The sequence below is a fragment of the Saccostrea echinata genome, unplaced genomic scaffold (assembly GCF_033153115.1).
Source record: "Saccostrea echinata isolate AGI-Se365-2 ecotype Australia unplaced genomic scaffold, CSIRO_AGI_Sech_v1 ptg000016l, whole genome shotgun sequence".
NCBI lineage: Eukaryota > Metazoa > Mollusca > Bivalvia > Ostreida > Ostreidae > Saccostrea > Saccostrea echinata.
In genome coordinates, this window is record NW_026889765.1 from 18,258,774 (window position 1) to 18,385,387 (window position 126,614).

A 126,614-nucleotide genomic window follows, 5' to 3' on the forward strand; every position below is an offset into this window, starting at 1 on the left:
AGTGTCTTCACTCTATGATTTTTTTTGACAACAAAATCTTAAAAGTACGCGTACAAATGTCGATTTTTCATTAAAAAAAACAAACATTGCACATTGCCCCAATATCTTAAAAATACACTTTCTTGAAAAAATCTCCAATAGTCATATCACAAAATCACAAATAAAATTAAAATGCCATTAGCTGTTAGGAATTGTAGGGCTTGGTGGTTATCGTAACAGTCTCAATGACGTAATTGATACTCAGGATTGTGTGTCTCATAGAAATCGCAAATGTATTTTTACCGGATTTTCTGCAGAATAGTATTTAATTGCTTGTCATAATTACAAAACGTTTTGGTAAAAAGAAGAACGTTATTACTACGATCTTTTTATGCTTTTCATCTCAGATTTCGAAGTGGATTTGGTTTTTGGGCAACTTTTGTTTCTTTTCCATAACTTAAAAAATAGTGAGTGCAATTCAACCTTTTCAAGACCTTGACCTTTTTCCTTGACATGGTACTTTTTTTTTCATTAAGCCTAAAAACATATTAAATCAAATACATCCTCATTTCAGCGTTACTAGATATTTGTTTTATGTAATTTTACTTTGACATTTCATTAGTTCATGACCCCAATTAAATTTCCCGATTTTGTTTAAAACTTAATGCCATGCATCGGAGGATCTTTAATTTCTTACATGCAGATGCATCTGCTTTATCTTGAGTAACATAATTTGAAACAATTAACTTTTAAAATATTTACATTTCCTAAAACCTATAATTAGCCTGACATTTCTTGATGACTTTTTTTTATATGCAAATGTAATATGTAACCCATAGAAGAGCATTCGTGACCTCTGGACATATTTCAAATTTTAATGCTATTCATCAAATTTCGCATCTCGAACCTTCGTTAATAACTTATTATTTTTAAGTTTGAAGAGGAAATAATTTTCATAAAAGTTATTTGAAAGAATTGTTAACTTATCTATCGCCTGTACACAGGTAATTGTCCAAGACCTATAGATTACTTTTGAAATCAAGTTTTGAAATTTATCTACTCATGTTTTTTTTTATATATATTATGTAAAATAATCTCGAATTTATCGACATAATAAAGTTTTCTATATTATGTAATTATCTCAAAATATTTTAAAGAGATATTTCAACAACATAAAGGGATTTGACGACTAAGGAAGGTGTAATTGAAATCTTTTTAAGAACAGGATGTGTATATATTGACAAACTGCGTTTTGCATTAAGGGGATTTAAATGTACCACGAATTCACCTTTAGATGTCTATCATATGCAAAATAAGTGTTCTCTCTTTCAATCGTATTGTAGCCCTTATACCATCCCAAGGTGAAGAAAATTCACCTCGAGGAAAATATGTTTTGACGCATTCTTCTGTCGTGAAAAAAAAATTGCAGATGACAATTAAAATTTTTGCGTATTCAATTTCTGTGCTCTAAATATATCTATGTTTGTTTATTTATATAATGAAGTACTTAAAAAACGCTTATGAAACACTGCACGTAATGTTTTTCTGCGTTTTTATTTTTAAAAGAGAACATATTTGTTGTTAGGTTTTTTCCACTCTCTGGCCTCTACATATTAAATTATATTGTTCATAGATTCTAAATTCATTTTAAAAACTCATGTTTACCTGTAGTTGAATTTATCAGCTGGTTGTTAAGTCTTTCAATAACGCGGGTATAGATAACAGTTTGTGGAAGAACCCGGCACTTCAGAAGGTTTTCTGATTTTTGGTATCTTTGACGCGTCGGATTAAAAGTTTAAATGGATAAAAGATAGTGCATGGACTTTTCAATTTCTTTCGTTTTTCTTTGCTTTTAGAAGAGACTGGAACAAGAATTGTATGTTGCCCTGATTTTCAGTGCCGGATGGAAATTTACACACACAAATGGCGGAGTACGATTTGAAAAGATACAATAGTTACACATCTCCGGAAATGATAGAACCGGAATATAGAAGGAAAGAGTCTGGATGTTTTGTTCGGGTGACTACGGGGTTTATTCTCTTACTACTTGGTTTGATTCTGGTGGCTGGTGTAGCAGCAATTGTTTATTTCGTGCAGAAGGACAATTTAAGCAATGACAATAATGATGTTTCTGAAGTCACTTCTCCTGAAAAACTCAAAAGTGATTGTGAAGCCCTCGCAGAGGCGGGAAAGCTGGACCAAGACAAAGTTTGTGAGTATATAACACAGTCCTCTTTAATGTAGATATTTCTCATCTCCATTTAAAAAAAGACTTGCAGAAGAATCTTCTTTGAGTTACTTGTTCTATTTTCTATTTTTCATTAATAAGAGATTTTTTTCTCGAAACAGTAAGGAGGAAAAATTGTATACAAGAAATATCAATCCATACGTATTTGGGTTTATGGAGATGCATATGTATAAGTTGTAAATGCATATAAGGAAAACGTGTTCGTATGCAATGTTTGACATGGAATTTAAGGATTATATGCATGGATCTAGAATAGGCAAATATTTGCCACTTATGAAGTGTTAATGTTGATGATATTTTGAATATTTCAAATCCGAATTATATGCATACACCCGAATGCTTTCTTATACTAAAACACTATTAGGAAAGGTGTGGGTTGTTTACGCCCTGTTGAAATTTCAAAGTTCTATCCCTTTTTAGCACTTAACAATCCAGTTCTCAATCTGTTCAAGCTTTACGTGTAAATAATGGAATTTTGTAAACAAATGTAGAAAAGCGAAGCTTTTATCATGATTGTGTCATTTTGCATCACTGCACTGAAATAAAGCATCGCGCACCTGCTAAAAGTAAAAATGTCATTTTGCACCACTGCATTAATTGGGCGTCGATCCTTAAGGATAAGCATATATAAAAAATTTCCTCTACTGTACATTAGAATAAAAAAAAATATATTGGAACAAACTAATTGAATTTCAAACTTATCGTCTTTAAAAAGTCGTGTCTAGTTTGTGCGCATCAAGTAAACCAAGCTAATATGCACCATATTCGATAAAAGCGCTAAATACTCCAATGTAAATATGCACAAGCGGTGGGTATTCGTGCATCCGCATGCTCTCGTTTGTTTAGATATCAATTTGAAGACCGAGTTTTAATGTCGAGGACATATACGTGCCGGTATCACTATGAGATTTGAAACTTTCATATTATGAATGGGTGTCCAGTCATCCATTACTCTAGATGGAAATGAACTTTCAACATTATGTTTTGTATATAAGTTAATCACCCATAGATGCAATGAAGTAGACACACGGTGATTCTATATAATTTGTACTTGTTTTCATCCAAAGGAATTTTATTTTAGAGTGAAAACGCCCAGATTTAAAAAAAAAATCCGGACCCCATCCCCTCTCTGGATTTTCAGAGTTACTGAATCTATAACTAATGTTGCCAAAAAAAAAAAAAAAAAAGACAATAAAGCCCTCAACCTTGGAAAAAGTAACCCTTGTTCATGTTGTTAGCTGATAAGAAGATATATATATATATATATATATATATATATATATATATATATATATATATATATATATATATATATATATATATATTCGTTCATTTATTTACTAGTATATATTTATTTATAAAGGGCATGACCAAGCTTTGTAAACGCGTCAGCTCGTTCTTGTCAAGAAGGCCAGATACAAGCCCTACAGTATTATAGGACATTTTCTAGTGGCTGTTATATACATGTACCACCCCGCATGATTTCACGTGACCTTCCTATGACCTTCACACGATCCTCTCTCTCCATTTTATCAAAGACCCATTGATTTAAATCAAGACTATCAGGTCGGTGTGTATATATTCCTCTGATAGGAAACAAAAATAGGATCTTTAAATTCGATTCCAGTATACCTGTACTATCAAAATAGATAGTAGCATGCTTCTATAAACTAGGCAAAAGGTTGTGAATTTTTTTTTAGCTAAGTTTGTGTTTCGTAATTCATTTTGCTGCCATAAATGCATAAGTTATAATGTTCAAAAGCAAAATGAACATCACGAGCCGAGGGTTGTCCCAGAAAAACGCGAACTTTAATAAATATTTCATTAACTACCTGAACAAAATTATTTATATCTGGCACAGTGTTGGGAAATGATGTTTTCGCCATTTTGACCAAATACTATAAGGTTGGAATGTCATATGCATTTATAAACAGCATTTAAAGGGTGTTAAATATCGGTGGTAGGCGCACGGCAATTTCTTGACTTTCAAAATTAGCACTGACATCTATGTTTTTCTTTATTACACTGCTATACGTTTTTCTTTATTACACTGCTATATGGAAATATAATGTGACAAAAATTCCATCCATAAAAACTTTACGATCTAGAGTACTCGTGTGTAAAAAATTAATACTTTGACTTTATAAGTGAGAAAAATATGACATTATATTTGACCAAACACTGTTAGTTAGATATTGCCCAAAACAGCGACGTCCTGCAATAATTCGGCGCACCAAATTATCACTCAGGACTTTGTGGAGCAGGGTATGATTCCTGTTGTTAACACGGGATAAGAGCTGGAACGAAGGAACGACACAAATACATGTATCGAGCACTGGTTTATACATAGTAAAAGAGGTTCAAAGATACATGGACTGGTTATCCAATGGGAGAAGCGTTTGGTAAAAAATGACGACAAACTGAAAAGTCTAGTGCTGGACGTCATACGTGGAGACCGCCGTTAACTATGCGAGCAGTTAGATTTATGAGGCCAAATAAAAAAAATATGTGTGGTTCCGGTTACCCGACCATCCCTATTTTATACCCCCGACCCTAAACTTTTTTTGGCAATTTTCATATTTTTCCAGAATTTTCCCAGATTTCTATCAATGGCTCCGGTTTAAGTTTTAGTTTCAGCAATGACGGCCTCCTTGCAAAACATAGTGCAAGTGTTTAATAGTGTTAAATCCAAAGCAAGCTAGCATGTAGGTGTGTGACGGTACATATTGTCGTTTTGTACATATTGTCGTCGGCGACAATATGTACCTACCCTCACTGCACATATTATCGTCCATCGGTATATATTGTCGCCGGCGAAAATATGTACCGAGACGAGCCTTTTTTTCCTCCTGCATAATGGACGACAAAATGTACAGTCAAGCACCAGCACATATTGTCGTCGGCGACAATATGTGCAGTCAAGGTCGGCATATATTGTCGTCGATATATTGTTTTGACGAATACTAGTATTTACTTGAGAAAGGAAAGAGAGATTTACAAACACACACACACATGCGCACGGAGGGAGACAAACACCATTTCTAATAATACTGTAGGGAGAAAACTTTCTGGGCAGAAAATTGTGTCCAGGATTGATGTACATCACTGTGATATGTCAAAATACCGTAATTCTTGAGACATCTGATAAATCAGCCTATTCTTTTTTCTTGTAAAATATACTTGGGAGATTGAATACACGTGTTAGTTTTTTAGTTCAGTAGTAATGATCTTTTTGGAAATTAATTTTGCGTTTTTCTTATATACAATCATATGTAGATATAATTGGTGTTGAGGTTCACATTTTTAGATCACCTGAGCTGGAGTTCAAGTGAGCTTTTCTGATCACATTTTGTCTGACCGTCCCTCTGTCTGTAAACTTTTCACAATTTCAGCTTCTTCTCAAGAACTACTGGGTTAATTTCAACCAAACTTGCCACAAAGCATCAGTGGATAAAAGGGATTCAAATTTGTTCAAATGAAGGGCTAGGCCCTCTTTCAAGGGAAGAAGAATATTTAGAAAAAAAAAATCCTTCATTTTTTGTGCTGGGTCAGAAGAGATGATACTTATGTGAAAGCTTCGTTTTATAGCGTACGATCAATTTTGCGTAGCTGGCACGAAAAGAAAAATCCCTAACTGCTCAATGACCATGAGTGCCAAGCATAGGTCTAAAGAACTACGCACGCTAACTCTCGATTCCCGCCTACATTTTACACCCATTTAATTCAATACTAATGACAATTTGGCCGAAAAATCTTTGTTGAATGCAAAGAACAGTTCTATGGTAATTTTAATTCCAGTGTTAAATAGTTATTTACCCAAATTCCAGCTCTTTGAATAAGGGGGGTAGACGATATTTTTCATTGAAATCGGGCTTTAAAGCATCACCACATTTTAAAATATTCTTGGATATGAATAAATGTTCCTCAAATTTTTTCTTATGTTTTACTCATATAAAATTAAACATATATTATTAATAAAATACAATGTTTTAGTTGTAAACCCCAATGAGATTGGTAAAAAAAAATTAACCATTTTGGTAGTTTTTTGTCTGTAAACATATGTTCCCCCCGTGAAACAACAAAAGCTTTGGTATGAATTTGTGAAAGGACAGTCCATATTACTTGTAAAAAGGAATTTTGTTTCACAGGGGGGGGGGGGATGTTTTAAAAATATTTTCCGTTTTCCGTTGTTTTCTATAGTGAAAATCACAAGTTTTACCAAAATTATAGATTTATCTCTCATTGTTTTCCCAATGTAATGTTTTATGAAAATTCATATAAATATCTATATAGGTATGAAAAATCATTCAAATATGTTAACTTTTGAAAAATGACGTGGTGGTAGGCGGGAGAACAATACTATAGTTCGCAGTTCTTTGCAGCTCTCTACACCGGCAAGTGGTGACGTCTACGAATAAAAAATTCATTATAACAACAAAGACAAAATCATTATAACAACAAAGACAAAATCATTTTTGTTCAAATAATGACTCCATGGAATAGGTTGGGATCACAATGGGTGATTAAAGTCTTACATAGGAATATATACAGAAAATCTTTAAAAATCTCATGAACCAGACAGATGTAGGACCGGCGCACCCCCACCCCCACCCCCCCTCCTTGGATTAATTTTTTGTCTGCTTTGGTAAATTTTGTTTGTTTAACTTGTATATAATCTCAATTTAGTCCACAGATAAAATTTCATAGTTTAATAATTTACTTAACATATACAGTAACACACCTTTACATGCAAATGACTTTTTTAAGAATTTTTAGCTTGTCAAAAAAAATTCTGAACCACCCCCTCTTTTGTCTGGATCCACCACTAAGAACAGCAGTAGGCCCGTGAATAGTGATACTTATATGGAAGTTAATTCCTCAGGTAGTGCAGATTCAAGCATCTTCAAATCAAACCGGGCCTAGGCTGGGTCCACAATAAGCGATCAAATTTTTACATAGGAATATAATTCTTTAATAATTATCTTCTCAAAAAGAGATTAAGGCAATGCAACAGAGCAAAACAAAGCAATGATTAGTCATATTTATATGGATTGTTGATTGATTGATTATTATTATACCTCTACTGAATTTTTCCCTATATAACATTAGATCGCTAGATGTGACTATTTCCCTAGAAATCATTAAGAATGGACTAATCCCCGTGTGTTAGTCAAGTGAGCTAATCCCCGCTTCGAAAGCTAATTCCCGGTTATCCGTAATCCTCTAGGTTTTACATTAAAATTGGTATGATATGTGAATGGACTAATCCTCGTGTGTTAGTTCAGTGACCTAATCCCTGCTCTGAAATCGCGCTATCTGAATCCTCTAAATTTTACGTTTGTATCGGTTTAATAAAACAGTCAAAAGTGTATCATTGCGGCTTCGCCTCGGGAAATAGTCCTGGCCTTGGGGAACTGAAATCTTGCTAACTCCCTCAATGATATACCTTAACTGTATATTGTTGTTTAACACCGAGTTGGCAATATTTCAGCCATATTTTGACGAGAACATTTAGTGTATATGGCCATTTTTGAAGTTTATAGTTTCTCTGGTCATATTTATATGGATCATTGCCGTGCATCGTCATGCGACATGTTCTGATGGATGACAATATGCACAGTGAGGGTAGGTACACATTGTCGCCGGCGACAATATGAACAAGACGACAAAATGTACCGTCACAATCACGCTGCATGAAATAGCATTCGAGACACGTCAGTGTGATATACACCCCAATTGCATTCACAAAACTACCAAAAAACAACAAAAGAAGTCTTTAAGCAACAATATCTGTGGGGCGACAATATATACAGTGAGGGTGAGGCACATAATGTCGCCAGCGACAATATGTACATGTGTTACTTTTCAGCCGGCGACAATATGTACCGATGGACGACAATATGTGCAGTGAGGGTAGGTACATATTGTCGCCGACGACAATATGTACAAAACGACAATATGTACCGTCACAAGGTGTCCCCTACCAATATTGACTAGTATATTATCACACCACATCTAAATGCCACTTGCAAAGGAGTGGAAGGTATTATTTAGAAATATTAAGAAAATCATTTTGTTAAAAAAAAAGACCCTACCTACCTACCCTAATTTTTTGGAGGTGTAACCGGAACCATACATTTTTGTTTGGCCTGATCGGGGTTGGAAAATTAAAAGAATTAATTCCTTGATTAATTCTAAACTGTAGTACGTGTGAAATGGATAATTCGGTAACTAAAAGAAAACCAAAAGCAGTATCGAATTTCTGCTTCGAACGAATTTTTAAAGGCGCACAATTCCTGAACAAATTCAAAAACTCCGCGAGCTACGTTTTGACGTCGTCTGTGTTGCGCCGTGAGTTATTTTGAATGATTCGTTTATCAGAGAGAAAAATGTTATTTATGGAGATATTTTATTGAAATGTCTGTGAATTAGGTAAAAAATGTTGATTATGGTGCATTCCAATTTTTAACTTTATAATATAAGTTAAAGAAAAATATTGAAAATGTTCGTATATATATGATGCCTTAGACTTAGACGCAATGAGACAGATTGTCGACAGCGATGCATGTAATTGAAACAGTGCTTGATTTTATATAAATAAACTAGAAATTAATAAATATAGATATTTTCTTTCATATTGAAAGGTGTTGCATGTCCAACGAAGTCTCCAGCTACGTGCCCACAATGGACGCCTTCAAGCACATCATCAACTGCGTCATCGACACAAATTGCGTCATCAACACCCACATCACCAACACCAACCACGAACTTCCGCTTACCAGACTCCTTAATTCCTTTAGAATATGATCTAGCTATCAAACCGAACATGTTCTCCGGAAGTCCGGATTCATTTGATTTTGAAGGCACTGTAAAGATAAAAATGGAGGTTCGAAAAGCCACCCATGAAGTCATAATGCATGCTCATAACTTGACCATAAGTGACGTTAAGTTTGGTGCTATCACAGATTCCAAGACGTCACTTTCAAATCCGGATTTCGATCTGAAAAGGCAGTTTGTGATATTTAGATTAAATGAAGTTCTTGATACGAGCAAAATTTACGAGATAGAAATGAATTTTCGTGGACCATTGCGAAATGACATGAAAGGATTTTATCTAAGTTCATATGATGATGGGGGACACACCAGGTATATATGATTTTTTTTTTCACTTTCATGTCCCTCTGTTCTTCTTCAAATATAATGAATGGTGTATCATTGTGCAATGAATACATATATATTATCATCTGCGGCAGGGGATAATTAAGGCTAGCTAGCGAGAGAGAGAGAGAGAGAGAGAGAGAGAGCTTTTTTCAGTGCCTGCTAAAATTAAACGCGATTTTAACAATTAAATAGCTCATAGAGGTTACATTATCGATAACCTATGATATATGATGCACATTTGAAAGCATGAATAGGGAAAAAGTGTTTCGCCGTACCCAATATCAAAAAAGAAGAAAACGGGATCCATTTGCCCCAAGTGCTCTCCAGATAAGTCATAGAGACGATCCTAATGGAGCGCCAAGATCGTTCCTGATGTCCCGGGCTCAGTGACATAAAAGACTGCATGCTGCATGTCAAAAAAAGCCATTATTGCTCATATATTGACAATTGTTTTATTTTATCTGATTTTAAACATTCCAGCATAAGTTTACACTCGTACTGAAATCTCCCTGAGCGGTCAATTTGGTCTATATATAGACACAGGTTCTCCACATAAAATGTCAATAACCTATAGCGTATGCATTTTATATATACACAATTAATCTTCAAATCTTGTCAGCAATTTGAAATGTCCATGAGTTTAGCAGAATTTTTTTTAAGGTAGTGTGCATGGGAGACAGTATTTTGGTACGATTTCATTAACGTACATGTAGGACGAGGAGGGGAAGGGACTGTCGCCTCCACTTTCTTTCTGAGAAGAGTCTGTTTCCATTAATTCCACTTTAGATTTATAATTAAGTAGTCATAAATTATGTTTTTGAAGCCTTTTCATTCAGTTTGCAATTTGAACTTGATTTGGACACAGATACTTGAGGACAGAATCCCCCCTCCCCCCTCCTGAAATGGACCTCTGGGTCTTTTCGACTTTTTTCTTCATAAATTATCTTTTAATGAAATATTCTGTGATCAAATCCATGTGCCGTTTATCCGAAAAATTAATTAAAACAGACAGTTTATACCTACCCCACTCTGGCAATCTTTATAAAATGTTTGTTTTATAGTTAATTTATCCGATTGAGGGTATGGATTATGATACTGTGTCGGAGAAAATTTTACTGTGTCGGGGCCGACACACTAAAATAGCTCATGGACTGGAGAACCCTGATTATCATTGTGTATATATTTCACTAAAAGATGAAAAAAACTTGAGTCGAAAAGGCCTGGGGTCTTTATCGCGGGGGAAGGGGGGGGGGGGGTCCTGTCCTTAAGCACTTGGCTGTGGATTTAATTGGAGCATTTCAAAATTTTCCAAATAAGAGACTCTGAATTCGCATGCTGTTTTATAATCTATAACTGAATATCGAGAAGTTAAAAATTTTTTGATCGGGTTCGTGATTCGTAAAAATAAATGGCGCGCAATGCAAGTTTGGAAGCTGTATTGTAAACATGGTAGAGGATGTGGTTACTTAATAAAGATTGGTAACTTTGGTTTTAGCAGAATATAGAATTACCTTTCAGATAATGCCTGAGTCTTGAAATGCATTCTGCAAAAATATGGGGGAAAATCTCCGTAGCAGAGTGTATAATATATGACTAGGATATGTGTACATTGTATGACTGAGAACATGGAGAAGTAAATTTTGGAAGTGGAAGAAATTGAGATATGAGATGTCATTCAGTCGATGTTTCGGCTGAAATGTTGCAGATAAAACCACAACTAACTGAAAACCTCAAGCAGCTGAAAGTACAGCAGTTCTGTGTATAGTAGTTAGTACCATATAATTATACGACAATTTCCCGTCGAAGGAGTATATATTCAAGTCCTAAGAACCAAGGCTGCAGAACATACTGGAAGTAATTTATTAAATACTTCATAACAACCAAGCTCCTGGCTTCTAGAGATTTTGTAGGGTAAAATGAGGTCAACCGAGTAGACATTTTTTTGACGAAACTGTGATTTACGCTAACTTTGACAATTTTAGTGGGGGGGTGCACAATGGGTGCGCCCCCCCCCCCCCTTAAATCCGCCACTGACAACAATGTTATTTTTATTAATAAGAAAATATATCTTTATCAGATACCTAGCAACAACTCAGTTCCAGCCCACTGATGCCAGGAAAGCTTTTCCGTGCTTTGATGAGCCAGGATTAAAAGCCAACTTCACCATAAAAATAACTCGTCCTGTGGGATGGACTTCTCTGTCGAATTTGAATATACGTACAACGTTAAATGTTGGGTTTGTATTAGTCTTGTTTCTAGACCAAAAGATTGTCATTTCATATCTTAAAAATGTATTTTTATTGTGAAATTTTTGAAAACTTACTTTTACTTTACGTGTGAATTGCAAGTTCCATGTGTATTTCGAAGGTTTAAACAGTGACTGAACACTAAGTCTTAGAAGCAAGTTTTAATTCACACTACAATGATCACTAACTGATTCTTAAATACTCAGAGCCTTGAATTTTGAATTTTCCTTTTTTGTTGATTTCTTATTTAAAGCAGTACTAATTGGCAACAAGATGTTTACAACACATCTCCCAAGATGTCCACGTACCTTGTGGCATTTGTTGTGTCTAAGTTCCAGTCCAAGCGTGGAACATTTACTAATGGCAAAGTAAGAAACATTGCAAGGTCTAAAAAGACAGAGCATAATTATACTGAAATTTTACATTTTACCATGTGTTACTCTAAGAAGTAAGATTTTGCACCTGAGGAGAAAGAATAAGACTTGTGTGAAGTGACATAGATTTTTGTTCAGTATCCCCCCCCCCCCCCCCCCCCCCCCCCCCCCCGATATTTTTTGAACTAAAACTTGTGACTTTGCACATCTTTTCTTCAATGTTTCATTCACTATGCAGATTTTTTGGCCATATTGGCTCATGTATTCTACCTTATTAAATCTGATTGATTGATTTGAATTATTTACTTGAGCAGTTACATTGGTAACAGTTTGGTCATCTGTCCTTAATGCATCCTTTGTGTTCATTCTTTGAGTGAGAAGGCCCTCAGCCTGTCACTTTTAGTAGATGTTCATTTGTTTTGAAAGATGTAAAACTGTTCAATTTTGCAGACATATAATGCTTGGGCCCAGCCTTCGGCCATCAATCAAACAGAGGAAGCTTTATATGTGGGAACAAGAGTTATCCAGGAATACGAAAAGTTCTTTGACATTGAATTTCCTCTTCCTAAACAGGGTAAGAATACAGCAAATTTAACCAGCATTTTGTCTTTCTGATACACAAAAAATTCAATTTATTATAAGGCCAAATAAAAAAATATGTGTGGTTCCGGTTACCCGACCTTCCCTATTTTATACCCCCGACCCTAAACTTTTTTTGGCAGTTTTCATATTTTTTCCGGAATTTTCCCTGATTTCCATTAATGGCTCCAGTTTAAGTTTTAGTTTCAACAATGACAGCCTCCTTGCAATACATAGTGCAAGTGTTTAATAGTGTTAAATCCAAAGCAAGCTAGCATGTAGGTGTTCCCTACCAATATTGACTAGTATATTATCACATCTAAATGCCATTTGCAAAGCAGTGATGATATTATTTAGAAAAAATTAAGAAAATCATTTTGTTAAAAAAAAAAAAAATTCCCTACCTACCTACCCTAATTTTTTTGGAAGTGTAACCGGAACCACACATATTTTTTTGTTTGGCCTAACAGATGCATTCAACACATAATAAATACATATTATGCAATTATTAGTGGTGTTCAGTCATCAATTATAATCAAAAATCAGTCGATTGCTGGCCTAATCCAAGTGCTGGATTACAAAATTTTTATTCCGATTAATCGGTTTATTTATTTTATTTAACAAGCATAATAGTTTTTAAGCCAAATATTCAAGCCGTGACTTGTCTATAAACTTATTTGTGCATCATAATGGTGCAGACAAACAGACATTGTATTCATACCCGGGTAACAATTCTCATTCCCAGGTATGGACATACTTTGGATTCTACAAAATGAACGATGAACCAGCTGGACTAGATAGAACGTTCTATCGTTAAAATGATATAATTGTTCTATGGACTAAGGCTCGTCCCGAGACACAGTTAAATTATTCTAACTACAGCTGGACCACCAAAGAAAGTAGTTATTCACCCATTCTTACCATTTAATAAACTAAATTGACAGACTTTGTACATGTCCGATTATAATTGATAATTAGTTAGTTACAGTAGCCCGTTCATCGATTATGAAATTCTTACCGATTCCCATCACTAGCAATTTTACATGCATATGTTATGGTATCTTTCATGACTGATTAGCCTCTTTGATTTGTTCAAATACTTATTTTCCTTAGTGAGCAGCATTTAGGAGAATACTGTAGATTCCCAAATATACGCGAGGAATTAATTTTCGCATAATTTCGCGAGAAGCACCACTCGCGAAATAAAATTACTCGCTTTTATTTTTATGCTGCCGAAATGCATGTAAAATCTCGAGATCAAACGTCTACTCGCGAGTTATTGTTCTCACGATTTGACGTCTTGGAGCCGTCTTGCTATATAAAGTATTGCATAAAATAAGGAATCTGCAGTAGATTCAATTTTTTGCAGATTATTGCAGATGCAATGATGGCTTACTTGCAATGACCTTTGCATACAATTATGTGTAAGAAGCAGATATGACACCTGAAAATTGGATAAGTTATCAATTGATGATGACGGGTGACCTTTTAAGACCCAGCATTATAAACCACTGAAGCATTTATGAGATTTTAAATTATAATTGGTTTCTAGGTCTAAGCCTAAATTTTAATAGACCTGTCACATTGAATTATTAAATGTTTTACAAAATTTGAAGCATCTTACATTCTTTTGAATAGGTAATCACAGTAGAAATTTAAAGTGAAATAAAATTATTGGATATTTAATGCTCTCCATGAAATACTGGGCTGTGAAAGATCATCTTTCAAAATCAATTCATTTATCCTATTCTCAGGTGTCATAACTGCTTTCCAGACATAGACTTATTGCATGTAAAAGTCACTCCAGTGTATAATGTTTTTGTGTAACATTACCAAGGTAAATAAGTCTGTAAAAAAAAACAAAACAAAACAAAAGATAAGGCTTCAAGTTTTTAATGTGCATAGAGATTTTAAAATTTTTTTCATGACAACTAAAATTTTGTCATAAAGGTGCTTTTTTGGAACTCAGACTGTGGCTCTGTGCTCAGTATAAGCCCACAGTGATAAGATATTTTAAATTTCATCGTAATCTGTTGCAGAAATGATTGCTGTTCCTGACTACCCTCTTGGTGCCATGGAGAACTGGGGTTTGATAACATACCGAGAGTCCTCCATGTTATTTGATCCGGAGGTCTCCTCAGAAACTAACAAAGAGAGAGTCACAAAAACCATCACCCATGAACTCTCTCATCAGGTCAGAGGATAAGGGTCACAGATATAACTTCTGTTAAATGTCCTGTTAAAAGGTCAAAGGTTAAAGTCACAAATATATTAGAAAATGTGCATTTTAGTTGAAGTAGTACAGAAGATTTTGCTTTGTAAAATTTAATGTAATGAATTGTACTTTTCTGCAGTGGGTAATGTTAAAATGTATCGTTATTACAGTGGTTTGGTAACTTGGTTACCATGCAATGGTGGGATGACCTCTGGCTCAATGAAGGCTTTGCTACATTCATTGAATACTTGGGAGCAGACTTTGTACGTCCTGAATGGAAGATAGTAAGTTGAGTTCATGATTGTAATGATAAACTTGACATGGTGTTCATTTGAAGCTGTCACTGTGTTCGCATATTGAGGTATCAAATTTAAAGAATCAGGGGTGTGCAATTAAAAAAATCAAGTACTAGCCCACGGGCTAGTGGCAGCAATAAAGTTACTAGCCCACAGTAAAAAGTTACTAGCCCAAATGTAGGTGGGAAATGTAACAACTACGAAAAAATAAATTATTGTTGAATAAGTCAAGGGTTTAAGGTAATTCTTTTTAGAATTAAAGTTTTATTCTCACTAGTAAAATTGAATCATGTATAAATTAATAATTATGATAGAAAATAAAAATGAATTTAAATAAATTATTTTTTTTCCTTTTCTCTGTGCATATTGCACTAGCTCATCTAAAACGAAGTGAAATCTTTTTTTTTATCTTAAATTATTAAATACACTGGAAATATATTTTATGTACACGTAAATCACATAATACTTATCTTTCAGTTGATTGAGTGATCGTAAATAATAGATATCTGCCTTTATTTACCATAAACACATGAATGGAGGAAATTCGGATTAGGAAAAAAAACGATCGTTTTTGGAAGTAAATAAGTCAGGAAGTGCTGCAAAATGGATAAGATTATGGAGATTTACGAACAATAGGAGCATTCTGCCTGGAAATTTTTCATTGGTTGGGAACTTAATAGCAAAAAATAAGTGAAAATACCGGTAGTGATTTTCATTTATAACATTGGTATTTTTAATTTTTACTAGCCCAAGGGGCTACCTGCATGCAGAGAACAACTAGCCCGACCCCAAAAAATGGTAGCCCTGGGCGTCGGGCGATGCTAATTGCACACCCCTGAGAATTACTATTGTTAAGGTCAATTCACCTTCTGAAAAAAGAGATAACTTTCACTGGGATTAATGGGTGTTAGTCCTTTAAAAATGGTCAAGTAAAAAATTATTTATGTCTGTTTTCACTGCAAGGTATACTTAAATTGTTCACATTTCAATTACAATTTACATTTCTTTTTGAAATCAATTTTATTAAAAGAAAATTTCATATGAGTGAACAGAGATATGGTACACCTTATGAGCCCTCTATACACTGCACACTAAAGTGTTCTGATTTTGTGGTATTTTTATGCAGATAGAGTAATCTGTGCTTTAATCTAGATAAAATAAATTTAAATGTACTGTCTATTACTTAATTTTTGATCAAATCAAGCATTCATAACATTTTAATAGGCCAAAATGAATAGATTGAACACTTCATTTGCAGGTATTTTGCCCACTTAAGTAAACAACAGTGATTTCTATTTATCATTACTTCATTATCTTTGAACATTTTTTCTGGGGGTAAATGCAAGGTAGCCTATGTTGAAAATGTAATAGATAAGCTCAATATTTACACCTTTACACTATATAATTTTCTCAATGTCCAAAAAAAATTTTCCTTTAGTGTATAGAGGGTCCTTAAAATTGAGAAACTGAGTACAGTAACTGTAAACCAACTTTTATTCGTGTGCGAGAAATATCCGCGAGTTTCCCGACCTTCTTTAACTTGCGAATATTAATCGCCGCAAACCATTTATTATGCTTTGTATTTGTATAGAATGTTTCGTCAATTGTAAAAATTAATTGTCGCAGATTTATTTAAACTTATGAATCGCGAATAAAAGATAACGCGAAAAATAGTTGGTTTACAGTATCTCCATACATTTTTATGATTAGTTGCTTAATGATAGTTTTTTTTAAGTAACATTTTTTAAGACTGACTTTGGGAAATTAATTTTTACTCTCTAAATCTGATTCAGTTCACTTCTTGATAGTATGTAGGAAATTTAACATACTGTACCTTTTGTAGCTGGAGTTGTTCACAGTGTCAGACCTGTTCAGGGCCTTTGAGAAGGATGGTTTGACAACCTCCCACCCAATCTATGTACCTGTGGAAAATCCCGACCAGATCAATGAAATCTTTGATGATATCAGCTACCAAAAGGCAATATTACTTTAAAGTAGAAATACTGTAGTCTGAGCAGATATATTTTTGAGAGGTTAAAATTTTATCACCATTTCAAAAGGACTTGCTTCAATTTGTCATTTTTCAGTTAAAACAATTGATGAACTTGACATTACAATGTATAATCCCTGCAGTGGATAAAATTTTCTTGGCCTGCAGAGTATGATTAGGTTGAAAAGTGTTGACCACAAAGTAAATGAAATTTAATTTCCCCACCCTATTTTCTGTGTCTTCCATGCCTGAAAAACACTAGTCTGTATACTGTAAATCACTTTTTCATTTGTGAGAAATTTATTTTTGGCACAGTTGTGTGAGACTGTCTGCTAGAGAAATTTTAATTCTGTCTGCTAGGGAAAATTTAATTCTGGCGTATGGTTTTATAATTAAAGATTATCTACAACAATGACCAAGGTTTGTGAAAATATTGTCTCGCTTATTAATGCCAAAAAACTTTCAGGTGAAAATAAGTTGTTGAGAAAATTTGGTATATATCTGCCATTTTAGTAATGCTAAAACTTAAATTAGAGAGTAAAATTAGAAAGATTTTGGTCATTTCATGCATCATCTAACTTAAGTATGATAAAGCCTTTGCCCCAGATACGTTAGTTCTTAAGACTGAGTCTCTTTAAATAAAGCAGAAGGAAATATTTTGTGGGTTCTGATGTCAATGAAATATGTATAATTTTAGAGAATGTTAATTCGTATAAGTATGTTTTTTTCTGCATGCAGGGAGGTTCAGTTATTAGAATGCTCCGATTCTTTATGGGTGAAAAGACATTTCTGAAAGGACTTCAGGTACTAGATAATTTTATCAATATTATTTCAAGCATTTGAGCATTCACATACTTGTGAAATTTTTTGATAAAATGTCCTTCTGTAAATAGTCAAAAATATTTTCATGAACATATTAACATACACGTAAAAATCTGAAGCGAATTTTATGTAACTTGATTTTTCTTGGCATATTACCTATAACCATAGTAAAGGGATTGTAAACCAACCATCACCTTTCATGCTGATGTGACACCTTTATTACTGATATAACACTGTATTCTGAGTTTTTCCTTTTAGGATTATCTAAAACAGAAGAAGTATAGCAGTGCTTTCCATGATGACCTTTTCAATGCTTTAGATACGGTAAAATACTTCATAATAAACAAGGGTACTCTTCCATGTATATCTAAAGGTTTTGGGCTGTCATATACCTTATAGGTTGAGGGTAACTGGTTTGAATATTTGAATCTCTAGACATGTCATATGATCAGTATCAATATTGCTTGATTTTACCCTGGTGGAAAACCTCTCTGGCTTTTGATGTAATGACTCATCACTGAAAATAATTAAGTCGCGTTGACACACATTAGCCCAAAAAGATGTCTCTCTTTTATGAGGTATTAAATTGAGGCTCTTACACTTATCTTCATTAACTTCTTTCATAAATTTTGTTTTTTAAGTTTTAAAGTCTCTTGAGGCAATTTTTGCACAATATGAAATGAACAGTTAATTCATGTATCAATTAAGCTTTTTCTGATGATGAAGTGGGCTTTTAGTGCTTTTATGGAAGAGACAAATCTGCAGTCCATTTTTATTCAAGCAAGAACTGAAATGGAAGCATATGTTAATTCTGTGAAATTCTCTGCATTTAATTATACACATGTACAGCTGAACTTCAGTATCTCAAACATTGATATCTTGAGGAAGTGAATTGGAAGTCCCAACCACTTATTCTTCATGTATTTTACCCAATATATATGGAATAGGATATCTCAAAGTTTTTTCTTGGTCCCATTGAGTTGGAGATAATGAGGTTTAACTGCGTACATGAACACTCATGTAATTTTTTTAGGAGTAAGTTGTACAATGTATCAAGATGTTTAAATTTTCTCTGTAACAGAGAGCTCAAACCGAGGGGAAGACATTTCCTGCCACTATCAAGGATATCTTGGACACCTGGATCTCGCAGATGAATTACCCTGTTGTCAAGGTTACCAAGAGTTCAAGTGGAGTCGTCCATGTGGAACAGAAGCGATTCCTTGTCAACGACCCTTCCACTGACCCTGGGCAGTTTGTTTCCAAGTTCAAGTAAGAGAACTTTTTGTACTTAAGGATAGACTTGGAGTACACATAGTGAAGTTGCAGATATTTTTCATACACAGTAAAGCACGCAATAACTTCAAAGGCAAACAAAGTTGCTCTGCTGTCTCTGTATATTTTAGAATTTTCATTCCTGTACAGGGAAATGCTTATTCAGGGTTTTAATATTGCTACATTTATTTAATATGTATTGCTACAAGCATATTTAAAAAGTTCAGAATAAGTTTTTTCTATTATATTACAAATGTAATAAGTTTCACTATATACCCTGAAAAATGCTGAATCACCGGACACAGTTATAACACACAATGGAAACAGTTATTACACCCTCCCACTCATCTGTGCTTGGTTTTTTTCTGCACAATACAGCTTGCGTTCGAGATTTAATGAAGCTGTTTGCTAAGCAAACGTAATCAACAGAGCGTAGTTCAAAGTGTCATGAAAGCATCTTTGAATTATTTGTCTAAACTTAAAAGATTTAGACAGTTTTTTAATTTCAAAACTGTTATATAACATATATCACATGGCTTTGAGGATGACTATACCAGAATATTTGCCCCTCGGTGACAGGAAAGCCCTGGAGTGTTATGTCACCCTCTGCCTTCGACACCGGGTGAATAACACTCCAGGGCTTTCCTGTCACCAAGGGGGAAATATTCTGGTATGTTACCCTCGAAGCCATGTGATATACGTATAATAAAGTGTTAATATTAACCTTCAATAAGATCAATGTTTCCTTATTTCAGCACAAATGGTACTTTATTTTAACGGTTAAGCATGGCCATTGATGTTTATAAATACACTTAATTTATGTAAAAAAAAAAAAGAATCCTTGATTAATTTGTTAACACAGTATTACATGTGCATGTTTCTATTGAAAAAAAAACTCTTAACCAGTTACATGTTCTCTCTGTTATATAGCTACATATGGAAAATTCCATTCACCTTCAAAACTAGCCAGGATTCAAGTCTCAGTGTGACAGATGCAGATGTTAAGTGGATCATGGGAGCAACCAGGGGTAAGGAGTTTTCGTGTTTGTGTGCAGCACAGCCCTGACTGAAGGAAGAAACCTCCCCCCCCCCCTCCTTTCACCCTAAAATTTGGAATTAGATTCCAATATACATGTATATTTTATTAAGAACCTAATAAATTGTAATAAAATATACACATATTTAGCTCACCTCTATGAAGTTGAGATGAGTTTATGCTATATCCCCGGCATTGGTGTCCTGGTTAAAGTTGTAGGAGCAAGTCTTATTCCCAAGTAACTATAAGCCCTACCTGCACTAAATTTGCATAAATCGTGCATCATGGGATATACACTACCTTACTTGCTTCAGATGAAGAATTTGACCTAAATTTCCTACATGAGAGGCAGCCGCAGGTTAAAGTTTTTGGAGCAGGTTTAAGTTTTTGGAGCAGGTTTTATTCCCGAGTAACTATAAGCCCTACAGTGATAAACTTGCATGGATGATGCCTATAGGGATGCACATTACCAGATTTGCTTCAGATGCTACATTTGACCTATGTTTTCCAGGTAACTGAACAGGTTAATATTTATATAACTTGTCCATTCGCAAGTAACTATGAGTCCTCTCATTGTGATTGCATGAACTTGCATTGTTGATGCATGTTACTAGAGATTCACAATATCAGATACACTTTGGAAACTAGGTCTGACCTACGAGTAACATTTGCAGGCGATTGAAGAATCAGGTCCATTTTCAAGGATCTATAGTTCCTAACTTGACCAAACTTGTAGGGATGTTGTATCTAGGAATGCACCCTAGCAGAATGCTTGTTTGATTTGAAACTTTGTCTTACTTATAATATTTGTTGAGGCGAGCTTTGTAATCTTTGATTCTCTGTGTTTTTCTTTGCACAAAGTATGTAATGCTTTGACCTGAGAATTTTTGTAGAAAGTAATTTTTACATAAGAACTTTATTTGTCATTATACATGTATACTGTGCATTTTCTTATAAAAACATGAAGAACTTCATAAACTTTCTTTGTAGATATATGTATACCATATACTAATAAATTTAATTTCTTTTTTCTTTTTTCAGACATTCTTGGTAGCTCCTATCCAGCAGAGGAGGGGGCCTGGATTCTGGGTAACGTCGAGCAGTACGGTTTCTACAGAGTAAACTATGATGAAACAAACTGGATGGCCCTTATGAAACAACTTAAACAAGAGCACCAGGTAGTGAAACTTCTAATGCAAAGTTGAAAAAAAAAACACCTTCAGTAGTGTAAACTATAAATGATTTATTTAAAGCATGTATGTCTGAGTCAATTTTAAGGCACGTAAATGTATGTTTTTATTAATAAAGAAATACACAAGTAATTAAGAGGTTATAATTTGTCAGATTTGCTGTCTAAGTAAAAGATGCAGTGAATTTGGTACATTTACTGATATATATAACTTTACATAGTACACATATGTAGTTTTAATAGTACATAAATGCTTTCTTTCCTTTGTTTAACAGAGAATTCCTCTTTTGAATCGAGCCCAAATAATTAACGACGTCTGGAACCTGTTAAAGGCAGGGGAAGTATCTGTGAATGTGGCCCTGGAGAGTCTTGAGTATCTGGACACCGAGGCAGATTATGTCCCCTGGAGGGCTGCCATGAGTGAACTAGGGTATCTGTCAGACATGCTCGGGGATACTGAGGCTTTCGGGGATTTCCAGGTAATTAGTTGATGAACCAGTTTAATTTTTCAAGTATAGCCCCACTAATGTCTAGAAATAATATTTAATGAATTACAACATATTTAAAAAAATTTTGTAGACATTTATGCAACAGAAATTGAACAATCTCTTCAAGAAGCTAACATTGGATGACTCCAACTCGACACACATTGAAACGTAAGTCATCCTCCTGTTCTGCATTATAAGCATTAGTATAAAAATTTTGTGGATCGATAAATTATTCGAATCTCTCTTTTTTTGAGAATTCTTAAGTACTAATATTTTTCAATTTTCATGAATGATTAGTGTATCTATGAGTATTTGAAGCTCAAGACTCAAAATAATGTACATGTAATATGATGTAAGATTCAAAAGAGCAGATTTTGAGCTGTTTTTCAGGTTGCTGCGTTCCATGGTAGGGAGTGCTGCCTGTGGGTATGGAGTGTCTTCCTGTGTGTCACAAGCCAATAATCTATACCAGGCCTGGATGGAAGATCCTCAGAAAAACAAGTTAGTTCCCACTCAGTTGAACACTGATTTTTTGGGGGCAAAAAACTCCTGCATTGACATTTAACATGATTTCATGTTCATTGTTGTTTTGTTTCAGAATTTTCAAGAGATTTTCATATAAATATGCAGTATTAAATGAGCTATGTCTTTACACTAGTTTCTCATTTGATCCAGATGTATATTTTAGCTATGCATTTGTTAACCAGATTTAAGGTGGTTGTACACTGTTTGAATTCATTAACAGGATAGATCCAGACATTAAGACCGTTGTATACTGCACTGGTATCAAGGAAGGAGGTCAGAAAGAATGGGAGTTTGCTTATTCTCAGTACAAGACGACCACAGTAGCCTCAGAGAAATCTCTCCTTCTGTCAGCTCTATCCTGCTCCTCTAAAACATGGATCCTCAATCAGTAAGTCCTAGAAACATGGATCCTCAAGTTGTAAGTGTGAAGTGTTTCTCAGGGACATGGATCCTCAGTAAGTCTACAATGTTTATATGGGCTTGTCCTCAAAAACATGGATCCTCAATCAGTAAGTCTGAAATGTGTCCTCAGACCTCCTCAAAAATGTGGATCCTCAATCAGTAAGTTTAAAGTGTTTCCTTTGGCCTCTCCTCAAAATCATGGATTCACAAACAGTCAATCTAAAATGTTACCTTTGGTCTGACTTAAGATGCATAAATCAACAATACGCAAGTCTAACATGTCACCTCAGATCTCTGCTCTCAAATGGAACCTCAGGAAAAAAGCCTAAATTACAAATGCTTAGTTAGATCAACTTTCACCTTGATGCTGCCTCGGAAAAGCATGGATGCTTGATCTGAACGTTGACCTCAGGTCCGTTCTGTTCAAAACATGGATAATCAGTGAGTCTAACGTTACCCCAGACACAGTCCTCAAGAAATGTTTACTATTACAGAAATTCCATTCCAGATTTTACGTTCAAAATATGGATTTCAGATTGACTTCCAGAAATTACGGGTCAGGGTTATGCACAACCACTGCAATGATGGAGGCACTACTCTGATTTATATTCTGTGTCATTTATGTATGATACATGGTGACAAAACAGATACTAACATAATGATAGAAAATCTATCATGTCTAAACATTTTCGAAAACCAAGTAAGAAAATAAAGCCAAGGTATTGTCAGCATGAAATTACTGATGAAAGGCAGAAACCATTAAAAAAAATCTGAAATCTGCAGCATGGGGTAAACACCTCTGATATGTACACTACATGTTCATTACTTCACCTTGTGGAAGAAATAAAATTTATGGTCTCCTTGTAAGAGTCAATTGAATTGCTCAATAGTTGAGGCAGTGTTAGAAATTGTTCCAAACTGGTAATTTTCCCTGGATATTTTAAACTTGTAAGCATGCACTATACTTTCAGGAACCTACTAGTTTCCGATTCCAACACTGTTCCTTAGTTTTTTAAAGTTAATTAGAGAAGGAAATTCAATTAATCTAGATAATCATTGGTTCTTTTTTACAGTTATCTGAAGCTGAGCATGGATCCACAAGAGATTCGCAGTCAGGATGTGACCAGCGTCATCATATATGTATCGAGGAATTCGGTTGGTCGATATCTTGCATGGGAATTTATGCAGGAAAACTGGGATATTCTGAGAGAGAAGTAAGCACAAAGAAGTTTTAACAAGGAAGTGCCAAAAAATAAATACTGTAGACGTACTTTTTCTTTGTGGTATTACTTTACACTATGAATATGGTCACAGATTTTCCACAGAAAATTGTCCCTGTGTACTTAAAATAGATTTACGGTATATATACAGTAAAACATGCTTATAGCGAAGTGCCAGGGACCAACAATTTTGATTTCTTTGTAAACGTAATTTGTTATATGCGTTAAGTTTACAACACGTTTCAACTCCACAGGGAAAGAAAATCACTTTGCTGTAAACGTAAATTCATTATAAGCATGTTCGCTATATCATGTTTTACTGTAGTGGCAATCTAAGAAATCTGCTTAATTTTCTACCCTCGGTTTGAACTTAAATTGTGATGATGCGGAATTATGACCCTGTGGAAAAAAATTTGTTAACAGTAAATTAAATCACAAAATTATTCGTGATACGTATCAAGTGTTCTTGTCAACTAAGCACAGTCATTAACATTTTCAGATTTGGAAGTAGCTTTTTCAAATTTCCCACATTGATCAAGGGAATCACAGAATCTTTTAACTCAATGCACCAACTAAAACAGGTATGATCGGAATAAGAAAAGCAATGTTTTGAATGAAGAACTCAAAACTTTTTAAAATTCTTTTTTGTTTGGTAAGATTTAGAGTGACTAGATTTTCAGATTGAAATCTACATGTATTTTATAATTTCAAAATGCCACAATTTGTAAATATCATCATAATAATTAAAAGGTGTGTAGAATTTTTTGTTAGTTTCATGTATTTAGAGTTATTTTCAACATGAAGAATTTCTTGTATCTAATGTAAACATGCAATCTGTAGTATTGTATCTTGTACCTTGCATTTGAAATATCAATTTCTGTTTGAAGCTTGAAGACTTTGTAAAAACTCACCCCGACCTTGGAACTGGTGATAGAGCCTTCAGTGAGGCCATTGAAAACACGAAAGCCAACAAAGCATGGATGGAGAGGAATTACGATACCATCAAAAAGTGGCTGGAACAGGTGACCTCCTCCTCGGGCGAAAAAACACTCACAGACGTCCGCTTACCTCGATCCAACATCCCCACCCTGTACGAGATTGAATTAACTCCGGATATATACTCCGCTGATCCCACTAAATTCAAGTTCAGAGGTCACATCAAAATCAGCATTGACTGCATGCACCCCACTAGCAATATCACTATGCACAAGAACAAACTGACCGTTTCTAACATTGCGGTGACCAATCAGAATCCTAATTTAGTTTCTCCGAGGTTCATCAGACAGGCGGAGGACAAGGATCGGTATTTTCTGATCATTCACTTGGACGGAGCGCTACAGAAAGGACAGAAGTACTTTGTGGAAATGGATTTTGTTGGAGATCTGACCGATGATCTTAAGGGGCTCTATCTCAGTTCCTATAAACGCGGAGATGATACAGTGTAAGATTGATATCAGCTAGTGGATAGGATTGCTTTTAACTGAGTTTTTTTCCTGAGCCAAAGGCTCAAGGAGCTAATGCTATGGCCTTTGTGCATAAACTTTTTGGAATATGGGCCATATCTCAAGAACCCCTTGGTCAATTTTTTGTTCAATTTGTCATAGAGTATCCTTGGCCAAAGGGCTTTCATTTATACTAAAAATTGGGATGTAACCCATTTTACCAATATAAAGTAATATTATTTTTGCATTGAAAAACCCTCCTGATTTTTCAACATTTAAAATTATGTGATATTGTCTCCAAATAGTTATAATTGATTGTAATTTATGTATTCCATTAGCATGATATGCCAACACATACTAATTTGTATGAGCAGCTAATTAGAATGAAGAATCATTGATCTATTTATAGATATATGGCGACTACACAGATGGAACCCACTGACGCAAGAAAATCTTTCCCTTGTTTTGATGAACCAGATATGAAAGCTCGGTTCAAACTGACTCTGGTGCGAAAACCAGACAAAATCTCGCTGTCAAACATGCCAATTATACAGCAAGTTAACAGGTAAGTCATTTAAATAGGATTACTGATAAGGTTATGAGAAAGCTCTTATTGTAACTGACTGTTTGAAAGAAATATTTTAGAATTGGGCATTGTGCATTTTGTGATACTGTATATGAACTATAGTTATCCACAGTTTTTATTTGTGATTAGTCAGTTTGAAATCTATCATCAGTGACTAATTTTTCGACTGAGGAATTATTCAACATATAAATACATAATAAAATAAATAATTTGCAGCAAGAAATATTTGCGAGTAGAAGCTTTTGAAACTTGCAGAAATTTCTCGCTTGAAAAAAAAACTTTGGTTCACAGTATACTCTGTATAGTAGTGGATGAGAAAGTGTTGTTTATGTTTGCAAAGTGATTTTTTCTTTGTATAATTCATTTTCCATGTCTTTTATTATTTAAGTCAGTAAAAAATAAAAAATCTTTAGATTTATGGTAAAATAACTAGTAAACGGAATAAAAATTCAAAATTTATAGCGACAGATCCATGCTGAGAGTGGAATATTGTCCACAGTGAAGAGTATAGCGTTTTGCAAGCACAATTTCTAACTTTGAGTTTTACATTTATTCTACTAAAACTTTTAAAGTCTATGTTTTTGATTTTTTTTTTTTTGCAGACCTAATGGTTATGTGGCTGATATATATCAGGTGTCAGAAAAAATGTCCACATACCTCGTTTGTATCATCATCTGTGACTTCATCCCCAGAAGAGGACAAACGAAGAATAACATTACTGTGAGATTATTTAATTTACTTATTTTTATAGCTAACATATAATCCAAGCAAAGCTATTTCGGTCATCATTTCAAAACAATGCAATGGACATAGATGAAGTATTAATCTTATGGCAATTTAGTGACAGGCACAATTGGCCTCTGGTTACATGTAATGAAACAGATTTTTTAGTCAAAGTTCAGAATTTTCTCCAAGATGCATTTTGATAATAATTCAAAACTCAAGATCTGTGTTTAACAGCAAAATTTTGATATGATAGAAAACATTGAGCCTTTCATATTTGCCAAAGCAATTGAGCTCTTCTGTGTTCTGATTAAAGTTTGTGTGTCTGACTTTTGGAACTTAAATCTTTTGTTTTAGTACTCTGCATGGTCAACAAAGGAGGCTTACAATCAGACAGAGCTAGCATTAGATGTAGGCATGTCAACCATCACATACTACGAGGAGTTCTTTGGCATTCCCTTTCCTCTCCCAAAACAAGGTACTGATGAGTAGAATGACTCTCTATGTTGATAAATGATGTTCCTTAATACATTCATTTTAAGGGAGAGAAACAATGTGAACAGGTTAAACAGGTTAAAATTAGGTTGGAGAGAGAGAGAGAGAGATTATATGTAAAGAGAGAGAGAGAGACTCCACCAAATTTTCACCATTTCTTAATTATCTCTCAGAAAAGGGCATGACCCTTCATTTGAACCAAGTTTGAATAGTTACCCTTTACCCAAGGATGCTTTTTGGGAAGTTTGATGTGGAATTTGCAGAAATCAAGAGAGAGAGAAGGGGAGGGGGGTGATGGAGAAAATGGTAAACAGAGTCTTCAAGTATAATTGTACAAGAAGGTGTTGCTCAGTCAACTGATGCTTAATTGTGACAATGGTTTCTTGTTACAGATATGATTGCTATCCCAGACTTCTCTGCTGGAGCCATGGAGAACTGGGGCTTAATTACGTACAGAGAGACTGCCATGTTGTATCAGCCTGGAGTGTCCTCCGAAACTAACAAACAGAGAGTGGTTACAGTGATAACCCATGAACTGGGTCACCAGGTAAATGTACTGAAGTTGCAGGTATATTTACTGAGGTTACAGGTAAATTTACTGCAGTTACAGTTTAATCTAGTGAAGTTGAATTTCAATGTACTGAAGTTATACATGTAGATAGATGAACTGAAGTTACAGGTAAATTTAATGAAATTACAGTTTAATGTACTGAAGTTAAGGTAAATGTACTGAAGTTACAGGTAAATGTACTGACATTACAGTTTAATGTACTGAAGTTACAATTAAATATACTAAAGTTGCATGTAAATGTACTCAAGTTATAGGTTAATTTACTTAAATTGCTTTGCAAGCTGCATCACCATGATGATCTATTTTTGTATTCTTGAGATTTCAATGTCTTTCATATTTTTTCCAAAGATAAAGATTATTTTATATTTTTGTATTTAACCCTCAATTTTCCATTGGAATAAAAGGAATGAGATGAAAATCTACTTTAATAATTGTATTAAATTGAAAGTGAATGTCTTTGCATTTTTGTGTTCATTGAACATTTTGTAAATCGGAATTTATATGCATTTTCATTTAACACTAGAAATTGACTGATTTTTTGTTGAATTCACATAAAACAATGAACATTTAGTCACCGTGATGAAAGTTTTGTCTGGCAACTGTATTTCAATCTTTTTATTTCTCTAGTGGTTTGGAGACCTTGTTACTATGTCATGGTGGGATGATCTCTGGCTCAATGAAGGATTTGCCACCTTTGTGGAATACCTCGGAGCTGATCATAAATATCCAGAGTGGAAAATGGTAATATTTTTATTTTTTTTTTTTACCCAAACTTGTGAGATTTTCGTTTAATTTTAGGAAAAGGTTGAAAGGGGTATAAATTAAGTTCCTGAAAATAAACCTAAACTCATTTTGCTCAAGTAAGATATTCCTATTTAATATTTGTAACAAGTTACATTTTGTATTTTAATTTGAGCAATCTCAGCATGCATTACTTTCAGTTTGAATGCTTTACCGTTTACTTTAAGTTTGGAAATCTTACACACTGTTACTTTCAGTTTGAGCAGTTTACAGTGTCAGAGGTTCAGGCAGCTTTTAGTTTTGATGGCCTGGTCTCCTCCCACCCGATCTACGCCCCGGTCTACAACCCAGCCCAAATCAATGAGATATTTGACACAATTTCTTATTCCAAGGTATTTTTATGCCCCGCCATGAGTATGGCCGGGGCATATAGTGTTTGTCATGTCCGTCTTCCGTCCTTCCGTCCTTCTGTCCTTCGGTCCTTCCGTCTGTCCTTCCGTCACACTTTGCGTTTAGCTCTGTTCAAAGCTCAGTTTCAAAGAAACTATCCAAGATATTTTTATCAAACTTCATATGCTGATAGATATTGATGAGGGCTATGCAACTGCATCAACATTTTTTGACCTTGACCTTTCCTTTGACCTTGACCTCACTTTTCTTAAATTAGTGTTTAGCTCAGTTTTAAAGATACCATTCAAGACAGTGTAATCAAACTTCATATGTTGATACATACTGATGTAAGCTATTCAATTGCATCAACATTTTTTTATACCCCCCGCAAACGAAGTTTAGGGGGGGTATATTGGAATCAGCATGTCCGTCTGTCCGTCTGTCTGTAGACGAGATTTTGTCCTGACCATTTCTTGGAAACTGTTGGAAGGATTTGTCTGAAAATTTGTACGCTTATTATTCGCCATATGAAGGTGTGCACCTGGTATTTTCATTATGATTGGATAATTTTTCTGCATTTTACAGGTGTTTTTTCATTTTTATTATGTGGTTTTGTCTGGATCTGTTCCCAGAAACTATTGCATAGATTTGTATGAAAATTTGTACACTTATTATTTACCATATGAAGATGTGCACCTGGTATTTTCAACATTATTTGATAATTTTTCTGCATTTTACAGGTGTTTTTTTTTTTATTTTTATTGACTTAGTCATTTTGGGTTCATGTCTAAGGTTTGAGACATAGAACCTAGAACATCTGTACAAAAATGTGAACTACAGCTTTAAACTACTCATTAGAACTAAAAAAAAAAACCCCACAAAGTATTAAAAACAGTTTTTACATTACACAGCAGATAGTGTAAATCCATTTGTCCCTTGAGAGTAATGAGTGGACATGCATCCAGTTAAAGATTAATTAATGAGTTCAGTGTGGGAAGCTGTTAGGGCATCTCTGATCAGGCAGGTCTTATCTATATCTCTGGGGAGTTGGGCAGAAAGAAATAAAGATCTCTGTTGTCTAAGTCTCTTAATTGTTATTTATGTCTGTCAAAATACATAGTTACTAAAACCAGCCTTTTATTTTTAAAATGAGTTTGATATAAAGGTATTAAAATCAATTTGATTTTGTATAATTAATTATAATATTTTTTTTTTTCAACAATCAATTTGCAGAGTGTCATGTCTCACAAAGATGACAGATAGTTGCAAACTATTTTTTCAATGTAATAAAAAACACTGTAATTATTAGTGTTGATGTTTTATTAGGCTGCACCTTAGTTTCATTCATTAAAATAAAGTGCCCCACCACAGCATTATACGCCCATCAAATATTGTTAAATTATCATAAACAGTTTAGATTCAATTGGTCAAATGACATCTTAGTGAGACAAGGCAGTCTGCAATTTGTTGTAAAGATATAAAAATTCAAATTAAAAATGTACAATAAATAATTAGTTTAAATTATATTATACAATATCATATAAGTTTTAATTATTATAAACAATATCAAATTAGTTTTAATTACATCAAATTTATCTTGAAAGTAAGACTAGCCAACAAGAACAATTCAATACAACACAAGCAATTAATTAAGAGGCTGATTCCTTTTGCCCATTTCCCAAGAGATATAGATAACACCTGCTTGATCAGAGATGCTCTACCAGTTATCACCTCACACTAAACTCATTAATTTATCTCTAATTTGACATGCAATTTTCTGCTATCAAAATTTTCCTTGACCAGTGCCTGATCATTACACCCATGGGAGAGGTGGAATTTTTCTTGTTACAGATTGCTGTAAAGAACATAATGAAAAAAATAAGACTAGTATTTTCTTGATTTAACACTTTTTTAATAAAGATACTGCAATACTCTGACATCTTTTGGGATTGTGTAATTTAAAAGTTAAAAGACATAGTTTTTTTGATTCTAAGTCTAATGGTTTTCTAGTTATGATTTTTCCATATTTAGCCATAGCGTCTTTATTAAAGGTTAGAGCGACCTGGTTTTAATGTGCGACACACCTTCTACCCTAGATGTATCAGCTGACAAAGTTTGATAATTCTATGCCTAATAGTATTACAGTTATGAGCCGGACATGAAAAAGCTAACAGACGGACGGAGGGACATGAACGCTATAACATAATACGTCCCGTCTTAAGACGGACATATAAAAAATATAATGAGTAATTAAATTTTCACTGTAAATGTTTAAGGAAATTGTGAACACCTCTCACATCTAGAAAACATTAGTGATTTGGTACTTTCTCTGAAAAACCCAGCGGGGGCGTATTTGTCCCTATTGGACAGTTCTAGTTGACCTTGACCTTTATTTTGACCTTGCCCTCACTTTTCTTAAATTAATGTTTAGCTCTGTTTTAATGAAACTGTTCAAGATATTTTTAACAAACTTCATATGCTGATACATACTGATGAGAGCTATTCAACTGCATCAATATTTTTTACCTTGACCTTTCCTTTGACCTTGACCTCACTTTTCTTAAATAAGTTTTTATCTCAGTTTTAAAGATACCATTCAAGATAGTGTTATCAAACTTCATATGCTGATACATACTGATGAGAGCTATTCAACTGCATCAACATTTTTTGACCTTGACCTTTCCTTTGACCTTGACCTCACTTTTCTTAAATTAGTGTCAAACTTCATATGCTGATACATACTGATGAGAGCTATTCAACTATTATAAATACCGGAAGTATACGTTGATAATATCATTGCACGTTTTCATTCGTATTTTACAGGTAATTCACTTGATTTCAACAACAATGATCATATTTTGAATAAATAAAACGATCTCTTTAAGTTTCAATATTTATTTGTTCTCATTTAAAACCTGATTAGCAATCGTCGGTGTGGTTACCCCCCGGGCTTGATCGGGTCCTGTACCAGATTCCTCGTATTAAATCGGTATTTAATTCTTGAGATAGGATTTCTTGTGCAATGTTTGTCATACTGGGATTATGTACAATCTAATAAAACTTCATAATCTATGGAAAATTATTGACACGCCTCTTAAATTATTTTCTAAAAAATTTCGTCTCGCTGTCAAGTCAAAATAAGTTGTGAAGCAATTCGTTAAAAATTACCAATTAATTATTTATATCAACACTCGGATGCTCACAGGTATAGTGTCATCTATGTAAACACCCAATTAACACCTCCATGCCAGCCCCAGGCGTTCACTGTTATCCAGGTAAGTCCAAGCTGCATTAATTTTACGCTTGATTGGCGTGTACATATGTACACACGCGCAATCAAAACTTCGAGAGATAGAGAGTAAAAAACAATGAAATGTGTGTAACGGGACCCAGGTCTTGGTTCGAGAGATAGAGAACTTCGAGAGATTGGAAGTTCGAGAGATCGGAAGTAAATTTGCTTAGTTATATAGAGGGGAAAAACGGGACCGGAGGTTCACTTCGAGAGATCGAGAACTTCGAGATATCGGAGTTCGAGTCATCGAGAGTCACCTGTAACTACTGCACTTCTACTTTATTTTTAGAAAAAAGTTTCAATTTTGAAGCAACAAAAGTACATTTTGACACAGTTTTATTTCGTTTTTGTGTTAAAGCAAATGGTAAAATGTTTTATGAATAAATGTACTAAGAGTAATTATGTTCATTGATTTGCTGCAGGAATGAGAAATTAATGTGATGAAATGTTTGTTATATATAAATGTTTTTCGCTGATTTTGTCACCCTCCGAGATTAAATATATTATGATGTTACAGGGTGGTTCCATAATTAGGATGATGCAGTGGTTCCTTGGAGAGGAAACATTCAAGAAGGGCCTGACAGTAAATGCTCATTAATAAATTCATTAATTAATTTATCTGTGCATCTTTCAGTGTTATATTTTGTAATATAACAGACCTGTTTACTCTTATGATTTCGCCGTATTTTGTACGGATTTTGAGTCCAAAATACGTCTCACGTTTTCCTACTATGAAAATATGGAAATTCATTCGTTTGGATTTTAGCACTTAGAATTCGTTATGATCTGTCCCAGTTTGACGTTTTTTAATCGCAAAAAAGAGAGATTTCAATGAATTCAGTGATGTCGGGTTGCCAAAAGCCAGTGATTTAAAAATGACAGAAACCCCTTGAAAGAAAGCAAGGTATAATGTTTTTATTTGTTATTAAACCATGTTTTGGTAGTCAGAAATGTGCCTGTTCTCTAGTTATATATGTAAAATTGATTGAAAATGAAATCTTACAGGCAAATGTCAAATCTCACTGACAAATCTAATAAAAAATACTGAGAGACAACAATCGGGGTAAACAGGTCTGATATAATAAATGCAGTATTACATGTATTTAAAAGAGTTTGATCAGAAATTAAGATATTCTGAGGATTAATTTTCAGTTTATATTCATTTGATAATTTCTTTTTCTATTCTCAGCTGTACCTTAATAAAAAGAAGTATGGAAATGCTGCCCATAATGATCTATGGAATGCCATGTCAGAGGTAATCTATACATGACCTTTTGAATTTGATTACAGAAATAACTGCTAAGAAATGCAATGTTATTTGTTTAAGTTCTGTAAGGAAGTAATTGCTATCATACTGTTTACTTAATTATCTTGTAACCTTCTGTTTTTATGATTTGTCATTTTAATTTGGTCACAGCAAGCCCAGCTGGAAGGAAGAGCCACCAATGTCAAAAAGATCATGGACACTTGGACTTTACAGATGAATTATCCTGTTGTCATGGTAACTGTTGTCAATGGCAAGGTCAAAGTTCAGCAGAAGCGTTTTCTTCAAAATCCGACCGCCAAGGATCCCCGGAAATACACTTCTCCATTTGGGTACGTAGTTTCAGTTATCCACTAAGTGTAATTTATTTTTGTATGTTTTCATGATACAACATTATATTAGGATACTTTATACAAGGTTTTTTTTCCACCTCATCTTATTTTTCGCCCTTTCACACTAGCAAACACTTTAGCCCCATTTTAAATTTGCTCAGACACAGTTGTATTTAAGAAACACTGCTGCCTTCTTTGAATTCACCCCATTTTAAATTTGCCCACTTGTGACGGGTAATTGGGCAAAAATTTCATCGTATACATTATGCATTAAAATACTGTTTAAACTTGGTATCTGAAACTTGATGGGCCAAGAAAACTCTGTGAGATATTCGAGCATTCTGAGATATGGAGGTTAAAATGTGTTTGAGACTTCCAGCTCACTTCAACAGATCCATGGTATTTGAGATGTTGATGTTCAATTGTATTTTGCAATATGGCTTATACATAGATGTTTTTTTTTCAAAATGATAGGTACCTGTGGGAAGTTCCTTTTACCTACACAACAAAGTCCCAGGCAAACTTCAACCAGAACTGGAGGAATGCTTCCTGGTTTAATACACCAATGCGAGGTAGAATCTTGTTTAACATTACACCTTTAAATGGAATCTGGCTATATTAATTTTGTGCAGATAAACAACCTTATGAAAGTTTCAAAAGGTGGCAAAAAATGTTAAAGCATACTAGAAAAATATTGCTATCTTAATGTCAGGTGAAACATTCTCTAAACTAAGGGTTTGTTAAACTTCATAAATTAGCCTGTCGTAATTGATATGATAGTATTATTAAATATCCTTTGTTTTGACAGAGTTTTCAGCACAGACTGCTATAAATAGTAACGATTGGATTTTGGGTAATGTTCAGCAGTATGGCTACTATAGAGTTAACTACGACAGAGAAAACTGGCTCAGGCTCGTACAACAGCTCAAGACGGATCATCAGGTAAACTTATATAAAGACTCATACCATTATGGTTGTATTTGTCAGTCTTTAAAATTGGATTAAAATATAAGAAACCTATATTGAATTTTTTCTTACTAAAAATCAAAACATGACTTATATGCTTGCTGATTTGAGATGGGTGATTATAAGATTTAGAGAGTTTTCAGTGGGATATTTAGAAGTGCAGTTTCCTTAAAAAAAAACATAGAAGCATAAGCAGAGTTTGTCTTATATTGTAGAGCATTCATGTGATTAACAGAGGACAGTTAATAAATGATGTCTGGGCACTTGCAAAGTAAGTTCTTCTTGTAGCACATAGACTAATTGTCCTATGAGAGTTTTATATTCAGACTGCTTGTTTTGCAACAAATTGTAAAGGTTTCTTAAAATGGCCCTTTATGTATATGAAAACGAAAAAAAAGTTGTATGACACTTTCTCCCGAAATTTTGCACCAACATAAGTAGAATTACATGTTATGTGAAATAACTAATTGTCATGGGTGGTTTAATTTTTGTTGTTTTTGTGGTATGAAGAAACCCAAGAATTTATACCCCTAAGACAGGTTAAAATCCCATTCTGCAGTATTGATATTTCTCCTTTATCCACAAAATCAAATCCCCTTGAACCAGTCGTTTTTTTCTCAAACCACATGAGTTTGACCCCACAGAAATAAATGATTTTACAGTTTATACATTTTATACCTGCAATGTATGTAAGAAAGATCACACACATGACATGAGTATTTACTTTTGTTTAGATCTGGAGACACAGACATGGATATTGCTCTGAAGATGGTGGAGTATCTGGGTTCTGAGATGGATTATGTCCCCTGGTATGCAGCACGTAAAGAGTTGTCTTATGTACAGAAGATGTTGACCAGGAGTAATCTGTACGGGAAATTCAAGGTAATCTATGTCTGGAATGTAGCCCCTCCCCCCCCCCTCCCCAAGCTACCCTTAATTAATGTAAACATAGTTTTTTTCCACGGGGTCATAATTCCATGGAATCATAACTTTTGTTCAATCTGCGGGGATTGTCTTTACATGTTCTTAATACATTTTAAGTACGCTGTGACAAATTTGTGTGGGAAAATTATGACCACTTACGTAGCGTAAATTAATCCCATGTGGAAAAAAGTACATCTAACATGTCTAAAGTATCTGGTTAATTTTACTTGTTAATTTTCAATTTCTTTTAAATAAATGAAGTTGAGGAAATATTATCTATGAAGTATATGTTAGCTGCAAATGTTAACTGAAGTATGCTTTACTGAATCACTGATCGGAAATGTGTGTGGACACTGCAGAATAAGAACAGACTTAATATTAGGTTACGTTAGTGTTAGTTTTATGTACTGATGATTAAGATTTGTCATTGTAGAGCTTCATGCAGAAACTAATAAAATCTCCTTACGATAAACTTGGAATGGACAACTCGGGATCTGGGCATCTTGAAATGTAAGTCAAGTCCTATTCTTTGAAAATAAAAAAAATAATCCCCCATTTTTGTCAACATACATGTAAAAGTAATCTCTTCTTGTAGTTACACAAGGTCACTATTGGTGAAGGAGGCCTGTTCGTATGGGATAGACAGCTGTAAATCAGGTTCTCTTAGAATGTTCCAACAGTGGATGGATGACCCCATTAACAAGAGGTACCGTTTGTAAGGCACATTTATCCAAATAGAAACTGTGCTGCCAGTAAATCCATGTATAATTTTACATGCATGTCAATCATTTAAGAGTCCATATACTGCTAGAAATAATTTCAACAGCACATTGTCTTATTATGCCCCCCTTTGAAGAAGGGAGGGCATATTGCTTTGCTGCTGTCTGTTGGTCTGTTTGTATGTGGGTCCACCAACAGTTTCCATTCATTTTCTTCGCAGACGTTGCACATACTGAAAAGAAATTTAGTATACAGAAGAATATCATAAGAATATCTAGGTCAAGTTTTGTTTTGGATACAATTTGAGCAATTTTCGACAGAGATATGCCCCTTGGACTTTGAAAAATTCCAGTTATTTGCAGTTTCCATTCATTTTCTTCGCAGAGGTTGCGCATACTGAAATGAAGTTTTGTTTTGGGTACAATCAAGCAATTTTTTACAGAGTAATATGCCCCTTGGACTTAGAGAAAAATTCCAATTATTTGGGAGGGGGGGGGGGGGGCACAAGTGTTTCACAAACATTTCTTGTTTTATGTAGATTTTGTGCAGAGGCTACTTAATATTTGACACTATGAACAAAATTATTTACAGTAGAAGGATAAAACTTGGTTGATTTGTCATATAGAAAGGTTTTGTCAGCATTTAATTTTATTGTTTTGAAACTAACCCTATTGAATATATAGTCATATATAAAATTTTTGCAGGATTTAATTTCATTGATAATCGTTTACAGTGAAATAAACGAAATTTAATCCCCAACAAATATTTCTGCTTTTACAGTATTTGAACTTTTATTTGAAAGTTAGTGAAGTTTATGGTTGAATTCATGCATGAAGACTTATACAAATTATTAAAACACTATTCACTAGAGTGGATCCTGACCTGAAGTCCACAGTTTACTGCACAGCGATCGAGGAGGGGGGAGAGGCAGAATGGAACTTTGCCTACCAGCAGTATCAGGACACTAACGTAGCAGCTGAGAGACGGACGCTAATGGGAGCACTGGCATGTACAAAACAGACCTGGATACTTAGCAAGTAAGAGAGAGAGAGAGGGGGGGAGAGCAAGTCAGAAAGAGAGATGAGGGAGGACACTTATCAAATAAGAGAAATGACAGGGGAATCTTAGCTAGAGAGAGAAAGAGAGAGCAATTCAGAAAGAGAGGTGAGAGAGGATGCTTAACAAGAGAGGGAGAGAGAGATAGCTAGAGAGAGAGGATGGAGAGAGAGAGCAAGTCAAGAGAGACGAGAGAGGATACTTAACAAGAGAGGGAAAGAGAGAGAGAGAGGGAATGAGGGGTTACTTAGCTATGAGCTATTTACTGAATGTCAAAAATATTCCTGGTCATCTACAACATCTCTAATTGAAGCAGTTATAAATATACTTAATAATAAAAAAAATATTGCTTTCCAGGTATTTGAGTATGTCTTTGAATTCCTCAGAAGTGCGCAGACAGGATGGAATATACGTTATCATTTACGTGTCACAGAATACGATAGGTCGGGACCTAGCATGGAACTTTGTCAAGGCTAATTTTGATCAGCTGTTAAGGATGTAAGTTTCTCTAATTAAAATGTAGTTAGGCTTTTTATTAGAGAAATGAAATTTAGATTCAGTAATGCAGAATCCATACAAGATTAATGATCAAGTCTGCTCAAATGTTTAAAATAATCCTTTAGGTTCAGATATATAATTATGTAGGAAATTATTGAAAAAGTAAAAAATTATCATGTTGACATCCATGTATTACAATTTTGCTCTTGGGAATGAAATTGTCATGCTAAGCTGGGTAGTACAGTGGACCTTCAGATATCCGGATGCCAGATATCCTGACGCTTCAGTTTCCGGACGATTTTTAATGGGAACAAAATTTTTTAATGTTATTTTGTCTCGTTTAACCGGAATTCCACGTTCGGATGGTCTTTCTTAACCACAAAATGAATTTTTACGTTATGTTTTGGTTCATTTATCCGGACGATAATTTTTAACTGGTCTGTCAAGTCCGCTCATATTTCTTGATTTGGGTGTTAATTGTTGTAAAAACACTGGTCTGGCTGTTTGTTTTAAAAGATGATCACCTGCGACTTGTTATCAATGGCTTGCGGCAAGGTTAATTGTAGGTCGATAGGTACGCACGAGACTCTCGCTTCTCTAACACGGTTTTGATACGTATTAATTAAGGAAAATAATTTCATAAGTCTAGGATGATTTTTTCATAGTTGGCAAATATATTTCTTTTATTGTTACATGTAGAATACAGTCGTAACATGGTTTTATGTATTTATAGACATGACATCGGGGTTTTTTATGCACAGAATTTTGTGTGCTAAACGCATTCTATGATTTGATGACATTTATAAAACCACTTTCAACATTACACAATTGTTAATACGATCTTGCTTTGGATGATTCCGATTAGCGTTTGTATACATATGCAGATTATGTCACATTTAGCATTGATGGGCGTTCATATTAAATAAGACTCTACCAACAGTACCGACATGGCTACTAGGAGAAGTTGATTCATTAGACACTGGGAAGAAGAAATAATTAATGTGACCGTGTAAACATGTTTTTTCCAATGACACTTGCTCTTTTTTATTTATTTAAACAAGTATTGAGTAGTGCTAACTTATATTACAGTATTTTAACAATAAAACATATTGATAAAAAGCAACATTCTTTACTATTGAAAATGGTATGAAAAGCCATATAACTAAAATCAGCGCAATTCAGGTATCCGGATGCTTCACATATCCAGACAAATTGTCTGGGAACCAAAGCGTCCGGATAAATGGGGCCCCACTGTAAATATTTTAGAGGTGGACATATTGTAGTTTTTGTAAATCATAGATATAGTAAATACCACCAAGACCTCGGACAAACATCAACATGTTTCTGGTATATAGTCACATATGAAAGTTTATCTTCAGCTGAGTTTGAAATTCTTATGTTTAACTTGACAAAATCTATGAAGAAAATAAGAAATCCAAGGAAATGATGTATGAATTAAAAAGGTTTTTCACTAAAAAAAAGATGTAATGCACATGTATTGTTCTATTTTAGGTATGGAGAGTCCTCTTTTGCTCTAAAAAATCTTCTAAATGGAATATTGGAAACTTTCAACACGGAACAAGACCTGCAGCAAGTGAGTAAATTAAATTCCGTATATTTTGTTTGTACAGCCTGTATACATGTATGTAATATTGAAATTGTAAAATTATTGCTATAATTACAATAACCTCCCTGCCCCCAGCTCCTCTTTCCAAAGATAATTGTCTATTGTTGAATGACCTTTTTTAAGACGAATACATGTAGTCATAACCACCCTGCCTTTGCAGAGAAAATTATTTATATTGGAATGATAAGCTGGTGATAAATACACTCTGTACATACATGTATATCTGAAAACTGAAAAGTTTACAAAAGTCTCTCTGATAACAATAGTCAGTATTTAGCAGAAGGCATTTGGATTGTATGCTTTCTGTTTTCAGCTGAGGGATTTCAAGCTTAAGTATCCAGATATGGGATCAGGGACTAGGGCCTTTGAACAGATCATGGAGAAAACCACTGCCAACATAGACTGGATGTCAAAATATTACCATGTCATAGAGAAATGGCTAGATGAGTCTGCTGTGTCAGGGGACACAACTCTCACAGATGTCAGGCTACCTCGATCAGTCCTCCCAGAGTTATACACCTTGGAGCTCTTTCCAGATATATACCAGCCGAGTCCCGAGAATTTCACCTTCTCTGGTACGGTCAGTATTGACGTCCGTGTTGTTGAAAACACCAACAATATCACACTGCATATCAACAAACTAACGATAACTGAAAACAGTGTGATAGTAATGAGCAAGCCCAATGGTGGTACGGTCAAAGTGAGTGGATTGAAAGAGGATAAGAAACGACAGTTCCTGATCATCTTCCTGGGTCAGTCTCTGCAGAGGGGGACTAAATATACAGTGTCCATGAGCTTCCAGGGTCCCCTTACTGATGATCTAGCGGGGCTGTACTACAGTACTTATAAAAGAGGGGGCAGTGATGTGTAAGTATATATATTTTGTAGTGATTGAAAGTTTTAGGTACAAATACAGTTGAATTTCGGTATCTCGAAAACTGATATCTCAAATATCATGGATATGTCAAAGTGATTTGGATGTGCCAGCCCCTTATTCTTTATGGATTTTACCCTGGATATCAACTCTCGGATATCTCAATTTTTTTTCTCGGTCCCATTGAGTTCGAGATAAGGAGGTTTGACTGTATATGTACTTATAAGGCCATGGCTACAGAAAATTCATGTACGAATATTTAATTGTAATAAACTTTATACTATTGTCATATAGTGTAGTTTACACAATCATTGTACTTTATTTGAATAATTCGCTCTAAATAAATGTTTTTTATTTGAGTTATTAATTAATTATTAGTTTAATTTAGCAGATCATAAAATCAACTTTTCTGATACTCTACAACTTAGCGTTATCAGAAGAGCTGTTCTTAAAAAAAAGATTGAATGTAGCTGATATCTTTTTGACTGCAGAAACATAATGAACTGGAAATTAAAAAAAAACGGGTTTATATAGCTTATGGTATATTCTTGGAGGACAGCCTCAGCAATATAAAATGGATGTAAATTCACACAGTTCATTCAGGACTAGAAATAATTATTTTTTTCACTGTTTACTTTTTTGTTACAGAACATGAATCAATGGCTTTGCCATTTTTCAGGTACATGGCCACAACTCAGATGGAACCTGTTGACGCAAGAAAATCCTTCCCTTGTTTTGACGAACCTGACATGAAGGCAAAGTTCAAGGTCACACTTGTAAGAAAGCACGATAAGATTTCTCTGTCTAATATGAGGATACAAAGAACGGAAAATAGGTAAATACTTCACTTCATTACTTCTTTGTTGTGAATTTTAAAGTTGGTAGGACATCTCACCAATTCTTTTCATATAGGTAGTACATGAATTTTATCAGATTGATATTTTTTGTGTTACAGACCCAATGGTTTGGTGGCAGACTTTTATGAAGAATCAGTCCCAATGTCTACCTATCTAGCCTGTTTTATTGTGTGCGACTTTAAAAACATCTCCAAGTCAACACCCAGTGGAATTTTGGTTGGTAACTTTTCCTGTAAAAGTGGAAACTTTGACGATGAGGAAACATTGAACGTTGACAAAATTGACGAATTTCTGATAATCGTCAAAGTTTCCACTCGTAAACTTTCACGTTCTTGTTCAAGAGCACTGTAAAATACAAGTAGATCGTAAAAAGTTTCCACTTGCTATTTTTTATAATATGCTGAAATCGTCAAACTCTTAACCCTTCAATGTAACCACTTTTACAGTAGTTAAAGGTTGAGATTCAGGAACTGTTACAATTCCAGACTTTCCTTGTTTATATACAGGGATGGGCCAATTTTAAACAGGCAAAGTGATTTGTAAGTGTGATGGAGCAAAAAAAACACAGGATGAAAGTAACCCTGTTTTGCTAACAAAGAATGCCATTATTTGTAAGTTCCTACAGAAGAGTGAATTCTTTTCTTTGCTGTTGTAGTATGGAGCCTGGTCCCGACCTGAAGCTATCCATCAAGCCGAGTTTGCTTTAGATGTTGGGGTGGATACCATTACATTCTATGAAGAGTACTTTAACATTTCCTTCCCACTGAAAAAACAAGGTAGGTCTGATTTTTTTCCAAAACCTTAGTGATACACCAGTTTATAATGGGCACAGTATTGTTAAACAGATTGAATAATTATGCAGAATTTATGCGACTTTGTTTGACAAAATTTTGTATATCTCCAAATTATGACAATGGCTGTAGCATGTAGACAGTTTAGAGTTTCATGGTTCAAGCCCCTGTCTAACCTCCACCTTTCCAATTACAGACATGATCGCTATTCCTGACTTCGCCGCTGGAGCCATGGAGAATTGGGGGTTGATTACATACAGAGAGACAGCCATGTTGTATGACCCAGTCATGTCCTCCGAGAGTAACAAACAAAGGGTCACCGTGGTTATCACCCACGAACTCGGACATCAGGTATGGGAGGTCTAGTAATCAGCTGAAAATGTGACATTTACCTTTGAGTTTTTTTGTTGAGGTTGGATGGCTTGGGGTTGAGGGTAAAAATCTTTAAAATTCTGAGTATTTCTTCATACAATATTTAAAAGTTGTTTTTACCTTTGTTATCAGAGTACATGTAATACTGTGCAAAATCTTGTCCTGTCTAGTCTCATTGAATTGATATGAGTCTTTGTTAACTTTTTGGTTAAAGAGTTACATGCAATCACTAGCTAGTTTTGGATAGTCTTGACAAATTCCATTATTACACTCTTTCAGTGGTTTGGAGATTTAGTCACTATGGGATGGTGGGATGATCTCTGGCTCAATGAAGGATTTGCCACCTTTGTGGAATACCTTGGAGCGGACCATAAATTCCCAGAATGGAAAATGGTAACTTGAGATTCTCTCATACTTATTGAGGTCCATAATGTATTTATCTGTTTAATAATATTTTTTTTTCAGTTTTATTTGCTTTAAAATGAAGATTGTACAAGTGTAAATTTCCTACGTTTTGTACTTGACTGGAAAGGTTATTCGGTAAAATGTACATAGGAATGAGGCATGACTCTTTGTTTTTCAGTTTGATCAGTTTGTGACAGAAGATCTCCAGGTGGCCTTTGACTATGATGGTCTGGTAACGTCACACCCGATCTATGTACCCGTCGCCAATCCCGATCAGATTAATGAAATATTTGACAAAATTTCCTACTCTAAGGTACGTATCGTGATGGAACAAACATATCAAGTGCCAGTTAAGAGAAAATATGGTTAAGAACTGCATTAGTTGACTTCAGATTAGTAATAGTAATTCAAAAAAGTTGCTAGATGTACTTCGTCGGACACCCATAGCTGATTACGCTTCGTTCCTCTATCACCGGGTGATGGAGAGAGGAACGAAGCGTAATCGGCCGTGGGTTTCCGACGATGCTAGATACAGTACATAATTAATGGTTAATAGATAATGATGTTGAAAAATGATCAAAGTGTAAAATGTCAGCGAGTTATTTATTCAATGGATCTTTGTGTTTTGCCTGCAAATTTGATAAAGCTTTAATTTAAAGCATTTGTATCTCCGATTATCAGGGTGGCAGTGTGATTCGTATGATGAGGTTTTTCTTAGGAGAGGAGACATTCAGAGCAGGATTAACGGTACTGGACTAATAATTCTAAGATCATTATAAGTTTGTAATTGTAACATTTAATATGTTTTATCAGAGTAGACCTATTAATTATCATGGACTTGTCATGTCATTTGGGTTTTTACTGTACCGAGAGTTCTTATTTTAGTAGGAACGTAAATAAGGTAAAATTTTTACATACAGTGTACTTCATATGCATAAATGATGGTATTGCAATACTGTAAATCAATTTTTATTCACAAGAACTATATTTTCGCGTAATTAGGTGAGACTGCCTGCTTGCGAAAATTTTATTTTGACTCGCGTATATCTTTAGTACTAAAAAATATATTGAACAGCATTCGGCATTTGTGAAAATTATGTTTCGCTTATAAATACCAAATGATCACCTCGCGAAAATAAGGTGTCGCGAAAATTTGGTGATCTACAGTAGTTAGGTATCACAGCATCACAGACAATTCATTGGAATGTCTTTTATAAGGATATTTATGTGTTTATTATCTACCTTGTTTTATCAGGATTATCTAAATAGCAGAAAATATGGCAACTCTTTCCATGATGATCTGTGGAACTCCATGACAAAGGTTAGAGTTCATGACAAAGGTTAGAGTTCAGTAACTGTATGTAAAAACAACTGCAACATTTTGAAGGAAGATATTTGATGATGTATCTTCTAAAATAAAAAAGCTTAAATTGCTTTTAGGTTTTTTTTTGTATCTATGCAAAAGCTTTTTTTTAGACAATCGTAAAGATTTCCCATTTGCTTTCAAAGGAAAAAATAAAATCCACTGTCATTAAATTTAAATTTAATAGGCATTATATTATTTTAAAAGTACTGTTTAAAATTTCTTACTATATTTTATCAGCTGGCAAATCAAAATGGTCACCAACTTGATGTGAAGGCTATCATGGATACCTGGACACTACAGATGAACTACCCAGTGGTCAAACTGTCCAGACAAGACAATGGCCACCTCCTTGTGACTCAGAAACGCTTCCTTGCAAACCCCATGGCAAAAGATCCCCTGAAATACAAATCAAAATTTGGGTTAGCGTCCCCTTTTTTATAAACATTGATGATTTTGGACATTTAAACCAGAATCATTATTCGAAAAATAAAAAAATGAAATGAATGAATATGTTAATAGAGTAACTTTAATATGGTTGCTATACAGTGATAATGAGTTGCTGATTTGCTTTAGATACAAATGGATGATTCCTTTCACATACACTACGGAGGCTGATAAGAAATTTAATCAATCTTACAATGACATTGTTTGGGTCAAAGATGCTACCAAAGGTATGTTTTTTGCCTGCACTATCTGTAAAAAAAAAAAGACTTCATAAGATCTTGATTTACACTCGTATGTTTGTCTTGATGTCCGTTTTTCTGTGTCCATAACTTTGGTAGCCAGAGTTTTGACTTTTGTTTTATAAATTTGACAAGAGATAATTGTTATTTTTTGTGAAGATCAGTAGCCAGAGTTTTGACTTTCATTTTATAAATTTGACAAGAGATAATTGTCATTTTTTGTGAAGATCAGTAGCCAGAGTTTTGACTTTTGTTTTATAAATTTGACAAGAGAGAATTGTCATTTTTTGTGAAGTTTAGGGTCAAGATTCAATGTCAGAGTAATATCAGATAAACGGTTCAAATCTGAACTAAAAAAGTTTTTTACCAACAGTAAAACAGGGTTACAGCGGACACACATTGAATTCATGCATACTGTGAAGTGAATTTCATTTCCCCATGGAAATTTATTGTCAGCTTAAGAGATATAGCAAATTACATTTATAATGAATCCAAATTTTTCTGCACTTTCAAATAAACATGTTCTATTGTGTGTACTTGTTTAATAGTGTAGCACATATTGTTTATTAGCCCCCTCTTTAAGAATATTTAAATCCTAGTATCTGAGCACTCTTTATTTACAAGCTAGAATTTTTTAAAAATATATATATTATCTGTGCTATCTGTACAAAGCTATTCAGATTGGGCAAGTTGTATCATTTACTTATTCTATTATGCAGTATTTTATTATGCATTATTCTCACATATTTTAAAATCAGTAGACATTGATCGTATGAAAATGTATTTTATTTTAAAGATATTTCAACGAACATCCCAGCAGCAGACTGGATTCTGGGAAATGTACAGGAGATTGGATATTACAGGATGAACTATGACCTCGACAATTGGAATAAATTGATTGGTCAACTGAAGGCAGATCATGAGGTACAAAAAATCAATATTCTAGGACACAACTTTCTGTATGAAAATCACTGCTATTCAGAGAAAGTTCCAAACATTCCTGTAGTATGAAGAATACATCCATTACTCGCTTGCTTGGAGTATCAGCATATTGGTCACTTTTACAAATGTTGAATCCCATTTTATTAAACTGTATATATTGCCCATGTTTTATAGCACTAAGTTGTAGGCAACAGAGATACTGCTGCATCACCTTATATTATGTTTTTTTATTTAATTAATTTTTTTTTTTCATTTATTATTATTTTGCAATAGGTAATTTATACAACTAACCGAGCTCAACTGATCAACGATGCTTGGGCCCTTGCAAAGTAAGTGTATGAAAATGTGCGTTGTATTAGAAAAGTTTTCAAAAAAAAAAGGCTTTTTGTTGTATTTTCCTTTAATTATACTTACCTGAATCTATATGGAGTTATTGTTATGTGCATAAACTTTGTACAAAGTATAAAAGTTAAAAATATTTTTTACTATTTCAATTTCATTTTAATTAACACAGGGCTGGAGAGCTGCCAATGGAAATAGCGCTTCAGACAATTGAGTACCTGGGTGCTGAAATGGATTATGTCCCCTGGACCGCAGCTGAAAAGGAGCTGTCATATGTCCGTAAAATGTTGGTTCGCACCTCCCTGTATGGGGAGTACAAGGTATGGTAGAAAATTCAGTCAAATGGGCCAAAAAGACTTAACGGAAAACAGTATTTGGGTGAAAATTTGACCTCAAAGTTTTCCAGCAAATGTTTGTGCAAACATAAACATCACTTGTATAAGGATATTGGAGTGAAATATATGACAGAGGTGTGCAATATTACTGATCATACTGATCAGGTATCAAGTACATGTATATTGCAGCGTGAGAATTTTCAATATTAAGTCATCTTTTATTTGCATTAGAGTATTTGCAATATTTACCATGTTTACTAGTGTGAGAGTTTATTTAGTGGAGCATTTTGTAAAGATGTTGATTTACTTTAGTTTTGCTTACATGTAAAGTATATGGAGATCGAGACAAAAGTTTTTGTTTTCCCAACAATAAAGAAGTATGTCAATTTGTTCAAACATTTTTACCCAGTTAAGACAGCTCGATCACTTGAATACAACTTGATCACAATCTTCTGAATTGCATAAATAATCAGAAATACACATATTACAATGCATAGTTTACATTTTCATGCAGTTTTCATTTTGAAATCTTGTAGAATTTCATGGCATCTCTATTGAAGAAACCATTTGGAAAACTTGGACTGGACAACTCTAATTCAAACCATCTAGAAATGTGAGTTTTTTTGTGCCAAAAAAGAGGATACATATTTTGTATTCACACTTTTTATGTACATTTACTCAATCCTTCAATTTTTATGACAAAATTCATTAATTCATGAATAGATATACAAATGTAGAACAAAAAGAAATGTGGTGCAAAGAAAATTATTTAAATTAATAGGTGGAATTTATAGGAAAATGAGAAAAAGTTAATACTGTAACAGTAAGCTACCGAAAAATGACTTAATTTCTTGGGATCAAAATGTTCTTGGTAAGAGGAAAAATTTTCATTCGTGGGGCTTTGATTTCATGATTGAAGTGTAAAGTCATTATATGCTGTAATTTTGTGGAGGATAGGAATTTGTGGGTCCCTTCATATAAACAACGAATATTAAACCCAACAAAAATAAATGATTTCATTGATAACAAAGAAGAAGATTTGTATTTTTAAGCCATTATATATCAGCTCACTGATGATTTACCTGTTGTTACAGCTATACACGATCAGATGTGGCAGACTTGGCCTGTACCTATGATGTCCCCGGATGTAGGGCACAGGTGAAGGGGATCTTTGACAAGTGGATGTCCAATCCAACTGTAAACCTGTAAGTATTCTAACGTTCCAATCCAACAGTAAACCTGTAAGTATTCTGACTGTCCAATCCAACAGTAAACTTGTAAGTATTCTGAGTGTCCAATCCAACGGTAAACCTTGAAGTATTCTAATGGTCCAATCCAACGGTAAACCTGTAAGTATTCTGACTATCCAATCCAACAGTAAACCTGTAAGTATTCTGACTATCCAATCCAACAGTAAACCTGTAAGTATTCTGTCCATTCTACAGTAAACCTGTAAGTATTCTGACGGTCCAATCCAACGGTGAACCTGTAAGTTCCCTGTCTAATCCATATTTGAACCTTTTAGTGTTCTGACTTTTTCAGGGAAGATCTTACAGTTTGATCTCTTCCCACATCTATATCTTTTTTTTATATTGATGATGAATAATTTTGGAATTTTTGTTAATTGCAGCAGACTAAAGTTTTGTTGGATATGATGACCTGAGACAAATTTAATATGCTTTATAATTCATGTAATTTGGTCAATCAAAATGAAATAAATTTATTTTAATGAGATGATCATTTTATATGTTCTAAGTTGACATTTTCTAGGGCTGTCACGGTTCCAAAATTTTTCGGGTCGGGTCGGGTTTGTAAATTTTCGGTTCGGTTTCGGGTTTTTCGGGTCGGGTATTTACATCTATTTTAAACCTTAATTTCATGAATTTAACTTGAAAAATCTTTATTTGTTACATTACATTTACATTGAAAACGTCTAGACATCGGTGACTTGGCCTACTATTAGTCACAACCTGACCATTCCTGCTCGTTTTGATAATTATCTAACACTTCCGTGACAAATGTTTTGTCATGGAATGAAGTAAATTTCAGATGTGACGTTTATTTATCACTGTTATCGTCATCATTCCTTTGATTTCGACGCCATTTTTTGTATTGAACAGACTCTAATATATAAACCAGACCCGAACCGAAATCCGGAAAAATGGAACCGGAACCGAACCGAACAACTTGGACCGCGGTTCTCGGTTATTTCGGGTACTCGTGACAGCCCTAACATTTTCTGAAGGTTTGAAAATAGATACATGTATGTATTTTCCAGTCAAAATGCTGGTATTTCATTGCTTTCAATGCAGAAACTATGTAATTGCTGTAAAATAATGATTTCATTTGTTTGCAGTGTGGATCCAAATCTGAAGACCATGGTTTACTGTACGGGAGTGGCCGAGGGGGGAGAGACAGAGTGGGACTTTGTCCTTCAGCAGTACAAGGACTCCACACTAGCCTCCGAGAGCAGTCGTCTTCTGTATGCCATGGCCTGCTCAAAACAAACATGGCTGCTGAGCAGGTAAAAAATGTACATTCATGTAAATACAAAGTGCAATTGTCAGAAAAAACAATTGTTAGAGATTTCATTCATTATAAGATGTAAATACATGTAACTATGTGTTGTTTTGTATTATCATATTTTTTCTGGTTTGCAAGGTAAGTTGGTTCAATGAGTAAAATTGAATTTATTTCATGGATTCATTGTTAATCTTGAATTTAATGTCTCTGAATTGTTTAATGAATCACTGTCTAGTTAGTAGAGTGTGTCAGGGCATCAACGATAGTTGGAAACGTGGGATAAATTATCCCATGTTTTCAACTATCGTAGATGTCCCAGGCATACTCTACTAACTAGACAGTAATTCCTTATATTTCCATTTCATAGTGAAATAAAATGGTAAATTTAGATTTAAAAATTGTAGACTTATAGATTTTTTAATTACACGAGGCCTCAAGTCAATTTCAATAGTCCCTGCCCAGTGACGTCAAACACAAAGACAGCCGCACAAGAAATACATGCATATTAGACCTTCTTAGCTCCTGACCTTTCGCTTGGCGAAATTTACATTCTGGTAGAATGATCAAGAAATCAATTCAACTAAATTTCAAAGAGATATCACAGAGAAAACAAATAGAAATGGAAATATATTTGAATTAACAATTTACAATGAAAGCCTTCGTCGAAAGTGAAATGGAAATTATGTATACTTTAAAAACTGAAGGGCAGGTACACTTCTTAGCCAGTAAAAAAAAACCCAACTTATTTTGGAATGAAGCAAAGGGTGAGATTTACTTGTAATTAGCTGCAGACAAACCTTAAGCATCAGACAGGACTATCTCTATACCCTCTTTGACTTGCAGGTATCTGGACTATGCTCTGGACACAAATGTGGTACGCAAACAGGACGCCACCAACGTCATTACGTACATCTCACGGAATACGATCGGCAAAGACCTGGTGTGGAATTTCGTGAGACAGAACTGGGACCGACTCAGGAAAGAGTAAGCCCTGTAGTACTGTTGATTATGTTCATATTGAGTTTTGTTGTGAACAGCTTGAAGATGTATTTATCATTACTGATTTTATTTTAAGGAAGAATGACCTTCTATTAAGAAAAGACAACTCTTAATTGATATGTTACTCTTTCTTTTTGAATTGTGCTGAAAGTTTGTCCTTTATTATATGCTTTATTTTCTTGAGTATCATTTTTGTCTCCATGTTGTAATGACACGAAAAATTCCATTTGAGTATGCAGAGTCATTCTACCTGAAGTACTCTCTACTTGGAAATGTTGTTGTCTAATGAAATGCATGTTGTATAATTGAACATTGTTGAAGTATGTTAAATGCTTTTCTGTTCACTTAGGCCAAAAAAAAAAATTTTTAAGTTTCTGGGACCAAATATGTCCTAATGTAGCAGACAGGGTATCTTTATTATAAAGCAAGCCAAATAATGAAAAGGTGAAAAAAAAGAGTTATTCCTCTTTTTCAGTATGATGGGGGAAAATTGTTCAAAGCAGTAGCATTCAGCAGTGCCAAAGAAACTAAAATCTTATTTTTTTTTTTTTTTGGCCGTACAGTATTATTAATCTGCATGAATCCAAGGAATTTAATTAATTTTTTACACATTTTGGTTAAAGTGCATGGCGAAGCTTTTTTAATGTTGATGTCAAGATGTGTGTTTGCATGATAAGCCTGTTGGTTTTCTAGCTATGGTGGGGGATCCTTCTCCTTTGCCCGTCTTATATCAGGAGTCACAGAGTCATTTAATACTGACCTAGAACTGCAACAGGTACTGTCTACAAGTATAAAATGGATTTTTAAAAAAAAAAAAAAAATTGTTGACCCTTGGGTCAATAAAAATATTTTAAATTTCAGTGAACAAATTAAATTATTCTGTGAAGCTGCATAACATATGAAAATTTGTCAATTTTATACTTTCAATTTATAGGATACTTATTTTAATTGGCTAATTATTTGGTTCAAGGGCACAGCCATTTCTCACAGAGATGAATAATCTGACAATATTTCTTTGTGTCAGCTCAAAGACTTCATAAAGGATAAGGACCTGGGGTCAGCCACCAGGGCAGGAGAGCAGGCCATCGAAAAAGTTCAGGCAAATGTAGAATGGATGAAAAAGAATGTCCCTATTATACAGAAATGGCTGGACAGGACGGCACCAACAAAACAGATTAACAGGAATGTCCGTCTCCCTCGCTCCGTGTTACCGGAATTGTACACCCTGGAACTCTTCCCAGATCTCTACCAACCAAATCCCAAAAACTTCACTTTCTCTGGAAATCTGACCATCCTTGTGAATGTCACAGAAAAAACAAAGAATATTACATTACACAGTAGTAAGATCACAATTGAGGAGAATTCCATTGAGGTCAAGTCTATAGGAGGGGGAGGTAACTTGTTCAGCTCGTTGACTCGCGAGGAGGAGCTCATGTTCTCAATCTTTAACTTGAATACCGAGCTGATACCTGGACGTCAATATGAGTTGAGCTTGAAGTTTACTGGTCCCCTCAAGGATGATTTGGCTGGTCTCTACTATAGCACCTACACCAGCAATAATCAAACTAAGTAAGATGTCACATTCAGTGCATTTAGGGATGGTCACTTTCAATGTTATTTTTTGATTCTGAATACATTGCTTAGTTTCGAGTTGCTTCTTATTTTCAGGTTCTTGGCCACTACTCAGATGGAACCTGTTGATGCCAGGAAATCGTTTCCTTGTTTTGACGAGCCAGATATGAAGGCCATGTTCAATGTCACTCTGGTGCGACGAAAGGATTTTATATCCTTATCCAACATGGAGATCATAGATTATGAGGACAAGTAATTAAACAGAGATATTTATTTTAAACAAAATTTGAAAAGATTAATGAACATAAAATAGGCTGAAATCTGTTAAATGCTAAATAGCATTGTGCGTTTAAGCTCACCTCGACAAAGTCGAGATGAGCTTATGCTATACTCCCAGCGTCAGTATTAGCATCAGGATGGGTTAATTTCTCAATTGTTATTTTAATTCTTGATGTTTCTACATTAAATGTGTATTATTCATCATTAAATTTCTTGAAAAGTTTGTGCTGGTTAGAACTGATAATAAAATGTTTCTTGCAGGGGAAATAACTTTGTGGCAGATATATATAATGTTAGTCCCCGGATGTCCACATATTTGTTGGCGTTTATTGTTTGTCAGTTTGAGAAAACTACTACCACCACCAAAAATGGAATTATAGTAAGTTTTTGCACTTGATGCACTTAACATCATGTACACAAACACATATTTATGATAAACAGAGATATCACCAAAAGTATATTTTTTTAAACAATAAAATGCTTTCTTTGGTTGTTAGTATGGGAATTAATGTCACAGCTGTTGCAGAAAAAATACATAACCCACGTACTAACAACCAAAGAGAGACATTTTATTGTTTATATTTATATCTGTATAAATAATCATTTAAAGAAGGATTAAAAAGATTAATTATTGTATAATTGATATGTTCATCGTAGTATGTTTCATTGATATGGAACAGCCACTGATCAGGAAATCTGTACAAGTGATATGCCTTGTGTTGTTAATGAACTGATAAACGGCAATGGTTTACTTTAGAAATAAAGGAGAAAATATTCAGTGGATGTAAATATAAGAACATTTTCTGCAATCAGGCATCCATTGGCAAGGGTATTAATGTTGGAAACTGTTCAAGTGACAAAATGATGTGGACTACCAGCAGTTGAGGTTATAATACAAATCTTGTAATGAGTCATGAACATTCCAGTCCATTACGAAAAACTGTAATATTACAGTTTTCTGTAATATAAAATTTTATATTACAAGTTTTAGCTCACCTGAGCTTAAAGCTCAAGTGAGCTTTTCTGATCACATTTTGTCTGTAGTCTGTCTGTCTGTCTAGCTGTCCGTCCATCTGTAAACTTTTCACATTTTCTCCAGAACCACTGGGCCAATTTCAACCAAACTTGCCACAAAGCATCCTTGGGTGGAGGGGATTCAAGTTTGTTCAAAGGAAGGGCCACGCCCTCATTCAAGGGGAGATAATTCAGAAATAGTGAAAATTTGGTGGCATATTTTGAAAAACCTTCTTCTCAAGAACCACTGGCCCCAAAAAGTTGAAACTTATAGGAAACCTTTGTTATATAGTGTAGATTAAAATTTGTTCAAATCATGACCCCTGGGGGTAGGGTTGGGCCACAATGGGGGATCAAAGTTTTACATAGGAATATATAGAAAAAAATCTTTAAAAATCTTCTTCTCAAGAACAGCAAAGCCATGATTGGTCATATTGATATGGAAGCATCCTCAGATAGTGTAGATTCAAGTTTGTTCAAATCATGACCCCTGGGGGAAGGGTGGGATCACAATGGGGGATCAAAGTTGTATACATAAATATATAGGAAAAAATCTTCAAAAATCTTCTTCTCAAGCATAGCAAAGCCAGGAATTGTCATATTGATATGTAAGCATCCTCAGGTAGTATAGATTAAAATTTGCTCAAATCATGACCCCTGGTTGTAGGGTGGGGCCAAAAGGGGGGAATCTAAGTTTTACAAAGGAATATATAGGAAAAAAACTTTAAAAATCTTCTTCTCAAGAACAGCAAAGCCATGTTTAGTCATATTGATATGGAAGCATTCTCAGGTATTGTAGATTCAAGTTTGTTCAAATCATAACCCCCGGGGGTAGCGTTGGGTCAAAATGGAGGATCAGAGTTTTACATAGGAATATAAATGGAAAAATCTTTGTCTCAAGAACAGCAAAGCCATGTTTAGTCATATTGATATGGATGCATCCTTGGGTAGTGTAGATTAAAGTTTGTTCAAATCATTACCCCTAGGAGTAGGGAGTGCCACAATTGGGTATCAAATTTTTACAAGGGAATGTATAGTAAGAAATCTTTAAAAATCCTCTGCTCAAGAACAGCAAAGCCATTTGTTATATTGATATGGAAGCATCCTCAGGTAGTTTAAACTTCAACTTGAATCTCAATATCTTCCAAGGAGAAATTTTTTTGGGATTGGCAGTAATTTTTCTGTGTAGTTTGAAGTTGACCTAGTGACCTGATACTAGACTTATATCTCCATCCTTCCTAGTTTTGCTCCGACCATCATGGTTCTTTCATAGTGTATCTCATGAACTAATGATTATCCAGCTGATAATCTTGTATAAAGCCAATCTAAAGGTTTAGATAAGATGATACTCCTGAGGTATCTACTTCTTATTCACATAGTAAGTGATAGTATTGTCCCTGCTGTGAGTTAGATGCAGATTTAATCAAACATTAGATTTATTTTTACAAGGGGGGGGGGGGGGGATAACACTTACTTACACTTTGTTATGAAAAATTGTAATATTACAGTTTTTATTCATATTGGACGGCTTTTTTCCTACTTAACCCACCATGGAATTGATTAGAAAGCCATTTTCATGTATACTCACATGTAGAAATATGCACAGAGAAACTCATACTCAAGTGACGTCACAATGAGACTACAGAGAGAATATTGAAAGATTTGATCATTTATATTTTACCAATTAATGTATGATTGTACTTTTAGATAAAACAGCGGAATTTCAAATATTTTTCTGCATTTTTCCTGCACTCCATGTTCTGTCTAATCCGACCAATTTTTATGAAACTGGTGGTATCCATTTCAGATAAATTATACTATGTTGCCAAGTGAAAGGTCAAGTGCCTAATATGCTTGTCAATTTCCCCGGCTGTCATTTTGTCTAATGTCAGAGGGTGGAGACAATGGAAACAAACATAGAATGCCTCATGTATTTCAATTCTATTAGACAGATTTTTCATTTGTATTTACATTTCTATTTTACATATAAATGTAAATATAAGGAATCAGTATCTAATCTATAGAGTATGGCAGAGACATGAACAACAGCTGGAAACAAGGGATAATTTTGTATAATTGGGCTTTAATAGCCTATTATGCAAATTCTCCCACTTTTCCAACTATCGTGAATGCCCTGGCATACCCAGAAAACTAGACAGTGATTCCTAAATTTGCTCTTACAGTACAGTGCCTGGTCTCTGCCCGAGGCCGTCAATGATACCAAGTTTGGTCTGGAAGTTGGAAACAAAACCATCACTTATTATGAAGAGTACTTCGACATCCCCTTCCCACTGAAAAAACAAGGTATTTCTTTGAGGTTTCTTTTATCAAGAGTTATTATGTTTTTTTTTCTTTTCTATTTTTTTTTAAAGCATAAAGGGTCAGTTGTTCTTTACAAAGTACATTAACTTTCTAAAGTAAAAAAAAAAATGTGAATCAAATATTCCCGTGAGGGATATGCTTTGTTACATAATACTTAAAGCTATATATGGCGTAATTCAGCCAAAAAAGACAAATACCAGATAGAGCGTAGATTAACATGATATTTGTTACTTAAGTTCAAATTAAAATTTTCACCGATTTTGACCTTGAACAAGCATTCTGAGAGTATTGCATTAGCAATACTAGTCCCCTACCTGCAAGTGTAATCTGGTTCCCGTGAAAAATTGAAAATGCCATAATTCCATCAAAAAAAAAAAGGAAGCAGAACGATATGCGAACTTGATCTATAACTCATCAAAGTAAAGTCACATGCCAAAAATCAGCTCTATATCTGCAAACGTTTAGGAAAAAATGCGGAAAACCCTGAAAACTTGAAAAGGTCGTTATTCCGTCAAAAATCATTGAAGCAGAACGAAATGCAAACTTGATCTGTAAGTCGTTAAGATGCACTCACATACCAAAAATCAGCTCAATATCTGCAAGCGTTTAGAAAAAAAATGCGGAAAACCAAGTGGGACAGACTGACAGACAGACAGAGGGACAAACAGACAGACAGACAGACGGACAGAATCAGGGGAAACCTATAGTCCCCTCCGGTTTCACTACTAGGAGACTAGTAACCTCACGTTTCTGTAGTTAAATTGAGTTTAAAATGTGTCTGATATTTAAATGCGGAGTCAGGAATTAAATTGGTTATTGTTTTAAATTTCTAATATCTTTGAAACGGGATTGATTTAAATTGTGTAATTTACAGGAAAGTCCTATTTTTTTTGAAGTAGTAAAACAAATAGAAGGATCTTTTTAATTTTATTTAGTCTGAACTTATTAATAATACGCCATATATAACTTTAACTTGAACTTCATGGAATATACTTGTGTGGAAAATGTCAATTCTTGTCCTATGATTAAATTGAGCTTTCATTTTTTTTTTCAAACAAAAGTTCTGTATAAGAATTTAGTAAATAATATAAAGTTCCTCAGTTCCACTAGTCATGTTTGTACTAAAAGTTGTGGCCTGTACCCATGATTGTTACCGTAAAGTCGCTTGTATTGGCCGCACTTTTTTTCTTCAGAAAATTGTTTAAAATTAGGGATGCGCTTAATACATCGGAACAGAATACAATCCCCTTTTTTCCAGGTCACGAGGACCATTTTCCCGATCCGTTTGAATTGATTAGGCCTACTCTTTGTAACCACTTACGTCAAAGTTTATTACTATTACTCTAATTTCAGAGTCATACGCGTCAGCCCTACCTGTTGTAGTCATATACATATACCCTACCTGTTGAAAAAAAGATAATTGTTTCATAATTAAAATCATGATGAAAAACGATCTTTGATTTGTTTTATTTCCATTGCGTATTCCGCCATTTTGAACTACCATCGCTTATATACTGGTATCTCATTATATTGCGGTACTTATTTTTTTGCGTAAAAAAGGATATTCCAAATTTTTACTTTAACTTTTCATCAAATGATATTCATAAACCTAACAATGGCCTAATTTTTTCATGACTAATTATTTCCCAAGCTTGCCTCGTTTAATTTGTGGTCTATTTTTAAAACAGGAACTCTTATTTACCTGTGGAGAGTTTCATTATATCGCGGTACTGAAAAACATTGAAGCTCGGAGCTGTCACAAAGAACAATTTTTATTTTTAAATTTACGATGTAAATCTACATGAAAACTGAACAATAACACAAACTTAAGACTTTCAAAATGTGAACTTTTTTATTGGTTTTACTAGGTAATAAATTCAATGGTCTAAATAAAATGAAAATACACGCGACTTTACCATAATCATTAATTGTTGAAAAAGCTCAAGCAAAAGTTTTTTTTGCTGGTCATGCTGATTTTCTTCAGTAAACTTATGTTTTAGACATGATTGCTATCCCAGACTTCTCTGCTGGGGCCATGGAGAACTGGGGCTTAATTACATACAGAGAGACAGCCATGTTGTTTAAACCAGGAGTGTCCTCAGAGGGAAATAGACAGAGAGTAACCACTGTAATCACTCATGAACTCGCTCATCAGGTAAAAAAAACCACTCATGAACTGGCTCATCAGGTAAAAATAGCCACTCGTGAACTCGCTCATTAGGTAAATATAGCCACACATGAACTGGCTCATCAGGTAAATATAGTCACTCATGAACTCGCTCATCAGGTAAAAATAGCCACTTGTGAACTCGCTCATCAGGTAAAAATAGCCACTCATGAACTCGCTCATCAGGTAAAAATAGCTACTGTATATACTCGCCTATAAGTAGGTTGTAATATTTGAGGTTATTTTGGAAGGATTTGCCATTGACCTGAATATAAGTCGGTACAACTTTTTGCAAGAACCGCCTGACAATTTCAAATCAATGTTTTAATGATGTTTTAACCTAGTTTAAGTAATTGTGCCCCCAAAATCGAAGATTTGGGGGGATATAGTTTTTGCCCTGTCCGTCTGTCTGTCTGTCTAGCTGTATGTTTGTCCGGAAAAACATTAACCTTGCTCATAACTTTTGATTGGTAAGAGCTATGACTTTCATATTTCACATGTGTATTGCTTGTGACAAGACCTTTTCTTAGGTACCATCAGATTTGACCTTTTGACCTTGACCTTGGGAGTTTGACCCAGTTTTGCAAAATTTTATCCTTTAAAGGACTTCTCGCATGATTTTTTCAAAAATCTTAATTTTATGAAAAATATTATCTACAACCTTGTTTATTAAAATTCTGAATACAATAAACGTTGTTGAACGCATATTTTAAGAGATATTGAGAGCTGAAATTCAAATACGGCAATATGCATATTTCAGTCGGATTTTGGCGAAATACTGCTCTGACGTCATAGGCGACAATTCAGTGATAGAGAGATGAGAAGTTGCACACTATTTACGAAGTTATCAACGACAAATGCAGCTTAATTATCAAAGACCTTAATATATTTAAAACAAATGCCTTATTTATTTTATATGTTTTATTCGAGTTGGCAGGTATTGTCCACAGTGGTCTACACAACAGTGGGGCAGCCGGCAAACTGGCACATCCCCCAACATCAACAATTAAGTTGTGCCCTCCCTGACGGGAAAAGTAGCACGCTGGGTTGACCTCAATCGTGCTACGGACACATTTCAACACAAATTATCTTTAATTATATTAATTATAATTAATTATATCAATTATATTACATAATTTTGCTTTAGATTTACTCAATATGAGATATAATTTTCAAAGTCAACATCACATATATCAACATCAACCATCACATATATCAACATCAACCACAACAAGTCAAGAATATAAATAGTTCAATGGTTAAATTGAAGGTGACGATTTCGCCAATCTGACCACTGTGAAGTATGGTTTTTCCCCGAACTCCTCGGAAGGATACTGTATTTGGCCCAAAATCATTCAAAAGGTCCTAAACGGAAATAACAGGCAATCCTGATCAACATCGTTGGTCTCCTTCAACGGCACCGCTAATTTCTAAAAAGACAAAAACAAAAAACCCAAAGCAGAAAAGAATCTCAATAACATTTCCATAACTGTCAATAAATATAGGTATAGCCCAATCATGTAAAACTATGTAGATGTACGAAAGGAGAAAGGGTATACTTAAACACCTAGCTCAAGGGTTGAGGTGGGAGGGTATTTCAAAATACAAAAATTAAATCAGATAACTTTCATCACCCACCTTTCACTTTCATTGATGCATAGAAAAGGGGAGATAACCCGGAAACATAGTGACTAAGTACCGACACTGTATGGGTGGATAACAAAATTCCGACTTTACTCAATCATCAGTTTCTCGCAAAATAAGAGGCGAATGATGACATTAATAATAGGGTAGAGCTTTGATAACGATGCATATTGTGAGACGAGCTCAAATATGCGGTATTATCAAAGACCTTAATATATTTAAAACAAATGCCTTATTTATTTTATATGTTTTATTCGAGTTGGCAGGTATTGTCCACAGTGGTCTACACAACAGTGGGGCAGCCGGCAAACTGGCACATCCCCCAACATCAACAATTAAGTTGTGCCCTCCCTGACGGGAAAAGTAGCACGCTGGGTTGACCTCAATCGTGCTACGGACACATTTCAACACAAATTATCTTTAATTATATTAATTATAATTAATTATATCAATTATATTACATAATTTTGCTTTAGATTTACTCAATATGAGATATAATTTTCAAAGTCAACATCACATATATCAACATCAACCATCACATATATCAACATCAACCACAACAAGTCAAGAATATAAATAGTTCAATGGTTAAATTGAAGGTGACGATTTCGCCACATGGGCACCGCAGGTGCCCACCGCCACCTGGTGGGGGTAGGCAGCTTCAATTTAACCACCCACCGTGGACCCCTAGCCTACTCAAAACCCTCAGCACCCCACCCACTGTGAATACCACTTTCTCATTGTCTCCACTACTCAATGTATCATCAATACAAGATTAAATCAATTCTTTATCAGCCATCCCTGCTGTATTAAGATAAATGATCTAGTTTCCCTACAAATTAAGTGTGCCTGAAAACACCCCACCCCCGCCCTGGAATCTAGTACAAGTTTTTGTTTATTCTGCTTTGGGTCTTTTTATTACCCTGATATTTTTAGTAACAACAGGTTATTTTTACTGAGGCATGAATAAGAACTAAACTAGCCTGGTGTAAGAAAATATGTAAATAATATCAATCTCTAATCCCCACTTACCCTATTCTTGTATTTTTATTTATTTGTTTATTCACTTATTCACTTATTTAATTTATTCATTATTTATTTATTTTTTTTTTTTAATTAAAGTAATTTGGAAAGTTCTAAACTACTTTCCAGCTGAGATTGCAAACAAGAAATAAACAAGCACAAATCCTCTTTAACCCCCCCCCACCCCCCCCCTCCCCTTTTTCCCATCTGCATATGGCTGCAGTTCCTGCATTGTTGACAATGTTGCAGTCACAAAATGTTATAAGTGTTATCACATTCCCACTTTGTAAATTGCAGAACAGATTAAGGGATACCTATTCCCTGCTATCTTTATTACCTAATCTGGAAAACCATTTTTGCTCAACAGTAGCTAAAGTTCTAAAGGAATGAGGTCATTAAACTTATTTCTGAAAACAAGCTCTGCTAAAGCCTCTCTATTTAAAATTGATTAAAGCATATACTAATTACCTTCCAACCCAAGAGACACAATGGAGGACTATGAAATGTTTCCAAAGTATTTGTAAATGTATATGTACTGCTCCAGACATGAAGTACCTATAGGACTAAATTCTATATTCCAGACCCTTGCCCAGCTGATGCTCTCTCAGAAACTGCAACTTGTCACCTTAAACTTCTTACTTCAGGAATACTGAAACTGTAACATTAATTCAGAATGGGTTACCCCCATCCCTCACCCCAAGGCAAAAATATGGTTAAGACTAGGTTGGGGGGGGGGGGGTATGGACTTAATCTGTTTTAAAGTTGTAAATATGCATAATTATATGAAGGCCAGCATACAAATTAATTGTCCAAGTATGAGCTAAGGCAATGGCAACCTATCCTTTATTTAATACCCTAAAATGCTGGGGAAGTTTTGCTAAAATGAATCTTTAACTCCCTCAGATTTGCAGTTGTACCCACCAGCTGATACATGGATGTAAACTATATATGCATTGAAGATGCATCTGAATAACCTTTGAAATTAATATATAAACATAATTATAAAAGTACATGTATGCTACCTGCTTAGTTGGGGGGGAGGGGGGGGGGTGTACACCAATGACATATATGTAATTGGCAATTGGGTTTGAACTGACATTTTTCAATGGAGAAATGCCCATTAAATATATGCATGATATGTGTCAGCAGTTTTTGTAGAATTGCTGTCTTTAACAAACCTGTTGCCTCATTTCTGAAAACTACATATAAAACATTGCAGGAAATGGATCAGATTCTATTCAATTCAGGTCTGTAGAACAGTATATGTCTACCCCCCCCCCCCCCCTTTCAACCCCAAGATTTGCATCTGCTTGCATAGCAGATTAATAGTAAATCTTGCCTTATGCTCAGTTTTTTATGTTTTATATTTCATGATGAATAAAACCAGTTTCCCAAACATACATATATCACCTTTTGTGAGTTTAAGAACCGTGAATTAAAATTTGAACTAAAGCAATTTTTACCTGAGTTAAATTACAATTCTTTTTATTTTTATTTTCCCACTTAGAGACACAACAGAAACCATCAATGACCAAAAATTTACATAATGTTTTATTATAGCCTTTTTCCCCCTAACTGCTTGACCATTGATCAATGTTCCTTCCCAACCAAAAAAAACAAAAGATTCACATCCAGAGCCCTGTCTCAATATGCCAGCATTGACTGTAACAATTTAGGAACCCTATAATTTATTCATTTGTCAAAACTAAGTTACTCGAGTAAAATTGTAAAAGGTCAGGAAATTTAAGTTGCATAATCATATTTTAAGGTTAACCAACCCTCTGATAAGACAGATAACTCAATGGATTAACTGTGCATATTTTCAATAAACTTGTCAAGTTAAAATATTTTTTGTGACAATTTTATCCTGAAGCTCTGCTAAAATTATCTGCATTTCATTTTACCTATTTATTTATTTATTTATTTTTTTTTTTTTATTTACTTACACTATTTGTAGAATTTATTTATATTTGAATCTAAAAGGCCCTTGTGTGTCTAAAAATATCAAACAAGACCAGAAGCTTTTATTACATTGAAAGAAAACTCCTATGATGAAATTAGTTCCTACATGTAAAATCAAACACTTTCCCAAGCCTAAATGAGAAATATTCTATATAATGTGATAATAATGTTAGTTTATTTGAGTTTTTGAGGTTAACTTGAGAAGGTACAAAACTTTTATTTAACACAACTCTATAAAGTTATGTATCATACCCAAGGGGCCTTAGAGGGCAGGAGAGAGAGGACAATAAACATGTTATCATTACACCTTCACTCAATTAAAGTACAGGCTCTATTAGAGAAGTTCATGATTATGCAAGGTGGACACAGTTTTGAAAATGACCCAATAGCCCAAACCTCCTTGATTTCCTTTATAATCTTAAAACTGAACCAATGAGCAGACACAGAATATATATCTGAAACGTGTCTTTGACCCCATCTTAATTAATCTGAACCCCATTTGATATCCGGACAAGCAAAACAGTAGCTAGCCTTGATAGAATTTTAGTTACCGGTAATTATTAAAAATATGGGGAATCCTATCTACCCTAACCGGTGAACAACTGTGTTTTTAAATTGCAATGCCCTTCTATTATCGGTCTGGTGGAGGCCGAAATTGTCCTCCTTGCCAAGCCCTATAAGAGAAGTGATATCCTGATAGGTGAGGATGCTGCTGGCTCAAATTTGACTGTATCGTGGATTTGGACAATGTACAATTCGACTTAGGGTGCTCATGCCTCCATTTTAAATAGCCTGAATTGCTCATTGTAATGCTTCCATCCAACTGATATTTATGTCTCAAATATATTAAGTCATCATTCATGCATTCATTTTAACCTACCTAGAGTTTTGCCACTACCTGTGACAAAAGTAAATATGTTGTACAATTAAATACACATCTACTTCATGTTTTATTCATAATTTATACATATTATAATGCATTATTGTAATACAACATTGTAAAGCAAAACAACTTGCTCTGCATGTATTTTACTTTACATGATTTTATATCACAATTAATTACTTCATTTGTATACAAATGTATCTTTTTCATGCCTCTCGGGAGGGGAGGGGGGGGGGGCTTGATTGGAAATAAACTAATATATTATTTATATATATACTTAAAAATAAATACAGTACTTCCCTTTGTGAATTCCGCTATATAACAATTGGATGTGCTGCAATAGATTTTCTGTATTCTAATTAATTTTCAATCTGTATTTATTTACTTACTGCTTTAAAGGTGCAGGGTAGCACTATCCTTGTACAATAACCTTCTTTTTATACCCCACGCAACAAGTTGCGTGAGGTATAATGTTTTTGACCCGTCCGTCAGTCAGTCAGTCAGTCAGTCAGTCAGTGTGTCAGTCAGTCAGTCTGTCAGTCCTGTTTTTTTGTCAGCGCAACTCCTCATAAACCGCTGCACAGAATTTCGTCAAACTTTGCAGATATTTAGGACACAATGTGTAGATGTGCATATTACCAGGAAATTCCGATTCCTTTATTTTTTCTCGGAATTTCGGCACTTTTCAACTTAGATTTTTGGCCATATCTTGAATATGGAGATGAACAGTTTGTCAGCGCAACTCCTCATAAACCAATGCACAGAATTTGGTCAAACTTTGCAGATATTTAGCACACAATGTGTAGATGTGCATATTACCAGGAAATTCCGATTCCTTTATATTTTCTTGGAATTTCGGTACTTTTCAACTTAGATTTTTGGCCATATCTTCAATATAAAGATGAACAGTTTGTCAGCACAACTCCTCTTAAACCGCTGCACAGAATTTGGTCAAACTTTGCAGATATTTAGGACACAATGTGTAGATGTGCATATTACCAGGAAATTCTGATTCCGTATTTTTCTGGGAATTTCGGCACTTTTCAACTTAGGTTTTTGGCCATATCTTGAATATAGAGGTGAACAGTTTGTCAGCACAACTCCTCTTAAACCGCTGCATAGAATTTGGTCAAACTTTGCAGATATTTAGCACACAATGTATAGATGTGCATATTACCAGGAAATTCCGATTCCTTTATATTTTCTGGGAATTTCGGCACTTTTCAACTTAGATTTTTGGCCATATCTTTAATATAAAGATGAACAGTTTGTCTGCGCAACTCCTCTTAAACCGCTGCACAGAATTTGGTCAATCTCTGCAGATATTTAGTACACAGTGTGTAGATGTGCATATTACCAGGAAATTCTGATTCCATTATTTTTTCTGGGAATTTCGGCACTTTTCAACTTAGGTTTTTTGGCCATATCTTGAATATAGAGATGAACAGTTTGTCAGCACAACTCCTCTTAAACCGCTGCACAGAATTTGGACAAACTTTGCAGATATTTAGTACACAGTGTGTAGATGTGCATATTACCAGGAAATTTCGATTCCATTATTTTTTGCCTTAAGAGTTTTGCCTTTTATTGAAGAAACTTTCCAGCTAGGTAATAAGAAACTCCACTGGAATCAGCTTTTTATAATGAAATTCTATGTGAAATATTTTATGACCTTAAAAGACCCCTATTGATTTTGAGATCAAAATATTAATGTTTAACACAAACACACACTCACACACACACATCTTCGATAGTTCTCTCCCCCCCCCCCCCCCCCCCCCCCTTCAAATTGGTGTGCTTTGCCTTAAATAATTTCATAAGTACAGTATATAAACAGATTCATATGACTACATCATAATTTTGTTTCCATCAATTATTTAAATGTGTAAACTGTCATGTGTTGGACATGGACTTACACTCATTAACAAATCGAAATCACTGAGGAATTTAAATAACAGTTTGTCAGCATAATTCCGGCACTGAATTTCCTGAAACTTTGTAGGTATTTCAGAATAATGTATAGATTTGTATATTACCAAGAAATTTTGATTCCATTATTTATCTAGAAACTTCAGCCCAGTTAAATTTGTAACATACAAAGATTTGAATGTCCTTATATGCAAGAAGTTTTGATGTGATGATTTTTTGCAAGCAATGCCCTTTTTTTGAATTATACTGTGTATTTAAAATGCACTGTGCCATTCATTACGTGTTGCATTGTCGAGTTTTGGGGAAGCGTGGGGTATGTGAGCTTGCTCACTTTTTCTTTCATTTTGTCACTAAATGTTTTCAAGTATTAAACTAATAAATATATATAACAAATGTATGTTACAGAAGCCACTGTGAGAATAATATGGTTATTCCTCTAAATATTGTGGCCAAGGGACATAAGTATCTAAATATCCAGATACGTTTTTGACCTTGAAGAAGGGTACAGAATAAATTTGAAGTTTAATAATCATCATTTTCACGCTGGCTCTCTTTTTACGATTATTCAACTAAATACATGTAACATTTTCTTTATTCAAAATCTGTTGATGAAATTGGTTATTGCCATTGTTATCCCTTGTACCATGTGCCAGTACAATGGAAGAATGGGGTGGCAAATCAATCTGTTTCCATCCAATCATATATTCGCCATCGAGCGATATAAATGTCAATAAAATAATTAATTCTACTTATTTTGACTGAAAATTAACTTTAAAAAACATAAATTGTGATAGACTATTTCAAAATACAAAAATTAAATCAGATACTTTCATCACCCACCTTTCACTTTCATTGATGCATAGAAAAGGGGAGATAACCCGGAAACATAGTGACTAAGTACCGACACTGTATGGGTGGATAACAAAATTCCGACTTTACTCAATCATCAGTTTCTCGCAAAATAAGAGGCGAATGATGACATTAATAATAGGGTAGAGCTTTGATAACGACGCATATTGTGAGACGAGCTCAAATATGCGGTATTATGAAAAATGTTGAAAAAATTAATTCCTAGCGTGATTTCCAATTACTTTAGAAACATTAATTAGTTCTAAGGTATAAAATTTTTTAGATATTTTCGTTTTTTATTCCAAATATTTAGAATCTGTAGGTCTGATTACGGCAATGTTTCGTGATCGGAAAATTATTTTTCAAAACCGCCATCCTTTACAAAACATATGAAAGCATATTTGCATAAATCAATGTTATGTTAAAAACGAAGAATAACAAAGTTATGTAATATTAAATTTGTGAATCAAATGAGTTAATACATGTGATGAAATGACAAATCAAATTGTATTGTGATGGCGAGTTTCTTCGTCTTCGCCGCGTCTCCCTCGCTATCGTCGCTGCTATTTTTCCAATGTTAACTGATTTTTCAGATTATTTCTTGCTGACAATTCTAATATATAAGGTTGGATATTAAAATTCATATCGATAAAATCAGTGATTTGGTCGTCCATAACGCAGAAAATTATGGTTGTATCGCGTATGTTTTAGTAAGATTACGTGAGGAGCTGGTCAGCCATTGTTGCCTTTGACGTCACAGGGTCACGTGATCGCTATCTAATTAACTTAGATTTTTAATTCAGAGGTTTTCATTTGAGTCAATAATTGGTTAATTACCGCGGTTTATCCGCAGTAAAAACACAAACTTTATAAACTGTGGTCATAAGGAACGTTTTACGCTTTTAACTTCAAATAATTTAGAAACATGCGATAAGTCCTTTAACGTTGGCCATAACTAAGGGTGCAACGATAAACCGTTTGACGGTATATCACGGTATATTTTTCCACGGTTCAATTCACGATACACGAAACTGATATCGCTGTTCAGTTCAATCGGTCCAGAATTATCTGAATCGTCCGTTTTGTTTCCTTTTTTACAATTTCAAAATGGCTTCCGCGCAAAACTTGAGGACACCGATAACGCATTAACGGACTGCAGTTAAACTCATCTCCAGCATCTTACAGACCTAAGTTTTAACACGGAGAAGGACTTACTGTGATTGTAAGTTATAGATGTTAAGACAAATAAAATCTTTTAGATCTAAACATATTCTTTGGTAATACATGATATTTCATCACGTGTGTATTTCGATGAAAATTCACTGTCTTGTTGACTAAAACGTGTTAACACGAGAAATATGACAAGTGGTTTTCTACGTAAATAAAATGAATAAAAGAATGAATGTCTTCCTTTTTCATTCCAATTTAAAAGGAAGATTATTAGGAAAGGTCCCCGTAGTTTCCTGTAAATGTTCATCATTGGTTTAGAAAATTGTCAAAACTCAAAGATCTTTGACTACCTAACAATCCAATTCAAGTTAACAAAATTTTATTTTAATTATTATTAAAAAATATGAACATTTTATATAACCCTGTCAAGTTTTTAAAAAAATATGATACAAACTTGAAGGACTTTTTTAACCTTGTCATGTACCGTGATACGTATCATATCGTGGACTGAATACCATGATACGTATCATGAGGTGAGTGTATCGTTGCACCCCTAGCCATAACTTTTGAACAATTGGTGCTAGGGCTTTCATACTTCACATGTGTAATCCTTGTGACAAGACCTTCCTTAGAATACCAACAACTTCGACCTTTTGACCTTGGAGTTTGACCTACTTCTGAAAAACTTTAACCTTGGCCATTACTTTTGAACGGTTTGTGCTAGGGCTTTCATACTTCACATGTGTAATCCTTGTGACAAGATCTTTCTTTGGATACCAACGACTTTGACCCTTTGACCTTGACCTTGGAGTTTGACCTACTTTTGGAAAACTTGAACCTTGGCCATAACGTTTGAACAGTTGGTGCTAGGGCTTTCTATTTCACATGCGTAATCCTTGTGACAAAACTTTCCTTTGGATACCAACAACTTTGACCCTTTGACCTTGTTCTTATAGTTTGACCTACTTTTGAATACTTTGACCTTGGCCATAACTTTTGAACGGATGGTTCTAGGGCTTTCATACTTCACATGTGTAATCCCTCTGCCTAGACCTTCCTTTGAGTACCAACAACTTTGACCCTTTGACCTTGACCTTGGAGTTTGACCTACTTTTGGAGAACATTAACCTTGGCCATAATGTTTGAACGATTGGTGCTATGGCTTTCATACTTCCCCTGTGTATTTCTTGGGAGAAGACCATCTTTTGGTTACCAACAACTTTGACCTTGTCCTTGGAGTTTGACCTACTTTTGGAAAACTTTAACCTTGGCCATTACTTTTGAACAATTGGTGCTAGGGCTTTCATACTTCACATGTGTAATACTTGTGACAAGACCTTCCTTTGGATTCCAACAACTTTCAATTGACCCTTTGACCTTGGAGTTTGACTTACTTTTGGAAAACTTGAACCTTGGCCATAACTTTTGAATGATTGGTGCTAGGGCTTTCATACTTCACATTTGTAATCCTTGTGACAAGACCTTCCTTTGAATACCAACAACTTTGACCCTTTGACCTTGGAGTTTGACCTACTTTGGAAAACTATAACCTTGGCCATAACGTTTGAATGATTGGTGCTTCGGCTTTCATACTTCACCTGTGTATTTCCTGGGAGAAGGCCTTTCCTTGGGCACCATTAATTTTGACCATTTGATCTATTCAATGGTTGCTTCTAGAGCTTTCTTATATTACAGGTTTATTCCTCGAGACCTTACTTTAGGTACTAACATATTTGATTTGCATTTGAGAAAGTTTAACCTTTGCTATAAGTTGCCATACTGGGGTATCAGTGTTTCACAAACACATCTTGTTTTTTTAGAAATAACGCCAATATTTAATTTAAAATCATTAAAAAAAATAAGTAATGTACACTGAAGATAAAAAAAAATCATTGAAATATGTAAATACTTGTATTTCATGTATAATCTTAGAATACAAAAATGATATTAATATATCCAGACTTTACTCAACGATAATTGTCAGACACGTTTATAAAATACTACATGTTGCCATTCAAAATAATGCCATTTTTTTATGACTCGCCTGTAAGTCGGACATAGAGTATTGGACTAAAACTTAACTCCCAAAAAACGACTTATAGGTGAGTATATACGGTACTCTAATCACTCATGAGCTGGCTCATCAGGTAGATATTGCTACTGTAATCACTCATGAACTGGCTCATCAGGTAAATATTGCTACTGTAATCACTCATAAACTGGCTCATCAGGTAAATATAGCAACTGTAGTCAAGAACAACTGGCTCATCAGGTAAATATAGCTACTGTAATCACTAATGAACTGGCTCATCAGGTAAATACAGCAACTGTAATCTCTCATTCATGAACTGGCTCATCAGGTAAATATAGCTACTGTAATCACTCATGAACTGGCTCATCAGGTAAATATAGCAACTGTTATCATGAACAACTGGATCATCAGGTAAATACAGCTACTGTAATCTCTCGTGATCTTTCTCATCAGGTAAATATAGCTACTGTAATCACTCATGAACTCGCTCATCAGATAAATATAGCCACTCATGAACTCGCTCATCAGGTAAAAATAGCCACTCATGAACTCGCTAATCAGGTAAAAATAGCCACTCATGAACTGGCTCTTCAGGTAAATATATATCAAAAACCTATGTCACACATCACCCGTCTTGTAAATAAGTCTCACCATGAAAACCTCCCAAAAAATCTCTTTAACAAGAATGAAATATGAAGATAACGAACAGAATTCAATCCCGAAAGTCCAATGAAATGATACAGATTTGGAGCAGAGCAAACACGGACATCAAAATGTAGAGGTGGGATCAGGTGCCATGGAGGAGTGAGCATCCCCTGCCGACCAGTCACACCTGCCGTGTGCTCCTTGTCATGATCGGGAAACAAAACCCAGAGAAATCCATAGACAGTTCAGTGTATAAATTTTGGCCTAACAATTAGTATGAAAAATGTCGGTCAGGATTTGACTTAATGATAAGTTGTATGTGCTGACAAGAAACAAGGTTATACTTTCTGTATTCTCAAGCAAACTTATTCAGTATGTAAATGGATCACTATTCCTTCAAACAAGCCCCTGATATAGTACCATTATTTTTGTTTTACAGTGGTTTGGTAACTTGGTTACTATGAAGTGGTGGGATGACCTCTGGCTCAATGAAGGGTTCGCGACATTTGTGGAGTACATGGGAGCAGATCATCTCTTCCCAGATTGGAAAATGGTTTGTTATCTTTGAAAAGAAAAATCTAAGACTTGTATTTGATTATGACTATGATGCAATATATGAACTGAACAGGTTCACCTGAAATACAATTGAAAGGTAAAGAAATTAGTTTAAACCCAAATCTCTGGATTTTTTGAGTTGTACATAGCATATTTTCTTGTGATTGCATATTTAAATGGTCTATTTTTGAGTTGTACATAGCATATTTTCTTTTGAAAGCAGATTAAATGGTCTATGTTATATTTATTTGAGAGGAAATACAGTGTAGCTGTATATAAAATTAGCACAGTAATTCACATTCTTTCTTTTTGCAGTGGGATCAGTTTATTCTTGGTGAGCTGTATTCTACATTCAGCATTGATGCCTTTGTAACATCTCATCCAATTTATGTGCCAATAAAAACAGTAGATGAAATGAATGCTGTGTTTGATACAATATCTTACTCAAAGGTTTGCTATCTTATTGAAAGGTTTGCACCCAATTAACTAACACACATGTGGGGGTTAATGTATATGCTTTGTTTTTAGTCAACATATTTAACAGTTTAACCACTGAAACAGGGAATTAAAATAATTTGCCACTTGGTTCAAATTTAGCAATTTTTTATTTATTTATCTTGATGTATATGCAGAATTTAAAAAAAATGTGTGGTCCATCAAAACTTTACATTCATTAGATGGAGTAACCTCCTTGCAATCCATGATATAGACATCTTGATTTTTTAAAGAAATATAAAATTTCTTCTTGTGTATTTCTCTTAAATTTATTTACAGGAATCTTTGGTTTGAAATAAATTCACAAAGGTTTTTTTTTTTTGTTTTTTAAGGGTGGAAGCATCATCCGAATGATGAGATTTTTCTTGGGAGAGGAGAACTTCAGAAAGGGACTTCATGTAAGTACTGTGCTGAGGGGTTTGTTCTTAAGACCTTGCTTTTAGTTAAAACTGGCTGTATATTAAGATTTTCATTCATTACTCTTACATTGTTACTCAATATTTACATTTCCAAATATTTTTATGCCTCCGCCATAAAAGGGCCAGAGGCATATTCTGTCATTCCATCATCATTGACTTTCCGTTCATTATCTTGGCAACAGTTGCACCAGTCAACTCAAATTTGACATATGGATACGTCATAGGAATACGCAAATCAAGTTTAAATTTGGTCATGGTCCAATGATTTTTGACAGAGTTATCCCTCTTGAACTTAGAAAAAATAAGAAATGTTCAGTTTCCGCTCTCTTACTTTAATGTATGTATAAGGTTGGAATTGCATATGCAGGTATAATAATTTGTCTCAATGCGCATCTGGTACCTCAAAATTGGTACTGTGTAAGATTTACAATATGCAGGTGTTTTAACAGAAAATACAGGTCAAGTGTGAATTTAATCGTGGTTTGATGATTTTTGACAGGGTTATCCCTCTTGAACTTATAAAAAAAAAATCTTTTGTGCAAACAAATTTAAAACGAAATATGGCATTCGAAATTTTGGCTGCCTGCGGGGCAGTTGTGAAGCAAATGTGCTTCATGAAATATTCTGGTGTGAAGCATCGTAGTATATGTCTATATGAATTCTCAAATATTAAATTCATTTCTTTGTTACACTTACATTTCAAGTACTTGCGATAGAACCCAAGTTTGTTATTTTCAGAAAAATTAAACTAAGTAGCTAAAAATATTTTTCAATCAAAATCATTATATAAATGTTATTTTCAGGAAGATCAATCACAGGTCTTAAGGTTCTTTGACTCTTTGACAAGAGAGATAACTCTTACTGACATAAATGACTATTATTTTTTTTATAAAATTGTCAAGTTAAAAAGCCATGTCTGTAAAATTTTGTACTATTAAGTATGCTGAAATTGTCTGCATTTTATTTAAAAAATAATTTGATTTCTTTTGGAAAATGATTAGCATTGAAGGCAAAATCTTATACGAATGAACAGAGGGATGCAATGAACCTCAACTTGTTTCATTTTAATTGACGATTTGTTCTTTCAGCTTTATTTGGAAAGTAGGAAATATGGAAATGCCTTCCATGATGACCTCTGGGATGCCATGGACAGTGTGAGTTTTTTTTTACTCAAATTGAATGTCAAGGTCATTTAGCTGCATATAAAAAAAAAAAAAGATTATGGCTGCTGCTATATGACTCACTGTTGGTGAATACAATTTTTTTTTTCTTGAATTGGCAAATTAAATATGTTTAATCTTCTAGTAATCTAAACCTTATTTAGCTTTTTTAAGAGAGACAGTAATAGTTTTTCTTACTTTGTTTTTTTTGATATATATTTTATGTTGACTTGTGCATTTATTTGTGTTAAAGCTTGGAGATTATTTTCTGTAAATTACAGATTGTACAGCAGAAAAATTTACAATATCCAACATCAATTCGAGCAATAATGCACACCTGGATAAAACAAATGAACTATCCTGTTGTCTCAGTAGCCGTTCCACGTGATGGAGTTGTCAAGGCAACACAGAATCGGTTCCTAAGAAACCCTGATGCTAAAGATCCACTTGTATACATTTCTCCTTTTGAGTATGACACTTTTTTTTCATCCGTAAAGAAAATATTTAGAAATTGTCAAAGAGGATTGTTTTTCATTTCATTTCATTGATAAATTTGTGAATGTATTACATGGAGTGTTGTGGCTAATTTAAGCTATAAATGGTGGGTGCCACTAACCTACACTACAAAGACAGAGAAGAACTTTAATAAGAACAGCAATGATGTGAAGTGGTTCAATACAACAAGTCGAGGTATATAGCAGTTAAAGATAAACAGTCAAGCCTTGTTAATCCCAATGCTTTTGTTCCCCAGTAAATCGTCCAGATTAATGAAGGTCTGAATTTATTTACAGGGATAGACATTAACTTTCAGATTCACTTGCCCTTCTGGCAAGTGATCTCAAACTTTGACTTGTCCGAATGCAAAACTTGGTTGCCAAAAATTAGGAAAGACCTTAAAAAGAAAATTATTAATTACTGTAAACGTTATGATAAGAAAAAAATGTGACCAAATACACTACTGTCAATTTGGCAAGATGAGCTACCTGAAAAAATGTCGATGCATGCTGCATTTGTACATAAATGAATACCACTGTGCTGGTAAAATTAAATTGTTAATGCACAGTGCCATGCAACAATAACCCTCCGTTTCCTTTTAATAAAATTCATAATTTTAAAAATTATTTTTGGTAGGATATTTTTGTGATTGTGCCTTGAGAGATAACTGTGAAGCAACGCTTAAGGAAGATAGTTGCTACAAAACATATATCCTTATCTTGATCAGGATACATCGTGTTACACTGTACTTATTTCCTATGCTTGAATAAATAATTTAATTTCCTAATAAGAAGTTAACAAAATTTTGTTAGACGTAGACAGTAGAGCGTATTTACTGCGAAAGAAAAAATAATGAACCCGATTTTTAAATGAGTGGTATAATCTAGAACGCTACCAAGGAATTCCGAATGCAAAAACATTGTCAGTCAGGTGCGTGGTGGAAATCAAGTGTTCAATTTATTGTTTTATTTATAAATTAATGTAAACTAAATAAATATGTACATTTGTATGAGAAAAATTCACTTGCCCGATCGGACAAGTACATCGACAATTTCACTTGCCCGAACTGAGAATTTACTTGTCCCAGGCAATCGGACAACCGTTAATGTCGATCCCTGATTTACTAAAATGTTACTTTTATAATTGATAGACATAAATGTAAATTAAATGAATTTCATCTAGATTGCTGAAACATTCATTTTGTAATTGGAAGATATAAATATAAATTCTGTTCCCCACAAATTTCAACCGGAATGTGAAACACCTGGACCATTGGCTGTAGGACTTACAAAGCTTGACTGTACATGTATTTCAAAAAAAAAGTACCACTAAATAGATTTTTAAGAAATCATTTTACAAAGAAAAAATTTTGTCAATATGTCAGAGCAAATTGACTTAATAGATATAGAAATGTGTATTGGAAAACTACTTTACACTGATGTAAGAATACAAGCTTAAATCTGATTCTGTGTAAATTCAGAATATTACAGAACTGGTTTGAAGTAAATTTCCATGTTATTTTGGTGTCAATTTGTGATTTTATTTCAGAATTTAATGATGCTTCTGTGAAGACTTCTGATTGGATAATAGCCAACACCGACCAGTACGGAGTCTACAGAGTCAATTATACTGAGGCAAACTGGAGAGGTCTCATAGCCCAGCTCAATCAGAACCACACTGTAAGTACAGACTCGCTACAGATAAAACCTCCCGATTAATACTCTAGTCACAGGTAATATATATAGCATAATGAAAGTCAGCCTATGTGCTACATATGTGCTACATTTTACAGTGTAATGAAAAAGTGAAAGTGTTCAGGTACAAATTGTAGATTTACCAGTGCAATGAAAGTCGAAGTGTATGTGGACAGACGCATGTATTACAAAATACAGTGTAATAAAAGTCATAGTGCTTAGGTTCATTTTACAATGTAAATGAGAATGAGTGATCGTACATGTATAACGGTTCATGTTTAACTTTTACAATGTAATGAAAGTAAAAGTAAGTGTGCAGGTCTTTCTTGTAGGCATAAAAATTAAAGTACCTGGCTTTTTTGGACAGCTTAAATGATTTAAAACATTTCTTTATTTGTAAATCTGGTTTTCAGATTTAAATTGACTAAAGTACTTAATTATATATATATGGAAACTTATTAGACTTTGTGTGAATATGAAGTGTTTAATAAAGGTTTTATCCATTTATCATACATTTTTTGAAACTAATGTCTTTGTTCGTTGAATGCAGGTTATATCCACCATCAATCGTGCACAGATAATTAACGATGCCTGGAGCTTTGCAAGGTAAGAATAGCTTTGTTGAATGGAAGGATGTATATTACTTTGCATGGCTGTCTGTCTACATGGTCTATAGCTGTTGCAAAATGTGTGAGCCATAATACCTCCCCTCCCCCAACTGTTCATTGCAATGAATGGGAACTTTAATTAGTAGCTTATTGCCCATGAACTAGGAGTGAAACGGTTCACCGCGGTATCGATTCACCACAGTATTTTTTCTCGGTTTGATACAAGGTGCAAAATCTCTAGTTTTCGGTTCGGTTCATTTTTCGGTCGGGATCGTTATTCAGTCGGGTTTGGCATAAGGTAAAACACGTTACTCAGTATAAATAAGTACAGAAAACGTAAATTTTTGATGACTGAATAGCTTGTAAAATAATTTTTGACAGTCAAATAATTTTAATCAATTTCTTCTAGTCAATTTGCAAATAAAATTTGTAAAATATGTGACTAAATTAAGAAAAAGAAAGCATAAAACAACGTTGAATTTGTTTCCTTCTATCAAAATGTATCGTATCGAAAATAACCGAACCGAGACAAAATTATACAATACGTATCGAACCGTGAAGGAGGTGTATCGTTTCACCCCTACCATGAACTTAAGGTGTATCTAGATCTTGACGCAAGGTCAAATCTCAAAGGTCAAGGTCATTGAGCATTGAATAATGATATGACACCAGGGCTATTTCTCCCATATCTGTGATTTAAATACAGATAAGTTTAAACTTTACATTGTTTTCCATGGCCCAAAGTTTGCTAGGATATTGATAAAATATATCCAAGGTCAAGGTCACTATGTGGTTTGATAGAACGTCCTTAATTTTCTTTTTTGAGTGAACTCATTTGCACTGAACATTTACTCCTGGCCATGCCATAATCACATGTAGAATGCTTTAATTGATGAAAAAATATGTAATGTTCATTTCACGTGTAATTGATTTGTAAAGACAGAACTAAAGTCCAAATTTTTTAAATGTTTTCATTGAATACTAGTTAACATTTAGATATTTGAAGTAAAACAGTAACATTTTGTAATTATTTTTCTTCCAGATCTAACCAGTTAGATATGAGTGTGGCTCTAGAGACGGTAGACTACCTGTCAAAGGAGAGGGACTACATTCCACGCAAGGCGGGCGAGGGCCAGCTAGCCTACATAGATACCATGCTGTCACTGACCAAGTACTACGGAGATTTCTCGGTAAGCTTTAAGTCTTTGACACCTTTTGGTCCCGCCCCTCGGCATCAAGCAAGCCATGGCCAGCTAGCCTACATAGACTTCATGCTACAGTGGCTGTAACGTTATTGTTGACAAACCAGTTGTGTGTGATCGTTTGTGTAACGTAAGAATTGGGTTCAATCATTTGCAATTTTAATCATACGTGATCGTGCAGCAAGAAACATACAAATTTTGTCTTGTCAGTTTTTATCAGAATGTAAATTGTTAAACAAATCTTTTGCTTTTCTTTTTTTTTTTCCCATTTTTTAAGAAAATTAAAAAAATCAATCTTTTAATTATTTTTTTGATTAATTAAAAAAAACAGTCTTTTAATATTTTTTTTAAAGTTTCTATCCAAGCATAAGCTGGATAGAAACGTTCATTAATTAAAGAAAAATAATTAAATAATTAAACAAATAAATAAAACAGCAATTTTGGATCATATGACAGACTTTATGACTTGCCTCATAAATATTATAATTGTTTATGGCACTAGATATTTTTACCCACCTTTTTTATCTTTCAAGACGTTAAATTATTAAATTATTACAAGAGTGTTTAAGATGTTAGAATGATGTTAATTATGTTCACTGCTAATCCTGGTCTATGTATTTTTATATCATTACATCATAAAGGTAAAATGTTTACAATAAATTTGTGAAAGAAAATTCCTTATTCTTTTATAAAAAATAAGTCAGTGAATATACATGACAAGATAGCCCATTATCCTGGATAGTTACCTTTTCTTTTTATTAAATTCTCCCAATGAAACAAGTGTTTAAGAAATAGCTGATTTTACAGAAAAACAAATATAAAGAAGGATACAGTCAAACCTCATTGATGTATCTTACGGAGATAAAGAATGCATGTATATTTTCTGTGCATGCATACATTTATTAGACAGATAATTCTGTTATAAAAACTGTTTAAAGAGGAAATTCAATGAAGGAGATGGGAGACATATGTGTATTTTTGTTACATTCATTTACTAGGAGCAGAGTATTCTACATGTAATACAGACTTACAAAAATGTTGCATTGTCTTGGATAAGTATAATATAAATTTACTGTATATTATTTTGTCTAACAACTTCAAATTAATTTAACAGATGATGTTATATACTAAACAAAATTATTGTTTTATTGACATGTAGAAAAAGATGCAGCATTTAGTAAGAGACATTTACAATGAGATTGGACTTAACAATACAGGGGCCACACACTTAGAATCGTAAGTTCTAAAGATTAGTTATGTAAGTTCTTGGTTAGTTAGTGGAAAGATTAACAGGTAATATATAATTTGTAGTGAGCTTTTGCAAGAAAAAAAACATTTTCTAATGCAGTACATGTGTTTATTTTTCTGATACGTGTACCAAAAAAAAAAAAACCCAATGATTTGAATGTGAAGTTTTCATTTTTTTTATAAACTTAAGATCTGACTGCAAAGAAAACTGAAGATAAGAAGAAATATTTCTCAAAAATGAGAGAAAAGCTAGCTCAATGTATCATTAACCTGACACATGTTGGATGATTTATGTCTGTTATACAGGTATATGAGGTCCAGTGTGGCACTCACAGCCTGTTCTTACGACATTCCTGAGTGTTTGACTGCTGCCATACAACAGTACAAGCATTGGATGGACAATCCAAATAATAATCAGTAAATTTTATTGATTTTTATTGATTTATAAACCTTTTAAATCATTTTAATTTTTCAAAATACTTTTAAAAAAATGCATATAGCTGTCCTGCTTTATAATGATTATTCGTTGAAACTGTCAAAAATGAAATTAATTGTATTAATTAAAATTTGATAATGGTTTAGGAATGAAACAAAGGGATTTTGGTGTGTCGCTGGGTCTTTTTTATCAGTAAGAGGCATGATGGAAACAACTTATTTTTGAAAAGATTTATTTAAACTGGCCTTGGAATGAAAATCCCACACTTAACTTACAGCAAAAGATTATTCTAAAAAAAAAAAAAGTCAAGTATTACACGCCTGTCATTTTAACGTGGAAATTTAAAATAAGTATTTGATTTTGAGTTATCAAAGATGGTGAGTTTTATTTTACATGTATGTGTATGCGTCTTTTTTTTTGGTATCATTTTTCTGTATTTCTTCATTCTACAGAATTGATCCTGGTCTAAAATACACAGTATACTGTACAGCCATTAAACAGGGCGGACAGATGGAGTGGGACTTTGCTTACAGTCAGTACAAAACCTCCAAAGTAGCCTCCGAGAGAGGCAAGATCCTAGCTGCCCTGTCTTGTACCAAGGTTCCATGGCTTCTTCAAAGGTATGTACCATAAAATGTGGCTAGGCCATCTTTAAAATAATGTTTGTTTGTCCTCTCCCGACTCGAGTTAAAAAAAAATTGGGTCGGTAAGTCGATGACAAAATTTTTCTCTCAAAAAATCTCAACATTCTTGTTGACAGGATAAGAAATTTCAGGGAAAAAAGTAAAAAAATTAAATTGTTTCCTAGTGGTTAAAAAAGTTTTGAGTCAGGCCATTTTTTTAGCCAGTCGGTTGAGAGAGGGCAAACAATTTTTTTTTTTAAAGATGACCTTATCTCAAAGATTTAGGTTTATGAGAAGTCTGACAGTTTTATTTAGTGAAACTGATTTCTTAAAACGGTAAGAAATCACAGACTGATTTTGATATTTTCTTTTTTTTTTTAGGTCACCTGAGTTTACTCAGGTGACCTATTGCTATCTGTTTTCGTCCGTCGGCGTGCGTCGTCCGTCGTCCGTCGTGCGTTAACATTTGAACATTTTCAGCTTCTTCTCTGGAACCACTGAACCAATTTCAACCAAATTTGGCACATAGCATCTATATGTGAAGGGGAGTATAAATTGTGAAATTCATGACCCCTACCCCCCTGGGGCCTGAGGGGTGGGGCTAAAACCATCAGAATTAATGCAATCTTTAAAAATCTTCTTCTTTACTCCTGGGCATCAAGCAGGCAGACTGTTGGCATGAATGTAATAAGCATTGAGCCCTCTACCTAAATTGTGAAATTTATGGCCCCAGGGTCAGGGGTTCTGGTGCTAGGGTGGGGCTCTGTTGAATATGTAGTGAAAAGCATTATTCTTAAAAAATCTTCTCCTCTGCTCTTGGGTATTTAGGAAACAAACAATATGCATAGTTATGATGAGGAAAGGTGTCTCTTCTAAAATTGTGAATTTCATGGCCCCTGGGTCAGGGGTTCTGGTGTTAGGGCGGGTATCTAATGATTATATAGTGAAAATGCATTTATTATTCAAAAATCTTCTCCTCTGCTCCTGGGTACTAAGCCGATGAACTAAGTACATAGTTATGATGAGAAAGAGTGCCTCTTCCAAAATTGTGAATTTCATGGCCCAAGGGTCAGGGGTTCTGGTGTTAGGGTGGGGCTCTGTTGAATATATAGTGATAATGCATTATTTCTTTAAAAAGCTTCTTCTGTGCTCTTGGATATGATGAAAACAAAATAAATACATAGTTATGATGATGAAAGGTGCCTCTTCCAAAATTGTGAATTTCATGGCCCCAGGGTCAGGGGTTCTGGTGTTAGGGCAGCATTCTGTTGAATATACATGTATAGTGAAAATGCATTATTTCTGTTAAAAATCTTCTCTGATCCAGGGCAAACAAACTGAAGGCATAGTTATGATGAATAAGGGTGCCTATTCCTATGTTGTGAATTTCATGGCCCCCTGGTCAGGGGTTCTGGTTTTAGGGCAGGGCTCTAATGATTACATAGTAAAAATGCAATAATTCTTTGACAATCTTCTCCTTTTCTCCTGGGTAATAAAGCCGATGAACTAAGAGTATAGTTATGATATGAAAGGGTGCCTGTTCCAATATTGTGAAATTCATGGCCCCTAGGTCAGGGGTTCTGGGGTTAGGGTGGGGCTCTGTTGAATATATAGTGATAATGCATTATTTCTTTAAAAATCTTTTTCTTTGATCCTGGGTATTTAACAAACAAACTGATGCATAGTTATGATGAGTAAAGGTGCCTCTTCCAAAATTATGAATTTCATGGCCCCTGGGTCAGGGGTTCTGGTGTTAGGGTGGGGCTCTAATGATTACATAGTAAAAATGCAATAATTCTTTGAAAATCTTCTTCTTTTCTCCTGGGTATTAAGCTGATGAACTAAGAGTATTGTTATGATATGTAAGGATGCCTCTTCCAAAATTGTGAATTTTATGGCCCCTGCATCATGGTTTTGGTGTTAGGGCAGGGCTCTAATGATTACATAGTGAAAATGCATTAATTCTTTGATAATCCTCTGCTCTCTTTCTGGGTATTAAGTAAGCTTACTCAATGTAAAATTATGATGAGCAAGTGTGCCTCTTTCGAAATTGTGAATTTCATGGCCTCTGGTTTAAAACATGAATCCATTGTGGCGAAGTTGTTGCATGATACTCAGGTGACCTATAAGGCCTGTGGGCCTCTTGTTTAATGAACCAGAGTTGAAATTGCCAAATGTCAACTGTAATTATTATGCAGTTCATTTTTGATATTTGGTTAAGATATGGAGAAGGCAATATCAAGATTTTCGAGCATATTTGTCTTGCTGTTCATCTCTTCTGTTCAAGTCTTCTTTTTATCTAAGGTTTTTGGAATATGCAGTAACTGATGGGGAAGTCAGAAAACAGGACGGTACAAGTGTCATCTCTTCTGTAGGGGCTACAATGATCGGTCGACCCATAGCATGGAATTTTATCAGGTCACGCTGGAACTACATCATGAATGAGTAAGTCATGTTTGAACAGTACTGCACTATTGATACAATCTGATAATTTTTGGTAAGATTTACTGTACATGTACATGTATATACATTGACATATACATGAATTAAGACTTGAAGAGTTTTTTTTAAGTGTGTAGACAGTGAAACTTGTTTTAATCCACTGGATCCAAAGAAATTGGCCAGATTAGACAATTTTTAAAATAATTTAATTTATTAAAATAGACTTAAAGTTTACATATTATTAGGCAAGATTTTGGAATAAACAGCATTCAGATTAGACGAGTTTCACTGCATATGTACGTGCATGTAGGACTCAGCCAAACAAATTTGGTGACAGATCAATTGTTCCTAAAATATATTTGCATATATATATATATATATATATATATATATATATATATATATATATATATATATATATTGTCAGAGAAAAATACTTGGCATACAAGTGTATTTTTCAATCTAATTTAATTACATAGTGGTTTGTTTCTGAAAACTGCAAAAACAAACAGTCGTGTGATTCATTGGATTTCAGGGGAGGGGGGTTATTAAGTTGCAAAATCTTTGCTTACAATTCTACAATATGTTTTCTAGGTATAGTGAAGGACAATGGAATGCAGGAGGATTTATTAAGAGTATATCTGGAGCATTTAACACAGAATATCAGCTACAGCAGGTATAGATCAATAATAACTGATGGTAAAATGTAGATGAAGGGGAAAAATTATGTTAATTTTCACTTAGATGATGCTTATTTTTTATGCTTTTGACTTGCTGGTATTTTAATCTCTTCTGTGATGTTAAATTCCTCTCACACTGATGCATTGAGAATATTGGAGACCTATGCAAAATTCATGTTCCTTTTTACCTCTTGGAAATAAACTGCCACATGTGCTGTCAAATGAAAAGCAAGAAAGATATTGTTGGGTTTTATAACCATTATGAAATGTGTTTGATTTTAAAAAAAAAAGAATTACTAGATTTGATGGTCAATTTAAAACAACATTAAAATTCCTGTCTCTTTTTTTCACTCTAGCTGATAGATTTTGGTAAGGCACATCCTGATCTTGGTCGTTCTGCCAGGGCCTATGACCAGGCTGTAGAAGCTGTTCAATCAAACGTTCAGTGGATGAAGAAAAATTTGAACATTGTCATTAAATGGCTTGAGAAAAAATAGAACCCACTGTGCTGAATAAGTTACTGATTTGAAGACTTTTATTACATTTATATTACCATTATTTTGTGTGAGTTCAATAATCAGATATTTTAAAGGACAGATTACCCAGGTACAAGTTAGTGAAGTTGTCATACACAGTAAAACACAGATATAGCGAACATGCTTATGATGAAGTTATGCTTACAGTGAAGTGATTTTCATTCCCCGTGGTTCTAGAACACATCTTAACTTGACAAACATAACCAGTTATATTTATAACGAATCAGAATTGTTAGTCCCTGGCACTTTGCCATAAGCGCGTGTTTTACTGTAGAATTTATTTTGTCCATTGAGGCAGACTTTCACGTGTGATTGCAGAAGTGCTATTCATGTCTATGCTTGCTTGAAGTAAGAATGATGCTACATGTACCCCATTTATTAATTGTTTGCGTGAAATGTAATACCTATTTCTAACCATATATTTACTGACTTAGAAATGGTATGAATTGTATAATAAACTTAAAATATTGGTTGTTTTAATTCATATTGATCTCTAAAACTTGCAGATACATGTAGTACCTGGAACTTCCTGCTCCCAGTTTCCTGACAGAACTTAATTTTTTCGTTTAAAACACTATGTGAATTAGAAAATTAAAAAAAAAAAACCTTGGAAGTTGACACATAAATATGGTTAAGATTAGGGTTTTTTTTTTTTTTACTCTTCTAAACTTCAAACTGAATTATCATATCAATGTGCATTGAGATATCATACATCGCTTATAAAGAGGGTTTAAAGAAATTGGTAATCCTGTAGACTCTACGGAGAGGACTTTCTCACGATGACGTCATATTTAAGACAGCCATGACGGACGATCAAGTGTGTATTGTCCAGATGGAGAGCCTTATTCTGATAACTGTATCGTTCAATGCAAAATATATTATGGTGGATGTAGCATGATGGTATTGAAAGACTTACATGTAGCTTATTACAGATCACTTTTGGTGATCGTTAAGGATCGAAACCTCACTCATGACGAAATCTTCTTGAACAACGTCATTCCTTTCTTTAGAAATTGGGTTTAAATCAAATACAGTCACTTGTTTAGGCGTGTAATTCTTGGTTATCTGCTATAGCAGAACCTCGACTAGCAATTTCTCTTGACTATTCGTGCATTGGACTGTTGAAACAATTGTCGAAGGTCTTAAAACTTAACAATGACACCGCCGGGTGACCATATGTCTTTCATTTAATTAATGATAAATTGGCATAAAGCATGGTCGTAGGAACCGGGGGGCACGGGAGGGGCGTGCCCCTCCCCTCCCCAATAATTTTACTGATATATAGATTACTATAGAAAACATAGCTACTATATGCTTGTGCCCCCTCAAAAAAACGTCGACCTTTTTTTTTAAATTTTTTTTTTGCTTGGCAACGAAATTTGGTAGTATAAAACTGAAAATGTATGGCTGCTCCCCCCCCCCCCCTCCCCCCAACTGAAATTACCTCCTACGGGCCTGTATAGCTAAAATTGTTGCTTTATTACAACGCACTTTGAAAAAAAATTTCAAATTTTCAAAGTGCGTTAATATCGACCATATTGACGCACTCTGAAAAAATGTGCACGGCTTGGTTATTACTCTTATAAATTTTAGGTATGATAAATGATTATTTGAACCTGGTTGGAAAAACTTTATTTGAACCTGGTTGGAAAATTTTTCTGTAATGACGTCACTTCAGGATCTGAGATATAGACGTTTCAAAGATTTTTAGGGGTTGTCTTGTTCCCAAAGGTTCTCGTTAATGTTATAAAAGGGAAATGAGTCTTTTAGAAATAATGAAGGGATGATTTTTAATATCACAAATTCGTTTCTCTTTTTTATTTCATCCATTCTGTAATAAATTCAGTAGATAAGTGACTTAAGGCATCGCATTTTTCTTAGAGAAATGGGAGCACTTATGATTTTCCATTGAAAATAATATTCCTGCATAATGTGATGTTTTTTTTAATGGTTATTTGATAAGTATATAGAAGTATGAAAAAAAAATTGTTTGTTCCAGCACAATATGATGGACTTTTTTTTAGTTATTTGATAAGTATTAAGAGGTATGAAAAAATGTGCATCTTATACAAGATTTTTTTTTGGGTTGATTTGTATTGAATTTGATTTTGTAAAGCTTCTTTGGCCAAAGTTTAGTCAGTTGGCTATTGTTGCTTAGATCAGCAATAAGGCCCCTAAACCCCTCTTCTTTAATTAAATAGAATGTGGATTTTTTTTTTCAGGAAAGTTTCCAATTTTTTCATCTATTTTACGTTAACTCAAATTTATTGAAAGTATATCAATGCCATACCAGTTATGTAAATACATAAGTTGGCTGAGGGACCTTCTACCTGTCTTCTCGTTCTCGATGAGGGTAGATAAATTCATTATTTTTTCTAAAGAAATATAACAAAATAATACTGTATTTTACTAAAATTTAAGTCCAGAAGTTTAGTTTTATACATATTTTTATACCCCCGCTCCGAAGGAGAGGGGGTATACTGTTTTACCCTTGTGTGTCTGTCTGTCTGTCTGTCCGTAACAAATTTTGGTCGTAGTTTTCTCAGCAACTATTCATCGTAGATGCTTGAAATTTTAGCACACTCTTTGTTTAGGCATGCCATATGGTGGGATTTATTTTTGTGAGAATCCGACGTCAACTTCCTGTTTATCCGTGCGTCTGTCCATACCATACATAACAAATTTTGGTCGCAGTTTTCTCAGCAATTACTCATCGCTGATGCTTGAAATTTTAGCACACTCTTTGTTTAGGCATGCCGTATGGTGGGATTCATTTTTGTGAGAATGTGAACTTCCTGTTTATCCGTGCGTCTGTCCGTACCATACATTACAAATTTTGGTTGCAAATTTCTCAGCAACTACTTTTTGCAGATGCTTGAAAGTTTAGCACACTCATTGTTTATTCATGTCATATGGTGGGATTCATTTTTGTTTGAATTTGATATCAACTTCTTTTTTATCCCTGTGTCTGTCAAAAAATGAACTTGTGTATTCACATCAGAGGGGGGGGGGGGTATTATTAGTGAGCATTGGCTCACAGACTTCTTGTTTCAAAGTGCGTTTAGTGTCTCCACGGTAAAAAAAAAAATGTTGATGTACACTCTTAATGCACTTTGAACATATTTTTCAAAGTGCGTTGATGTTGTCCCAAATTTAACGCACTTTGAAAATTTCTTTCAAAGTTCGTCGATTTTGTCCCAATTTTAACGCACTTTGATAAAAATTTTCAAAGTGCGTATTTTTTTCAAAGTGCGTTGCTTTTAAGGTCATTTTCAACGTACTTTATTCACATCACCAGAAATGACGTGTCCAGCGGGACAATCGTTAAAAGGAAGGACAAAGGCACTTAAGTGGATTTTGTTTTGGATGTTTAATATCTAAATAAGCACTGTAAGGTTTGTTAATAATTGAACAGTTTGGAAGCAATATCTTTAGAAAATGTAAGGTGTGGACTTGAGTCTTCAACTTGAAAATTTTGAAATTCTTTTATGATTAAGAATGCTGTTATTACATTTTGCATTATTACATTCTACGTTGATTCCTACTCAAAATGTAATATCACAAAATGGAATAATCTCAGTTACGGGGCCTCGGTCTATACGCTCCCATCCGAAGGACCGAAGTCCGCGTCACACAGTGGATTCGAACCTTGGACTCATTTCGGAGCGACTCTAGCGCTAACACACTGCGCCACACGAGGGATATTTCACAATTTAGTATCTGGCATAAGTGAAATCTCAAATATGAAATTCATCTATTTGTAAAATTCCTCAACATCTTTGCTACTTTAAGAAAAATGATGAATGTAATGGTGATTCTGAGTTTTTTTTTTCTTTCGATTTTTTTAAAAATTTATTTTGAATATGTCTTAAACATACGACATGCTATAGAAATCTTATATTGTAAAATCTAATATATGTACATTACTAAATACCGATTTTTATATATAGAAAATTAGCAACCAATTTTTTTTTTATGGAAAAAAGCTTCCAAGTTTGTTCATGTTAGCGAAGTTCACAGCAATTTTAAGATTTTCATTACGGCTTATACCGGTAAAAATAATTAAAAAACAAAATCAGTATTAAAAAAGTAATTCATTCTTGACATATTCTGTAAATTACATCGTAGTTATATATATAGATTTTTTTCACATTTTTTATTCCATGATTCTTGATACATTTAAATTTACGGATACCAAAAAAAAAAAAAAAAAAAAAAAAAAAAAATCGTCAGACTTTTATAAAAACAACAATAAACACATGTTTAATTAAACAATTCTCCTAGAAATTTAGCCTCATTTTACCCTTTTTAAATTTTTATAGTGAAAAATATATCAAATCAAATCAAATATACATATGATGTAATGTAAATTAATACCAATATAGACGGAGAAAAATGTTCAGACAAATTAAATGAATTGAAATTCATAAGGATAACGGCAAAAATGCGTCTAGTATATACAACATTAATGAGATTATTCAGTAAAAAGATTACATGCATATTGATACATTATATAAATTTTCAGATGATCTTAAGAAAAAAATACTGCACTGGTTAACACAAAGGTCAAACTTGAATCTAACGATTTGCATTGAAATTTACATCAAAATTTTACATCCTCAAAATAAACAGATGTGCATAATCAAATTAAGTAGTTTATGTAATTTATTTTGATATGTAAATTTATGTAAATCAAATTAAATACTTATGAAATTATCATTTGGACATTGTGTTACTTTCAAATTCTGTTCGGTATGCAATGTACAAGTTCAAATTCAAGTAGGCATGTAATATCATTGTTGAAAGGGGGAGGGAATAATTTACAAGTTACCCAAAATGTCTTTTGAGAAGGAAAAAAGGGCTAAATTGTCCAATCCGAAAATACTATTTCGTTTGTGTGTGTGTGGGGGGGGGGGGGGGGGGGTTCAACTTTTTCCACAAACGGATTTTAATACAAATTTCATTAATACAATTACCATGGGAGATTTGAATATACTGCAACAAACCGGTCAGAGGTACATATACAATAATAATAATAAAAAAAATGCCAGAAAATAAATAAAAATAAAACAAGAGGGGGGATATTTCAAAGAGAACAGACAGCATAACATACATGTATATAGTTTCTTCTTTTCTAATAGAATGCACCATTAAAACGTTGTTCATTTTTGTTGTAGGCAAAACACTAGCTGTGGCAAATCGTCGAGTTTTCCATAATTGTATGGGTTTACTTGTTAAAAACTAATATCCCAAGGATCAAGGCATTCAGCATCAACAAACACATACCATCACTTCGTATTTTTTGTATTATTTGAAAAAAAAATCCTGAATTCTGATTGCATTGCCTTGGTACCTTTGTAAATCGAGCATTCCAAACCAAAATATATCTAGACAGTCTTTTTTCACTTGGTTGCTTCCTCTGTAAAACTTATTTTCTTTTCTAACGCCTGAAAATAAGATTCCAGAAACTACCTGTCAGTAATGCACAATATAGGGAAATTAAATAATGTATACGTATTTCCAAAAAATGAGCTACATGTATGTTACAACGAACTTTGAAAACTTACGCACTTTGAAATTTTTTTTTCAAAAAATTCGTTGAAAAAAAAACTCTTTTCAACGTGCGTTAATATCGACCATATTAAAGCATTTTGAAAAAAATGTGCAAGGCTTGGTCAATATTCTTGCAAATTTTACGCATGATAAATAATTATTTGAACCTGATTGGAGAACTTTTCGGTGATGACGTCACTTCAGGATCTGAGATATAGACGTTTTAAAATTTTTAGGGGTTGTCTTGATCCCAAAGGTGCTAGTAAATGTTAAAAGAGGGAAATGGGTCTTTCAAAATTGACGGAGAAATGATTGTATAATAGCATAAGTTTTTTCTTTTTTTTAATTTCCATCCAGTCTTTCGGTAGATGTAGTGGTCAACAAGTGCACAATATGATGGTCTTTTTATAGTTACGGTATATGATAAGTATTGAGAAGTATGAAAAAATGTTTCGTCCGTATACAATATGATGACCCCTTTTTTACAGTTTTTGATTAGTATGAAGAGGTATGAAAAAATCAATTATGCATTTTGTAATTTTTCTTTTTTTTCTGATTTGTACTGTTTTTGATTTTATAAAGCTACATTGTCTAAAGTATAGTCAGATTACCTATATTGTTGCTTAGATCAGCGATGTGGCCCCTGAGCCTCTCTTCCTTAATATAAGTGGTGCGTTAATTTTTTTTCAAAGTGCGTTGATTTTATCACAATTTTAAAAGGGCCTGGACATAGTTGCATTGTTAACATTTTAAATTTCTATGCGTATTCAAAAAATAAAACTAGTTAAATGAATTGAACTTGTATGAATATTCTTAGAATTGAATGACAACGACAACAACATTCTTCTTTACATCACTGTTCAATCCATTTGTTTTTTTGTAAACAGGACACGAGCTCTGCTAGCTGTTGTTATTGTTTATGTTTCACCGAGTGTGTTCAAATTGTTAAACTCTGCACACATTACTGAGTACGGACTGATAATACTGGTGAGTTTGTTTCGCTTTCTCGCATTTCTACTCTGAATTTTCTGGAATATAGTTTTAATTTTTTTTCATCAATACACAACAAAATTTCTACTTTTCTTAGGTATAAAGGATAAAGTTGTAATTTGTGAAAGTGCGAGAATGTGTCAATCAAACGCGTCCCGAAATTCTTAGTTTCAATGATTTCCAGATAAAAGAAGTTTTAGAACACGCTTTTATTATATTTCCGTGTGAATTGCTATAGAAACATATAAGTCATGGTATTATACAGAAAATTTTAGAAAATGTTAACTTCAAATCTGTGTCCAGGCCCCTTTAACGCACTTTGAAAAAAAATCAAAGTGCGTTGCCACAGAGCTGGGTGAATTCAAAACAAATGACCAAACGCATATTTATCAACCCACACCAAAAATACAGGCAATGAAAATAAATTTCTGTGTCTCAGCATATGTCTTTAGATAGTGTCTAGATACCTGCCAAATATTTCGTTCTTATCTCAATTAACAAAAATATTATGCCCAAAGACGATGCTAAAATTGTCAGGAGTGCAACACCTTTTTGTGACATTTTGAAATTTCAATATTTTTTGGAGATCTGTGTAATAGATTATAATGCTTTATGTTGAAAATAAAGACTTTCCTGATAATATTCAAAGTATTGAGCTTTAAATATGGACTGTAGTAACTTTTGTTTAATCAAGTTGTGGTCATGGCTGATATTTAAAAAAAATGTTATACCATGTAGTAGTGCAACAGAAAAAATGTAGTGCTGGCTAAAAAAAAAATCAATTGTAAAATTCTGAAAGAAAATTAAGACAAAAAAGAATTTTCAAAGTGTAAAACAATAACTGATATACATTTTAAAACTTAAAAAATGTTATATAAATCACAAGCAGCATTAATGAGAGTCAAGTATATGTGCATACCCAATAATGTCAGGAGTGCAACATTTGATGTTTTGCTCCCAAGCATGTAAAACTATTATCATTATATGATTTTCTGATTTTTATTTTGGAAAATAAAGACACAAAGAACATTTTTACCAAATAGATTTATCAATTACAGGATCTGTCTGTGCTTCAGATCTATATTTCTATGGTCAGGAGTGCAACAGATTTTTTTTTTTAAGATTCAAGTTGTGTGACGAAAACACTTCTATTCATGGTTAGAAGTATTCATTAATTAATAATGATCTTTTTGTATAATTTGATACTAAATTATTAACAGTTTTAAAATCCTTCCTTTTTCAATTTTATCAATTCAGATGTGTTTTTATCTTTTTTGTGATTTTATTAATGAATGTTAAAAATAAACACACTAAAAAGTGTCATAAAATTCAAGTAATTTCTCCTCATATTCACTGAAACAACAGAACAAGTTCTTATGTAATTTTCGCTTCACAATTCTACTTTAAAGGCCCCAATGCTTTTGGTCAGGAGTGCAACAAATATGTTAGAATTATAAATCATCTAATAAGAATAAAAATAAAGAAAAAAATGATGAGTAGAATTTTGAATTTTTCTGGTGGGTTACTGTGTTTGTCCTCTAAAGGAAAATATGCTATAAAATACATTTTATATTCTAAATATACATTTAAACTAGTTTTTTTGGCATAAATAGGGAATAATTCCAGATAAAAAGCGAATTTTAAATACTTTCATCTGTTTTAATTATGAAGTATCGGACTATAAATATTGCACAATTTCATTACCTCTTGATGTTGCCAACACTTTATGAATTTTTGTGTTCTATGCTTTAATTTTAAATTTTACTGCAGTCAGGACTGCAACAAAACTGTTTTATAATCACCAATGCTTTTTAACTATCTTTACTAAAAAATAAGTTGAAAAAAATGTTTGATACTATTTGATGTTCAAAACACTATGTTTATCAACAAATTACAGAAATTTTACAGCCAATCCAGGGAATAGTTTTCATAATTTCACATATATTTTTTTTAAATATAATTTATATATATTACACTTTGCAAATAATCATGTTTTAAGGTCTTCAAAATATGAAAAACCTGCCTTAAACGATGAAAAATATCAAAACGACAAATTGATTTACAAAGTAAGAATGGGCTGTGTAATCATTTTTAAAACAATGTTAAATATAATACATATCAGAAGTCAGGGGTGCAACACATAATAGAACATAGGGTCACTTCAAAATCTAGTATTTTTTGTAGAGAACTCGTATATAAAAATTCTTTTTTTTTTGGCTTAGATTTGAAGAATTGACTTGAACGGACAAAAAAGTGAATTTTGGGCAATTTTATTGCTTCATATTTTTCATATTAAAACTTTTCAAACAAGAATTGAAAAAAAAAACAAAAAAAACCAATGTAAAATAACAACCAAAAAAGCCAATTTTATGTCAAATATACAAGAGAGAAGATACTCAGTCAAGGTCTAGATTTAATCATTTTTACCCCTTTTACCATTTTGAAGCATAAAAAACTATAATTTCTTGTGATTATGTATTTTAGGAAGTCTTTTAGGGTGTAATGATATTTTCTTTTTTCAAAAGAAATTTTGCTACTAAAAATTCTGAAACTTTTTAATCCAATTGTCTATTCTATTGCCACTTCAAGATTTTAAACTGGAAAGCATGTGCAATATGATGATATAAGTGAAAAAATGTTGTTGAAAACTAAGTAGTTGAATTTGTCCCCCCCCCCCCAAAAAAAAAAATTCAGTTTGGTGGTTTTTCTTCTTTAATTCACCCACATAATATGTCTATGAATTTAATTTAATTTTATTTAATTTCTAACATAGCAATCCAATCGTATTTTCATGATCGTTGATGTCATTGTTTGATAAATGTTTCGACTCATCTTTGAATTATATGTTAAAATAAATATGGGGATAAAGAGGTATAAATTTCGTGAATTCATTATGCCTATTTGGTAAAATTTGTCTGCTAAACACATGATAAAATGAAATTAATGTGTATTAACTTGATATATAAAGAGCATTCAAATTACATTAAATTCCAAGTATGTCCTACTTGTTAATACATATACATAACTAAAAAAACAAATTGGCAACGCATTTTGAAAAAAAAAAATTATACACTTTAATTTTTTTTCAAAGTACGTTAAAATTTGGGATAAAACGCACTTTGAAATTTTTTTTTCAAAGTGCGTTAAGAGTATACGTCAAAATTTTTGGGGGGCCATGGAGACACTTCACGCACTTTGAAAAAAATATGCATAAAGCAAATAAAAAATTCTGGACTAAGATTTTAGTAATATAGACAGTGTTATTTTGTTATATATCTTTCGAAAAAACTGATTAATCGATCTACCCTTATCTAGATCAAGAAGACAGGTAGAAGGTCCCTCAGTCAAACTCTTTATCTTTCATAGATAAATATATGTATTTATATTTATTTATAACTGGTGTGACATTCATATATTTTCTCTCAAAAAAATTGACTTAACGTAAAATAGATGAAAAAAAAAATGATATAAGCTTTCTTGAAAATAACGCACCCTATTATACAGATCTGTATTAATCATTAATCAGATCTGTATTAAAGAAGAGAGGCTCATGGGCCATATCGCTGTCCTAAGCAACAACCCAGCAGGCACGCAACGTTGTTTCAACGTTGAAAGTAGGTGGAATATAGGTTGCAACGTTGAGCAACTATAGTTCAACGTTGTTTCAACGTTGAGGTTTCAACGTTGAATCCTCAACCTTTTCACAACGTTGAACAACGTTGAAGATGCAACATATTTTCAACGTTGAATGTTAGATATTTCCTGTTATTTTAAGGTTGAAGCGAAGTTAAAAATAACTTTCAATGTTCGTTAATATTTTTACATTGAAACAACATCGAGGATGCAACATATTTTCAACGTTGAAAAAGTGAGGAAAATTTAATGTTTAAACAACGGGTTATGGGCGCCTTATTTTTCAAGGTCAGAATAGTAAGGGTTATTGAACGCTAAATCAGTGTAATTTTTTGCTATATATATATATATATGCATTGTTAGAAAATATCATGATTATTCACAATAAATGAAATGTATTATGAATTAATTTATTTAAATTTCATTCAAAAGAATTGTGCTTACAGAACTGTAATAAAATGTTTAATATGAATTAATTTGAAGTATATATAATATATATATATATATATATATATATATATATATATATATATATATATATATATATATATATATATATATATATATATGCATTGTTAGAAAATATCATGATTATTCACAATGAATGAAATGTATTATGAATTAATTTATTTAAATTTCATTCAAAAGAATTGTGCTTACAGAACTGTAATAAAATGTTTAATATGAGTTAATATGAAGTATGACATCAATATGCAACTCTCCACTGTAATTGCATGTTTCAAAAAAGTTAATTTGTAAATTAATTCTGAATGCAGTGTTTTTGCATAAATGAAAAAGAGAAACTTTTTTGTGCTTAAGATAAGCTTTTTATAAATAATGACATCTTTGTCCAATACTTCACTGTAATTCCATGTTACTATAGAATTAATAAAAATAATAATTTATTCCAAATTAATGTAATATAATACCGCATATTTGAGCTCGTCTCACAATATGCGTCGTTATCAAAGCTCTACTCTGTTATTAATGTCATCATTCGCCTCTTATTTTGCGAGAAACTGATATTGAGTAAAGTCGGAATTTTGTTATCCACCCATACAGTGTCGGTACTTAGTCACTATGTTTCCGGGTTATCTCCCCTTTTCTATGCATCAATGAAAGTGAAAGGTGGGTGATGAAAGTATCTGATTTAATTTTTGTATTTTGAAATAGTCTATCACAATTTTTGTTTTTTAAAGTTAATTTTCAGGCAAAATAAGTAGCATTAATTATTTTATTGACATTTATATTGCTCGATGGCGAATATTTGATTGGATGGAAACAGATTGATTTGCCACCCCATTCTTCCATTGTACTGGCACATGTTACAAGGGATAACAATGGCAATAACCAATTTCATCAACAAATTTTGAATAAATAAAATGTTATTTAGTTGAATAATCTTAAAAAGAGAGCCATCGTGAAAATGATGATTATTAAACTTCAAATTTATTCGATACCCTTCTTCAAGGTCAAAAAACGTATCTGGATATTTAGATACTTATGTCCCTTGGCCACAGTATTTAGGGGAATATCCATATTATTCTCACAGTGGCTTCTGTAACATAGATTTGTTATATATATTTATCAGTTTAATACTTGAAAACATTTAGTGACAAAAAAAGGTTATTGTACAAGGATAGTGCTACCCTGTACCTTTAAAGCAGTAAGTAAATAAATACAGATTGAAAATTAATTAGAATACAGTAAATCTATTGCAGCACATCCAAAGGTTATATAGCGGAATTCACAAAGGGAAGTACTGTATTTATTTTTAAGTGTATACATAAATAATGGTTTATTTCCAATCAAGCCCCCCCCCCTCCCCAAGAGGGATGAAAAAGATACATTTGTATACAAATGCAGTAATTAATTGTGATATAAAATCATGTAAAGTAAAATACATGCAGAGCAAGTTGTTGTGCTTTACAATGTCGTATTACAATAATGCATTATAATATGTATATGAATAAAACATAAGTAGATGTGTATATAATTTTCCACATATTTACTTTTGTCACAGGTAGTGGCAAAGCTCTAGGAAGGTTAAAATGAATGAATGAATGATGACTTAATATATTTGAGACATAAATATCAGTTGGATGGAAGCATTACAATGAGCAATTCAGGCTATTTAAAATGGAGGCATGAGCACCCTAAGTCGAATTGTACATTGTCCAAATCCAAAATACAGTCAAATTTGAGCCAGCAGCATCCTCACCTATCAGGATATCACTTCTCTTATAGGGCTTGGCAAGGAGGACAATTTCGGCCTCCACCAGACCGATAATAGAAGGGCATCGCAATTTAAAAACACAATTGTTTACCAGTTAGGGTAGATAGGATTCCCCATATTTTTAATAATTAGCTAAAATTCTATCAAGGCTAGCTACTGTTTTGCTTGTCGGATATCAAATGGGTTCAGATTAATTAAGATGGGGTCAAAGACATGTTTCAGATATATATTCTGTGTCTGCTCATTGGTTCAGTTTTAAGATTATAAAGGAAATCAAGGAGGTTTGGGCTATTGGGTCATTTTCAAAACTGTGTCCACCTTGCATAATCATGAACTTCTCTAACAGAGCCTGTACTTTAATTGAGTGAAGGTTTAATGATAACATGTTTATTGTCCTCTCTCTCCTGCCCCCTAAGGCCCCTTGGGTATGATACATAAATTTATAGAGTTGTGTTAAGTAAAAGTTTTGTACCTTCTCAAGTTAACCTCAAAAACTCAAATAAACTTACATTATTTTCACATTATATAAAATATTTCTCATTTAGGCTTGGGAAAGTGTTTGATTTTACATGTAGGAACTAATTTCATCATGGGAGTTTTCTCTCAATGTAATAAAAGCTTCTGGTCTTGTTTGATATTTTTAGGCACACAAGGGCCTTTTAGGTTCAAATATAAATACAATTATACAAATAGTCTAAGTAAATAAATAAAAAAATAAATAAATAAATAGGTAAAATGAAATGCATATAATTTTAGCAGAGCTTCAGGATAAAATTGTCACAGGAGACATTTTAACTTGACAAGTTTATTAGAAATATGCACAGTTAAGCCATTGAGTTATCTGTCTTATCAGAGGGTTGGTTAACCTTAAAATATGATTATGCAACTTAAATTTCCTGACCTTTTACAATTTTACTTGAGTAACTTAGTTTTGACAAATGAATAAATTATAGGGTTCCTAAATTGTTACAGTCAATGCTGGCATATTGGGACAGGGCTGTGGATGTGAATCTTTTGTTTTTTTTGGTTGGGAAGGAACATTGATCAATGATCAAGCAGTTTGGGGGAAAAAGGCTATAATAAAACATTATGTAAAATTGGGGCATAATTTTTGGTCCTTGATGGTTTCTGTTGTGTCTCTAAGTGGGAAAAATAAAATAAAAAGATTTGAAATTTAACTCAGGTAAAAATTGCTTTAGTTCAAATTTTAATTCACGGTTCTTAAACTCACAAAAGGTGATATGTTTGGGAAACTGGTTTTATTCATCATTAAATATATAACATAAAAAAAAACTGAGCATAAGGCAAGATTTACTATTAATCTGCTATGCAAGCAGATGCAAATTCTTGGGGTTGAAGGGGGAGGGGGGTTAGACATATATTGTTCCACAGACCTGAATTGAATAGAATCTGATCCATTTCCTGCAATGTTTTGTATGTAGTTTTCAGAAATGAGGCAACAGGTTTGTTAAAGACAGCAATTCTACAAAAACTGCTGACACATATCATGCATATATCTAATGGGCATTTCTCCAATGAAAAATGTCAGTTCAAACCCAATTGCCAATTACATATATGTCATTGGTGTACACCCCTCAACTAAGCAGTTAGCATACATGTACTTTTATAATTATGTTTATATATTAATGTCAAAGGTTATTCAGATGCATCTTCAATGCATATATAGTTTACATCCATGTATCAGCTGGTGGGTACAACGGCAAATCTGAGGGAGTTAAAGATTCATTTTAGCAAAACTTCCCTAGCATTTTAGGGTATTAAATAAAGGATAGGTTGCCATTGCCTTAGCTCATACTTGGACAATTAATTTGTATGCTGGCCTTCATATAATTATGCATATTTACAACTTTAAAACAATTTAAGTCCATATCCCCCCCCCCCCCCCAGTCTTAACCATATTTTTGCCTTGGGGTGAGGGATGGGGGTAACCCATTCCGAATTAATGTTACAGTTTCAGTATTCCTGAAGTAAGAAGTTTAAGGTGACAAGTTGCAGTTTCTGAGAGAGCATCAGCTGGGCAAGGGTCTGGAATATAGAATTTAGTCCTATAGGTACTTCATGTCTGGTGCAGTACATGTACATTTACAAATACTTTGGAAACATTCCATAGTCCTCCATTGTGTCTCAAGACTCTTGGGTTGGAAGGTAATTAGTATATGTTTTAATCAATTTTAAATGGAGAGGCTTTAGCAGAGCTTGGTTTCAGAAATAAGTGGTATGACCTCATTCCTTTAGAACCAGCACAGCTACTGTTGAGCAAAAATGGTTTTCCAGATTAGATAATAAAGATAGCAGGGAGATAGGTATCCCTTAATTTATTCTGGAATTTACAAAGTGGGAATGTGATAACACTTAACATTTTGTCATTGCAACATTGTCAAGAATGCAGGAACTGCAGCCATATGCAGATGGGAAAAGGGGGGGGGGTAAAAGGGGATTTGTGCCTGTTTATTACTTGTTTGCAATCTCAGCTAGAAAGTAGTTTAGAACTTTCCAAATTACTTTTAAAGAAAAATAAATAAAAAATGAATAAATCAAATAAATAAATAAATGAATAAACAAATAAATAAAAATACAAGAATAGGGTAAGTGGGGATTAGAGATTGAAATTATTTACAAATTTTTCTTACACCAGGCTAGTTTAGTTCTTATTCATGCCTCAGTAATAATAACCTGTCGTTACTAAAAATATTAGGGTAATAAAAAGACCCAAAGCAGAATAAACAAAAACTTGTACTAGATTCCAGGGAGGGGGTGGGGTGTTTTCAGGCATACTTAATTTGTAGGGAAACTAGATCATTTATCTTAATACAGCAGGGATGGCTGATAAAGAATTGATTTAATCTTGTATTGAAGATATATTGAGTAGTGGAGACAATTAGAAAGTGGTATTCACAGTGGGTGGGGTGCTGAGGGTTTTGAGTAGGCTAGGGGTCCACGGTGGGTGGTTAAATTGAAGCTGCCTACCCCCACCAGGTGGCGGTGGGCACCTGCGGTGCCCATGTGGCGAAATCGTCACCTTCAATTTAACCATTGAACTATTTATATTCTTGACTTGTTGTGGTTGATGTTGATATATGTGATGGTTGATGTTGATATATGTGATGTTGACTTTGAAAATTATATCTTATATTGAGTAAATCTAAAGCAAAATTATGTAATATAATTGATATAATTAATTATAATTAATATAATTAAAGATAATTTGTGTTGAAATGTGTCCGTAGCACGATTGAGGTCAACCCAGCGTGCTACTTTTCCCGTCAGGGAGGGCACAACTTAATTGTTGATGTTGGGGGATGTGCCAGTTTGCAGGCTGCCCCACTGTTGTGTAGACCACTGTGGACAATACCTGCCAACTCGAATAAAACATATAAAATAAATAAGGCATTTGTTTTAAATATATTAAGGTCTTTGATAATACCGCATATTTGAGCTCGTCTCACAATATGCGTCGTTATCAAAGCTCTACTCTGTTATTAATGTCATCATTCGCCTCTTATTTTGCGAGAAACTGATATTGAGTAAAGTCGGAATTTTGTTATCCACCCATACAGTGTCGGTACTTAGTCACTATGTTTCCGGGTTATCTCCCCTTTTCTATGCATCAATGAAAGTGAAAGGTGGGTGATGAAAGTATCTGATTTAATTTTTGTATTTTGAAATACCCTCCCACCACAACCCTTGAGCTAGGTGTTTAAGTATACCCTTTCTCCTTTCGTACATCTACATAGTTTAACATGATTTGGCTATACCTATATTTATTGACAGTTATGGAAATGTTATTGAGATTCTTTTCTGCTTTGGGTTTTTTGTTTTTGTCTTTTCAGAAATTAGCGGTGCCGTTGAAGGAGACCAGCGATGTTGATCAGGATTGCCTGTTATTTCCGTTTAGGACCTTTTGAATGATTTTGGGCCAAATACAGTATCCTTCCGAGGAGTTCGGGGAAAAACCATACTTCACAGTGGTCAGATTGGCGAAATCGTCACCTTCAATTTAACCATTGAACTATTTATATTCTTGACTTGTTGTGGTTGATGTTGATATATGTGATGGTTGATGTTGATATATGTGATGTTGACTTTGAAAATTATATCTCATATTGAGTAAATCTAAAGCAAAATTATGTAATATAATTGATATAATTAATTATAATTAATATAATTAAAGATAATTTGTGTTGAAATGTGTCCGTAGCACGATTGAGGTCAACCCAGCGTGCTACTTTTCCCGTCAGGGAGGGCACAACTTAATTGTTGATGTTGGGGGATGTGCCAGTTTGCCGGCTGCCCCACTGTTGTGTAGACCACTGTGGACAATACCTGCCAACTCGAATAAAACATATAAAATAAATAAGGCATTTGTTTTAAATATATTAAGGTCTTTGATAATCAAAATTAGACTTTTTAGATCCGTGCCGTATACTCTGCGAAGAAATGTATACGGAGATTGTGCTTTTGTTGCATTTATATGAAAGGAAAAAAAGTTAACTGTATAAGATATATTACTATAATCTTTCTTATCACAAAATATAAAAACATTGAATTGAACACGTTACAAAAAGGTTTAACAGTTTTCACACGAACAATTAACCCCGGTCAGTATACATTACTTAGATCCACTCCCCAAATTTATCTTCAAGGCATCAGATAAGGACTGGTTCTAACTTAGCTAGCTGGTCAGTTTCAGTGTCATGATAACCTTGTTATGCAATTTTCTTGCTGGGCAGCGAAACAGAGAAGTTGTTTGCAGCTTATCTAGGTCAAAATTTGAATTCATCTGATGGACAAGAAGTGCGCGTCTTCTTGCTGTTCACATATTATGTATTTTACACGCCATGCACAAGGATTAAGGCTGGATTATCAACTTCTTCTCAGTAAGTAGTATTTCCTTTTCATGGATTCAGAAGAAATTTTAGATTTTTTAGTACCCATACATTATTTTATACTTGTTTTGTAAGCATATTTGTAATCTGCATGCAAACTTTAATACTCCGCAATTACCAATTACAATTACAACTTATTTTGAATGGAGGCAATAACCTTACTTACAACCAAAATATTGCAGTATTTAAACTTGTTCATGAATTTATTACATCTACAAAGAGATTATTGTCAAACCACAGAACCAGCATCTATTAATGTGTTCTTATTAACTTTCACATTTATACCTGTATTATTTTTGTTAGTCATATATGTTAAACTGCAAACATATTGTATCACCAGCTCACTTATAATTAATTTTCTACCATTTATTTTGTCTTATTTTTATAAATTTCTTTTGAATATACACATGTATATATTTATTTTTCCAATGATATGCAAACTAATATTTACTTGTAAATGTATGACCTTGTATTATGGAGAGGACTTATACAGGCAGTACCTGTTGTCCAACCTTATTATGATTATACATAATAAAATATTGCACATGAAATTAAAAAATAGTATAAAATTTAATTGCAGTTGGCCGTAAGGTTCCATCAACCACCGGCGGCTTTGAGACGTAATTGATGCCCTGATTGGATGAGAGCCATCGCCCGTGAAAATTACAAAGGAATGCAACATTGTGTATGTACACCTCCATGTTCTTAACATTTTTCTTCAGTAATAATTATTTATAATCATACTGTTACAGTTATGAATTTTAACACGGTGACAAATATAATTCTTTTCATTAATTCCAAGTATAAGAACTTTTGTCTTTTTTTTTTATTATTATTATTATTATTATTATTATTATTATTATTATTCATGTATATTTTTATCATTTGAAATAACAAGTTATCAAATAAATGACTTTCATATCATTATTTCTTTTGGTAATATGTTTTGCATTAGAGGATGGAGCTTCCTGTTCATTTCTTTCCGACTGACGAGTCATTTTGTGGGACTTACATGTAACTATGCGCGTGATTTAAAATCAATGGATCCGCCACTTTTTTGAACTTAGTTTTAGACAGATGCGTGATATGATGAACCTGGATATGATTACTGTGACCCCCTTTTCACAAGGAAGATAAATTTTGTTAAACAGTGATTTTTGAGATTCGGTGATTGGATCCTGGATTTATCTTTGTTTTTAAAATACAGTTTAAAATAAATTTACTCAGAATCTTAATACTGAATTACAACTTACATATTTCGCAACTTGAATAAAAACTTTTATTAGAATGTGAAATGTATTTGTTTATAAAGCAAAACTCAGTATGACTTCAACGTGATTTCAACCAAATATCAACATTTGTACAACCAAAAAATTTCAACCAAAAGTCAACCTAATTTCAACCAATGTTCAACCTTTTTTCAATGTTGATATTTGACGTTGAAACAACGTTGAAGTTTCAACGTTGCCTCAACTTTCATTTGCAACCAAAAATCAACTATAAATCGATCAAAGCTCAACCCATTTTCAACGTCTATTCAACGTTGAAAATTGACGTTGAAACAACGTTGATGTCTCAACGTTGCCTCAACTTTCATATGCAACCAAAATTCAACGTTGATTCAACGTTGAAATGCCTGCTGGGAATAGCCAACTCACTATACTTAGGCCAAAGTAGCTTTACAAAATCAAATACAATAAAAATCAAAAAAAGGTATTAAATTCAGAAATATCTTTTTCATATCTCTAAAACTAATCAAATGACTGTAAAAAGGCTATTATGGGGGAATGATTAATTTGTTCATACTTCTAAATACTTATCACATAACTATGAAAAGACCATCATACTGTGTGGGAAAATTATTTTCAATAAGCATACAAACTTGGACCTATTTTGTCGCATTTCTTGCATCCCTAAGGGTCATGTTTGAAAGAAAAAAAAAACTAGAAAATTTTAAATACAATAAAATTAAAGTACAAGTCCTCGATACATTGAATTTTAAAACTGAAAGTTCATTATTGTTCATTGTCATAAAATCAAATAACCAATGACCTTTTTGCTAAACTGTCGTCAGATGTCCATCTGTCACCATATCTGATAACCTCTCTGTAAACATTGCACATATTTGACTTACTGAATTTAGCTTATTTAGTGAAAGATATTGATCAAGCCGTGCACTTTTATTTTCTTCGAAGTGCCTTATTATGGTCGATATTAACGCACTTTCAAAAGAAATATTTTTTTTCAAAGTGCATTAACTTTGTCCCAATTTTAAAGCACTTAAAATAAATTTTTCAATTTTAAAGTGTGTGATTTTTTTTCAAAGTGCGTTGTAACAGTGCATGTTCACTTTCTTAAAAATAAAAAAAATACCAAAACAAACAAATAAGGAAATAAATAGCGATAAAACAAACAAACAAATAAACAAACATTTGATTGATTTTGCGACAAGGATAATCTCATTTGATTAAAAAAAAATAAATCACTTTTTTATTTGGAAGAGAATCAACAAATTCATCGACTGATTGGAATAGGAAAAGTCGGACAAGATGAATGACCGTCCTTTGTCATTAAATAATTGTCGGTGTATTTATTTTTAAAAGTATTCCTTCATTTGAAATTAACCGTTCCCTTATAGAATTTGCATGATTCTGCATACATGTATCAACCTTATGACGTGCAATGAATCAAACATCACAATTTGTCTAGGTTAGATAACTGATTTGTTAGGAAAAAAATAAGGAGTCTTGTGAGAGATCATTGGTCGGGTTTTCATTAGCAAATTAATCTTACATTTTGCAATCATAGACAATCAAAGCATTATATCATCAAACAAAAATAACATTCGTGATTCCAATTTGCCATCTCCTTTTCTACCAGAGAGAGAGAGAGAGAGAGAGAGAGAGAGAGAGAGAGAGAGAGATTTAAATACGTGCCTGTATTCGTTGATTCAAAATTTTGCACATAACACCCATCCTGGTGTTGTATTCCTCCAATGTTAAAATCATTACATTTCTGTTTTTAAGCTCCTTGATATACTGTATCAATAATTCCAGTATTATGTAAGTTTTGCTTTTCACTTCCCTGAAAAACAAAAAACAAAACAAAAGCATTTATCAACATATACAGATGATTAGATAAAAATCATCAAGAATTGTGCATTTAAAAATCCACCTAAGAAAATAATTCAATTTGTGTTTATTTGAACTAGGTATGGTAAGACTTTCACTAAATTTATCGATTAATTGTGCTTGCAAGGAATCATATGCATAAAAATTATGTACCGTCAAAACTGTCTTTTAAAATTCAAAATAAGCGATTTCCTAAAAAAAAAATATATATTACATCTAAGAGAGATATTATTGCGCATCTCTAATTCAAAATTTAAAAAAATCCCCAAACAAAATAGTCAACTAATTGCATCTTTAGTCTTTAAAATTGATATTTTACATCTCCCTCTTCTTCAACAAGTTTGAAATTCTATTTGGAACTAATGCAAACTTTGACAATTAAAAAAAACTATTAAAATGTAAAATTCTAACTATGTGATTGTATATAATGATAGAATACAAGTATATGTACACATTTTACATACATATTTCCAGAGCTCGAAGCACACCTTGGAGCCTTTCCGTTTATTTGATTGAAGTTGTGCCGTCGAAGGCGATCTAGGATAGAAAAAGCAAAAGAGAAAAAAAAAATTATGCCACCACAGTCGCTCATGAATTTGAGTTAGATTTTTTTCTTTCTTATTTTTTGCCACTTATAATAAAAATTAAATATCTGTAGAAGATATAAAGATAAATGATTATTCTCAGGCTCATTTCAAAATGATTTTTTTCAAAGATAATTTTATGTATTCTTAGGAATCATACCTTTAAGTAATCCGTTTTTGTCTTTCCTTGCATAATATACAACCTTTAATGGCTTACAATTTTTTTCCTTCATTGAAAAAAAAATGCTGACTTATCTTTTTTAAATAGAGAAAATAGCTCTCAATAACAGTGAAATGTAAATGACTCCCATGATTCCCTTGTACATTTATATATACATTAATTGTTACATAAATGAAATTAAATACCTGGAGACAAGTGGGCGTGTTGTATTAAAATGCTAAATATCTGCATGTATTGAAAACGTGCATATATCATCTTGATTTAACGTCCTGTAGGAACATTAATAATAATGATGTATTTATACAGTAAGAAAAGTTTAATTTGTAGCTGGTTAAATCGGCTGTCTTGACCTACTTAGCACTAAACTCTCTCTCTCTCTCTCTCTCTCTCTCTCTCTCTCTCTCTCTCTCTCTTAACATTGATTAAAATGTGAAACCATTCAAATAGATAAGGTCATTTATTTTTAAGTCTGGAATAACTTTAACAATGAAGAAAATCAATGGTCTATGGCCTGCAGTACCTTTTTTTTTTTTTTTTTTTTTTATAAAACCGTAAAAGTCCCTTGAAACAAAGTGTTTTCTACAAACAGAACCATGAATTCTCTGTTGTATCACCTGAATAGGTCAAAATTGCTGATCTTAAGCCAAAGACACATGTCTAGTGCAAACAGATTAATAGAAAATGATAAATGCTTTAATATTTTACTACTATATATATAAAGGAAAGATAAAATGAAGCTACATATCAATAGACGGATTGCAATGAGATATTAAGGGGTTACGGGGTTCTGGAGGGGGTTCAACATCAACTCTAACGAATGTCAGACTAGGAAGTTTTTGGCAAGCACAAAAAAAAAAAAAAACAACCTGCACAAACTTGAAAATCCAATTTTGTGGGGGAGAGGGGGGGGGGGGGTAGGTGGATTAAGGAGGGGGTAGGAGACGAAAACGATTTCAACAATTTCAACAACTTATATAACCATTCATCGTGATACTCTACCGACAGGCTTTTGAAATCATAGACAACTGCTTAATTCTTCAATAAATATTGGAACTCTGAAATTTTCTTATCTTGTGCATGATTGGTCTTCAACAGGATTACTTTGTTAAAATCGCTCTGATTTACGCACAAGTGCTCCAAAGTTCACATTAAAAGAATGCTGGAGCTCAATGACAACATTTATGTAGTCTTCGGAGACCAGATTTTCCAACTAACAGTTTGAATTGGGATGGGCACTAATTGTGCTTCTTTATTAGACGACCTGTTTTTATATTCCTATATAGCAGAATTTATTCAAAAACTTCTTCATGAGAAGAAAATACTTGCTGTGGCGTTCAACTCGACATTCAGATATTACGTCAACATGTGTTTTATCGATTTTCAATAGTTACTTCCATTAATATACGTCGACTCGATAAATCCCAGTGAACTTGAAATAAAAGTCCCTCACACCTGTTTGGATGTTATACTGACTAGAGACGATAAGGGCCAAATGACAACTTTCCGTATTAATGTAGTAATATTTCGCTATCATGCACCTGTATGTGGTGCTTACGTCTTCTACATATGGTGTTACCTTATTCGATACTCGAGAGCATGCTCTCAGACTGACTACTGTCAAAATTTAAACCGAGGCAGACTACTTACATATAAGTTGATGTCACAGGGACTACAACAACTTCGTCAGCATTTCGTAAATTTAATGATCGTTACAATGACTTTGATAGCAAATATAACCTATCATTCTGTTGTATTTTGGCTGACGTGTTTCATACCTATCGTTAGATCTTTGCTTTTATACAAAATTTGAATACAGCATAATCCATCTACTTGATCAATTATAATACATAAAGCCCACGACAGTCTTGACCGATCGACAGGGGTTGGCTACTCCTCAATGGCACCTGATCCCACCTCTGAATTTTCCAGGGGTCCGCCTTTCATGCCCTGTCCACAGATTTGTATTGTTTGTAGATTTTTTAAAAAAAAAAAAGATTAATCACTATTTGTTATGCAGCACTGTTAAAAAATCAACGGAATATAGACGTGCATAAATAGATATCTTTTAAACTGAATTCATTTTTGTAAATCTATTATATTATCGCAGGACTTTGATATAAATTGAAATAACATAGTATACCCCACTCTGTATTGAATCTAGTCTGGTCACCTTATTTGACAGCCACTTGATAAATGCATATTATGTGTACTGCATGGAGGTCATAAACAAATTTCAATATCGCAAGGGCATACCCTATTTTAAATTAAAAAAAATAAGTGCATGATAAATTGTTTCTACATGTACATACGAGGGGTGATCAAAAAGTTCGCGAACTAATTGAATTGATATAATTAGTCTTCTCCGATTTTAATGCACATCTGCCACCATTCTGCCAATGCGCGAATCACGTGATCCAGTCGTTCACATGACATGCTCCGTAGCGGTAGAAGTTAAAAGATTTTTTCGAGTCTTATATTTCTTACCATGCAAGTTATTTTTTATAACAAGAATAGTCCATTTGTCACAAATGGCCAAATCTCGGCAATAGGATGGGTGGATAAGGATATCTTTTCCCAGAACAAGCATGGTGACCATCACAACCCGACTCCCTTGTCTTGGGTGTATCGTTTATCCATTGTGGATAAATTATGGGCGCATTCTTTTTATCACATCTGATATGTTTTATGTCTAAAGTAAACGATATTTGAGGATTTAATAATTATATTATTGTTAAGATATTCAACTATTTTTCTAACTGTAACTGGGCGATCTTTCACAATAAATTGCTCAACAATGGACACATCTCTTCCCCACCTTTCTTTCACTGGGCACCAGAAAAAACATCATTTTTAACCACCTTCCTTCCTTCACTAAAACAATCAATCCAATAAATGATTAAACTTCTGGCAAGTCTTTTGTCTTCATAAACCTTGTACAAATTATTATATGCTACTGCAAAGGTATACTAAGACCTACGTTAAACTTTAAGCCGTTCGTTGCTCGAGTATGACTGAGTAAACCATTCTTTGTCACAAGCTATCTACATGTTGACGTCATTTTCACAATGTGACGTCACAAACATGGAGCAAACATAACGTATCATCTGCTATTTATAGAAAATGTTTATGACTATGTGTGCCAAATTTCATTTTGATCTGAAATGTGGTTTTGTAAATATAGAGGTAGTTCGCGAACTTTTTGATCACCCCTCGTATCTTGTAGTTTCTGGAAAGTGCTGCTGCTTTAAATAGAATTCGTATTTTATTACTTTAAACTTCAAGTACATTGGGCTCAAGTTGAAATATGTGTGACCTTTACCAAGTACTTCATGTATTTATTAAATAACGCTCTCGATTTCGGGAAAGCAGCAGCAATTTTCAAATTAAGGAATATTTCCTTTATGCGTATTTAAAAATGGTCAAGATCTATTAAGTGTATGCCCTTGCAAAAAGGCGATTTAATGAGCCACCTTGGTATTAAACATGCCAACTCTGTACCGAAAAACACGGAAAAATTAATATTCAATACCCCCCCCCCCCCGATAATTATTGCATAATGGAACTAAACAAAGGATACTCATTTAAATCAATGGTCTATCTAACATCTAAAAAATATTCTGTTTAATAATAAAATGCATTTTTCACCGTGAAAAAATTACTTGATCCGCCTCTCACTGCACATTGTATGCGTCAAATTTTACCATGATGACATCATGTCGACAACAGCATTGCGATCGGTGAGTTATACTTCTATGCTTATACCTTGCTATGTAGGATTTACATGTAACTAGCGACAAAAATGATTGCAGTGGTAAGTTTTTATGTGGTCTTTACACTTATACAGTTTAAAATCGCAAATTATTTCATTTTCTGGTATTGTGAGGAATTGCTATTTTTTTGTGATGTCACAGTATAACTTTTCCCGTATAAATAGGCCCCGCCCCCTTATGCAGCCTTAACATAGCTGGCATGCATATCTTCACCCTTTTCATCCTGAATCAATCGTCATTTTTATTCTGACAGATGACTCTCCTGACCGTTTTTAAAGGGTCCGCGTTTTTTTTTTTTGGGGGGGGGGAGGGGGGTCCAAGGTCATTTTTGTTTCTTTTACGTATGTATATAGAATTTTAAAAATCACTAAAAATTCAAAGAGGGATCCGGACCCAACTCCCACCCCGTCTAGATCCATCTATGCATTGTCGAAAGGAATAAAGAACAAGTATATATATATATATATATATATATATATATATATATATATATATATATATATATATATATATATATATATATATATATATATATATATATATATATATGGGTGGGTGGGTGGGTGGGTGGGTTTTTGTGTGTGGAATGTCTTGCAAATGTATCAACATTAATTGAAACTGTCTGACAGTATAATGGAAGACTCTCCTATTGAATCCGGTTATGCAACTCTTTAAGAAATTTAATGCAGTTAAAACTACATCTTAACTTATCACCCTGTCTTTTTTTTCATGGCCAGATTGTTTTGGCCATGCGTCTCAAGCTGGAAATAAATCTCAAGTCAAACAGGGTTCTTCCTTATTTGAAATTTTACTGTGGCGCGTATGCGAACTGCTAATATTCGCAGTCTTTTCGCGATAGAATTCGCGACGAACCTACTGCACTAAATTATTTTATCGTACATTTATCCTATTCCCTTCTTATTTTGCATTCATCGTTTTTTTTTCTTTCTTTTTTTTATATTTATTTAAGTAAAGTCTTTCTATTTTTTAAAATATAAAAATTTTGATTTCCTACACATAAATTTCTTGTGTTTATCTGTGTTTCGATTATCATGTTATATGTCGTGTAATCGTGTAATTTATCTTATTCTTCTTTCACTTCTGCAAGAAATTTCTTGCAGGTTTTTCTTAGATGTAATTTTTCACTATCTGTCCATACTAAAGATATCAAATATTACAACAGCCGCTTTATTTGAAAAAAAAAAAAAAAAACGTTTTTTTTTAAGTTTTGGGTTGTTTAGGAAAAAAATTATCATTTTTATCCGAAAACTTTGTTTCAAAGCTTATGACATTTTAACCCTGAGACTTGAGCATTATAAGCGACCTTTAAAGACCGCGATTTTTTACATAAATATTAAATTAAAACAACCAAAACAAACTACATGACTGTAATAAATCTGACTTTGATTTTTATAACAAAATATTTTGGTAAACAATAAGTATATCTAAGGGCCATTAATTCACCTTCATAAAAAATCATCGTTGACGAATTTATGGACATTCCCCGTATGCCTCAATTATTCAGTTTTATTTACTCTTTCCCAATTATCAACCCTTTCAAATTTATTTCTCAAACTACACCTATTCAGTTCCATGATAAAAAGGAAAATTAATCATGGTTGTAGATATATTTTCGAATGTCTTTTTCCTTGCAAAATAAATGAATCAAGTTTAATTTTATCAAAGGCATCATGTCCGTTTAATATAATGCTTGGCAATTATTTGGTTAAGAAAATAAGATAGGAAGAAGATGTTTTTTGTAAAATATTCAATTGGACGTACACAGTTCAATTACTTTGGAAGTTTACATAAATGTAATGAGGTCAATTAAGGAATGTTTTAAGTTGTGTGCGAGTTACTGGTGTGTTTGTTTTATTGTTTTATTTGAACCAGAGACATAACATCTCATAGGTATACAAAATATGTACATAAATATTTATACATAAGCTTTGCACAGGATAAGCAGGGTTCTCCACAAGGGGTTTTACCATGGCGGCACGCCATTGTTAAATTTATGTGCGCCATGGTTAAACGAGCTGCGCCATGGTTAAAATGGGCGGCCGCCATGGTTAAATTTTTATTGCATTTTAGTATTTACACCTACTTTTTAATGACTTGAGTAGTTAATTGTGTTTATACTACGACTGCCATGCATCTGGCATGCCTCGAGGGAAAGCGGACTGTGCAAACAAACACGGTCGCTGATCGGCGACTATGATGGGAAGCGTGACAATGGAGGGTCAATCAGCTGAAGATCAATATCTTGAGAATTAATTATCCTGTAGTATACAAACATGTAATTTCGGGAAATTCCAACGTGTTCACTATTTGATAAAAGATCATAACGAGTTTATGTAATTGCCACATGTAATGTATATTGTATAGCATAAACTACACTTATGATAAGTGTAGTTTATGCTATACAATATACATTACATGTGGCAATTACATAAACAATAGCATTTAATGTATTATCATTTCTAATTGTACACTATTTAAAACATCATTTCTTAATTGATAAGAAAAATACAGAAATTTACCTAGGTTCCAAAGTTCTTTAGTATTTGTGGAACTCAGTAACTGTACTAATTTAAATACTGATGGTTTTTTTAAAATAATAACTTTTGATATATTTAATTCTTAGTTCTTCTTATCGAGGACATTTTAATATAAAGTGAAATTCGTCCTCTATCTCGAATAGACTTGTCACGTAGGCATATTTCATGAAGCGCGTTAGCGCTTCATGAAAAATATGCCTACGTGCAAGTCTGTGTGATTTACACACCCATAATTCACACTAAACTTAAAAACATTCATTATTTTACATTTTACAAGTTTAAAAGCACAAATGATATACTCAGTATTTGAATTTCTTGCTTTTCTATATCATTACATTTTTATTTACGTCTCTGTAGCCTCATTGTGACGTCACTTTAGCGCGAGTTTCACCGTGTATATTTCTTCGCGTGACTATACACAAAAATAGATTTTCAAATCAATTTCACAGTTGGCATAGTAGAAATACACAGCAAATGTAAATATTTTAGAAATAACCTGATTTTATAATTTAAGCCTTCTTTTGGAGGCAATTTATTAAGGTCTTCCGTTTCCAACGGAAGACCTTCTACTGATTCTGATGGTTTAGATCATTCTTATTATTCTTTTTTTTTTTTCCTAGACGCCAACTTTGAAGCTTCATATCTTCCTCGTTCCTGAACGGATTTTGTTCAAATTTGCAGAGCTTTTAGACTTTACAAAACACTCTCAGAATACTGTAATACAATACGGAAATTACATTCTGTTCACGAGTTATTCCCCTTTGGTTGAAATTTCAATGCGTTTGGTTTCCAGACAAAGGCTCTGAGACTGTAATAATTGGAGCACAAAACTCTTTGAAATTGAAAAGAAGAAGCATTGAAGTTGTGCACATCGGTTTTTGTTTTTTGATTTTTGCATTAAAAATGGCGCAAGAGAGGGGTCAAAAGTTAGAACGCGAAATAGAGCGAAAATTTCGACATATTTTCCTTCATATCTTTAAAACTAAAAATATTTTGTTAAAACATGTACAATAAAAGTTGTGCATAATTGCAAGAGCTTTCATTTGATGTCATTTAAAAGGGGCTGGCCCCTAAAATTAGGGATCGAGAGCCCTTGAAAGTTTTCGCTTTATAACTCAAAAACGGTAAATAATTCGATATGGCTTTCGGAATCAAAGTTGTTCTTTAACACCTTATTGACCTCATAAAAATGTTGTTTTGTTCGAGTATTGCGTATATGTCGTAATATGTAGGTAAAACGCAGGTCCCGTAAACAGGTAAGCGTTTTCATTCGGCAAGTAAATCAGAACTCTTCATGTCTATAACTTAAACAAACTTGCTATAAATAATATATCCTACTGTATTTAATGCTAATTTTCTTCTAAATAAGGTTTTAAACGTGTTCTGTGGTTCACTCATAAATTATTTTTTACAACTTTTTTTTCTTTTTTAAAGTAGTTTTAAAGGGAACAACGTCTTCAAATAAAGTAAGGAATTAAATGTATCTATATAACTATATAAGTAATATTAAACTTAAAGCATCGAATAATTAATGATCATTAACTGTACGCATCTCACGTTCTCCATGTTCACAGTTAAGTAACAACAACCCGCGATCTCACGTTGCCAAGGTCACCAGTGTACCAGCCACCTGCGGTCATAAGACAAAACAAACATCTGTGAAGACTGTGATCGTGTTTTAAATCCATTGTGTAGAAACAAGATTAATGAAACATTGTTTTTTTTTTTATTTATATCGAATCTTTAAGATAACTTAATCTCATCTTTGATTCAATCTTAATTCCAAACACTAGTGCATGAAATCATTTCGAATTTTAATCGCTTTCACAGGCCTGTTTACTGTCGACACATCAACATGATTAAAAAAACAAACAAACAAACAATTTATTTTTCTATCCCGTGTTATTGTATTCTATTTCAACTGTAATTGAAAAGGTGCTACGACAAATAATTGCAATTAGTGATGGAAGTATTAAGTATTACAGTCCCTGAAACGTTCTACTTTCCCATTTTTCCGTTCGCTCACCGTTCGTTCACCGTTCGTTCAGCGTGCGTTCACCGTTCGTTCACCGTGCGTTCACCGTTCGCTCTCCGTTCACAGTTTTGCGTTCACCGTTCACCGTGCGCTCGCGTTCACCGTTCACAAAGCGTTCAGCGTTCGCTCTTCGTTCCGTTCACTTTGCGTTCACCTTGCGTTCAGCGTTCACCTATCGTTCAGTTTTCATTGTCATTCGGAACTCCGAAGTGAAAGGACTTATCTTTCTGTAGGGAAGGAGTTACAGGTTTTTTAATTTAATAACGAACACATCGTGTTTGAAGAATCATTATTTCATGGGGAAAAATATCTACGATATATATTTTTATTATTCTAACTTAGCTGTTAGGTTATTTATTAAATTACTGGAAAATAAATGTTGTTATAAATGTTGTACCTATGTAGAACGATGCTGAAATATTAAATTTAACTAAGGGCAATGTGCAAATACTTCAAGCACTGCAACATTTTGTTGTTTTGTTAAAGACGACAAATCGTTAATGGTGATATAATTATCCAAGTCAAATAATTACGCAGCAAAATTACGAAAATATTTATTTCTAACACGTTTTTTTAATTACTACAGAAAATATGATAGAACTAGTTCTGAGAGTTATACATAGTACTGCGGATGTCCTGTTTATTATCTTTGGAGCGAATTAAATTGATAGTGTGGTTAAAGGAAATATTTATTTAAAATTGTACTGCACTACAGAATTTTCTCTACTATAATATGTAAAGTCTATAGTTATAGAGAAAATAATTCTCTCTTCACCGTAACTTTATATGTTTGCCATTCGATATGATTAATACCTCCCCCCCCCTTCCCCCTAAATCGGTTATTTAGTCAGTACTGCATGTCCAGAATATTTTAATTAACATTTTTTAAAGAAAGTTAAGGTTTTTTTAGAACAAAAATTTCAGTCTCAAAACAAACATGCATCTAAAAAAGTCACAAAACAATAGTTACTGTAGTTCAAAATGTACACGTGTCGGCGGTGGTATTTGAAATTGGCAGAGAGTATGTATCAAATTCAAGTGTTAATGCCCAATGTATTTTATTCATTTATTATTCAAATGTTGGAATCAAATCTAGAAATGATAAAAATAAATGTTATAACTTGTTGGAAATACTCGCACTCCGTCTTCGATGTGACGAAACTTTCACACCTGCACAGTATCGAATGATTTTGATTGACAGGACAAGCACGTGAACTTCGTGTGAAATCGAAGCAGGAACATAAAAACGAGTATGACTGTCAAACAAATGGATATGATTTGTTGATTAAAAAAAGTTCTGTCTGATATATTTAGAAAAAAAAATTCAGTTTTTGTTTCATATAGGTACAAACATTTAGTGAAGCCTGAAAGGAGGGGGGGGTCTGAAACGGTATATCTCTCTCCCTCTCTCTCTCTCATTTGTTACTTAAATATCAAGTTCTGAAAATTGAATTTATAACAAATAATATGAATATGTATCTTTGTATTATCTTGTCCGAGTATAACCACGGCCATCTACATATACATGTAGAAGTCTGCTCAATAAATCATCATGAAAAATAGAAATGACACATAATATATCATTATATTAAAAATTTAAAATACGAGCGTATAAATGCAAAACGTCCACTGACCTTTGTAATTAATTTTTTTTCATTAATTTACACGAAATCGAAATTGACACGGAGATATATGAATGGATGTTACAACCGATTTAATTCATTCTATAAGTCAGAAGTTTTCTCTGATTTGTTATCAAATAAGAATAAACATTTTTATTTTCCAACTAAAAAAGTATCTTTTATACTTCAGCGTTCGATAACAATTGCAATGTTTTAATGCGATAAAAATCGTGGGATTAAATACTTTATGTGCATGCATCGTCTTTCTTAGGACAATTTCGGAGAATTTATTTTATTGACTTAAATATTCATTCATTTATTGGTTTACTTATCTATTATTTATTTATTTATTTATTTATTTGGCACTTTGAATGCAAGGAAAAGATCAGAGGCATTCCGAACATATCGTTCATCTTGCGTTCACCGTTCGTTCACCGTTCACTTTGCGTTCGCGTTTGCGCTCCGTTCGCGTTCAGCGTTCACTCACCGTTCACCGTTCACACATCGTTCACCAAGTTGCGTTCAGCGTTCACACATCGTTCACTCACCGTTCGCTCTGCGTTCGTTCAGCGTTCGTTCACCGTTCGTTCAGCGTTCGCTCACCGTTCAAGTGGGAAAGTAGAACGTTTCAGGGACTGTAATACTTGTGTAAAGTATAATTTTTACTATCAGTCTCTTGTTTCTTCATTTAATTTTTCATTTAATATTAAATAAACTACATATACATCATATAAAACTTTTAAAAAATTTTGTTACCAACTCCTCGTTCAAACGTGGCCGCAGAGATCAGCGAGCCGCGGTCATATCGGTGTTAAAATGCAACGTGTACTCATAGCGATTAATGGAAAATTGGGTTTGAAATCATTTCGAACCTTACATATTTTTTTTTATTTCACTCTAGCTCACGCTTATTTTATCAATCCTAACCGCCCGTGCATTTATTCATTTCAAGTTTTATGCATTTTAATTGCCGACTTAACCATTAAGTTTGCAACAATTTATTTTTCTGTCTCATGTTTTAAACTGCATGTACGCATGCATGATAATTGTAAGTGGAGGTGACTTTTTCAATTCTCGGCATCCTCACAATGTCAAGGTATTGTGATTTCGGAACCTTAATTGACATTGTGAGGATGAATTCTCGGGAAAATCGAAAAGTTTTACGGATACATACATACATGCATGCAAGTACAGAACATGCTCTTTTTATAAGCACGATCATGAATTCGAATGTACAAGTGCACATGTATATGCAAGAGCGCCCCAAATATACGCATATCGAGTGTTTAAAATACAGAGAAATACAAAATCCCCGGTCTCTGTTTTACATTATCTTTGCAACAAAATATCGGTTAATCTGAAATCAATTTTATTGATTTATAGTTTATTTTGAAGTAAATTATCGGTCTGCTGAGTTGATAATGAGTTGTTTTTATAACGGGTACATTTAGGGTATTCCGAATCACTTTTTACAATTTGACTGTAAACGATTTTATTAACAAGTATATAAATGGTTGGTTGGAATTAAAGGAAAGCCAATTATATGAAAAATCAGATCTACATTACACGGCGAGTCTATCTATCGGCCTTGACAGGGGTTATATTTACACCACCTTTTTAGTGTATTGCAGGTCACTTCCGGGTATTTCGAATCACCAGGTAAATGGCTAAAAACAGATAACAACATTATAAACAATGAATTAGTTGGTATTGTTTACCAAAAGTATAAAAAAAAAAAAATAAAAAGAATTATTTTCTTGTTGATTGCTCTTGTTTATTTATAAAGTTATTATTAAAGCCACCCCCCCCCGCCACCCCCCCCCCCTCTGTAGACACATTATAAAACCGGCAGCGTTCTCAGAGGCGGATCATGCAAAAAAGCAAATACCAACAAAATAATACTTTCAGAAATTACCTGATTATAAATTGTTGTCCTGTAAATATAATCATGATAATTATGTAATTTTTTTTTAGCCATATGCAATTTTTTTTAATGCAAAACAACATTAAACTGTCATAATTCTACGAGTAGGCTACCAAAAAATGATATAATTATGAAAATAATTGTGAAAAGGAAATAAACCAACTCATGTTTAGATATCATGATTATCAAGAATGACATATATCACCGCACAACTTGCACGTACTCGTACATATCAACAGTAATCAACGCTGATGAAGTGTATACCGGGACCCGGGATAGTCTTATTAGCTCTTACTTTGTCAAATCATTACTTTCATACCTCTTGCATTTAAGAAACACAATGTTATAAAAAAAAAATATCTGACATATAACAAGTATGTACATGTAGCGTGTGCAATTTATTTGGCTGCGGGCATGTACACGCGTGGTTCGAAATACCCTAAACTGTAGGGGACTACAAATGCGGCCATAACTAGTATATTTCTGAGGTGTTATAAAAAACAAATAATACTCACAGAAGTTTATAAAATTGCCGTTCACTTCTATCGATACCTAACATGCCATGTTTCATCCACCAACGCCACGACATCGATGAGAAATATCATGCAGCGTTTCTACACGGGCATTTTCTTCGAAAAGGATGGCAAGTTAATGAATTAAAATATTAATTCTCTTTATTTTTTGTATGCAATAAGTAAAGACCTTTACTTATAATGATTGATTGGTTGTCACACGTGTGCATGTGTCGTGCGAGGTACAGCGGTAAGGTAAATTACCGAGAGTCGCGATATGCGGGGTGTTTCGGAATACCCTAAATGACCGTGATCCATTGAATTTCTACTAGTAAATTAACCTGTCAAATCTAACATGGGCGAAAGAGAACATAAATTTCCAGAGGTACTTGTGGACAGGACCCCCCCCCCCCATTCAACACCGATGTTTGTTGGACATTTTTTTCCACAAATTATATTTATTACACTTATTCATCATGTGTACCATAGGAAAAAAATCGAGTACACGTACCTGTGGAAATTTCTGTTTAAACCCCGTAATCCGTAAAACCTTTCGATTTTCCCGAGAATTCATCCTCACAATGTCAATTAAGGTTCCGAAATCACAATACCTAGACATTGTGAGGATGCCGAGAATTGAAAAAATTATGAAAACCCCAAAATAATCGTTCCACACAAAAAATCGGGGTTGAATTGGGAGGGGGGGGGGTTCCTGTCCACAAATACCTGTGGCTTGACCCAGAACACAACTTTCATAATAATTAATAGTACCTTTATAAAATTGTTTCTGCCCCTACGCTTCGATGTTGGAAATATGACTTTCATTTTGAATAAATTTGCAGGGCAAAAATGTTTGAATTTTATTTTTTCCCCAGAGTGAATTGATATAGAGCATTAAATTGATAAATTATTCTGTTCATCTAAAAAAAAAAAAAAAAAAAACTACCTAAAAATTAATTTCTCATATTTCTTGATGAAATCATCATTAAAAAAAGAACACAAAATTAATACCGAATTAAATATAAGTTGAATTTATCATTTGAATTTATCGTAAAGCAGAAAATCTGTTCTGCGGGCTTCAAGGCCAGCTCAGGAACCTAAAGATGTCTCATTTTCCAAGTCCAGTACAGAACGTGAAATAAATGAAATAGAATCACACGATCACTGGGATGAACTCAAAGAAAGAAGACTCTTGAGGAAAATATATTTTGATTCGACTTATAGACTGGAATAAACCGATGTTCTCTTTTTGCCACTCTTTCATGGTGCCTTGGTACTCTGAATGTAGGATCTGCATTTTATACACAGGTCCGTTGTACGGATTGTACGGGGGGGGGGGGGGCAGACTTTTCTGAAAATAGTCTTTTGCTGTAGTTTTAATATGTAAATTTTGATTTAGTTGCTGCCCCTCCCCACTTTTTGTTCCTTTGCGGTCATACATAGGCAAATCCCAGCAAAAATGTAATGACCCCCCCCCCCCCTCCAACACACACATTTTTTTTAATATTTCCTCATGAAAACAACATAGATAATTAATAAATATGCATGGCTAATTAAATACTGAATTAAATATCTATCTTTGCTCTGCGTTATAGAACATGATGTGAAAGCGTATCGTAATGCACCTTGTAATCCTTTGGATTTTTCAGATTTAAGGCCAGTGCGAAAACCTCAAAGACGCCGACATTTTTTTTATGCTGCTGTAATCGAAGATCCCGGGGCATACAGTTTTTATCCTGTCCGCCTGTCTATTTGTCTGTTACATGTAGCCTGTGTTAGCCTGTTTGTCCGCAAAAACTTTAAGTTTGCCCATAAAATTTGATTGGTTGGAACTATTGCTTTCATATTTCTAATGTGTATTCCTTGTAACAAGGACTTTCTTCAGGTACCAACATATTTGACCTCTTGACCTTGAACTTGGAGTTTGATCCTCTTTTGCAAAATTTTACCAAACTATAACCTTGGCCAAAACTTTTGAACAGTCTGTGCTAGGGCTTTTATACTTCACAACTGTATCCCTTGTGATAAGTCTCCTCTTTGGGTATAAATATGTTTGACCATTTGACCTTGGAGTTTGACCGACTTTTAAACAACTTTAGCCTTGATAATAACTTCTGAATGGCTAGTACTAGGGCTTTCATATATATATATTTCATAGGTGTATTTCTTGTGACAAGGTCTGTCATTGTATACCAACAATTTTGACAATTTTACCTTGACCTTTGAGTATGTCCTACTACTGAAAAAGTTTAACCTTAGTTTTAACTTTTGAACAGTTGGTGCTAAGTCTTTTTCATACCACATGTGTATTCCTTGTAACAATTAAGGCCTTCCCTCGAGTACAAACAATTATGACCTTGGAGTTTGACCTTTTAAAGAAATTAACCTTGATCATAACTTTTTAACTGTTGCTACTGTGGCTTTCATATATATTTCAAAGTATATTCTCTGTTCAAGACCTTTCTTGAGGTAAAAACAATTTTTTTTTTATCTTTTGACCTTGACCATTGAGTTTGACTTGCATTTGAGAAACTTTAACTTTCGCAATAAGATGCCATATGGGGTCATCAGTGTTTTAAAAACACACCTTGTTCAGTATCCAAATCGGGCATAAAACATTTACAATGAACCTTTAAAGCAGTGAGTTGAACCTAATAAATTACGACTATAGAAATTATGATAATTTATTTCGATGTAATAGCAGTGAGTTGAACCTAATAAATTACGACTATAGAAATTATGATAATTTATTTCGATGTATGGTCTAAAAAAAAGTTTATTATATCTCTGTGAAAACTAGCTTTCAACAATCTCTCACCAGAGGGCGTATTACGCTTCGCTATTAGTGGAGCGTAGCGGGAACGATAACTCCGGGTAGAGATTGAGCTTACAAGCGAAAAATCACTAGTAAAATAGAATTTGATTGGCCGAGAAGGTCACGTGTCCATCATGTTTGCCCGGCAACAAAACGTCGTGTTTCACGATTGTGACGTCACAATTAAACGAGTGAGGAGTTAGATTGTTTATAGCGACGCTGCTAACTTCGTTCGCGCGGTAACAACAACTAAAGATTCACCCAAAAAATCACCTTAATTAATGGAATTGCATACAGATAGTAGATTACACGTTCTTTGTTAAAATTTTTGCACTTTTCAAAATTCGTTTATGGAAATACAGCTAACATACGACGTCATGTGACGCCACAGTCTAGACGTTCCAAATGTCTCGTGCGGTTTGAAGAGGCGGATCTTAAAATTAGGAGAACAATGCGCTCGCCCCAACAACATATTATCGTTGATTGATTGTGTCGATTTAAATGTGTAAAAATGTAATGGATGGTGTTTGAAAGTTACTGGTGTGAAAATCACACAAACTTGTCACGTAGGAATGTTTTTTTTTTAATGAAGCGTGGCTATTGGTGTACCTGTAACTTACATTTGTTTCATATCGTTCTCATCAAATGCATGTTTGCTTTATTCATTGGATCTCCTTTATAATCCCTGCATTGTGCTTAATTCGGTATTATAAACAATTTGTTGCATAATAGTGAGGGAGACATGAAGATTTCTTCGCCCATGAAAAATCATATTCCCATCGGGCGTTGCCCTCGGGGAGTATGATTTTTCATGGGCAAAGAAATCTTCACGTTGCTCTCGGGGAATATGATTTTTATTGGCGAAGAAATCTTCATGTCTCCCTCACTATCATGCAATAAATGTAAAGTGTGAACTTGTCAAGTCCGAAACACACAAAAGGGTATCGCTGATATCATGCAGTGTATCATTGCCTCGATCAGGCCCGTAGGAAGGAAATTCGGTTTGAGAGGGGGCACAACCATAAATTTTCAGTTTACAGTTGAGGGGGCACTACCATAAATTTCCTGACAAGCAAAAAAAAAAAAAAAAAAAAAAAAAAAAAAGGGTCATCAACGTTTTCATTGAGGGGGCACAAGCCTTAGTATCTATGTTTACTGTAGTAATCTATATATCGGCAAAATTATTGGAGGCACGTGCCCCCCGGTTCCTACGGCCATGTTGATTAAATTCAGGGTCACTAAGGATAGAATGTTTTGACTGGATGAATGGTCTGAAAGAACATGTGTTAACTTGTCAAGTCGGTAACACATAGATAAGGTTTGTTTATAACCAGACTGTGTCATGGCTTGATGCAAGGTCATTTGAGACATTATAAGTTGATACCCCCTACAAGATTGCTTATAACCTTAGAATGTATCATGACCTTGACTCAAGGTCACTTCTTCCTGTTCGCCGCATCAACGGAAGACATACTCGTTGCTTTGCAACGAGCTCTGCTCTAGTTTCATATAATGATTCATTTAAAGTTTAAAACAACTGGTATTTATTATTTTTTTAATTCAGACAAAGGAATTGTGAACATGTCTTTTTTCGAATATGATAATCTGTATTTCATGATATGGTAAAAATAAAAATCCTCAATAAATAAAGGATAAAAATTTTATCCAACCACAAACCGCTGGGGATTTTTTATCACATGGTTTACATATAGGTATAACATGTTTTACATGTTATATATATATCCATATAGTGTAAACATTCTTGTTTGTTACAATCAGGAATTGGATCTAGTTCACGTTCATCCTGGTGAAGTCATTAAGTTTGTTAATACCATTAGGGTGGGATGACTTCAGTCTGTGCATCCATAATGGTATTAACAAACTAAATGACTATATGTTCTGTAGCTGATGACGACGATTAATAAGACCCATTACAATATTCTATTTTAGGATACCTTAATGTTCCATTTAATAATCTATTACTCTGATAGAGGTCTCTGGGCGAATTTGATTAGTCGACAGGGTTAATGAACTCTTTTAACCATAGCGGAAAATAGGCCATTTATATAATTCAAAAAATCTGCATTAATATGCGAAGAAACGCAATTTGATTCAAATCCATGTCCTTGAAAATGTTACAAACCAAAAGAATGTGTCAACCCCATGCACAGCTAAGGCATATTCTCAATCATCATCTATATAAAAAAATTATTTATATTAACCATTGGTTTTGTAACTGAAGGTGACTGAAATATAAATACGTTTTTAGATATTGCATGACTCTAGAAAACGTGGAAATAATTAGCTGATGTAAAAAGGTAACAACGTTCAGGATTAATAAGACTTCTGCAATGTATCGGCTCCGAGCTTGGGCCGATACCAATAACTCGGGTTAATATCAGGGCGGAGATCAAAACAGCAGTATGATATTTCTCTCTGTGTATTTACATTATCTTAATAATATTATGAAGTTCCGATCACAGTTACTGTGGAAAACAGTCATTCCTTCATTTTTTTGCTATTGCCTGTATTAATTGTTTTTTTTGTAACCGAAAGGAAAAGAAATCTAGATCAGCATTCAAATCACAAGGCGCACCAAACTGATTCACATGGCTTGTTACGAATAAATAGGACTTTTAATTCATTCATTTCGTTAATATCGGAACATTGACCATATAATTTTTCTTTCTAAAAAGGAATGCCATTGACATACTGACCCAGTTTTTTTCTATTTACATCAATATCTTACAGGTGGAATGGGTTTTCCCCTCTGCTTTTTTCTGTAGTTTAGTCTTTTCTGTTTCAGTAAAAAAAATATATAACCTTTTCATTCATCCTTTCTTTTTTCTACAAAATACGCAACTGCAATAATTTTTCCTTCTTGGAACACAGTCGTGCATGTAACAGGTCCTTTTTATGATTTCTTTATCAAAACCAAAATACATGATAAGTTATTTTTTTCTAGACACATTATTAATGGCAAGATTTGATAGAGCTGTTGTTTATATGACATTTACATATGCATATTTCACTTAAAATTTTGGCTGGTTTTCTTTTAATATTTACTAAAAGACATACAGCTGACGGAATTACTAAAGACTTAAACATAATATTTTTTCTTACTTTGTAATCTTTCCATTTTCTATACGAACAAATTCATCAACTGGAATGCTCTCTAAATAAAAAAAAAAGGTTTTAAAGGCAATTGCATAAAGCTTCTTTAAAAAATTCCTAGGAAAATTAAATCGTCATTTCTTCAATTCTCTTCAAACTATGATAGATATTTGTTTCTACTTGTACATGTATATCCTTTCGACGTCCAGTCACTTCTAGAGCCGCACGATCGTAAACTAATACATGTACACAAAACCCGCCAATTCTTTACCTCCAGGCGTTTTGCATTTAGGACAGAAGACTGTATGTTACCAATATATCAAAAGTATTATTGAAAGTAACTAGAGCCGAGCTCGTTGCAATGAAACGAATAGGTCTTCCGTCGGAGCTCCGGACAGAACAGAGCGACCTTGAGTCAAGGTCATGCAACATTTTAAGGTTATAAACAATCCTGGAAGGGACATCAACTTGCAATGTTTCAACAGTAGAAAGACAGTAAAAGAATGTAAAATCCCCCTGTCAGTGAACTTGAACTTGTCCAAATAACCTTGCGTCAAGCCATGACACATTCTGCAGCTGGTTAAGAGCAAACACCATCTGTATGTCACCGATATAAAAAATTCACAGTCACGTATTCTTTCAGACTATTCATCCAAAACATCATATTCCAAGTGACCTCGAATTTACGTCAAGGCCATTACACACTCTGGATGATATATTTATCATCTTTTCAGTGAAATGCAAATGCATGCAATTTTTTCTATTACAAAATTATAGACCTTTTTGTTTGTTTGTTTGTATGTTGTTTAACGTCCCTCTCGAGAATTTTTCAATTATATGGAGACGCCACCATTTGCCGATGGAGATCTGCAAATTTTGACTTATACTCGGCACTCATGGCCATTGAACAGTGAGGAATCTCTTTCGTGTCAGCACCTACTGCTAGATGGGACCTCAGTTTATAAGGTCTCATCCGAAGGATCGGTCTCTGCGTCCCACAGGGGGATTCGAACCTGCGACGTAAGGATCAACTCCTTAATCCACGACTCTAGAGCAGACACTCTTACCACTGCGCCACGTGGGCGACTAGTGAATTTTACACTTATTATTTCAGTGACCTTGAACTTGCTTAAATGACCTATGTTAAGGTCAAAAACAACCTTTGAACAAATTATGAGCTTCCAGTGATACTCAATGACAAAGATATTCCTGAAAAAGAATATTGCACTTTTCTGTCAGTGACCTTGAACTTACCAGAAAGACCTTGGATCAAGGTCAAAACACATCCTTGGATCATAAGCAATCTCTGTATCAAGTAAAAGCTTCCAGTGATTTTATATTACAAAGTTATAGCATGGAAAAAAAAAATTATCTGCCAGTGACCTTGAACTTGCCGGAAAAACCTTTGTTCAAAGTCAGGACAAACCCATCTCTAGCAATCTGAGAAAAAGTTTCCTGTGTTTCTCCCAACCCTTATAAATTTATAATCCAGGTACGAATTTTGCCACTTCCTCTGCCAGTCTAGTACTACGTTATCTCAAACCGGTGGATCATAAGCAATCTTTGTTCCAAGTATGAGCTTCCAAAATTATAGCACATACAGTAATCTTACACTTTTCTGTCAGTGACCTTGAACTTACAGGAATGACCTTGGATGAAGGTCGTGGCAAATCCTTTTGTCATAAGCAATTCCTCTATCAAGTATGAGCTTCCAGTGACTCTCTATTACAAATAAATGGGTCGGACAAAACTTTGCTATTTTTTTCAAGTGATCTTGAACATGCCGGAATGATGTTGTATCAAAACCATGACACACCCTCGGATCATTAGTAATCTTTGTACCAAGTATGACCTTCCAGTTTCTTCATAACAAAGTTATATCCTGGGCAAACTATCACGTACAGACGGACAGCTAGGCAAAAGGACAGTGTGATTCCAAAAGACTCAAAACACCCCACCCCAAACCCACACACATCGTTTGGGGGGATATGTAAATTCCTATGTTAAATTATGAACACTCTTTCCGGCCAAACCTTCTCCCTTGAATCAAGATTTGAAAAAAATGAATGTATGCTATGTTGGAAATTTTCTCATTCTAGTCCAGGGGTTCCTGAGAATACTATTTTCAAATGACCCCATGCGTGAATTTTTTTCTTTAAATTTCTTTACGATCGACGGGCCTGCATTTCTGAGAGAGAGAGAGAGAGAGAGATAGAGAGAGAATTTCTAGCTAGGTCTTTGAATAACGGTGACATCGGTTCAGAAAACAGGGTCCCTAGGAATGTACATGTATATAAAATAGGCAGAGCCTTTCTTTCGAAATTCATCACCTGCTTCTGTAAGGCTCCATCCTCACTTGTACTTACATAACCGACTGCGAAGGAAAACATTCTATTTATTTCGGGGATGGGGGTATACGTATAGTGATGAGAGGAAATTTATTCACCTACACGTTCATTAAATATGAAAGATTGCTTCTGAGTATTTGTAAAATGGCACGAATTTCGTGTTAATTTATAAAGGTTAGATTATGTAAGCAAAGAACTAAACTAACATTTGTTCTAGGTGAATTAAATAATAATTTAGCCGTTTATAAGGTTTTTTTTAACATTTGTAAGAACCACTTTATTTAAAAAAAAACAAAACAAAACAAATAATCGTCCTATTATGGGCGCCCAAGATATATTTGACAGGATGTTTAATTAAAATATAATTCAGATATCGACATCCAGGAGAACAACACATTCTTTTTCAGTGGCGGATACAGGATTCTTGAAAAGGGGGCCCGACCAGTTTTGGGTCGGGGTAGGGGCCCAAAGCCACATAAAAAACTGATTTATTAAATTGATTTATTAAATTTTGTGTATATTTTGGATACAAAACGGGGGCAGGCCCCCTGAACCTTCTCTAAATCTGCCAGTGTTTTTTCATTATAAAGACTTGCAGAATAAGCGAAATTCTCCAGACATTTAATAAAAATCTCGAACCCGATCTAAAACGCGTTGACAAAGTCAAACCAGACGGTTTTAGTTTTAGGGCATTTTTACAGTGATATGAGAAAAGTCTGATAATTGCTGTTATTTTTAAGAAATAAAAAAGTTCGTCATTTTTCAACCTCGTTCGGTATAATATAATTTATTGATAATTTTTTCCGTGAAGGAGGAACACATGGACGAAGGATAAAAAAGCGGTATTCTGCGTGTACATGTACACATCATTGCTATTGTGAACTCGGATTAAACCCAAATCCTTCGTTACATTGCATTTGGGTATAATTTTCACATGTTCTCAGGCGGATATTCATTTATTTTTATCTGTCTAAAGACAATAATTTCAGTTAATAGAGAAATGTTTTTATTTCATCGTTTTTCCCCATCCTTTTGATTTACACGTTTGCTTTATACACAAAAGCGTGTGTTCAAATACCGCTGTTTCTACTCCCTATCGATGTGATCAGGGAGAACATGATATTCTCCAGCAATTTACTTCTTACGAAAACACTCAATGAAAACATATTAGTTGAAAATATATATACCCGTTAGTATCTTAGTACCTGTTTAATTGCAATATCACCAACCGTAACGATCGCTGGCCAGGACTTGAATATAATTTATTACCGTTATTAAAACAACTCGTCAGCTGAGCGGACCTATGATTTAAACAGTAAAATAGGGAAATTCCAGAGTTCGAAGTGTATTTATTTTGGGCGCTCTTCCACATAAATATAAGTTAGACACACGTGCAACAGAACATAACATTTATTGTAATGTCTTCCGGTTTTCGTATGATTAGACAATTCGTACATAGATCATTGGTAATATGTGACATCCCCCTTTTTATAATGAAGAAAATGACAGTAAAAATATCATTTAAATGAATAGCAATTACAACATGCCTTAAACATAACTGTTTTTAATATATGGACAATTGATATTGAAATAAAATGTCAATTTCTTGAATCTAAAAAAAATAGTTCATTCATTGTGAATTAGATACACATCTTATGCAACATTAACATGAATGTGCCATAATAAAACATTAATTAGAGATGGACAGACATATGCTACTTGCATAATACACAATGAAAATTTTAAACATGTTCATCAATTGCAATCACATCACAAAACACAGACACTAATATTTCGCAAAGTCCTTGAATCTCTGAGGACACACTACATTCCTCCCAGATCGAGTGCAGGTTTTGTTTGGATCCGATACAGGTTGTTCATGAGGTTCGATTTCCGGTATTGGCTTTTCAAATGAAGCGTTACAAGGAGTGTTCGGTTTGCATGGTGTATCCATACTCTCTGGAGCTAGATCAAGAGGATCTTCAGTTTTGGGTTCGCCTGAGATTGTTGCGGAAGTCGGACGGATGTGGCGTCTGTTGCGGCGGTGGCGTTTCCCGGACTGTGTTTCAAGGATGTAAGATCTTGGAGAACTGTGTTGTTGCACAACTACTGCAGGAGTCCATTTGTTTTCATCGCGCATGACAGTAGTCTCCCCAGGATAAAGATCACGCAACTCTTTTCCAGCATGTGCATCAAAGTTCAGCTTTTGTTGGTATTTGCGGGTTTTAAGGCGTTCTTGAATATCCTGCATGCCAATGATTGTAGATTCCAGGAGTGGTGATGCTACAGGTAAGTCAGTCTTGAGACGTCTACCAAAGACGAGTTGTGCTGGGGACATTCCTAGCATGTCAATTGTAGTGTTTCTGTAAGTAAGTACGGCTTTGTATGGATCAAAACACTTGCGTAGAAGTTGTTTAACTGTTTATACAGTACGTTCAATCTGTCCATTTGCTTGTGGA

General features: G+C 33.8%; 2 protein-coding genes and 1 long non-coding RNA gene across 3 annotated transcripts; 2 read left to right on the forward strand and 1 right to left on the reverse strand.

Annotated features, from left to right (window-relative positions):
• Positions 1–1,866: 1,866 nt before the first annotated feature.
• On the forward strand, positions 1,867–82,711 carry LOC133188533 (uncharacterized). The gene is made up of 77 exons (XM_061324004.1): positions 1,867–2,191; positions 8,872–9,373; positions 11,466–11,624; positions 11,888–12,002; positions 12,459–12,582; positions 14,627–14,781; positions 14,973–15,086; positions 16,942–17,076; positions 17,827–17,892; positions 18,169–18,234; positions 18,992–19,179; positions 20,113–20,210; positions 21,260–21,396; positions 21,683–21,886; positions 21,987–22,063; positions 22,286–22,396; positions 22,641–22,808; positions 23,896–24,036; positions 24,542–24,623; positions 24,930–25,483; positions 25,894–26,049; positions 26,673–26,790; positions 27,151–27,271; positions 27,681–27,835; positions 28,487–28,600; positions 28,858–28,992; positions 32,800–32,865; positions 33,472–33,537; positions 33,700–33,878; positions 34,353–34,450; positions 34,687–34,820; positions 35,060–35,115; positions 35,579–35,726; positions 36,202–36,278; positions 36,364–36,474; positions 37,358–37,525; positions 37,902–38,042; positions 39,555–39,636; positions 39,983–40,536; positions 41,223–41,378; positions 41,499–41,616; positions 42,056–42,176; positions 42,388–42,542; positions 42,843–42,956; positions 43,147–43,281; positions 43,650–43,715; positions 44,224–44,289; positions 44,572–44,753; positions 44,908–45,005; positions 45,814–45,941; positions 46,233–46,288; positions 46,474–46,621; positions 47,173–47,249; positions 47,731–47,841; positions 48,993–49,160; positions 50,003–50,143; positions 50,852–50,933; positions 51,183–51,727; positions 51,827–51,982; positions 52,271–52,388; positions 55,207–55,327; positions 57,346–57,500; positions 70,089–70,202; positions 70,520–70,654; positions 71,032–71,097; positions 72,207–72,272; positions 72,560–72,747; positions 72,871–72,968; positions 74,322–74,452; positions 75,018–75,073; positions 76,118–76,265; positions 77,437–77,513; positions 77,832–77,942; positions 78,414–78,581; positions 80,889–81,029; positions 81,621–81,702; positions 82,063–82,711. The coding sequence occupies exons 1-77, from the start codon at positions 1,903–1,905 to the stop codon at positions 82,201–82,203; spliced, it is 11,103 nt and encodes a 3,700-aa protein (XP_061179988.1). The 5' UTR covers positions 1,867–1,902; the 3' UTR covers positions 82,204–82,711.
• A 3,881-nt stretch (positions 82,712–86,592) lies between these two features.
• On the reverse strand, positions 86,593–103,572 carry LOC133188975 (uncharacterized). The gene is made up of 4 exons (XM_061324436.1): positions 103,437–103,572; positions 103,157–103,229; positions 102,498–102,645; positions 86,593–87,689 (listed from the first exon to the last, which is right to left on the reverse strand). Exons 1-4 carry the CDS (start codon positions 103,507–103,509, stop codon positions 87,645–87,647), a joined length of 339 nt encoding a protein of 112 aa, XP_061180420.1. The 5' UTR covers positions 103,510–103,572; the 3' UTR covers positions 86,593–87,644.
• LOC133188974 (uncharacterized) lies at positions 99,450–100,849 on the forward strand. Its single transcript, XR_009721364.1, has 3 exons — positions 99,450–99,552; positions 100,142–100,246; positions 100,517–100,849. It is a non-coding gene; the product is annotated as an uncharacterized LOC133188974 (long non-coding RNA).
• Positions 103,573–126,614: the final 23,042 nt, after the last annotated feature.

What these genes read in the sequence shown, in the direction of transcription:
- LOC133188975 (XM_061324436.1), bottom strand. Translation starts at nt 103,509, where the DNA reads ATGAAGGAAAAAAATTGTAAGCCATTAAAGGTTGTATATTATGCAAGG. An exon ending in GCTTCGAGCTCTGGAAATAT is followed by an intron (nt 102,646 to 103,156) that starts GTATGTAAAATG and finishes TTTGTTTTTCAG; the next exon opens with GGAAGTGAAAAGCAAAACTT. An exon ending in TTTTGAATCAACGAATACAG is followed by an intron (nt 87,690 to 102,497) that starts GCACGTATTTAA and finishes TCTTATTTTCAG; the next exon opens with GCGTTAGAAAAGAAAATAAG.
- LOC133188533 (XM_061324004.1), top strand. Translation starts at nt 1,903, where the DNA reads ATGGCGGAGTACGATTTGAAAAGATACAATAGTTACACATCTCCGGAA. An exon ending in CGGAACAAGACCTGCAGCAA is followed by an intron (nt 39,637 to 39,982) that starts GTGAGTAAATTA and finishes TTCTGTTTTCAG; the next exon opens with CTGAGGGATTTCAAGCTTAA. An exon ending in CAACACCCAGTGGAATTTTG is followed by an intron (nt 41,617 to 42,055) that starts GTTGGTAACTTT and finishes TTGCTGTTGTAG; the next exon opens with TATGGAGCCTGGTCCCGACC.